General features: G+C 44.7%; 1 protein-coding gene across 3 annotated transcripts; it reads right to left on the reverse strand.

Moving 5' to 3' along the window:
* Positions 1–18,423: 18,423 nt before the first annotated feature.
* Positions 18,424–100,197, reverse strand: KLHL26 (kelch like family member 26). 3 transcript variants are annotated; one of them, XM_040417619.1, is made up of 3 exons: positions 100,022–100,197; positions 26,771–26,953; positions 18,424–20,230 (listed from the first exon to the last, which is right to left on the reverse strand). In XM_040417619.1, exons 1-3 carry the CDS (start codon positions 100,066–100,068, stop codon positions 18,649–18,651), a joined length of 1,812 nt encoding a protein of 603 aa, XP_040273553.1. In that variant the 5' UTR covers positions 100,069–100,197; the 3' UTR covers positions 18,424–18,648. The 3 variants fall into 3 exon arrangements, with proteins under 3 accessions (XP_040273553.1, XP_040273552.1, XP_040273554.1); XM_040417618.1 differs by having other exon boundaries at positions 26,771–27,050; positions 100,022–100,073; XM_040417620.1 differs by lacking the exon at positions 26,771–26,953.
* Positions 100,198–126,323: the final 26,126 nt, after the last annotated feature.

Raw genomic sequence — 126,323 nt, forward strand, 5'->3', positions numbered from 1 at the left:
TTTATTTTTTTCTCACAAAGTCTCCCGTTCCGCTAACTTGGGACAAAAATTTCAATCTTTCATGGACTCAATATGCCCCTCACGGAATACCTGGGGGTGTCTTCTTTCCGAAATGGGGTCACATGTGGGGTATTTATACTGCCCTGGCATTCTAGGGGCCCTAAAGCGTGAGAAGAAGTCTGGAATATAAATGTCTAAAAAATTTTACGCATTTGGATTCCGTGAGGGGTATGGTGAGTTCATGTGAGATTTTATTTTTTGTCACAAGTTAGTGGAATATGAGACTTTGTAAGAAAAAAAAATAATAATTCCGCTAACTTGGGCCAAAAAAATGTCTGAATGGAGCCTTACAGGGGGGTGATCAATGACAGGGGGGTTGATCAATGACAGGGGGGTTGATCAATGACAGGGGGGTTGATCAATGACAGGGGGGTTGATCAATGACAGGGGGGGTGATCAATGACAGGGGGGGTGATCAATGACAGGGGGGGTGATCAATGACAGGGGGGGTGATCAATGACAGGGGGGGTGATCAATGACAGGGGGGGTGATCAATGACAGGGGGGGGTGATCAATGACAGGGGGGGTGATCAATGACAGGGGGGGTGATCAGGGAGTCTATATGGGGTGATAACCACAGTCATTTATCACGCCCGTGTAAGGCTTCATTCAGACGTCCGGATGCGTTTTGCGGATCCGATCCATCTATCAGTGGATCCGTAAAAATCATGCGGACGTCTGAATGGAGCTTTACCAGGGGGGTGATCAATGACAGGGGGGTAATCAATGACAGGGGGGTGATCAGGGAGTCTATATGGGGTGATCACCACAGTCATTGATCATGCCCCTGTAAGGCTTCATTCAGACGTCCGGATGCGTTTTGCGGATCCGATCCATCTATCAGTGGATCCGTAAAAATCATGCGGACGTCTGAATGGAGCTTTACAGGGGGGTAATCAATGACAGGGGGGTGATCAGGGAGTCTATATGGGGTGATAACCACAGTCATTGATCATGCCCCTGTAAGGCTTCATTCAGACGTCCGGATGCGTTTTGCGGATCCGATCCATCTATCAGTGGATCCGTAAAAATCATGCGGACGTCTGAATGGAGCTTTACAGGGGGGTGATCAATGACAGGGGGGTAATCAATGACAGGGGGGTGATCAGGGAGTCTATATGGGGTGATCACCACAGTCATTGATCATGCCCCTGTAAGGCTTCATTCAGACGTCCGGATGCGTTTTGCGGATCCGATCCATCTATCAGTGGATCCGTAAAAATCATGCGGACGTCTGAATGGAGCTTTACAGGGGGGTGATCAATGACAGGGGGGTAATCAATGACAGGGGGGGTGATCAGGGAGTCTATATGGGGTGATAACCACAGTCATTGATCATGCCCCTGTAAGGCTTCATTCAGACATCCGGATGCGTTTTGCGGATCCGATCCATCTATCAGTGGATCCGTAAAAATCATGCGGACATCTGAATGGAGCTTTACAGGGGGGTGATCAGGGAGTCTATATGGGGTGATCACCACAGTCATTGATCATGCCCCTGGAAGGCTTCATTCAGACGTCCGGATGCGTTTTGCGGATCCGATCCATCTATCAGTGGATCCGTAAAAATCATGCGGACGTCTGAATGGAGCTTTACAGGGGGGTAATCAATGACAGGGGGGTGATCAATGACAGGGGGGTGATCAGGGAGTCTATATGGGGTGATAACCACAGTCATTGATCATGCCCCTGTAAGGCTTCATTCAGACGTCCGGATGCGTTTTGCGGATCCGATCCATCTATCAGTGGATCCGTAAAAATCATGCGGACATCTGAATGGAGCTTTACAGGGGGGTGATCAATGACAGGGGGGTAATCAATGACAGGGGGGTGATCAGGGAGTCTATATGGGGTGATCAGGGGTGATTAGGGGTGATCAGGGGCTAATAAGGGGTTAATAAGTGACGGGGGGGGGGTGTAGTGTAGTGTAGTGGTGCTTGGTGGGACTTTACTGAGCTACCTGTGTCCTCTGGTGGTCGATCCAAACAAATGGGACCACCAGAGGACCAGGTAGCAGGTATATTAGACGCTGTTATCAAAACAGCGTCTAATATACCTGTTAGGGGTTAAAAAAAACACATCTCCAGCCTGCCAGCGAACGATCGCCGCTGGCAGGCTGGAGATCAACTCTCTTACCTTCCGTTCCTGTGAGCGCGCGCGCCTGTGTGCGCGCGTTCACAGGAAATCTCGCGTCTCGCGAGAGGACGCGCCGGCGCGTCCAGGAGGAATGAATCAACCACCTCCAGGACGCGTCTGTGCGTACAGCGGTCCGGAGGTGGTTAATTACATAGTCTACAAACAGTGTATATGGATAAACATCTAGTGGTCATAGCGTAAAATAAACTTACGGACGCAGCTCCATGACCTCATGGAGGAACATCAGTTGGTTCCGGAACATATATGGCCTTTTCTTGGTGGCCCCGGACCCACTCCTCGCATGGTGATGCGTTTCCTTGTGGAACTGGTCCCTGCAGCTCCGCCAACGATTCTTGACATAGTCCACTTTAAAAATAAATAAAAAAAAGAACATTTATTAACCAAAATAAACAGTCCTACAAATTATAACATATGACACGTGCTATGCTAAGGAGCAGGGACGTGCACACATACTGCTCGATAAGGGGGCTTGAGCCCCTGCCCCCTTCTGTCCCTGCTTCTTTAATGCCTCCATCCATTCCTCCAGGGAAAGCACAATTTATTCACCAGTCCGCACGCTCACTAGTGCAGGATCAGGGTGACAGGGTCTTTTAAAGGCTAGCGCAGGGGCTGCCTGGGTCACAGACATGCATGATGCATGTCTGCAACGACACGTCACACCCCCCCAGCGGGATTAATGCAGGGGAGCAAGCGCCGGCCTGTATGACTCCGTCTGCTGCCTAAGTTCCTTTATTGCCTGTCTGCCCTCAGTGGCCGCCCTGGTAATATATTGTATATAATTTAAAGTCCTTTTAAACAAAACAAGTATGCAAAGGAACAATAGTTATAGTGCTTTGTCCCTTTGCATACTGTGGGTTGTAGTGCTTGGTCTCTTTGCATATTTGAGTCTGTAGAGTCTTGTAATGACATCATTTTACCATAATATGTACGGTTAAACCAAAAAAGTTATATTTGTGGTTTTTTAAAGAACTTAAAAGCCCCTGCCCTTCCAAATATCTGTGCACGTCCCTGCTAGGGAGGATTAAAGACGACATGTGCTATGCTAGGGAGGATTAAAGACGACATGTGCTATACTAGGGAGGATAACAGACGACATGTGCTATGCTAGGGAGGATAACAGACGACATGTGCTATGCTAGGGAGGATAACAGACGACATGTGCTATGCTAGGGAGGATAACAGACGACATGTGCTATGCTAGGGAGGATTAAAGACGACATGTACTACGCTAGGGAGGATTAAAGACAACATGTGCTATGCTAGGGAGGATCAAAGACAACATGTGCTATGCTAGGAAGGACAGCTCTCACAAGCGGCCCTGAACGCATCGGTCCAGCCCCAATGCATTCTGAGTGGATGCGGATCCGCTCAGAATGCCTCAGTCTGGCTCCGCTTGGCCTCCGTTCCGCTCAGCAGGCGGACACCCGAACGCAGCTTGCAGCGTTCGGGTGTCCGCCTGGCCGTGCGGAGGCAAACGGATCCATCCAGACTTACAATGTAAGTCAATGGGGACGGATCCGTTTGAAGTTGACACAATATGGTGCAATTTTCAAACGGATCCGTCTCCCATTGACTTTCAATGTAAAGTCTGGACAGATCCGTCTGACTAACTTTCACACTTAGATTTTCTTGTGAAATATAATTCAGACGGATCAGTTCTGAACGGATACCATTGTTTGCATTATAGGAGCGGATCCGTCTGTGCAGACACCAGACGGATCTGCTCCGAACGCAAGTGTGAAAGTAGCCTAAAAAAAATAAAAATAATAAAAAGACCTATACAAATTTGGTATGGCCATATTCATATTGAGCTGCATAATAATGATGTCATGGCCTTCATAGTGACCCCAGTATAAAGAATGGCCCTATAGTGCCCCCAACTATAAGTAATGGCCCCTTTTGTGCCCTCAGTATAAAAGAATGGACCATCAGTATGTATCGTTTACCCCCGTTGTACCCTCAGTAATTATAGTGCCAAATCCCCCCACTCCTCTGCAGTGCCAACAATTAAAAAAATATAATAATCCACTTGCACTGGAGAAACCAGGACCTGACATCATGACACTGGGGGTGTCAGGTCCTGCTGCCTCTAGTGGGAAGCAAGTGTTACCTCATATGCAGATGAGGTATTTATTTTTATTTTTTTACAGTGTTCCCATTTTATAAGGCCATTAGAGGCACTCCTCACTAAACAGCCATTAAAAACGGTTTTATTGATTTCAGTGGCGTCCATCTGGCTGTAAAAATGGCCAAAAATAAGACGCCATTGTTCGACGAGACCTATTCACTGGCCGTTAAAAGACGGCCATGTGAATAGCCCCATAGGCTTTTTATTAGTTCTGATAATGGCAGTGTGATGGCCATTTTTCACTGTAGTGTGAATAAGCCCTTCGAGATGGTTTTGTAACCTTTTCCACCCTGATTAAGATCAACAACTCTTCTTCTGGGGTCCTCAGAAATCTTGTTTGTTCCATGATACTCTTCCACATGTTGTGAAGATATGACTTTCTTTAAATAAAACAGGTTGCCCATTCATACCTGATGGTCATCTCATTGATTGAAAATAGCAGACTCTAATTTCACCTTCAAATTATCTGTTAATCCTAAATGTTGACATACTTTTGCCCCTCACAGACATGTGATATTGGATCATTTTCCTCAATAAATATGATCAGGAAATTACCTGACTCATTTGTTTGATTTCATTATCTCTGTGTCTGTGAAAATCTGATGTAGTTTTATGTAAAATTTTGCAGAAATATAGAAAATTGTGAAGGGTTCACAAACATTCAAGCACCACGGAATGCTGGAAAGAACACCTTACCTACAGGCTCGGACCTGCCTTGCTTCATCTGGCACTGGAAACCTGCAGAGCATGGAGGGCAAGATGGATTAAAATCAAGTATCAGAAAGTGCTAGAACATGACATGTCTTCTGTGAAGAAGCTGAGGCGTGGGTGCCATTGGACCTTCTAATAGGACAATGATCCCAAGCATACCTCAATTATACACCAAGGCTTGGTTTCAGAAGAACTCCTGGCTGATTCTGGAGTGGTTGCCACAGTTGGCTAACTTGAGCCCTATAGAAAATCTTTGGTGGGATTTAAAGAAGGTGGTTGCAGAATAGAAATCAGAGGAACATGGGCCAAGATTCCTCAGGAACTCTGCCAGAAGCTGGTGTCTGGCTTTGCATCACATTTGCAGCAGGTCTTAAGAGCAAAAGGTTGCCTGACTAAGTACTAAAGATGCTTGTCATGAATACGTTGTATAATTCTGAAACTTCAGTACTCATTAAAAGTAGAATTTTGAATTGAATTTCGAGAAACCACCTGTTATATTAGTTGTGTAGAGCTATTTATATTGTTCTTACTTGGTTTATTGCACAGGTGTAAGTTTGGCTGTAAATATTAGAGATGAGCGAAGTTTTGAAAAATTTGATTCGGCAGCTTTGCCGAAGTTTGACAGGAAATTTGATTCGTTACTCCTTGAGAACGGAACTCCTGGAAGATTACGCCAAGTACTCCCAAAACTTCCTGTCCTGGAGACTGTAGCTTGAATGTATACAGTCAAAATGCTTATACTACCAGAACTACTCTATAAACTTCGCTGTATTCCACGTCTTATCCCCTTCAGGATACTCCGCTCTCTAAAAATGGATATGCTCAAATTTATCTGGGGAGACAAATCCTCCAGGGTGGAACGTCATGCATTCTACCCTCATATCCATAAGGGAGGTTTAGATCAGTAGAGCATGTGTCTGTGCCATTTTTCCTTTTCCATGGATCACCCTGTTTCTGTTTTCGGTTAACAGGTATTGATTGTGATGTTTTGATTTCATTAACTTTAATGTATGTTTGTACACCTTTATACAGAAATAACTTAATAAAAATCTGAAAGTAAAAAATTGATTTAGCATATCAATCAATGGGACCGTTTTTACATCCGTTTAGACAGAAGTGCACCCGTCTAACGGATGTTAAAAACAGTAATACGCTAGTGCAATATGTCCTTTTGGGTGTAAAAAAAAACCTTCAAAAATCACTCACCTCATCCACTTGCTTGTGCATAGGCAGTCCACTCCTCTCTTCATTGACAAAAGACCAGCTCAGCGCAGGATCTTCTGCGGGTCTTTCAGTCAAGAGACGAGTGGACTGCCTCTACGAGCAAGTGGATGAAGTTTTTTTGTTTTTTGTTCTTTCTAAGACAAAATATTTTGTTACCCTGAAGCGCAAGGAAATTCGGCTTTGTGGCGAATCAAATTTTTCCTAAAATTTGGACCGAATTCCACTTCAGATGCTTTGCTTCGCTAGCATACAAAATGCTTATCTTCTTCATTTTTGGTTTTACAATTTGTCTGCGAAAGATGTCCATAAAAAAGAAGAAAAAAAAGAAGGTTAACAATAATTCTTTACACTTTATCTTCGCTTGAACTATTGATTTAATAAAAAGTGGTTTATAATCAGAGGTACACTTTAGTTATTCAGTCATGGAGCAGCAACGCAATACACACAATTATGCAGAAATGGACAAGAGGTGGTTCACACCCTAAAATAAAAAAATATCACTGTGGAATGATTACTGGTGCATGTTCAGGCACAAATATGTGAAAAACTAAAAAAATCCAGGAATGTTCAGTGGGGCTGTTAATGGGCGAGGCTGAAGGAAAAGGTTGGTCTGGTTCCAGCTACAGAAGATAAAAATCTCTCTTTCATGGCTTGCAAAAAAAAAAAAAGCTGTAGTAGATGTAGTGGATCTATTATATAACAAAAGTCAATTCTGGCCCTGTCAGCTAAGAACAGAAATGGAGATTTCCCACACGCACAAGTAAACAATTGACAATTGAAAATTGGAAAAATGTTGCCCGGTTCAAAGAATCTCAATGTCTGCTGCATCTTACTGACAATAGGTCAAAATCTGTCATTCCATGTGCCAAAACATTAGGAAGGTGATAATAGCCTTGAAATGTTTTTTGTTTGACATACAAACTGTTGATAAATGGGTTGTCCGGGCAGTAAAAAAAAATAAAAAAATGCCGCTCTTGACCATATGCTTCCCAGGACTCCCAGTGGTTTCTGTACTACCCTCTTGGCACCGAAATGTGACCCCCTCCACCAATCACTGGATGAGGAGGGTCACCACTGCAGCTTGTGGAAAGCTGAGCAGTCACATTTCCACATCGAGAGGGAACAGGAACTACAAAGACTGGCAGGGGACCCAAAATGCATTAGAACAGGAGCAATGGGGCACTGGAGAGGTGAATATTACTTTAAAGAGGACTTGTTACCTCTTCTGACATGTCTGTTTTAGTAACTCTATGCTGTGACATTTCTCTACTATTCCTACTAGGGGTCATTAGTTAAGGGTGTGTACCTGCATTTTAAAAGCAAAAATATCCCTGTCTAAATACTGGCAAGAAATGTTTCTGTCATCTTGTTAAATGTATCTATGAAACAAACAATTCTACTGAAGGTAAAGAAAAACTTCTAGAAAGATGCGCCTAACACTAATATCCTGTGAATCTACAACTGTTCAGAAGCAGAATTAACACTGATCAAGAGAATAATCAAATTTATATAAAATAAAAAAATGAGTACCTCTGTTTGGGCGAATATTAGATAGAAATGAACAGCAAATTTGTAATATATTTATCCTAAGACTATAAATATATGGAGCAGAACAGCTGGGGAATTTAATGCCATGATGTCCTCTTTTTCCCTTTTCAGGCGTTCCCTATTATTGCATGGTTATTACACCAAAATGTTCACATATTTTCAAAAAGGAATGTAAACTTATTACACTACTCCCTTAAATGGGCTGTTTGGGCTACAGATATTGATGACCTATCCTGCAGCCTTCGGGGCTGGAAACTAAACAGTGGACAGAGCCGGTGGTAGAAGGCTCCATCCACTGTGTAGGAGCGTACTGTAGCTCAGCTCCCATTCATTTGAATGAATGCAAGATTGTGGATCAGGCACATGGAGTCATGAATAAAACAGATGTATGCATGGTCCTATTGGATTTTATGTGTCAGAGTGCTATTCATTTAGTATAATGTAAAGCATAGTAAAACATAGCAAAGACAAACAAGGTGGTGATGGTAAAGAAGCTTGACAACATACCAATATGGAAGATATCACAAATTCTGCATTGAGCTGAAGTGTCACAGGGTTATGTAGTGATATATGGAGATCCAAATTACAATAACAAACCTCCATCTGAGTAGCTGAAAATAAAAAAAATAATGACATTTGGGATGAGCCTTTTCAAAGTCCTGATCTGAACACACCACAGATGTTGAAATAAACATTTATAAAACTTTACAAATGCCTTAATTAAAACCATATCTACAAAAAATGTGGAATTAGATCACTTGGCAATATAAGATACTGGTATAAAATTATTGAAAGAGTTTGGTAGCAATTATTACTGCTAAAGGTGTGACCATTTAAGATGATATACGTGTAGGATTATAATTTCTCAATTAAAAGCAGTAATAATTCGCTATATTTTGTGCTTTTTGTCTAAACATAAAAAAACATGCAGTAGGACAAACATGCAAAAAAGAAGACACATAATCAAGTCCTTCATATCAAATCAGAAAGGTGTAGGTTGTCATCATTTACAGCAAATCCAATGTAGGCTACATTATCGTCTAACAACTTGTAGCTTGCTGACTGACAGCAGAAAAGGCATGGAGAATCTAACATTTTTCCTACTACTAATAGGACCAACTCCATTAAAAGCGTTCTATAAAATGGTTTTTAAAACACCTTTCCGTATGAGAGATCCATCGATAGTAAGCCGAACAACTTTAAATGCCGGGAAAGAAATCGCAAATACGCTGTCTATCCAAATCTAAACATGGATTTGTCAAAAGCGACATCTATTGTTGCACTGTCACCTCAAATCCAAATGAAGGCTTGGAATATTAATTTGAAGAAGATTGCTTTATTCACAATTTCCAAATAAAAGATGTTCCTCCTTCATATCAGTGAGACTGAATTCATATTCTGAGGCTGAGAGTAATTTGTTCAGATTAATAGATATCACTTTTTAAATTCAGTAGGTTATGGTTTCCAGGTTTATGAGAACGTAAAAAAAATCAAATCTAATAAAGCCTCAAAATGATGCATCACAGCCTGCTACAACCAAAGCAATGAACCTTCAAACTCCCGGAGAAAAATAGGCATGAAGGTTGAAAAAAATGTATAAAAAATTTCAATTTTATTGACGAAGCTATTATGTGAAACGCGTGTCGAGGTGTATTCTGGACCCTCTGCTTCACGCTCCTTCAAACATGTCCACAGGTAGGTTATTCCCCTGATTTATATGTTCTGTGACAACAGCAGGTGTCCCCTCCTCCCTCTCTTTTGGTCCTATAGTGACTGGGGAGTGTAGGAATTCTTAGGTGGGAGTTTAACCCCACCCTCACTGCAGAGCTGGGTGTATTGCGCAGGACTTTACCCCAGGTGTTAGATTACTTTCGGTTTGTAACTAGTCCATTAACCTCTGTGACATGTATTTCCAACTTTTGTGGGAGCATGTGCATGTGGGGGGTTATGTACTCAGTGTAGCATGTGTGAAGACCATTTTATAATTTGATGTTCTTTGTCCTCATCTTGATTTATTTTCTCCACATTTATGTATAGGTGTTTCAATAAAATTTAAATGTTTCTATATTTTTTCAGCCTTCATGCCTCTTTTTCTCCCCGTCAGGAGTTTGTAGGTTCATTTATTTATTAGAACACCTGCCCCAGCAGTTACCCAACACCACATAGTAGGTTATATGCACATTCCTATACCTAACAATCAGTTTTCCTATAAATCCAAGCACTGAAATTGACACCGCAGCCATATTACATAAGGCACTGTCCTTTCTTTTGCCTGCTTATCACAGTACATAAATCTAAAACAAGCAGGGTTCTCCATCTTCAGAGGAAGATGCTCTTTCCAGCCCAAAGCTCTGGATAGTAGAGGGGGGCCCAAAGATAATACTATCTCCTCTATAGTATTAATGTGTCCCAATTTTAGGTCATATAGATATAGCTTGCCAAAAGTAGACAATGGTTTTAATAAAAGAAGAAGTTTCACACATTGCTTGCTGTTTATGCAGTTCATGTGCTGTTCCTTTCATATTGAATTTCTGCACTGTATTATTTCTTGTTTTACCTATGTTGTTTAAGTCTATTGTTCTCTGCTGCCATCTGCTGGCCGGAATTTGTATGCTGCACGCTTCGTTCGTTGTCTATAAAGTTTTATCTCTGGTTTTAGCAGCCTTGGGCCTGGTCACTTCCTGTAGCCTTTTTCAGTGCTGCATTCCTTTGTGACTGGAGACCCATACCTCGGCTTGTGAAGGCATCAGTTTTTGACCAGCAGTTGCCTCAGCAGTTAGCCTCAGAAAAGACATCCGCATGACAGCATCTACTGCATTCCTGTATTGTATCACCGTATGTCACTGCTCTGGATCAAATAAACCCACGTTTGATTGCATCCTCATGTCTACGTCTGGATCCATCTAACCTGAGCATCTGCCGGTCCGGTCTGCTCCACTGCTTGGATACGAAGGTAGGCCAGTCACAAAGTCATTATCATTTACACCTTCATTCGCCTTCATGTGGGGACAGAACAGTCAAAAACTGCCTTAAAGCCTTATACCCCAGTCAATATCCGTCTGAATGTCCAATGCCCGGCTACAGGTTCCCTCAGAGCCCAGTGCCACACTCAGGAACCTCCCCTGCAAGAGGCCCACTCCCAGCAAATCTGCCCAGCAACAGTGCACGTCCCACAAGCCTAAGGGGAAGCACGGCGTGTCCGCAGTAGATATACTCTCGCCTGGAAGTCCTCCACTACTCACCAAGCCACTTTCTACATCCTATGTTAACCCTTGCTCGCATGATATAAGAACTGTTAACGCACGCGGGGCCTCCCTCAAACCAAAACCCCGCAATTCACTCAAAACACTTTAGGAAACTCATCGGGGTGCCTCATCTGAGCCGCACTGCAATTTTCAGCCCCCAATTCAAAAGTTCATTTTCTTAAAGAGACAGCGCACCTTAAATCAAAATGGCCGAAAAGGACTTCGTACAGTTCCCCAGTGATGAAATAAAGCAAATGCAACCTGATACTGATCATTATGAAGAGCTGGAGGTAGAACCCACACTTCCAGCAGACCAAGTCACACGACCAAGGCGCTCTCTCAAACCAACTATAAAGATCACAGAAAATTATCACACCAGGAAAGATGAGCTATGTGACAACCTGGAAGAGCTATGGGAACGAGTTTCCTCCCTCATATCAGGATTTAAGTCCTCCTCAGGCGATGCCACCAGTTTACAAGTTGCCGTCGGGCGGCTGAACGCAGCCCATGAAAGATACAAGAGACTGTCCACAAGGTATATAACCTTTCTAAAAGACTCTAATATTGAAGAAGCCCCGTCAGAGTTGTGCAAGGCAGAATCAATAGACAGACAAAGAGACGCCATGGTGCTGGACGCTAAAGATAAAGTGGAACTCCGCATCTCTTATTTGCAAGAAACTAGATCACACAGATCACATTCATCCAAACATTCCTCGCGGTCCTACAGATCATCATGCTCTAGAAGCTCCGCCCTGAGCGACAGATTACTAGAGGCCCGCATAAATGCAGAGCAATCCAAAGTGAGACGTTCCTTCACCGAAAAAGAAGTCCTTGCGAGAACAGAAGCACAGACGGCGGCGGCCAAGAGGGCAGAAGCGGAGGCAGAAGCCAAGAGGGCAGAAGCAGAAGCAGAGGCTCGAATAAAGATCCTCGAATCAGAGAGGGAAGAGGAAATCGCATTAGCAAAAGTAAGACTACTTGAGCAAGCATTGAGCCAAGGCCTTGATTCAGTCTGCTTACCACCAGAGGAGATAGACGATCCAGCTGATCGCACCAGCGACTACGTACTGAAACAGTTATCTGCACCACCCCCAGTGTGCAGTACTGTCCAAGTCAACAACACTGAAACCTCCAAGTCAGCTCTACCTGCAGGGCCAGTGACACCCACAGCACCCGAGCAATCCAATAACAGTCGCCCAGACGCGCCCTCTCAAGGACAGTTATTACAGCAAGATGGCTACCAGGTGTTTCCTGGCCTACCTCCACAGCTCAAGCAGCAGTCATCAGAATCTACAGAGGCTAGACCACAGCTCAACCCTGCAGCAACATCATTCTACCCGGAAGCATCTCACCCTTTCTCGCCACGCAACCTATACGCCCCAGGGGCATCACAAGTTGTCATGGCAACAAGCAGTGAGAAATCAGATATGTCTGAGTTTGCCAGGTTTATGGTGAGCAGAGAGCTACTTAACACCAGTCTCTCAAAATTTGATGACCGTGCGGAGAGCTACAGAGCCTGGAAGGCAACCTTCAAAGCTGCCATCGCCAACCTCAACCTAACTGCAGAGCAGGAGCTCGACCTCTTGATCAACTGGCTGGGCCCAGGCTCCACAAATCGCATCAAGAGCCTTAGAACTGTCTATGTGGGACAAGCAGAAGCAGGTCTCGCTGCAGCCTGGCAGAGACTCGAACGCACCTTTGGCAGCGCAGAAGCAATAGAGAAGGCACTATTCAGGAGACTGCAGAACGTCCCCAAGATCAGTCTCAAGGATGTCCATAAGCTTCAGGATTTAAGTGATTTGCTCATGGAACTGGAGCTTGCCAAAAGAGACCCTCGTCTGTCCGGGCTGTGCTACCTGGATACAGCCCATGGGGTGAACCCAATTGTCGTGAAGCTACCATACAGCCTGCAAGAAAAGTGGGCGGCATCAGTCTCAAGGTACAAAAGAGTGCATGACGTCACTTTTCCCCCATTTATTCATTTCTGTAGGTTCATCGATGAACAGTCCCAGATGAGGAATGACCCCAGCCTCGACTTCCTGGAGTTCAATACTACAGCCTCAGTGACACCATCATCAAGGTATGAAAGTATTGTGCATAAACACAGAGACTTTAAGAGCAGCGTGAGTGTTAGAAAGACTAACCTACCATCATCTGCAGTACCTACTGGTAGACAGTACACTACCTCATCAGGAGACAAGGCCTTCAATCGTGAATGTCCCATTCATAAAAAACCACACTCACTGAACAAATGCAGAGGATTTAGATCCAAAACAATACAGGAGCGCAGGAAAGTCCTGACCGAGCTTGGGGTATGTTTCAAGTGCTGCGCTTCATTGGAGCACATGGCTAAGGACTGCAAATCCATTATCAAGTGTGAGGAGTGTCATAGTGATAGACATGCCTCAGCTATGCACCCAACTCCACTCACAAGGGATTCACCTGCTGCCGTCACCACCAGTCCTGCTCCAAGTCATGGCGGGGAGCCCCAGAACCACGCTAACACAGCCACTGCTGTTTCCTGCTCATGCTTGGACGTATGTGGGGAGGGCCAGAGTGAGAAATGTTGTGCCCGCATATGCCTAATCAAGGTCTACCCGGAGGGGCTACCAGAAAAGGCAGTAAAAATGTATGCCATCATTGACGACCAAAGCAACCGTTCCCTAGCAGGACCTAAATTCTTTGAAGCCTTTGGAATAAAGGGACCATCAGAACCCTACATCTTAAACACCTGCTCGGGTCGCATAGAGACTAGCGGCAGGAGGGCACAAGGATTCATCGCTTGTTCCGTCAGTGGAAATACGGAAATACCTCTACCGACGCTGATCGAATGTGATCAAATACCCAACCATAGGGATGAAATTCCTACCCCGGAAGCTGCATTTCACCATCCACACCTAAGGCACCTAGCCAACGTTATCCCACCTATGGACAACAACGCCGAGATTCTACTCCTGCTTGGCAGAGACAATCTAAGGGTACACAAGGTGCGTCAACAGTGTAATGGTCCCGACTATGCACCATATGCCCAGAGACTGGACTTGGGATGGGTAGTCATAGGAAATGTATGCTTGGATCAACCAAAAATCCGCTCATTCAAAACGTATGTGCGTGGAGATGGACGCACAACTTGCATTAAGCCTTGCCCTCATCACTATGAGGTGAAAGAGAAGCCTCCAGACCTCATACAACCACCTGACAACATTCCTCCCTTTGCTGACAACTTGGGAAGATTAGTCTTTCACACAAGCAAGGACGATGATAAAGTAGCTTTGTCAGTAGAGGACAGAGAATTTATCAAGATAATGGACAATGAGTTCCTTAAAGACGAAACCAATCACTGGGTTTCTCCATTACCCTTCCGAGCTACCAGGGTGAGACTCCCGAACAATAGGGAACAAGCTCTGTCTAGATTTAACTCTCTTCAGCGTACCATGAACAGTAAGCCTGAGATGAGAGAACACATCGTTGCCTTTATCGACAAAATATTCCGCAACAACCATGCAGAACCAGCTCCATCCTTAGGGAAGAATGACGAGTGCTGGTACTTGCCTTCATTTGGAGTGTATCACCCACGGAAACCTAATCAAATTAGGGTTGTTTTCGACTCAAGTGCCAAACATCAAGGTGTATCTCTTAATGATGTCCTCCTCACAGGTCCTAATCTGACGAATAACCTAGTTGGAGTGCTGATGAGGTTCAGAAAAGAGCTCGTTGCCATCACCGCCGACATTGAACAGATGTTCCACTGTTTCGTAGTCAGAGAGGACCACCGGAATTTCCTCAGGTTTCTGTGGTACAAGAATAACGACACCAACGCAGAGATGGCAGAATATCGAATGAGGGTACACGTATTTGGAAACAGCCCTTCACCTGCCGTGGCAACTTACGGCCTTCGGCGAACTGCATTAGAGGGAGAATCCGAGTACGGTAAAGACGCCAGAGACTTTGTAGAAAAGGACTTCTACGTAGACGATGGACTCAAATCACTACCCACTGAAGAAGCGGCTATCGATCTGCTCAAAAGGACTCAAAGTATGTTGTACCAAGCTAAACTTAGACTACACAAAATTGCTTCAAACAGCCTGGCCGTTATGAGGGCCTTCGAATCAGGCGATCATGCACCAGGATTCAAGGACATTAACTTGGGACTGGACAGTCCACCTGTGCAGAGGAGCTTGGGCCTCAGATGGGATCTCTCGGCTGACTCCTTCGGTTTTCAGATAAGTTGTGCAGACAAGCCATTCACAAAGCGAGGAGTCCTATCAGTAGTAAACAGCCTATTCGATCCGCTGGGATTTGTAGCGCCCATTACCATACAAGGTAAATCTCTACTGAGACAGTTTTCTGAAACAGTCAAGGATTGGGATACCCCACTTCCCTCCGAGAAAGAGCAAAAATGGGAAGCCTGGAAGCGATCTTTGTGTGCCTTGGATGAGATCCACATCCCGAGATGCTATATTAAAACTTCACTTTCCTCTAGCATAAAGAAAGAACTCCACGTGTTCTCGGATGCCTCCACGGAGGCCATCGCAGCGGTTGCCTATCTGAAAGTCACAGAACCCAACAACCAAAATCACGTTGGATTCGTCTTTCGTCCAGAGTTTCTGCTTGGAGAGGCGGACGAATGTGTACAGGAAGTTTTCAGCATCCAGGATCCGGATAATGATCCAGAAATCCGCGCTGAAGTTAGTGCATTAGTCACTGGAACAAAGCAAACCGCCAGTTTCAGTTGTCAGCGCTTTGAACGTTTCTCCAGTTGGATGAGACCCATCGAGAACGTCCCTGATGGGTGAACAGGACTGTATCAAGCTTCGCAGATCTTCACCATTCCAAGTTGGAAAATAGGACTAATCTATGTTTTGCATTCTAACATGTTTTTCTTTTACAGGTTGTTTATATTTTATGGACATTCGTCATAGTGAAATCCCCAAAGTGAATTTCAGACGGGGAGTGTGCTGTTCCTTTCATATTGAATTTCTGCACTGTATTATTTCTTGTTTTACCTATGTTGTTTAAGTCTATTGTTCTCTGCTGCCATCTGCTGGCCGGAATTTGTATGCTGCACGCTTCGTTCGTTGTCTATAAAGTTTTATCTCTGGGCGTGGTTTTAGCAGCCTTGGGCCTGGTCACTTCCTGTAGCCTTTTTCAGTGCTGCATTCCTTTGTGACTGGAGACCCATACCTCGGCTTGTGAAGGCATCAGTTTTTGACCAGCAGTTGCCTCAGCAGTTGCCTCAGCAGTTAGCCTCAGCAAAGACATCCACATCACAGCATCTACTGCATTCCTGTATTGTATCACCGTATGTCACTGCTCTGGATCAAATAAACCCACGTTTGATTGCATCCTCATGTCTACGTCTGGATCCATCTAACCTGAGCATCTGCCGGTCCGGTCTGCTCCACTGCTTGGATACGAAGGTAGGCCAGTCACAAAGTCATTATCATTTACACCTTCATTCGCCTTCATGTGGGGACAGAACAGTTCATATAAATACCACGCAAAAAAGAGTAAATTTACTTCCCATAGATTAAAAATATAATGTTTATTCAAAAGACACAAATCAAAACAACAAATCATAATCATATAAATTCCATAATAATGGTTAGCATATGGTGGAAATATCCAATAATAGAGTATCCCAGTTTCAGTGATTGTAGCAGAATTTGACCTATTGGTGATTAACTGTTTATGCAGTTCAGCAAAATGCTAAGTAAAAAATCTCCAAACAAAGTGATCTCTTGACAAGATGAAACAACATTTTTTCTGCAAGATCTACTGTAGCAGAATGGGAAAGCGTGACTATCTATAAAGAGATACATATCAAAGTGTCAAAAACAGACATAGCGTACAACAATCCATAACAAAATTGAAATACAAGGTGATTAGTAAAAGGGGTTTTCTAGTGTGGACAAAAAATGATGGCAGTGAGCTCAAAGTCGCCTAAAAAGGTAAAATAACCAATATCACTGCCCGAGTTTCTGCTATTCAAAACTTCCAGCTCCCACCTTGACACATATGAAATGGACAGTAGCCAATCACTAGCTGAGATGGGTCACGGCCAGTGATTTACTTCCAGCTCCCACCTTGACACACATGAAATGCACAGTAGCCAATCACTAGCTGAGATGGGTCACGGCCAGTGATTTGCTGAGTGAGCATTTCTTGCATGTCAAGACTTTAGAAGGAAGTGGAGAACAGCAGAGACCTGGGCTGCACTGAGAGATTAGTGAAGTGAGGATCAGTTTTGCTACATTTCTAAGCCACTCTGAGCCTGCTGACATCAATTTCTCACTGGAAGCCGCCTATAAAACACAGATAGGAAGACAAATAGCATATACTGTACAGTATATAGGGAGAGGAAGGGAATGGCAAAATTCACCTATAGAAAAAAAAAAGTAGACATTAACTGCTTTAGCAAGTATGCATTATTGCTTTTAGTCAATATGCGAGAGAGAATCTAAATCGCACATCCTCATTACTATGCTTTTGATATAACAACTGTTTTAAATTTCAGCATGATAAAACATGGCTATACAGCACTATTATCAATCTATTGCTATGCACTATTAGGAGGCATTTGTATACAGTTTGATCAAAGAGCATAGGCCCACTTACCACAACAAGGTTGCCTCTTCAAGTTGGGACCTACTCTAACTTTGGCGCGGCACTGTGCGGCGACTATCGTGCCCCCACACCGCTCCACCAGGCAATGGGACCCAGCAGCCACACAGCGCCCTCACTGTGCGGCAAAGCCACCTAGGCCCTGGGCCCCATCACTCCACCGACACAGCACAAAAGCAGCGACGGCCACCGTCCAGCACCGCATAATGTGAACAGGTGCAAAGAGCTCACCTGTTCACAGCCTCTCAGGAACACCAACTGAGAGGTGGTAGGAATTTATAAACCCTTTGCAGACTTCTGCTAATTAAGAGCACCTGAGCCGAAAGGGGAGGAGTGCTGATCCGGCGGGGGTGGACGGTGGCCGTCGCTGCTTTTGTGCTGTGCTGGTGGAGTGATGGGGCCCAGGGCCTAGGTGGCTTTGCCGCACAGTGAGGGCGCTGTGTGGCTGCTGGGTCCCATTGCCTGGTGGAGCGGTGTGGGGGCACGATAGTCGCCGCACTGCGCCGCACCAAAGTTAGAGTAGGTCCCCACTTGAAGAGGCAACCTTGTCGCGGTAAGTGGGCCTAAGCTCTTTGATCAAACTGTATACAAATGCCTCCTAATAGTGCATAGCAATAGATTGATAATAGTGCTGTATAGCCATGTTTTATCATGCTGTAATTTATATCAAAAGCATAGTAATGAGGATGTGCGATTTAGATTCTCTCTCACATATTGAATATTATTGCTTTTAGTTTCACAGTATCATTTAGAATAAAAGCACAATACTTAGTGATATATGAACATTGCAGGAAATACAGTGTGTAGACAAAGATGGTATGAGTATGCAGAACACAGAGGCTTTAATGCATCTTTAGGTACAGAACACCTTTTTAGTTTACTGTTCTTTGGGCAATACAAATTGAAATAATACAAAGAGGAGTTCAAGTCCATGTGAAATGTTATATTTGGTTAGCTCTGAGTTGTAACCTGTGGTAGTATAACTGATGCACAAGCTATTCCTGCAAAGGATTCTGGGAAATGCAAGTCCCTTTCCCATTCATCAGTTTCTGTATTGTATACTTGTACAATGCTAGTCACGTTGTTCAAGTGCCAGTTGTAGCCCCCTACAATAAAAATTTTGTGCTTTAAAAGACAGCAGCCTGCTTCAGATTGTCCAGCTCTCATTGGACTTACAGTTGTCCACGTGTCAGTCTCTGGAGTGTAATACTCAACGGCCAAAACATCAAAACATCGATCAACATGATCCATCCTACCACCAAAAGCAAAAATTCTGTTCTTGGTCCCTACCATGGCATGAAGAACTCTTGGCTCATTCATTGGAGTCTTAAATTCCCACTGATCTAAAGAAGGGTCATAACAATGCAAGGCTTTCTTGTCATCAACGGATACTCCATAGCCACCTGAAATATATAGTCTGCCTTGAAGTGTAGCACCTGCGTGACCCCAAGTTCTGCGTTTTAAAGAGCAGACATATGTCCATTCATTCTTCCTTGGACAATACCTTTCGACAGATGCCAAACTTCCTGATCTGTTTCTTCCCCCAGTTGCATATAACATGCCATACAAGACATGCAGTTGAAACTGAATTCTGCTCTCTTGCATGGGTTGAATTCGCAGCCACTGATTTAAATGAGGGTCATAGCGAAAACATACTTCAACAGCACCTTCACCACTTCGATATTGCAAATGCTGTCCTCCTACAACATATACAAAATTGTCCAGGACTGCAACACAAGCATGGCTACAACCAATCTCCATTTCATTGAGTTCTTTAAACTGACGAGCAGTCAGATCTGGCAAGTAATATACTTTAGTGCTTACTGTTCGATCATTATCGGTATAAGGCGTTCCACCAAACGTTATAAGTGAGCATACATCTGACCTAATAATGGTCCTACGAGACTGCATTTCATGCTGGCGGAATGGAAGAATTTGGTAGTTGAAGGCCTCAAGCAGAAACTGTCGGCATAACACGTCTTCTACCATGATGTCCACAATCTGAACACTGTCCACCAGCTCGGAAGACTTCATCAATGGAAAGCGAATGTGGCAAAGAACTTGACTAGCATTTGCTCGTCGGGAATAGTCAAACTGCAACCAACGGATTGCAGCATGAAATAAATCTATTTCACTGCAGTTTTTTAACTTATTACTTTGGAGGAAGAAAACTAGCCGTTCCAGAGGCAAATGAAGAAAATCTTCTTCCTCAGAAATTTTAAGAAAATGTTTAAAAGTGAATAAATCAACTGATTCTTTCAGAGATGCCAAACTGAAAGTTGTTGCCATCTGCCCAATATTTAGACAAGTCTCCACACTCATAGCAGATTTCAGGAACTCTTCACAAAGTTCCACAACAGGTACCATTTGGAGAAAAACAGCAGCTCCAAGGACATCATGAATGCAGTCTAGATCGAGAGTAACTTCCGCACTGTATGCAAAATCAATGATATGTCTCAGTCCTCTAGAAGATACTCCTTTAAGTTCAATAACATCTTGACTGGCTTCTCTCATTCCTCCTGTAAACATCGCCCTTAAAAAAAAAAAAAAAGAAGAATTAGGCACTTTTAAAGACAGACCGAAATTTAAAGGGGTATGAGAGATATTATAATCTCTGCATGTAGGACAATAAGGGAGAACCAACAAGTGGATTCAGTGGCGACATGGCAATAGAAACAAAATCCCAAGAGTGGAATCAGTATTCTCCGATAGGTATGTTGCACATTTATTTTCACCCTACATGCAGAGACTTTTGAATCTAGGAAAACCCCTAAGTTCTTAACAAATATTTATTTTAAAAAAATTATATATATATATACATTTACAGTAACTACTGTACAAACAATGGGGGGGGGGGGGGGGGTCATTTATCTTGGAGGATATTGCCTTGATTACCCCCAGCACTGCTGGAGGATGTGCATCATTTATGATAAGGTGCACACAAGCACATCTTCTGGCAGTCCATGCGCCCAGAGTGAGATATACACCAGCTTGCAGCTGGCATAAATTTTAGTCATCATTTATTTCAGATGACTGGCATACATAATGATAAACCTGCTGGGTCCGATGGTGCAGCCCATGCCACACCTCTTTTTTGGAAAGTGATGAGGACGGCATAAAAACTCCATGGTATTTAAATAATTGCAAACCTCCAGTTTTCTGGCGTGAGGGCTTGATAAATGACCCACAAGAAAGAAGTTCATTCGTTACCTCTGTTACCATTCCATCGAACTTTCCACAGCAGAAATTCTGCTCTGGATTTTTCATGGATTTCACCCTCTGCATTGTGAAATCTGCAGTGGAAATACACAGCTGGAATTTGCTATGGATTTAAAAGGGAATGTGTCACCAGAAAATGACATGTTATTTAAAAAAAATTTTTATTTTTTATTTCATGCCACTGTATAAAAAAGAAAAAAAAAACTTGAATTGTGCAGTTTTCACAAAGGCCACTAGGCCTAAAATATATCAAGACCTTTGAGAGCAGCTACATCGGCCATAGACACAATGACTTGTATGGGAGAGTTTTCTGGGCATGCTCTGTGACCTGTGAAGAGGTCAGAAAGTAGAAAATAGGCTATGATCTCACCAATTGTGAATAGTGGATCATGTGTTATCTACATAGAGGTATTACTTGTCACTGTAATTCTGATAACAAGATAGCTACTGAAAAGTTACCTGTACAGAACAGGAAATCACGACCTATTATTAGACCTAGTGGCCAGAGCAAACATTGCTATTAGGGATGAGCGAATTGACTTCGGATGAAAACATCCAAAATTGATTTGCATAAAACTTTGTTAGAATACTGTACGGCAGGCATCTCAAACTCGCGGCCCTCCAGCTGTTGTAAAACTACAACTCCCACAATGCCCTGCTGTAGGCTGATACCTGTAGGCTGTCCGGCATGCTGGGAGTTGTAGTTTTGCAACAGCTGGAGGGCCGCGAGTTTGAGATGCCTGCTGTACGGAGTGAGCGTTCCGTACAGCATTAGAATGTATTGGCTCCTATGAGCCGAAGTTATAACTTCTCGAAGTCTCGCGGGACTTCGGTTAATAACTTCAGAAATTAATTCCTACTGTAAAAGGTACCACTTTGTTTGTCTGGTTCGGTTCCAAGGTACCACTTTGAACCGAAACAGAGTTTGGTAAAAGGTTTTTATCAGTTTTTCCGTTTTCAAAAGAAAAAAAAAATGGAAGAATGCCCACCCAGCATTTCATAGCTACCATCAATGAAAAACAGAATGCACATGGATGCCGTTTGTGTGCTGTCCGTTTACTTTCATTTACTCACTGACTTCAATGCGTGAGTCTAGTTTGAAGAACGGTTAGAAAATGATGGATACAGTAATTTTATGACTTATGGCCCACTCACTATAATGCGTCAGTGTTCAGTCTGGGTGCTGTCCATTGTAGACGGCACCTACAGGTGAAAATCATTCATCTGAAGGGGCACATAAAATCTCATCTACATTGCAGGTACTGGAAAACACTGTGGCAAATCCACAATGTATACACAACTCATGTGGATGTACAGTCAGGTCCATGAATTTTGGGACATCGACACAATTCTAACATTTTTGGCTCTATACACCACCACAATGGATTTGAAATGAAACAAACAAGATGTGCTTTAACTGTAGACGGTTAGCTTTAATTTGAGGGTATTTACATCCAAATCAGGTGAACGGTGTAGTAATGACAACAGTTTGCATATGTGCCTCCCACTTGTTAAGGGACCAAAAGTAATGGGACAATTGGCTTCTCAGCTGTTCCATGGCCAGGTGTGTGTTATTCCCTGATTATCCCAATTACAATGAGCAGATAAAAAGGTCCAGAGTTCATTTCAAGTGTGCTATTTGCATTTGGAATCTGGTGCTGTCAACTCTCAAGATGAGATCCAAAGAGCTGTCACTATCAGTGAAGCAAGCCATCATTAGGCTAAAAAAACAAAACAAACCCATCAGAGAGATAGCAAAACCATTAGGAGTGGCCAAAACAACTGTTTGGGACATTCTTAAAAAGAAGGAACACACTGGTGAGCTCAGCAACACCAAAAGACCAGGAAAACAACTGTGGTGGATGACCGAAGAATTCTTTCCCTGGTGAAGAAAACACCCTTCACAACAGTTGGCCAGACCAAAAACACTCTCCAGGAGGTAGGTGTATGTGTGTCAAAGTCAACAATTAAGAGAAGACTTCACCAGAGTGAATACAGAGGGTTCACCACAAGATGTAAACCATTGGTGAGCCTCAAAAACAGGAAGGCCAGATTAGAGTTTGCCAAACGACATCTAAAAAAGCCTTCACAGTTCTGGAACAACATCCTATGGACAGATGAGACCAAGATCAACTTGTACCAGAGTGATGGGAAGAGAAGAGTATGGAGACGGAAAGGAACTGCTCATGATCCTAAGCATACCACCTCATCAGTGAAGCATGGTGGTGGTAGTGTCATGGCGTGGGCATGTATGGCTGCCAATGGAACTGGTTCTCTTGTATTTATTGATGATGTGACTGCTGACAAAAGCAGCAGGATGAATTCTGAAGTGTTGCGGGCAATATTATCTGCTCATATTCCGCCAAATGCTTCAGAACTCATTGGACGGCGCTTCACAGTGCAGATGGACAATGACCCAAAGCATACTGCAAAAGCAACGAAAGAGTTTTTTAAGGGAAAGAAGTGTAATGTTATGCAATGGCCAAGTCAATCACCTGACCTGAATCCGATTGAGCATGCATTTAACTTTCTGAATACAAAACTGAAGGGAAAATGCCCCAAGAACAAGCAGGAACTGAAGACAGTTGTAGTAGAGGCCTGGAAGAGCATCACCAGGGATGAAACCCACCTGCAAAGGATCTGCAACCAAGTATTAAAAAGTGAAAGTTTGATTTATGATTATTATTATGTCCCATTACTTTTGGTCCCTTAACAAATGGGAGGCACATATGCCAACTGTTGTAATTTCTACACTGTTCACCTGATTTGGATGTAAATACCCTCAAATTAAAGCTGACAGTCTGCAGTTAAAGCACATCTTGTTCGTTTCATTTCAAATCCATTGTGGTAGTGTATAGAGCCAAAAATGTTAGAATTGTGTCAGTGTCCCAATATTTATGGACCTGGCTGTATGCTAAGCTCTCTGAGTGCATTAAAACTGACAACAACACAGCACTTGGCTGTAGTGGCCTGGTATTGCCTACACAAGTGATGTTACTGTATGGACTAGACCAGGCATGGCCAACCTGCAGCTCTCTAGCTGTTGTAAAACTACAACTCCCACCATGCCCTGCTGTAGGCTGATAGCTGTAGACTGTCCGAGCATAATGGGAGTTGTAGTTTTGCAACAGCTGGAGAGCCTCAGGTTGGCCATCCCTGGACTAGACGGTAACATTGTGCATTGAAGTAAATGGATAGCCAGTCAAATATCAGCAATACAAGAACAGACAGGATCACTATGGTAAGTATATTTAGAACAATATAGCCAGCACTATGACTGCTAAATGGGAAGTGTACTTTATCAAGGACAGGTGTGGAAAAACTTTTTGGGTGTGGAGATTTGGACCCGACTTTTACTCTAAAGTCTAATTCTAATCATATATAATACCCTAAAGGAAACAAAACTTTGTGTCTCTATTTCCAAAAGCTAGGTGGTTATTATCAGTATTATTTAAAATGGATCACCATTACTAGCATAGGGGTGAGTATTAGGTCCTCTCCTATTTAAACCTTTCGGGACCAGCCACATCTCCAAATGCAAAAGAGGAAGGACAAAAGTTAGTCAGCATCTCTTCCTTCGGGACCAAGCCAATATTGGAAATATATTAGATTTTTCCTCCTTACCTTCCAAGGGCCATAACTTTTTTGTTTTTTCATTGACATAGTAGTATGAAGTATTGTTTCTTGACAGCACAAATTGCACTTTTTAACTCCTTCATGACTTGCGCCCTAGAAGGAGTAGAAGTACGGCGAAAGTTTTGAGTTTCAACACAGCAGACAACCGGAGGCAGAGACCTTGATTGTCCATTTAACTCCTCAAATGCTGTGGTCAATTGTGACCACAGCATCTAAGCAGTGAAATCCTAGGAGCACTGCGTTCCTAGGGCCCGAACAGCTCCCCCGTGCAGAGATCGAGGAAGCTGTTCAGTTGCAATGGCAGCCTCAGGCCTTCTGAAGACTTTAAGGCCTGTCATAGCGAAGTCTTGCCTGTGGCCGGGCTCCATAGGAACATAGTGAATCTCCCATAGGCTGCAATGTTAAATTATTGCAGATTATGGGAGAAGTGATAAGACAACTGTATGTTAGTTAGGTTAGATTGACCGCAAAGGGAACACATAAAACTATGGAAGAATTGTGTTTTTTCCCCACTCTATTTGGAATTTGTTTCCAACTTCTCACTATATTACATGCAATATTAAATGGAGCTATTAAAAAGTACAACTTAACTCACAAAAAACAAGACCTCATACGATTATGTGAATGGAATTTTTTTTTTTTAAGTAATTTCTCTGGGAAGGCAAGGGGTAAAAAACAAAAGCACAAAAATGGAAACTCACTTAATGGGTCTATTTAATACTCTATATAACATATTGCAAAACTAAAACTGTGGGGTGCAAACATACCCACAATTCCCCTTATTGTTGTTTGGTTTTGTTTCCATGGCATTCACTATGTGGTAATATTGACATGAATACTTTATCTACCGTTCGGTACCAATAAAGCAACAGCACATTTAAATATTTTTTATGTTTTACTGCTTTAAAAAGATGATAAACCTTTCCTAAAAAAATATGGGCTGTGTCACCCATAACTTTTTTTTATTTCTCCATTGAGGAGATATGTTTAGACTTGGAACGAGCTGAAGATTTTATTGCCATTATTTTAGGGTACATGCAACTTTTTGAGCATTTTAATTACATTTTTGGGGGAAGCAAATTTGGTGTTGAGTAGGGATGAGCAAACTTGTGTTTAAAGTTCGGTGTCCAAGGTTCTGGTTCGGGTTATCTATTCTATTATGGATTCATAACCTGTATGGCGGCTGTCGGGAAAGGGTTAAACCACATGAACACAAAAACATTAGTAGAATTACTTTTCTATCCCCAATAAAAAATAATAAAAGTTAATTAATAAATCATATGTACATCAAATTGGTTCGATTAAAAGATATGACTATCTGCAAAATATGAGCCCCCATATGGCAATAGTAATGAAAAAATAATAATGTTACAGGTCTTTGAATCTGACCACAGAAAAACAGTTTTTTCCATGAAACTTGCTTCTATTGTGCAACAAGTAAGGACTAGTAAAAATTACACATATTTGGTACCATAGAATAAAGGGAATAAGATTTATACACAGCAAAAAGCACAAACTGTAATTTAAAAGAAATTAAATATTTTGTTTCACATTTTCCTGAAAGAACGAATATAAGTTAACCAATAAACCAAATACTCACTGGTCTCAAAAAACACAAACCCTCATATGGCTATGTTGACAGAAAAAGAAAAAAGTTATAGCTTTTAAAATGCAGAAATGGGGCTAAATATACATTAAAAAAAGCAGCAATGTTTTGTACTTATTTAGAGCAAATAATACAGAGCCAAGAATACTATTTATTGAGAGAATGCTACAGAAAAGCATTCTGCGCCAGAAAAATGGCTTTAAAAAGTCGCAAGCTGTGTTTTTGTGACTTTTTAAATACAACTTTTTGAAAAAAAGTGCCTCTTTTTACGTCACCCTTGTCACTTTTCCTAAAGCAAGGCCAGGAATGGGGTGTGGCCAACAGCAGAGAGAAATATATCTTCACTTATAACAGTTTTCTGGTGCAAATGAAGCCGGAAATCTATGGCAACTCTAAGCACGGACTGCCAGAGGATGCGCCTCATTAGAAATTAGGTGCATCTTCTGGCAGCGCAGGAAGCACCGGTCTTGATAAATCTCCTCCATAGAGCTTTATATGCCACTATTACTTGTAGAGCCTGACAATGAACTACAAAAAGGTTGAGGGCGCTGTTTGAGTTTCTTAGTTGACTGTCTTTAAGAGAACAAATAATAATTTACGGTGAAAACCTACCTAAAGTAGTCACTGCAGGCAGCTAGGACCACTTTGTGCACTTGGAATACTTCATTGTTTATGGTAAGAATGACATCAAGCAGCTGGCCCTGTGCTCGTAGTGCAGTCAGTCCCTGCAGAACGGTTGTGCTATGGCCTGGAGCGGAAAAGGTGCATTTCATGCTGCTGTTCTTGTCAGCCATGCTAAAAGTAGAGAAAACAACAAGCCGCTGACTATCCTTGTTGGAAGATGACATTTAATACAATGTGTGACATTGTATGTCTTAGACCGCTTTCATTCCTGCAGATATACGAATAATAACTAGTGAATTGTAGTCATGGCACTAGTACTGATCATACACAGAATGTTCTCAGTGCTTACACTGGAAACTCTCTACTTGGCAGTCGCAAACCAATGACTAACTGCCAAGCATAGAATTTACAGCACTAGAACTGCAAATCATCTCTAACTATTATCCACTTTATTATAACATACAAATGTTAATTCCAGATAAAACATTAAAATTGCAGCCTGCATTGTTGTAGTGTAAAATCCCCCCTTCTTCATAGCAGTATAAATGAAAATTCCATATTGCCTCCCACTTCCCCATTAGTCACAACAGTTCCCACTCCTCCACCCCTCAACACAAAAAAGTGCGCTGTGCAAAATGTAAATAAATGTTAATAAAACAGAATGCACAGATTTGCAAATCTCAAACCCATATTTTATTCACAATGGATCATTGAAGACATATCAGATGTTGAAAGTGAGACATTTTACTAGTTCATGAAAAGAAATAACTTGCTTGGAACTTGATGGCAGCAATGCATCTCAAAATAAACTGGGACAATGCATTGTCTACCATTGGGTCGCATCCTCTCTTCTAAAAACAGTCTGTAAATGTCTGGGAAGTGAGGATACCAACTGCTGGAGTTTCGGGAGATTAATGCGGTCTCATTCTTGTCTGATGTAGGATTCTATTGCATTCTGTTTTTATTTAAAATTTTATACAGCATCCTAACTATTTTGGTTATATAGTGTTCATATCTATATAATACTCTCAACATTGAAATTGCAACACCAAGAAGGACAAGCCATAAGTTATGCAAATCGAGGAAGTAGCAGGTGTCGCTAAGATCTGCAGATGTTCACATTTTCAAGCATGTAGCTCCAACCTGTGGCATGTGAGAGGGGCATAAAAGCCAGATTGAAAGCAGAGATTTTTTTTTTAGCCAAACCAAACCTCAAAAATCTGAAGAATTTGTGTGGGATGATTGTTCATGTGCCAGTTATCAGCACTTGAACTTAGAGAGCTTGGGTTATCACGCCAGCAGATAATTATGCTCCTTGGCCAAGGTGGCAGCACAGTTCAACATTGCGTGTCCTAGTGGTTTGGAGAAGGACGACGAACTGGAATGACACTAAGAAGTGCACAGGGGCGAACCTTTGCACAGACACTGTCTGAGTAGATGAATAGTGCATAGTGATCCAGTCTGTACCGCAAATAAAACTGGACATCACATCCCAAGCCCAGGGTGGCAAACAGAATCTACAGAAAACATCAGAAGTCATTTGCACAACATTGGCCTAGTAGCCTGATGTCCAGCTAAAGGTATTCCATTGACCTCATGCCACTGCTTACAAAGACTATCTTGGTACTCAGCGACATGGCAATGGAGGCTGGAATAGAGGTCTATCCTCTTCAGCGATGAGTCCCGCTTTTGTCTCGGATGCAATGATAGCGGGAGATTGGTCTGGAGACCATGTGGGCAATGCTATGAAGAAGACTTCCGGAGTAGTCCAGGCCAGATGTTGCTTGTGCTGCTGTGAGCAACTTGCATGGCTTAAATGCGTTACCCATCAAGCACATCTGGGAAGTCATTGCTTGACAATCACAAAAGGGAGTTTCCAACAGCAGATCTTGATGATTTTCATGTCTAAGTGCATTTAACGAGGCAGAGCATTCCTCAGACAACCATTAATAACATTACTGAGAGAATGCCAAGTCATGTAAGTGTGTATTTCTGCAGATGGTGCTTATAATCTATACTGAATATTTTGTTTCCATTTTTCATCATTTGCATACCATCAATATGTCTTATCAATCCAGTGATTTTCATAATTCCAGGACTTATCCTTCTTAGTCTTTTAATTATGAGTGTATACATGTGTGAATGTTGGATACCAGATGAAATGTGGTTTGGCATGGGGGCATACACAAATCCTGCGGCACATTTGCATACAGATGTTGCAGATGGGCCTGTAGATGTTTTACATTCGTAGGTGGCCAAAACTGGCATCCCAGCTAGTCCCAAAAATGCTCGACTGGCAATAAATCTGGTGACCCGCTAGGCCAAGGAAGTGTTGCAATCTGGCACAGATATTCCTGGGAATCCCTTGCTGTGTGTGGGCAAGCATTATCCTGCTGAAAAATGCCAGTTGGAAGCTCTGCCATGAGGTGACCTACGTGGCCGCAGGATGTCCTGAATATCCCTAACACCACTGACTTGTTAGTATCCTATGTATTACTATTAGGGGGGACAGACTTTTATGTGATGGCTCCTCATTTCATTACACCAGCAGTTTTACACTGCCCTCACAACTTTTAAGAAAGGGGACATGGGAAGCGGGCAAATGAAGCCAGAAATCTGTTTAGGCGCACAGACTGCCAGACGATGCACCTAATTTATGACAAGGCCTGCGTCTTTTCATAAATGAAGTGCACCCTCTGGCAGCGCAGGGATATCAAGAAGAATGAGACAGTCTTGATAAATCTCCCCCACATTCTTCAATCATCACAGAGAGCTAATATGGGATTGCATCATATTTAGATTTTGTTATTAAAAGGGACACAGTTCTTTTTATTCTAATGATGAACATTATTTCAAGCGCAGAAGACATAGTTGCTGCAATTGTGCCTAATTTTAATGTATCATCGCTATGATAAAACGGTCAAACATAACGCTACATGTAATGTATATAGTGATCAGTCACCATTAGTCACTAGAGCACATTGCTTTTGCTTTCCTTTAGTTATTCAGCTTGGGAAATCCAGTAGAAAGGTTTATTTTTAACATTATATAAATTAGAATATTAGATGGGTTTGAATATTTCATGCAATTATATAATTAATAAGGTACTTCAAGTGGCAAAAAAGCATCACAAAATGCATCACAACATTTCTGGTTGGATTTTACTAATTACTAATAGATATACTGTAGTTGATTTTTTTAATTCCTGTTATTTTTGTATGATGGTTTCAAACACCTGCTACCATGAATCAGAAAGCAAAGGGTAAGGAGAGGTTTTGCTGGCAGGACTGCTCTTTACCTGAAAAATCGTTCAGCCATTTAAGGGTCATTACCACAAAGAATTTCTGTCCACGTGAATAGACCCTTGAGGGTGGTGTCACACAGAGCTTTTTGTGGCAGGTTTTTAATGCAGGTTTTTGAGCAAATGTCAGAAGATGATTGGAAGGGAAGGAGAAATATAAAGGAAGGATATAAAGGAAGAAATTAGTCTCCTTCCGATGGATCCACGTCTGGCTTCGGCTCAAAGTTCTGCATCAAAACTGCCACAAGCTGTGTGTGACACAAAGGGTTGTCCAAGAGTGGACAAAAAATTTCAAGGGCAGGATATGGTATATAAAGACAAAAAGCAGACAATAAACTTGCAAACGTCTCTCGATTCCAGCACTGTGGCTACTATTAATATCGCTTTTAGTACCCCCCAGATGCAAAGTGTGATGTGCCATCTACATGCAGAGACTACTACCAGCCAATTAAAGGTCTCTGTCCATTGTATAGTGGAAGGAGTTGTTTTTAGCTTTGTCCACTACACAATGGACAGAGCTGTGTACTTCTGGGGCCGGAGCTACTGTGAAACAGCTGATTGGGAGATGCAGGGTGTTGGACCCCTACCGAGCAGATATTGATGGTCTATTTTAAGAATTGACATTAAAGGAGTTATCCTAAAATACCTCCCCCATACGCCCAAGACCCTCACAGAGGTTGTACTTCCCTGGCTTCCCGACACCAGGATTGCTATATTTGTTGGGGAAGCATTTTAGGGGTTGGATAACTGATTTAATATTAAGATCCCGATTCATCCATTTAAAAGATGCTGAATGTTTGAAAATTTTTACTTTTAAATAGTGCCTGAAGTATATTTGTTATGGGGTTCTGTCTACAAGCTCCACAACATTCAAATATAAAGAAATGGAAATCTCAGAAAGTATGAGAAATCATTTAATTTCTATTCTCCAAAGACACATCATAATAAGGTAACAGTGACTGTAAGGCCTCTTTCACACTTGCGTTGTTGGGATCCGGCATGCACTTCCGTTGCCGGAGGTGCCTGCCGGATCCGGAAAAACGCAAGTGTACTGAAAGCATTTGAAGACGGAACCGTCTTCCAAATGCGTTCAGTGTTACTATGGCACCCAGGACGCTATTAAAGTCCTGGTTGCCATAGTAGGAGCGGGGAGCGGTATACTTACAGTCCGTGCGGCTCCCGGGGCGCTCCAGAATGACGTCAGAGCGCCCCATGCGCATGGATGACGTGATCACATGGATCACGTGATCCATGCGCTTGGGGCGCCCTGACGTCACTCTGGAGCGCCCAGGGAGCCGCACGGACGGTAAGTACACTGCTCCCCCGCTCCCCACTACACTTACCATGGCTGTCAGGACTTTAGCGTCCCGGCAGCCATGGTAACCACTCTGAAAAAGCTAAATGTCGGCTCCGGCAATGCGCCGAAACGACGTTTAGCTTAAGGCCGGATCCGGATCAATGCCTTCCAATGGGCATTAATTCCGGATCCGGCCTTGCGGCAAGTGTTCCGGATTTTTGGCCGGAGCAAAAAGCGCAGCATGCTGCGGTATTTTCTCCGGCCAACAAACGTTCCGTACCGGAACTGAAGACATCCTGATGCATCCTGAACGGATTTCTCTCCATTCAGAATGCTTTAGGAAAATCCTGATCAGGATTCTTCCGGCATAGAGCCCCGACGACGGAACTCTATGCCGGAAGACAATAACGCAAGTGTGAAAGAGCCCTAACTCAGAGAAGAAGTTTACAATAACCTGAACCACAAGTCAATCTGTCAAGATGAATAGTTAAATGCCTATAATTAAATACTGAGAAACAATAACCCTGTTGAATGCATTGTCTTCGGAATGGTTAATGCAGATGACAGAAACATAATAATGCTCCGCTACTACTGCACAATGTAGTTTCAAACTATACAGTGTTCCCCCAAGATACAATAGTATTTCCTGGACCATCATAAGGGTCCATTCACACGTCCGCAATTTCGTTCCGCATTTTGGGGAACGGAATTGCGGTCCCATTCATTTCTATGGGGCAGCACGATGTGCTGCCCGGATCCGCACTTCCGGGTCCGCAATTCCGTTCCCGAAAAAAATAGAACATGTCCTATTCTTGTCCGCAATTGCGGACAAGAATAGGCATTTTATATAGTGCCGGCGATGTGCGGTCCACAAAATGCGGAACGCACATCCCTGTTATCAGTGTTTTGCGGATCCGCAAAACACACACGGACGTGTGAATGGACCTTAAGTTGAAACTATACTCCACATACAATGCTTCAGATCCAACCAATCAAGACCACTTCTCTGGTAAAATAGCTGTATTAGTTGGTAGTTAGCCGCTATTCCTCACTTGTTTTATCTGTCCTAGTTATCTGCCTTTTTTTCTTTAAATCTTCATTTTCTCTTATCGTGGATGACATTTTGGGTCTTTGGAACCAATTCCTCAACTTACAATGGTTTCAACATACAATGGTCGTCCTGGAACCAATTAATATTGTAACTTGAGTCCGCTTGTACATGTCAAGGACTGATTAAGAGTAAGGCCCCTTTCACACGAGCGAGTATTCCAAGCGGGTGCAATGCGTGATGCGAACGCATTGCGACCGCACAGAATCTGGACCCATTCATTTCAATAGGTCTGTGTACATGAGCGTTGGTTTTCATGCATCACTTGTGCGTTGTGTGAAAATCGCAGCATGTTCTATATTATCTGCAATTTTCAAGCAACGCTGATACCATAGAAGTGAATGGGGCTGCGTGAAAATCGCATCTGCAAGCAAGTGCGGATGCGATGCGTTTTTCACTGATGGTTGCTAAGAGATGTTGTTTGTAAACATTCCGTTTTTTATCACGTGCGTGCAAAACGCATTAAATCGCACTGCACCCGCGCGATAAAAACTGAACAACTGAACGCGATCGCAGACAAAACTGAATGAACTTGCTTGTGAAATCACACATTTTTCACTAAACGCATACGCACCTAATCTGCTCACGCTCGTCTGCAAGGGGCCTAAGAGTAAGAAGTCCAAGGTCTTTTCATTTTTTCCATTATTGTTTGTATGCCTCTAGTTGCTATTATTGGATCTATCTCTTACACAAACATTCCCATGTGGCCTTCAAACATACAATAGTACATACAGTACCTAATGCTAGGCTACTGAGAACAGAGATAACATTGTACTGTACCTATCAGTCAGGCTCTGTTCACAGTTTTTCCAAGTCTTTTTCTGGTCTACTGTAAATTTTGATGGCAAAAATAACCCCATAAAAAAATTTGAATTCATTGCGGGCACAGCTGTCATGGTTCAAGCATGAACCAAGCCCAAACTTTACAAAATATTGATACAACGGTAGATAATAGTTTTATACAGCTACATTTTCCCAGTCAATATATTTGTTAACATTTGCTGGTATATACAGTATTTGAAGAACAAAAAGACACCAATTTGATAAACTTCTACTTGGTAGGTGTATTGTGTAACTGCTTTCTTCTTAATATATTATTCTGTGTTGGAGCTCTGACTTCCTGATACAAAGCTCCAAGTCTCCTCCATAGATATGAATATAAAACATAACACGTTAGCTGCCGTCACTATTAGGGAGCAGTCACATTACATTGCAGTCCGCAAAACACAGATCCGCAAAAAATATGGATGACATCTGTGTCACATCCGAAAGACAGATAATAGGACATGTTATATCTTTTTTGCGCCACTGCGGAACAGACATACGGATGCTAACAGCACACTGTGGGCTGTCTGCATTTTTTGTGGATCCATTGAAATGAACAGGTCCAAAAAAAATTTAAAAAACGGACGCAGACCAAAAATACGGTTGTGTGAATGGGGCGCTAGTGTGAGCAGTAGAGCTTGCTGCATACTGTCTTATCACTGCATTCAATTAATAAATGTATTTATGCAGTTATCTCCTGAACTCCCTCTAGTGGTAGCTGAAAGGTATTTATGTGTTATATTTATATTGATGCAGGGGTTTTGTAAATTTGTATCAGAAAAACGAGGCTCTTATCACTATAAAGATATATTAACTCCTTCAAGAAACTCTGATTCACCATTTTTGCGTTCAATTTTTTGGTATGTACGACTTTTCAATCACTGTTATTCAATTTTTTTTGCTGGGTAAGGTGACACAAAAATGGCAAAAAAATTTTTTGTTACCGCATTCATTGCACAGGAATTTATTTTCAATTTTTTTAATAGTTCAGACATTATCAGACATGTTGATACCTAATATGCTTATTTTGTATTGTTTATATATTTTTTATATAAGAACCAGCTGTTAGTAACAGCTCTTGTATTTAGAGAAGGCTCCTGCTCCCGGTGATGGACCATGTGGTGAGCGCAGTGACGTCATCAAAAGGTCCTTTAGCCAGGACCTGAAGAAAGTAGAAAGAAGAGGAGATCCGCTACGCGATCAAGTGGATGGGGCGAGTTAAATTTGTTTATTATTTTTAACCCCTCAATGGACATTTTACTAAGCATTCTGTATTAAGAATGCTATTATTTCCCCCATCCCGATCGTCTCCTAGCAACCATGCGTGAAAATCCCACTGCATCCGCACTTGCTTGCGGATGCTTGCGTTTTTCACGCAGCCCCCTTCACTTCTATGGGGCCTACGTTGCGTGAAAAAACACACAATATAGAACATGCTGCCATTTTCACGCAATGCACAAGTGATGCGTGAAAATCACTGCTCATGTACACAGCCCCATTTAAAGTGAATGGGTCCGGATTCAGTGCAGGTGCAATGCGTTAACCTCACGCATTGCACCCGCGCGGAATTCTCGCCTGTGTGAAAGGGGCCTTTAGGTGTTTTACAAGAATTAATGGAAAATGGCAGATTTTACATTTTAATAAATTTTTTCCAGTAGCAAAGCAAAGGTTAACAGCCAAATAATACTCAATATTTATTACCCTGATTCTGCGGTTTACAGAAACACCCCACATGTGGTGGTAAACTGCTGTATGGGCACACGGCAAGGCGCAGAGGAAAGGAACGCCATATGGTTTTTGGAAGGCAGATTTAGCTGAACTGGTTTTTAGATGCCATGTCAGAATAGAAGCCCCCCTGATGCACCCTACAGTAGAAACTCAAAAAATGACCCCATTTTTGAAACTACGGGATAAGATGCCAGTTTTATTGGTACTATTTTGGGGTACATATGATTTTTAATTGCTCTATATTACATTTTTTGTGAGGCAAGGTAACCAAAAAATTTATGTTTTGGCTCCGTTTTTATTTTTCATTTTTAACAACATTCATCTGACAGTTTAGATCATGCGCTATTTTTATAGAGCAGGTTGTTATGGATGCAATGATAGTAAATATGTCAACTAAATATGTCAACTTTCTATGATGTTTGTTTCAGTTTCATAATAAAGCATTTTTGAAAACAAAAATTTGGTTTTTGTATCTCCATTTTCTGAATGCCCTTTTTTTTTCTGGCGATCGTCTTGTGCAGGGGCTCATTTCTTGCAGGAAGATTTGAAGTTTTTATTGGTACCATTTTTGGGTACATATGATTTTTTGATCATTCATTATTACACTTTATGGGGCAAGGAGAACAACAAATTGGTTGTTTTGGTGCAGCTTTTATTTATTTGTTTTTACAGTGTTTACCTGAGGGATTAGGTCATGTGACTTTTTTTTATAGAGCAGATCGTTACGGATGAGGCAATACCCAATATGTCTACTTTTTCTTATTTATTTCAGTTTTACACAATAATAGCATTTTTGAAACTGAAATAATGATATTTTAGTGTATCCATAGTCTGAGAGCCATAGCTTTTTTATTTTTTGGACCGATTGTCTTAGCTAAGGTCTCATTTTTTGGGGGGGTATATGCCTTTTTGATTGCTTGGTGATGTAAGGTGACAAAAATCTTTTTTTTTTTTACACAGTTTTTCTTAAATTTTTTTTATAGTGTTCACCTGAGGGGTTAGGTCATGTGATATTTATATATCTGGTTGATATGGACGTGCCGATACCTAATATATATATTTTTTTTTTATGTATTTCACTTTAGCAAAATAATAGCAGTTTTGAAACAAAAAAATGTTTTAGTGTCTCCATGTTCTAAGAGCTATGTTTTTTTTTATTGTTTGGGCGATTGTCTTAGATAGGGGCTTATTTTTGGCGGGATGAGGTGACTGTTTTATTGATACCATTTTGTGGGACATACACCTTTTTGATCGCTTGGTGTTGCACTTTTTGTGATGTAAGGTGACAAAAATGTCTTTTTTACACCATTTTTTTTTTTATGGTGTTTATCGGACAGGGTGGATCATGTGATATATTTATAGAGCTGGTCATTACGGATGCGGCGATACTTAATATGTTTTTTTTTTTTTCCTTTCTGTTTTTTATTATAAAATAAGGGGAAAGGGGCTTTTTTTTTTTACTTAAAAACTGTATTAATTTTATTTAAAACACTTTTTTTTTTTTTTCTTTACTTTATTTCTGATGTTCACTTTTGGGGGTCTGATACCCTCTGCAATGCATTACAATACATCTGTATTGTAATGCATTGCCTGTTTGTGTACTACAGTGAGTAGTACACTAACAGGTTGCCTAGGAGACCCAGCCTGAGGCTGGATATCCTCGGCACCCGTAGAAGGCAGGTCCCGATGCCGTGCAAGGCATTGGGCAGCCTCTGCATGGCATTGGGCTGCCTTCTGACACATCGAGTCCCCACCACAGCAGCGCGGGGACTCGATGCGCTCCCTCACCCGACACAACCCCGTTCTATGTCGCGGTCAGCGCACGACGGCATAGAAGGGGTTAATCCACCGGCATAGGCTTTTACAGCGATGCCGGCGGATACAGCAGGGGCCCGGCTACCAGAGACTGCCGGGACCCTGCAGTGATAGCACGCGCACCACTCCGGTGCCCGCCCGATCACCATGATGTACTATTACGTCAAATTGCGGGAACGCAGTGGCTTCCATGACGTAATAGTATGTCATGTGTCGGGAAGGGGTTAAGTATTTTTATTTTAAGGAAAGGGGGGGTTATTTGAACTTTTTTTTTTATATTTGTAAAAAAAATTTTTACTTTTTTTAAGTCACCTTGGGTGACAATAACTGGCAATCATTCGATTGCCCATAGTATTCAGTGATGGCTAAATAGCCATCATTGAAGACTTCATTTGCACTATATCAATACAAGGCTGCCACCTAGTGGCCTGTATTGATATATATATCTAATTGACTCTGAAGCCTGCTTGAGGCTTCGGTCAATTAGCTCAAGGTAACAGGTCCCCCGACCACAGCCGGGAAACACTGTTACCGGACCGGAAGCGAGCGACTTCCGGTTATGGTCTGCGCAGATGCCGTGGTCCCATTTGACCACAGCATCTGAAATGTAAGATGTATGCAATCAGCCTTATGGCTGATCGCATACATATGCCGTGTGTCTCTGCTATTTAAAATAGCAGAAATCCCGCGGCTAAGGCAGGCACCCATGTTTAGGGATCGGACCCATGACGTACAGCTATGGGTCCTTAAAGGGTTAACTGCAGTGGTTTGTGACAGTGGCATGATCAAAGACGCCACCGCCCCATTCCCATGATTAGGCTTTCCTATTAACCTGATTAGATACTGGAATTGGAATTAGGCATAGTGTACCTTCACACTAGATTTAAAGTTTTTCGGTATTGAGTTACATGGGCTTAATACCGGAAAAAAAACGCTTCAGTTTTATCCTAATGCATTCTGAATGGAAAGCAATCCGTTCAGTATGCATCGGGATGTCTTCAGTTCAATCCCTCTTACGGTATTTGGAACGAAAATTCGGGAACACTTGCCGGAATGCCAGATCCGGCATTAATTTCCATTGAAATATATTAATGCTGAGTGTTCCGGAAAAAAAGAATCCTGTTTCCCAATCTGCGCATGCACAGACCTTTAAAAATGCGAAAAAATATAAATACCAGATCCATTTTACCAGATGACACCGCAGAGACAGATCCGGTATTTCAATGCATTTGTCAGACGGATCCGCATACGGATCCGGAAACAAATGCTAGCCATTTGCATACGGATTTCCGGATCTGGCAGGCAGTTCCGGCAACGGAACAGCCTGCCAGAATCCTCTAACGCAAGTGTGAAAGTACCCTTACCGGTAATTTGCTTTTCATGAGTCATTCATGATGGCAGCACCTGAAGGCTAAACCTTGACCTCTGTAGGGGTAGTAATAGAGGTTAAATTGCCCTCCTCCCCACAAACTCCCACCAGTGTTTACCAAATAAGTACAATAATAATCTGCCAAGATAAATTTATAGCGTATTTACAATTACACACCAAGCATAACAGGGAGGGGACAATATATGTGTACTGCCATGGAGGACTCACGGAAACCAAATTACCGATAAGATTATTTTCAATTTTCCATTTCTTCCCCATCACACCACCACCTGGAGATTCCTCAGATGATTAGTTAAAGGGGACAATGGCTTGTAAAACTTTTCTGCCAAAAAAAGATCTTTTAAATTTTAGCGCTGGCCAATCGCAGCGCAGAGCTCACAGCCTGGGAGAAAGACGCCCAGGAGAACAAGGGCAGTCTCTGCCCAGTATAACCATGTCCCCGAAGATACCGGAGGACATAGCAGGAGAACGGAGCAGCGCCGAGGGATAATAGTAAGTGCAGTGAGATCCCTGGGCGCCGCTGTACATATAATGATACTTAGTTCAGAATTTTTTGCCAGATGAAAGGTCCATTTACTTTCATTGGTGGCGCAGTGCGCCCGCCCCTCTCTCCTCATTGGTGGCAGCAGTGGCACAGGGGGGAGGGAGAGAGTGCTTCCTTCTCTCCTGTGCTGCTGAGGAGAACAATGAGTGCGCTGAGAGCAGCGTGCTCATTGTTCTGATACTAGACTGCGCAATAGTAAAGCCAAATTTGGAAAAAAGGGAAATCCTGGTATCGAGGTCGATACGAGGCAAACGTATCGATTGGGTATCGAAAATTCGATACCCGAAACAACCCTAGTCTTATATCTTAAGTATCCATCCACCCTACAGGGACCAACTTCACGGAACCAGGGGGGTGCAAGCTGTGAGATTCCCTTGTAATCTCATGATCATACTTACTATACAATAGCCCCTTCTCTAAAATTACAGTATTTTTCGGGCTATAAGATGCAAAAAAAAAATGGGGGGATAAGTGGTAATGCATCTTATAGTCTGAATGCTAATGACTGCTTCCATTATGGAAGTGATCATTAGTATATGGGAGGCACAGGGAATCACGAAGGTGTGCACTATGACTTGACGCTTTGCGCATCCGGTCACAGGACACAGAAGAAGCGATGAAATAGGTTTGTTTTGTATAATCTAGAAGGACTTCTAAAAACGGAGTCTGTTGAGCAGGACATAGATTTGATATTTCTGTATTTAATAACCAGCCTAAGTATCTTAACAATTGCAGACAAACGTCCACATTCCTTGAAAGGACCAGAACAGACTAGCAAAGAGTAGTGTAAATATTGGATTATTAGAATCCCTCGATTCCTTAATGCTGCCACAACCATTCCAATAATCTCAGTAAATATTCTTGAGACAGAAGATATACCAAAAGGTACGGCTGTGAACTGATAGGGTAAGATCTCTTCCTTGGCAGTCCTCACTGCAAACCTTAGGAACGTCTGTGATGCCTTGTGGATAGGGGCAGGATAGCATGCATCCCTTAAGATCCAGGGAATAGCTGATTGCTTCAGATGGTTGATTTGTAACAAGACGATGCATCATGGTGTCAACTTATCTTTCATGGAATAGAGACTGAATACTTTGGTCCCCTAATAAACCAGCCACCTTATGAGGAAACACATTGGGACTAACAGAACAAACTGATCATTTTTAGGGCTACATACGTATCATTAATATTTAGTTGAAAGCATCATTAATTCCAAAGAGCTGCACATATAAAAGGGGGTGTGGATACAAAATATAAAACAAGTACAATGAGCTTGAACTTATTAACAGACTGGCACAAAGAGGGAGAGGACCCTGCCCGTGAGGGCCTACAATCTACAAGGGAAGGAGACAGTAGATGAGGGTCAAAGCTGCTCTTATGGTTGTGTGGTAGAGGCATACTTATGGTGGGTGGTGTTATGCAAGGGGGTTTGGACCCACTGCGCCACTGACTCCTATACTATGCTATACTCTGGAGGGGCGTGACTAAGCAACTACCTGGTATTCACTAGAGCCTCTGATGGTGAGGATAGGCTTGGGCCATTAGGGTAGTTGTCAGATGCCACTCCAGAGCAGTCCCCAAGTCAGTGGCAGCTGACCATGGGGTCAAAGATACCGGTGCAAGCACCGAGGGGAAGTACATGCTCAGGAAGTCTGAAGTCAGGGCAGGCAGCGATCAAGCAAAGTCTGTAAACGAAGTTCAAGGTCAGATGCAGGCGGCAAACAAGCAAAATCCGTAAACGAAGTCCAAGGTCAGAGGCAGGCGTCAAACAAGCAAAATCTGATAAATCCAGAAGCAGATAACAAAAACACCTTCACACTAGGAACTAGACAAGCTAGTGACCATTAGAGACAGAGCACGTGTACAAGCTGCCTCACAAGGAAGGAGAGACACACCCATGCAATCCCTAACAACCAGTACAGGACTCAAGCAGGAAGTAAGCTCTGGCATGGAGCACAGATACAAGAGTTAAGCTACCTGCTCCCCACGCTTGTCAGCACGGCGGATGGCTGCAGGAGGGAAAGAGGGAGCCCGACGCTCGTGCCCGCAGGTAGGGGAAGCAGCACCGGCTTTGGACCGCTGGCTAACAGTACACCCCCCCTGGCCCTAGACAAAAACATTTTCAGAAGAGGGGCATTGACATCCTCTCTAGGTTCCTAAGATCTTTCCTCAAACCCCTTCCAATATTCAAGAAATATGGTTTTACCTCTACTCTTCTTCATCCCCAGAATAGCTTTTACCTCATAGATGTATTCATCACTGACCACAACAGGAGCTGAGACAGTTTTTTTTTACAAACAATTCAGGATGGACAGGTTTTGGCAGGGAAACGTGGAAGGAATTCGGTACCCCGAGAGAGGCCAGCAGCTTAAGCTTGTAAGAAACATCATTAGTTTGCTTGAGAATCTCAAATGGACCCAATTTGTAAGAAGGTATTTTGAGCCTGATGTATTTGGAGGCAAGCCACACTTTATCACCAGGACGGAACTTAGGAGAATATTTCTACGTCTTTTAATCAGCAGCCTCCTTCATGCGCACAGAAGCCTCTTTCAGAGCTCCCCTGGTCTCCTCCCACATTTTAGAGAACTCTCTTAAAGTTGCATCCACAGCAGGGATACCAGAAGTAGAAGACACAGAGAGTGGGATGTTAGGTGTTGACAATAAACAACAAAAAATGTTGATCTCTTGTAAAACTCGCTGACATGATTGTTGTATGAAAATTCAGCCCAGGTTAATAGTTCAACCCAGTTGTCGTGTTGAATATTAGTGAGGTGCCGCAAAAAGTTGGTAAGAATTTGGTTACCACGCTCCACTTGACCGTTGGACAGCGGATGATACACTGAAGAGAAGTCCAGGGATACATTCAGTAGCTTGCAGAGAGATCTCCAGAATTTTGACGTGAACTGTACGCCTCTATCAGACACAATACGGAGAGGGAATCCATGGAGACTGAAAATGTGCTTGATAAATTTCTTGGCCAGTTGGGGAGCAGAAGAGAGTCCAGGCAGAGGAACGAAATGCCCCATTTTAGAGAGAAGCGGTCTACCACTACCCAAAATCACAGAACAACCAGAGGAAGTGGGCAGATCTGTAATAAAGTCCATGGCTATTTGTTGCCAGGGAACCTCAGGAACAGGAAGAGGATGCATAAGGCCAGCTGGACATTGTTTGGAAGTCTTATTTTGCGCACAGGACTGACAAGCAACGACAAATTCTTGGATGTCTTGTAGCATGAACGGCCACCAGTACCACTCCGCGATGAATCTGAAGGTCTTTCGCTGACCAGCATGACCCGCCACTTTAGATAAATAGCCCCCATAGAAACACCTGCTTTCTGAGAGCAACAAAAGTCTTTCCAGATGGAATCTCTGATAGCTTAACAGGGCAGGCAGAGATTTTTGGCAGGATCGATATGTGGGGCTCCTCCTCCTGCTCAGTAGAATCAAAGGATCTTGAGAGAGCATCTATTTTGATGTTCTTGTCTGCAGCATGAAGGTAAACGAAATCAAAACAGGCAAAGAACAGGGACCATCTAGTTTGTCAAGGATTAAGTCTCTGCGCAGACTGCAGATAGGTGAGGTTTTTGTGGTCGGTATAGATCACCACAGGATGACCGGCTCCCTCCAGAAGGTATCACGATTCCTCTCTGTTCCCAATCGAGTAGTTGCGCTCAGGAGTGGAGAAGGCCCTGGTTGTCATCTTACCTGAGAAAGACTTTTGTGAAAGCACCGCCCAGATCCAATAGACCAATGCATCCTTCTCCAGAAAAAAATTGCTTACTGGGATCAGGACGATAGAGTACTGGAGCTGTAGAGAAGGCCTGCTTCAAGGCTTGGAAGCTGATTCAGCCTCAGCTGTCCAACTCTTGGGATTCGCACGTTTGTGGGTCAAGGCTGAGATGGGAGCTGTCAAAGAAGGGAAGTGTGGCACAAACTGGCGGTAGTAGTTGGCGAACCTCAGGAAACATTGAATTGCCTTTAAACCAGAAGGACGAGGCCACTTCAAAATCGCGGACAGCTTCTTAGGATCCATCTGCAGGCCAGTATCAGATATTGTGGGGATTCAGTCAGCACAACCCTATATGCAGGTGCACATCGCTATGGCGAAATACATATACAAAGAAAAGAACACAAATGCAATAGCACTCTGCAACCAGCACTCCACCCTGCCTCGATGCTGGATGTTGAATGAGGCATTGGTGTACATTTTGGCCAAAGCGTAATAAGCCACTCATCACGTCAAGGTCGCCTCTATGAGTGGTCCCTAACACTAGTTCCTACCTGTTTATGGGCCATGACAGCCACACAAAGTCCAGGGAGCGCAGGTACAGCATGAATGCCAGGCACACTCTGCTTTTAACCCCGTCCGGTGCCGTTACAGCTTTCATCGGATCCAGGGATGCAAGTACCAACATGCATGCTGAGCCCACTATATACTTCTCCTGGAGCCAAATGGCTACTGGTAGGCCCTGTAGAAGTAGACTCAGTTTTATACTGACTTAAAACCAGCCTCCAGGGCAGGACTAGCTGGTCAGGTGTGCATGACTGCATGGAGATCGCCACGCCTCCAATATATACTACAAAGAAAAAATGTGGGGGATTCAGTCAGCACAACCCTATATGCAGGTGCACATCGCTATGGCGAAATACATATACAAAGAAAAGAACACAAATGCAATAGCACTCTGCAACCAGCACTCCGCCCTGCCTCCATGCTGGATGTTGAATGAGGCATTGGTGTACATTTTGGCCAAAGCCTAATAAGCCACTCACCACGTCAAGGTCGCCTCTATGAGTGGTCCCTAACACTAGTTCCTACCTGTTTATGGGCCATGACAGCCACACAAAGTCCAGGGAGCGCAGGTACAGCATGAACGCCAGGCACACTCTGCTTTTAACCCCATCCGGTGCCGTTACAGCTTTCATCGGATCCAGGGATGCAAGTACCAACATGCATGCTGAGCCCACTATATACTTCTCCTGGAGCCAAATGGCTACTGGTAGGCCCTGTAGAAGTAGACCTCAGTTTTATACTGACTTTAAAACCAGCCTGCCTCATTCAACATCCAGCATGGAGGCAGGGCGGAGTGCTGGTTGCAGAGTGCTATTGCAGTATCAGATATTATGTACCCCAGAAATGGAAGCAAGGATTGTTCAAAGATACATTTTTCAATTTGGCATACAGAATTATTGTCTCTAAGCCTTTTTAGGACCAGACAGACCTGTTTCCGGTGGGAGACCAAATCTGAGAAGATTAGAATGTTATCAAGATTGACCACAACACAGGAATAAAGTAAGTCTCTGACTGAAGATATCATTTACAAATTCTTAATACGCCAGGGCATTGTTTACACCGAAGGGCATCACCAGATACTCATAGTGACCGTCACGGGTGTTAAAGGCGGTCTTCCACTCGTCCCCTTAACGAATTCGGATCAAGTTGTAGGCCCCATGCAGATCTAACTTGGAGAAGATCTTAGCTGCTCTGAGGCAGTCAAACAACTCTGGGAAAAAGGGGAAGAAGGTATTTGTTCTTGACTGTGATCTTATTTAGACCAGTGCAGTTTCTAGGTAAAATTTCTCTCAGGGCGAGTGTCAAAAAAACTCCCCCCCCCCCCCCCCCTCAAAACTGCTCGATGAAATAAGTGTCTCCCCACTTGTAAAAAATGTGGAACCACATTGCACGGACGGTCACAGTGACCACAGACTCAGGCTCTCACTCACAGCAGGCTTCTTTCTCAGCACTGCTCCGGGCGGGCGGTAACAGGCAGGCAGTGCGGGCGGCGGCGCTCACTCACTGTACGTCACGCGGCGCGTGACGTACAGTAGTGAGGTGAGCACCGCCGCCCGCACTGCCTGCCTGTTGGGGGGACATTATTTTTAATAAGGATCACTATGGACATTATTTAGAATGGAGGCTGCTGTGGGTGTCATTATAACTGTATAATGTCTGATAGGCCTAGTCCTGAGTTATATTACCCTGCCCTGTATAATAATGTACCCTGATACCCCTTAGTTATATTACCCCAGCCGGGTAATATAACTAAGGGGTATCAGGGATGGGTACATTATTATACAGGGCATGGGCAGGGTGATATAACTCAGCTCAGGACTAGGCCTATCAGACATTATACAGTTATAATGAGTAATGACACCCACAGCAGCCTCCATTCTAAATAATGTCCATACTGATCCTTATTAAACTTAATGTCCCCCACAGTGACAGTGGCCCCCATTTTCATGTCTCCCACAGTGCTCCCCCCCCCATTGTAATTAATGTCCCCCCCATTGTAATTAATGTCCCCCCCATTGTAATTAATGCCCCCCCATTGCAATTAATGCCCCCCCCATTGTAATTAATGCCCCCCCCTATTGTAATTAATGCCCCCCCCCATTGTAATTAATGCCCCCCCAGACCATCACTCGCCTCACAGCAGGCATCAGCACTGCTCAGGGGCTCAGGGCGGGCGAGCTAACAGGCAGGCAGTGCGGCGCTCACTCACTCACTGTATGTCACACGCTGCGCCGCCTAGTGGGAGGAGCAGGCGCGTGACGTCAGTAAGTGCCGCCCGCACTGTCTGAAGAGTGAGAGGACTCGGCACTCGGGCACAGGTCAGGCGAGATGTCAGAGGGAGGCAGGGCCGGTGCGAGGATTTTTTGCCGCCCTAGCAAGATAAAAATTGCCGCCCCCCTCCCTTATCAGACATCACATATGTTCCACCCCTTTCTCAGCTTTTAAATTAAAATAACTGCTATGCTTCCCTTACGGTTAATCCAGCTTCTTGTAGCTGTCCTTTTGCGGAATGGAATTGCGGACTCATACATTTCTATGGGGGCCGCAATTCCGATCCTGAAAAAAAATAGAACATGTCCTATTCTTGTCCACAATAGCAGACAAGAATAGGCATATTCTCTTAGTGCTGGCAATGTGCGGTCCGCAAAATGCGGAACGCACATTGCCGCTGTCCATGTTTTGTGGATCCGCAAAACACATACGGACGTGTGAATGGACCCTAAATGTGAGGTAAATTAGTTTCCAATGTAGTATTAATAACTAAACAATTACATAATAAACATATTGCATTGTCTACTTACCACCAGGACAATAAGATGATCTGGTCTCTGGCTGCAGTCTGGCTCTGGGGACTCCCTTGTCACTCTCTTCTACCCCCCCCCCCCCTTGTCACTCATTAACATTTTCCCCCCCTTGTCACTCATTTCCATCCCCCCCTTGTCACTCATTTCCATCCCCCCCCTTGTCACTCATTTCCATCCCCCCCCTTGTCACTCATTTCCATCCCCCCCCTTGTCACTCATTTCCATCCCCCCCCCTTGTCACTCATTTCCATCCCCCCCCTTGTCACTCATTTCCATCCCCCCCCTTGTCACTCATTTCCATTCCCCCCCCTTGTCACTCATTTCCATTCCCCCCCCGTCACTCATTTCCATTCCCCCCCCTTGTCACTCATTTCCATTCCCCCCCCTTGTCACTCATTTCCATCCCCCCCCTTGCCATTCATTTCCATCCCCCCCCTTGCCATTCATTTCCATCCCCCCCCTTGTCATTCATTTCCATCCCCCCCCCTTGTCACTCATTTCCATCCCCCCCTTGTCACTCTTTTCCATTCCCCCCCCCCTTGTCACTCATTTCCATCCCCCCCCCTTGTCACTCATTTCCATCCCCCCCCCCTTGTCACTCATTTCCATCCCCCCCCTTGTCACTCATTTCCATTCCCCCCCCTTGTCATTCATTTTCATCCCCCCCCCTTGTCACTAATTTCCATTCTCCCCCCCCCTGTCACTAATTTCCATTCCCCCCCCCCCTGTCACTAATTTCCATTCTCCCCCCCCCCCCCTTGTCACTCATTTCCATTCTATTGTCACCTCTAGATGTAGCGTGGCTGAGCTCTGTACGGTCCGCGGTACAGGAGCATTTGTTTCGCTGTACCCGGCCGGACTGAAAGGAAGTGCACACTAAGTGAGCACCTTCCTGTCAGTCCGGCCGGGTACAGGAAACAAATGCTCCTGTACCGCGGACCAAACAGAGCTCGGCCACCGCTACATTAACATGAGCACAGAGCAGAGACAGCAGGCAGGAGATTCTTTAGAGGGGCGGCAAGCGCTCAGGAGGCGCAGCATGACGGGCGCCGCCGGCCGGCAATTATATATAACCATTTTTTATTTTTTTACACCACACAGGGCGCCCCTGCCGGCGCCCCCCTTCTGACAGCGCCCCGGGCGGCCGCCCGTCCCGCCCGCCCCTAGAAACGGTCCTGATTTAGACCCCTATAAATCGATGCATGGCTGGAGAGAACCATCTTTTTTCTTCACAAAGAAGAAGCCAGCGCCAGCCGAAGATGATTTCTGGATAAATCCTCTATCAAGATTTTCTGTAATATATTGGGACATGGCTTGTGTTTCTCGCTGGCGACAGGGGATAAATACGACCACAGGGAGGTGAAGAAGCAGGAACCAGTCAAAAGGACAACTATAGAGCCTGTGTGGAGGTAACGTCTCAACCTCCTTCTTATCGAAGACGTCGGCATAGGCGTGATATGCTGCAGGCAGATCTTAAGATTTGGTGGTACCCGGGGTAACCGAGCAGGCAGAACAGGAGAAAGACATTTTCCAAGGCAGGACTGTCCCCAACTAAGCACCTCTCCGGACTTCCAATCAAGAACAGGTTCATGGATACGGAGCCATGGTAGTCCCAAAGGGAGAGGATGAGAAACTTGGAAGAATCAAGAACGAAAATCTTCAGTATGGAGAGCTCCCACCTGTAGTTTCACAGGTTCAGTAGTAAATTGTACGGACTCAGATAGAGCCTTTTCTGTCATCGACAGGATGACACCATCAATGGTCTCCGCAGGCGTCGGACTGGAATGCGATAGTGATCCACTATGGCTTGCTGCAGGAAGTTTTCTGCCATTCCGGAATCCAGAAGAGCCATCTCGTGAATCGATTATCTCCAAACGACAAAGGTTGCCGGCAGAGTCAGGGTATATGAGGAATTATGTTCACCTAGGGTTGCCTCTCCTACAGATCCTAGGCTCGGGAGTTTTCCAGCTTCAGGAAACAAGCACGGAGAAATTGATCAGAACCACCACATAGAAACAAACTCCTTTAGACACGGCGGTGATCACGGTTCCTGTTCAGTCAGCCTGACTCGGTGGACCTGCAGAACAACATGGAAGGCTTAGGGGTAGTAGCTCGCTGAAGGGAAGGATGCAAGTCGAAAAGGTCTCGTCTCACGTGACACGTCTCTGGCACGTTCCTGGAACCGCAAATCAATTTGGACTAGCCAGGGAGACAAGGTCATCCAAGGTAGAAGGAACATCCCATCCGGCCAGCTCGTCCTTAATTTTACCAAGAGACCTTCTCAAAAGGTAGTACAAGTGCCTCATTATTCCAGCCTAGTTCAGAGGCCAGTGTACGGACCTGGACTGCATACTGTCCCACAGATTGCCTCAATTGCCGCAACCACAGTATACAGGATGCGGCTGAGGTGGTGCGTCCTGGCTCGTTGAACACCCTGCGGAAGGCTTCTAGAAGGCCTGTAGATCGTTATATAACTTGGTTCATTCCTTTCCCAGAGAGGGTTGATCCAGGCCAGTGCCCTCCAGTAAGATGCGGCATAAGAGAAGCCACTTTGGCTCGGTCCGAGGCAAATTGGTGAGGCAAGAGTTAAAAATGAAGGGTGCATTGTTTTTAAGAACCCCCGTCACTGCTTAGGGTCAACATTGAAGTGTGGAGGAGCTGAGAGGCGAGGTCCCGATCCTGATACGTAGGAGATGGCGGAGCAGGAGCCGGGTTAACCGAGGTAGAGCGACCTGATGACGCTGGTTTAGCAGGTCAGGTCATTTAGACGCATGTTTACATTACGTAAATAGGACAGGATTTGATCCTGGCGTTCACGCTGTTGGGCCAACTCCTGGTGTAACTCGGCGAGACAGGGAGGTTCAGAACAGCGGGTCCATGGGCTTGAGCAAACTGTTATGCAAGCAGTGTGGACCCACTGCGCCACTGACTGCTATACTCTGGAGGAACATGACTAAGCAACTACCTGGTCTTCATTAGAGCCTCTGATGGCGAGATAGGCTTGGGCCGTTAGGGTAGTTGCCAGGTGCCACTCCAGTCCTCGGGGACAGTGGCAGCTGACCTGGGGGTCAAAGATACCAGTGTAAGCACAGAGGGGAAGTACGTGGTCAGGAAGTCTGAAGTCAGAGCAGGCAGTGTTCAAGCACAGTCCGCAAATGAAGTCCAAGGTCAGAGGCAGGCGGCAAACAAGCAAAATCCGAAAATCCAAAAACAGGATCTGGTACACAGAAAAGCAGAACTCCAAAAACCACTTCATACTAGGAACTAGACAAGCTAGTGACCATTGAGTTGCTCAGGCATCCTACTGGGACAGGAAGCACTTTAAATACTTTCCGCAATCCAGCCACAGGCTGGGGAGACAGAGGGTGTGTACGTGGTGCCTCACAAGGGAGGAAAGACACACCTATGCAAGCCCTAACAACCAGTACAGGACTCAAGCAGGAAGTAAGCTCTGGCATGACGCACAGATACAAGAGTTAAGCTACCTGCTGCCCACGCTGTCAGCACGGCGTATAGCAGCAGGAGGGAAAAAGGGAGCCCGGCGCCTGTGCCCGCGTGTAGGGGCAGCAGCACCAGCATGGACCACTGGGCTAACAGGTGGTAGGCTTTCCTGAAGAGGTGGGTTTTTAGGTGGCTTTTGAAGTTATGGATGTTGGAGGGAGAGTCTGATGTGTACAAATCAGAGTTTAGCCACCAATAAGTAAGGCGACCCAGGCATTCGAGGCGGTTACTTTGCTTTTAGGCAGGGGTAACATTTAGTGACATTGTAAGGGAAGAACTCCCTAGTCCCTGACCCACCATTCATACAGTATATCAGTTATTGCATGTCATCTAACCTTAAGATCAGGCATCAGTGTTTGGTGTTTCTAACACAACTGGCTATTTAATTTTCTATCTGTAGATTATCAAGAGCAAGAGTTGTGTCTATTATATTTGAATTGATAAATAAAGGTTACATTTTATTATCATGGTTTCTCTTTGAACGGGATACTTTTTGATACCCTATAATATGCTATTATCATAGATACCGTCATAGTGGTTGATTTGTTACTAGAAACCTCTGAGGAAGGAGGGAGATAAATTATTTCCTGTGTCCATTTTGATGACCTCAACTAGCCATGCGTTCTCGAATACTTTCCCAGTATGCAATGAAGTGCTTTAGTCTTTCTCTTACCAAGGCCTCATTGTCTATTGCTGGATTGCTTGTTATTGGGCTTAAGGATAAACTTACTGCCTTTCCCCCTTTCTGATAACTCTAACGTCCTGTTTTTCGTTTCCACTTATAATTACGGTTCTAGGATCTGTTTTTCCTCTGGAAACTCCTTTTTATCAACTTATTTTTCTAGAATTTTAAAAACACCAGTCCAAATACATACTCCTCGCTAAATGGGATGGAACATATTTTTGGAAGTTGTGTCACCTGACCACAATTCCATCCAAAGAGCACTCCTAACAGAATTTAATAGAGCTCTGTCTCGAGCAGCAAAGCAGACTAATTGCACTGGAGCTTTGGCTAGAAGTCCCGTAGCAGATTTCAGTAATGGAATGGACTCTAAAAATTCTTCCCTAGGAGACTTATATTTCAAATGGTTTTCCAATTTGGTAAGCATGGTACATAAATAGGGCAAACAAGGTAGCAGCCATGTTGGATTTCAAAGGGACTCCAGTTGTCTCCAGTGGGTTTCTTAGTAGTCCTCAAAAGGCAGGGAAATTTTCTTGACAAATTTGGCCACCACAATGTCAATCTTAGGAATTTCTTCAAAGAGCTTTACATCCAACTGGTGAAGTAACAGATACTCCAAGTCTCATTTCTAGGTCCTGCCACCGGTCCATAAAATAATTCTATATTTTTATTCAAGGGAAAGACTCTAGATCTTTTTTCTCTATGTCCTCAAAACATTTATCCTGGATGGTGCATGTTTGTTTTTACCTCCACAACATTCAAGGGGCTCTGACCTACTAAAGAATAGAGTCCATGTGATCAAAGGTAAAATATATATATTTTTTCCAATGTCCACTCTAAATGGCTCGGATAAAAAAAATAATCCTCCACCCTATTATATTCCTGTTCACATTTCCAATTATCATCAGAATCAGAAGATACAAAGTTCTGGACCCGAGCCCCTCGATTATAGACCCGACTCTGGGCTTGCTGAATTGCCTTCCTATGCTCCCTACCTATCCCATTCAGTGGGGTTGTCTCCCCCTCATCCACCGGAGTGGCTGTCACCCCTACCGTGGGCCCATCTGCTTTGGGTTCCCTGTGTTCTAGCACCTCGACTGAGCCAGGCCTCTCCACTGGAGCTTTCCCTATCTCTAGGGAATCAGTAGGTATAACGGCTGGCCACAGGGCTAGGAACAACGGAAAGTATCTTCCTAGTATTAACTCATAGTGCAGGCTCGGGGCCACTGCCACCTCATGGATCCACCTGCCGGCACACGTGTTTAGTAACACCAGAGCGGTGGGGTAGTCTTTTAAATCTCTGTGTATGCTGAATACGCTGACTTTCTGGCCAGTAAACTCTGTGGGTCGCACCAGAGTAACCCTCACGAGGGTCACCAGACCCCCCACCCCCCCGAGTCCAGCAGAGGCACCGCGGGAGTAGGGTTGTTTCGATACCAAAATTTTGATTCGGTTTCGATACCATAAAAAAGTATTGAGATACTCGATACCATTCGAAACCACGCGAAAAAAATTAAAATAAAACACAAAAAAGCCTTTTGATTATTTAAACGCAAAACATTGATTGAATTAAACAGAATAACCTCACTTACTATTAATGTGAGGCACATGGGGTCCAGTCCAAAAGCATGTGCCTAGCCTGACATTAAAAATAAGTGACCCCCATCATGTTTAAAACATGGTAGTGGCAAGATTGGGGTTAATGAGTTACATTAACCCCAAATCTTGCTGGCTGCCTGATACATGTTTTTGAGGCAGGCTAGGGCTACACTGCGACTTTTTGTAGCACGACTGAATGATTTTAGCTATTGAATGACAGCAGAAATCCAAATAAATGCGTTCAGCTGAATGCAGTCTTATGGATTGCAGCTGTCATTCAATAGTTAAAATCAATAAGTCCCGCTACAAAAAGTCGCAATGTAGCCCTAGCCTAATACTCTTGCACTGCTCACATATACACACTATGCAGTCACTGCCCCCACTGTCACATAAACACACTATACACTATGTAGTCACCCCCCATACACACAATGCAGTGTCCCCCCACCTTCCTCTTCCCGGGAAACCTAAGATCCCAGGCAGAAGCACGTGTCTTTACTCTCCAGTATAAACTGCAGACGGGGAGGGTCTATCATCTGATTGGCTGACCTGACTTGCCTTCTCTCTTTTATTGGCTGAGCTGCTCGTCCTTCATTCCTGCTGCCCTGAATCACAGAAATACAGCGAGTGGCAGCGCCTGGGTAACCTTTTCCTTTCCAGATCAAAGCTGTCCCTGTTAACTCTTTCAGTGCAACACAGGAACTTCTAGTAACCTGTTTTGCACAGTTAAGCTACTAGAACTATCTGCCCTGCAGTGCATACACTGTGTATGGTTATGACAGCCCTGCTGTGCTCTTGTTATGATAATGAGAGCACAGCAGGGTCAGCAGCCTGCGATATGTATTACAGACTGTAGCACACAGCGCCGGTCAGGGCTGTCCTTATCATACACAGTGTATGATAATGACAGCGCAGCACTGCTGTTGCTGGCTAGTCTCCACGAGGACTTTTACTACAGCCTCCATCTTGTCCGGTTACACTGGCTGCAATTTAGCAGGTTTAATCCAGGACATAAAACAGTGCCCGGAAAAAAGTGAAAAACCCAAAATTATTCCGGTTTTGCGTCACCGCCTTACTGCATATGCCCGCTCCAAGCCACCAATTGTGGGTATTCGCTCTGGTAGACAGGGTGAGCGGATGCAGAACAGAGGCACCAAAAAAAAAAATCTTGCTCAAACAGCAGTGTTTTATTCACACAAGGAGGTTTAACAGCTCAGCAAACAACTTCAACTTAGTTGAAAGTCCTGGTGTTCATTCACACCATGTTGCAGGCATGACCAGGCGTGTGTTCACACTTTGCCAACAGGTCCCAGCCAAAGTTCAAGTCCAGGATTTAGTCGTCCTGTCTTCCCCAAACAGGTCACAAACCTTCATCCAGGCGCAAGCCTCATACCTTAAGGCCTTATGCACACGGCCGTTGAATGGGTCCACAATCCGGAGCTGCGGTGCGGAACGGAGGCACGGAACCCCACGGAAGCACTACAGAGTGCTTTCGTGGTGTTTCTGTTCGTGCCTCCGCACCGCAAAAAAACATGTTCTATTTTTTTTGCGGTGCGGATGGATCACGAACCCATTCAAGTTGAATGGGTCTCGATCTGTCTCGGCCGCCGCAAGAACATTGCCTGTGCATTGGGGACCGCAAACTGCGGTCCCCAATGCACGGAACGGCCGCTAAACAGCTGTGTGCATGAGGCCTAACACAGACAGCTCTATCCCACTCTAGCTGCCTTTAATGAGAGTTGGGCATCCACAAAGCCCGGACCGGCAAGTGAAATCCGGCGTGGTGCTTGACCTCACCTTGCTGCAATCAGTGTCTGCAGCATATGCTGGGAGGAAAATACCTCCTATCTACTAACAGACCCTTCAATGTGTCACAACTGGCATTAGTGATTATTTGAGCTGTCTTATAAAACATGAGAAAGTTGTTCTCTTAACCATTATTCAATACCGAACATGCTCCATGTCACTAGGAAGATAATGATATGAGCAGTTATGAACCCCATAATCCGATGTTCTCCACAATATGGTAATAAAATCTCTCTCTTGGGCATACAATATGAACCAACTAAGTCATGCCAACATAAATTAGACACATGGAAAACTTTAAAAACAAAGGGGGTCATTTATGAAGCGAAGTATGCCACTTTTTGGCGTACTTTTGTCGCAGATTCAGTCATAAACAGGATATTTAACTTTTTCTTGCTCACGCCACTTTTCTGAGGTGGGAGGAAAAGGGGGCGTGGTGTGGGCGGTGAAGGGGCAGAGCCGGACAGTCTCATTTATCATTTTCTATGCCTAGCGGAAAACACTAGGGAGGCTCTTCCCCGTCGCGGCATGCTATTGGCTGTACACCCCCCTCCCACTGTCGCAAGATGTTTTGATGTGCACGATGGGGAGATGTTACGGCAGCCATGCAGGGATCAGAAGCGACCGGGTGCAGGGGAGCAGGGTAACTATAACCTATCTAAGAGTCCTGGGCATTTTGGGGGGCATTAAAGGGGTTGGATAACCCCTTTTAAATTTATGCCAGCAAAGGAGCTGGAGTAGATTTAAGCAAGTCACACGGCCAGCGCCAAAGTTATGTAGAGGCCTGCGCCTCTATATAACTTACGCGCATCAAGCACAAGCGCAGGCGTATTAAGAGCGCATCTAAAATGCCAGTCTTAAAAAAAATGACCCCACAACTGTTTGTTTGATATAACTAAATATCTTAAGTATACATTTTCAAATCTTGAAAACTGTTAAATTTGTGATTTTTTTTTTTTGACAGAAACACAAAACATAGCAACCCAAATTTTCCACTAACACAAAGTAAAATATGTCATGAAAAAAAGCGTCATCACTTAAAATGACTTGTCAGATTTAAAAAATGGAGCTGTCTTGAAGGCTCAGTGTAACAAACCAAGTTATTGAGCATCCCTTATAAAGGGATAACAGATGTATAATATAGTAGTTATACTTTATAAAGTGACTTGCCTTGGAATTTACATAGTTATATGTACACGGTATTAAAAAAGTAAATAAAACCACCCCATTGCTCAAATAACTAGCCATACCCGTGTACCAAGCTTCTGGCAGGTAGAACTGCTTTATCAGTAGCAGAAGAGTGGTAGAGGTCACAATGATGCATCATAGCAGCTGTACAAGCAATCTAAGGGTTCATCCACACAAATGTATTTTTTTTTCAGGTTCGGTTCCAAGGTACCACTTGGAACAGAACCAGAGTTCGGGAAAAGGTTTTTAACAGTAGAAATTAATCTTTGAAGTTATTACTAGAGTTGAGCGAACACCTGGATGTTCGGGTTCGACGAGTTCGGCCGAACTTTCGAAAAATGTTCGGGTTCGGGATCCGAACTCGACCCGAACTTCATCCCGAACCCGAACCCCATAGAAGTCAATGGGGACCCGAACTTTTGGGCACTAAAAAGGCTGTAAAACACACCCGGAAAGGGCTAGAGGGCTGCAAAAGGCAGCAAAATGTAGTTAAATCCCCTGCAAACAAATGTAGATAGGGAAATGATGAGTTAACATAAAATAAATAAAAATTAAACAATATTAATTGGAGTGAGGTCCCATAGCACAGAATCAGGCTTCAAGTCACCCACCAATGGAGAAGGTCACTTACTATTATTTTGACCACAGCACCCAGACAAAGGAGAGAGGTCCCACAGCAGAGAACCAGGCATCATATCACCCACCACAGGAGTAGGCCACCATTTAGTTACTTTGACCCCTACACCCAGACGGAGGAGAGAGGTTACACAGCAGAGAATCAGGCATTTAGATCACCCACCACAGGAGTAGGCCACCATTGAATCAGACCCCGGCAACCATGTCAGATGGCACAAGCATAAGCTTTATATCAATCAGCACAGGAGAAGGCGACTTTGACAGACTTTGACCCCTACACCCGGACGGAGGAGAGAGGTTTCAAAGCAGAGAATCAGGCATTTAGATCACCCACCACAGGAGTAGGCCCCAATTTAATGGGACCCCGGCAACCATGTCAGATGGCACAACCATCAGCTTCATATCAATCAGCACAGGAGAAGGCGACTTTGAAAGACTTTGACCCCTACACCCAGACGGAGGAGAGAGGTTTCACAGCAGAGAAATCAGGCATTTAGATCACCCACCACAGGAGTAGGCCCCCATTGAATCAGACCCTGGCAACCATGTCAGATGGCACAACATCAGCTTTATATCAATCAGCACAGGAGAAGGCGACTTTGAAAGACTTTGACCCCTACACCCAGATGGAGGAGAGAGGTTTCACAGCAGAGAATCAGGCATCATATCAACCACCACAGGAGAAGCCACCATTTAGTTACTTTGACCCCTGCACCCAGGAAGAGGAGAGAGGCACCACAGCACATATTCTGGCATCATATCAGCCACCACAGGAGAAGCACCATTGAGTTACTTGACCCCCGCACCCAGGAAGAGGAGAGAGGCACCACAGCACATATTCTGGCATCATATCAGCCACCACAGGAGAAGCCACCATTGAGTTACTTTGACCCCCGCACCCAGGAAGAGGAGAGAGGCCCCACAGCACATATTCTGGCATCATATCAGCCACCACAGGAGAAGCCACCATTTAGTTACTTTGACCCCTTCACCCAAACAGAGGAGAGAGGTTCCACATCAGAGAATCAGGCATCATATCAACCCACCACAGGAGTAGGCCACAATTTAATGGGACCCCGGCAACCATGTCAGATGGCACAACCCATCAGCTTCATATCAATCAGCACAGGAGGAAGGCGACTTTGAAAGACTTTGACCCCTACACCCAGACGGAGGAGAGAGGTTTCACAGCAGAGAATCAGGCCTTTAGATCACCCACCACAGGAGTAGGCCCCCCATTGAATCAGACCCTGGCAACCATGTCAGATGGCACAACCATCAGCTTTATATCAATCAGCACAGGAGAAGCCACCATTGAGTTACTTTGACCCCTGCACCCAGGAAGAGGAGAGAGGCCCCACAGCACATATTCTGGCATCATATCAGCCACCACAGGAGAAGCCACCATTGAGTTACTTTGACCCCTGCACCCAGGAAGAGGAGAGAGGCCCCACAGCACATATTCTGGCATCATATCAGCCACCACAGGAGAAGCCACCATTGAGTTACTTTGACCCCCGCACCCAGGAAGAGGAGAGAGGCACCACAGCACATATTCTGGCATCATATCAGCCACCACAGGAGAAGCCACCATTGAGTTACTTTGACCCCCGCACCCAGGAAGAGGAGAGAGGCACCACAGCACATATTCAGGCATCATATCACACACCACAGGAGAAGGCCTCTTTCAGTGATTTAGGCCTTTGGACCCAGACAGAGGAGAGAGGCACCACAGCACATATTCTGGCAATCATATCAGCCACCACAGGAGAAGCCACCATTGAGTTACTTTGACCCCTGCACCCAGGAAGAGGAGAGAGGCCCCACAGCACATATTCTGGCATCATATCAGCCACCACAGGAGAAGCCACCATTGAGTTACTTTGACCCCTGCACCCAGGAAGAGGAGAGAGGCCCCACAGCACATATTCTGGCATCATACTAACCACCACAGGAGAAGCCACCATTGAGTTACTTTGACCCCTGCACCCAGGGAGAAGGGAGAGGCCCCACAGCACATATTCTGGCATCATATCAGCCACCACAGGAGAAGCCACCATTGAGTTACTTTGACCCCCCGCACCCAGGAAGAGGAGAGAGGCACCACAGCACATATTCTGGCATCATATCAGCCACCACAGGAGAAGCCACCATTGAGTTACTTTGACCCCTGCACCCAGGAAGAGGAGAGAGGCCCCACAGCACATATTCTGGCATCATATCAGCCACCACAGGAGAAGCCACCATTGAGTTACTTTGACCCCCGCACCCAGGAAGAGGAGAGAGGCACCACAGCACATATTCTGGCATCATATCAGCCACCACAGGAGAAGCCACCATTGAGTTACTTTTGACCCCCGCACCCAGGAAGAGGAGAGAGGCACCACAGCACATATTCAGGCATCATATCACACACCACAGGAGAAGGCCTCTTTCAGTGATTTAGGCCTTTGGACCCAGACAGAGGAGAGAGGCACCACAGCACATATTCTGGCATCATATCAGCCACCACAGGAGGAGGCCACCATTGAGTTACTTTGACCCCTGCACCCAGGAAGAGGAGAGAGGCCCCACAGCACATATTCTGGCATCATATCAGCCACACAGGAGAAGCCACCATTGAGTTACTTTGACCCCTGCACCCAGGAAGAGGAGAGAGGCCCCACAGCACATATTCTGGCATCATACTAACCACTACAGGAGAAGCCACCATTGAGTTACTTTGACCCCTGCACCCAGGAAGAGGAGAGAGGCCCCACAGCACATATTCTGGCATCATATCAGCCACCACAGGAGAAGCCACCATTGAGTTACTTTGACCCCCGCACCCAGGAAGAGGAGAGAGGCACCACAGCACATATTCTGGCATCATATCAGCCACCACAGGAGAAGCCACCATTGAGTTACTTTGACCCCTGCACCCAGGAAGAGGAGAGAGGCCCCACAGCACATATTCTGGCATCATATCAGCCACCACAGGAGAAGCCACCATTGAGTTACTTTGACCCCCGCACCCAGGAAGAGGAGAGAGGCACCACAGCACATATTCAGGCATCATATCACACACCACAGGAGAAGGCCTCTTTCAGTGATTTAGGCCTTTGGACCCAGACAGAGGAGAGAGGCACCACAGCACATATTCTGGCATCATATCAGCCACCACAGGAGAAGCCACCATTGAGTTACTTTGACCCCTGCACCAGGAAGAGGAGAGAGGCCCCACAGCACATATTCTGGCATCATATCAGCCACCACAGGAGAAGCCACCATTTAGTTACTTTGGCCCCTGCACCCAGGAAGAGGAGAGAGGCACCACAGCACATATTCTGGCATCATATCAGCCACCACAGGAGAAGCCACCATTTAGTTACTTTGACCCCTTCACCCAAACAGAGGAGAGAGGTTCCACATCAGAGAATCAGGCATCATATCAACCACCACAGGAGTAGGCCACAATTTAGTTTATTTGACCCCTGCACCCAGGAAGAGGAGAGAGGCCCCACAGCACATATTCTGGCATCATATCACACACCACAGGAGAAGGCCTCTTTCAGTGATTTAGGTCTTTGGACCCAGACGGAGGAGAGAGGTCAGAGATTAGCTTCATATCCCCCAGCACAGCAGAAGACCGCTTTATTTGACTTAGGCCTCAGCACCCAGACAGAAGACAGAGGTAGCATGGCAGAGGTTATGGCTTCATGTCACCGTTAGTTTAACCGGCCACTTTCATCTGGTTAGGCCCCGGCGCCCAGACAGAGAAGAGTTTCATTCAACTGTGGGTTCATAAAATTTGTATCAAATAAAGAAGTGGCCCGTAGCACAACAAGACATGTTTTAGGCAGTTAATAAGGACTACTCTGCACAAGGGAGGGACAGGTCCTGTGGGATCCATGCCTGGTTCATCTTATGAAGGTCAGCTTGTCCACGTTGGCTGTGGACAGGCGGCTGCGCTTGTCAGTAATGACGCCCCCTGCCGTGCTGAATACGCGTTCAGATAAAACGCTGGCCGCCGGGCAGGAAAGCACCTCCAAGGCATAACATGCTAACGCTGGCCACGTGGACAATTTCGAAACCCAGTAGTTGAATGGGGCCGAACCATCCATCAGGATGTGGAGGGGTGTGCAGACATACTGTTCAACCATGTTAGTGAAATGCTGCCTCCTGCTAACACGTTCCGTATCAGGTGTCGGTGCAGATAGCTGTGGCGTGGAGACAAAACTTTTCCACATTTCTGCCATGCTAACCCTGCCCTCAGATGAGCTGGCCGTGGACACAGCTGCGTTGGCGACCTCTTGCCACTCCTCTGCCTTCACCTTCCACCTGTTCCCCTGTGACATGTGGGAATGCTCTCAAGAGCGCCTCTATCAGCGTGCGCTTGTACTCGCGCATCTTACGGTCGCGCTCCAGTTCAGGAATTAAAGTGGGCACATTGTCTTTATACCGGGGATCCAGCAGGGTGGCCACCCAGTAGTCTGCACACGTTAAAACGTGGGCAACTCTGCTGTCGTTGCGCAGGCATTGGAGCATATATTCGCTCATGTGGGCCAGGCTACCCATGGGTAAGGACAAGCTGTCCTCTGTGGGAGGCGTATCGTCATCGTCCACCGTATCCCCCCAGCCACGCACCAGTGATGGGCCTGGGATGCCACCCCGCTGTGAACTTGCGTCATCCTCGTCCCCCTCCACCTCCTCCTCCTCATCCTCCTCGTCCTCCAGTACAGTGCCTTGGCTGGCGACTTGTGAACCTGTCCTCTGCTGCTTAAACAAACCTCCCTCTGAGCCACTTCGAACAGACTGGCCCGAAAGTGTTAGAACGAGCCCTCATCCTCCTCCTCCTCCTCCACCTGGGCCACCTCCTCTAACATCATTGCCCTAAGTGTTTTCTCAAGGAGACATAGAAGTGGTATTGTAACGCTGATAACAGTGTCATCGCCACTGGCCATGTTGGTGGAGTACTCGAAACAGCGCAGCAGGGCACACAGGTCTCGCATGGAGGCCCAATCATTGGTGGTGAAGTGGTGCTGTTCGGCAGTACGACTGACGCGAGCGTGCTGCAGCTGAAACTCCACTATGGCCTGCTGCTGCTCGCACAGTCTCTCCAGCATGTGCAAGGTGGAGTTCCACCGGGTGGGCACGTCGCATATGAGGCGGTGAGCGGGAAGGCCGAAGTTCCGCTGTAGCGCAGACAGGCGAGCAGCGGCAGGATGTGAACGGCGGAAGCGCGCACAGACGGCCCGCACTTTATGCAGCAGCTCTGACATGTTGGGGGTAGTGGTGAATGAACCTCTGCACCACCAAGTTCAGCACATGCGCCAGGCAAGGGATGTGCGTCAAACCGGCTAGTCCCAGAGCTGCCACGAGATTTCGCCCATTATCGCATACCACCAGGCCTGGCTTGAGGCCCACCGGCAGAAACCACTCGTCGGTCTGTTGTTCAATACCCCGCCACAACTCCTTTGCGCTGTGGGGCCTGTCCCCCAAACATATGAGTTTCAGAATGGCCTGCTGACGTTACCCCGGGCTGTGCTGAAGTTGGTGGTGAAGGTGTGTGGCTGACCGGATGAGCTGGTGGAAGCAGTGGAGAAGGAAGCCGAGTAGGAGGAGGAGGCTACAGGAGGCAGAGAATGATGCCCTGCGATCCTAGGGGGCGGAAGGACGTGCGCCAAGGAACTGTCCGCCGGGGGCCCAGCCGCCACTACATTCATCCAGTGTGCAGTTAGTGAGATATAGCGTCCCTGGCCGTGCTTACTGGTCCACGTATCTGTGGTTAGGTGGACCTTGCCACAAATGGCGTTGCGCAGTGCACACTTGATTTTATCGGACACTTGCATGTGCAGGGAAGGCACGGCTGTCTTGGAGAAGTAGTGTCGGCTGGGAACCACATACTGCGGGACAGCCATGGCCATCAGCTGTTTGAAGCTGTCTGTGTCCACCAGCCGGAATGACAGCATTTCAAAGGCCAGCAGTTTAGAAATGCTGGCGTTCAGGCCAAGGGCTCGAGGGTGACTCGGGGGGAATTTGCGCTTCCTCTCTAAGGTTTGAGATATTGAGAGCTGAACGCTGCTGTGTGATATAGTGGAGACGCTAGTTGACGGTGGCGGTGGTGTCGGTGGCACATCCTCTGTTTGCTGCTCGGGAGGTGGCAACATTCCTCTCGAGGCGGAAGCCGAGGCAGCAGCGGTAGAGGGAGCAGGGGGAGCCTCAGCGAGTGCCTGGTTTTTAAGGTGTGTACCCCACTGCAGTTCATGCTTTGCATGTAGATGCCTGGTCATGCAGGTTGTGCTGAGGTTCAGAACGTTAATGCCTCGCCTCAGGCTCTGATGGCAGAGCGTGCAAGTCACTCGGGTCTTGTCGGTAGGACATTGTTTAAAGAAGTGCCATGCCAGGGAACTCTTTGAAGCTGCCTTTGTGGGGCTGGGTCCCTGTTGGCGATGTCCAGTAGCAGGCGAACTCTGGGGGCGGCGGCTCGTCTGCTTTGGCCCCCTGCTCCCTCTTTGGCTTCGCTGTTGTCTCGGTCTCACCACTACCTCTTCCTCTGAACTGTGAAAGTCATCGCCACGACCTTCAGTCCATGTGGGGTCTAAGACCTCATCGTCCTCTGCATCGTCTTCCACCCAGTCTCCCTCCCTGACCTCCTCCTGTTCAGTCTGCACACTGCAAAAAGACGCGGCAGTGGGCACCTGTGTTTCGTCATCATCAGAGAGTCGGTGACTCTGCTGTGGTGGTATTCCCATGTCCTCTTCATCTGGAGACATAAGTGGTTGTGCGTCAGTGCATGGTATGTCTTCCTCCACTGGGGAAGGGCTAGGTGGACGCCCCTGGGAAACCCTGGAAGCAGAGTCTTCAAACAGAAGAAGAGACTGCTGCATAACTTGTGGCTCAGACCGTTTCCCTGATATGCTTGGGGGTGATGTGACAGACTGATGGGCTTGGTTTTCAGGTGCCACCTGTGCGCTTTCCGCAGAAGACTGGGTGGAAGACCATGTGGTGAACGTGCTGGAAGCACTGTCGGCCACCCAATCGATTAATGCCTGTACCTGCTCAGGCCTTACCATCCTAAGAGCGGCATTGGGCCCCACGAGATATTGCGGTACATTCTGCCGGCTAGTTGAGGGAGTTCGTTCCCTACTGTGTGCGCCTGGGGCCGAACGGCCACGTCCTCTACCAGCAACAGAGGCTCCACGGACACCACCACGACCGCGTCCTCGTCCCTTAATAGTATTTTTCTTCATTGTTGCGATTCAACTCGCACCACAATGAAATATATTATTTTTTATAAGCAAAATCCCCTCACTGGAATACTTTCAGTCTTTTGACTGTATGGATTACAGATGGAATGACTGTTATATGTGAGTACCGCTTTCTTTGACAGATTCTAGTATGGGTACATATATGTTTTCCCAACCCCAGCACATTAGTTTGCTAATTCCAGATGTATGAAACGCAGGCCTAACTGTATCTAGTATATTGAACGCCAGATAAACTAACTTGGCCTTTTTTAAATAAAAAAAAAATTCCCTCACTGGAATACTTTCAGTCTTTTGAGTGTATGGATTACAGATGGAATGACTGTTATATGTGAGTACCGCTTTCTTTGACAGATTCTAGTATGGGTACATATATGTTTTCCCAACCCCAGCACATTAGTTTGCTAATTCCAGATGTATGAAACGCAGGCCTAACTGTATCTAGTATATTGAACGCCAGATAAACTAACTTGGCCTTTTTTAAATAAAAAAAAAATTCCCTCACTGGAATACTTTCAGTCTTTTGACTGTATGGATTACAGATGGAATGACTGTTATATGTGAGTACCGCTTTCTTTGACAGATTCTAGTATGGGTACATATATGTTTTCCCAAACCCCAGCACATTAGTTTGCTAATTCCAGATGTATGAAACGCAGGCCTAACTGTATCTAGTATATTGAACGCCAGATAAACTAACTTGGCCTTTTTTAAATAAAATAAAAATTCCCTCACTGGAATACTTTCAGTCTTTTGACTGTATGGATTACAGATGGAATGACTGTTATATGTGAGTACCGCTTTCTTTGACAGATTCTAGTATGGGTACATATATGTTTTCCCAACCCCAGCACATTAGTTTGCTAATTCCAGATGTATGAAACGCAGGCCTAACTGTATCTAGTATATTGAACGCCAGATAAACTAACTTGGCCTTTTTTAAATAAAAAAAATCCCCTCACTGGAATACTTTCAGTCTTTTGACTGTATGGATTACAGATGGAATGACTGTTATATGTGAGTACCGCTTTCTTTGACAGATTCTAGTATGGGTACATATATGTTTTCCCAACCCCAGCACATTAGTTTGCTAATTCCAGATGTATGAAACGCAGGCCTAACTGTATCTAGTATATTGAACGCCAGATAAACTAACTTGGCCTTTTTTAAATAAAAAAAATCCCCTCACTGGAATACTTTCAGTCTTTTGACTGTATGGATTACAGATGGAATGACTGTTATATGTGAATACCGCTTTCTTTGACAGATTCTAGTATGGGTACATATATGTTTTCCCAACCCCAGCACATTAGTTTGCTAATTCCAGATGTATGAAACGCAGGCCTAACTGTATCTAGTATATTGAACGCCAGATAAACTAACTTGGCCTTTTTTAAATAAAAAAAATCCCCTCACTGGAATACTTTCAGTCTTTTGACTGTATGGATTACAGATGGAATGACTGTTATATGTGAGTACCGCTTTCTTTGACAGATTCTAGTATGGGTACATATATGTTTTCCCAACCCCAGCACATTAGTTTGCTAATTCCAGATGTATGAAACGCAGGCCTAACTGTATCTAGTATATTGAACGCCAGATAAACTAACTTGGCCTTTTTTAAATAAAAAAAATCCCCTCACTGGAATACTTTCAGTCTTTTGACTGTATGGATTACAGATGGAATGACTGTTATATGTGAGTACCCGCTTTCTTTGACAGATTCTAGTATAGGTACATATATGTTTTCCCAACCCCAGCACATTAGTTTGCTAATTCCAGATGTATGAAACGCAGGCCTAACTGTATCTAGTATATTGAACGCCAGATAAACTAACTTGGCCTTTTTTAAATAAAAAAAAAATTCCCTCACTGGAATACTTTCAGTCTTTTGACTGTATGGATTACAGGTGGAATGACTGTTATATGTGAGTACCGCTTTCTTTGACAGATTCTAGTATGGGTACATATATGTTTTCCCAACCCCAGCACATTAGTTTGCTAATTCCAGATGTATGAAACGCAGGCCTAACTGTATCTAGTATATTGAACGCCAGATAAACTAACTTGGCCTTTTTTAAATAAAAAAAATTCCCTCACTGGAATACTTTCAGTCTTTTGACTGTATGGATTACAGATGGAATGACTGTTATATGTGAGTACCGCTTTCTTTGACAGATTCTAGTATGGGTACATATATGTTTTCCCAACCCCAGCACATTAGTTTACTAATTCCAGATGTATGAAACGCAGGCCTAACTGTATCTAGTATATTGAACGCCAGATAAACTAACTTGGCCTTTTTTAAATAAAAAAAATTCCCTCACTGGAATACTTTCAGTCTTTTGACTGTATGGATTACAGATGGAATGACTGTTATATGTGAGTACCGCTTTCTTTGACAGATTCTAGTATGGGTACATATATGTTTTCCCAACCCCAGCACATTGGTTTGCTAATTCCAGATGTATGAAACGCAGGCCTAACTGTATCTAGTATATTGAACGCCAGATAAACTAACTTGGCCTTTTTTAAATAAAAAAAAATCCCTCACTGGAATACTTTCAGTCTTTTGACTGTATGGATTACAGATGGAATGACTGTTATATGTGAGTACCGCTTTCTTTGACAGATTCTAGTATGGGTACATATATGTTTTCCCAACCCCAGCACATTAGTTTGCTAATTCCAGATGTATGAAACGCAGGCCTAACTGTATCTAGTATATTGAACGCCAGATAAACTAACTTGGCCTTTTTTAAATAAAAAAAATTCCCTCACTGGAATACTTTCAGTCTTTTGACTGTATGGATTACAGATGGAATGACTGTTATATGTGAGTACCGCTTTCTTTGACAGATTCTAGTATGGGTACATATATGTTTTCCCAACCCCAGCACATTAGTTTGCTAATTCCAGATGTATGAAACGCAGGCCTAACTGTATCTAGTATATTGAACGCCAGATAAACTAACTTGGCCTTTTTTAAATAAAAAAAAAATTCCCTCACTGGAATACTTTATGGCTTTTCACTGTATGGATTACAGGTGGACTGGTATTAGTAGGGGTGACACAAGCACACCCAAGTCCCTGATGTAGGATTTCTATGGCACAGACCACTATTACAAGTGATTAATGGACGTTGGGAGAGATTGTGCTGCAGCACTAGTCCCAAGATGGCCGCCGCCTATCAGCCCAGTAACATGTGCCACAAAATGGTCTGCACAACCTTTAAAAAAAATAGCCTTGGACTGTGCTGCTAAATCGCAATTGGTCTGAATCCCAGGTGTAGATGTCTGACTTGTTTGGAGCTTTGGAATGCACACTGTGGCAGCTTCTGCTGCAGCACTACAAGTCGCAAAATGGCGGCCGGCGGTCAGCCCGGGTACATGTGGATGGAAAAATCACTCTGGCCACTCTAAAAATAGCCAATCCCTATCAAAAAAGCAGCTCAGCTGCAGTTGTTCAGATGAATCACAGGTGGAGGAGAGAAATTTGCTTCCAGTTATTCAATTATCCCTGCCTATTCTCGCCCTAGCATCAGCTGCGTCTATCCCTGTTCTATTCACATCGGGAGTGAGCACGTCCCGACGTGCGCACAAGCTTATAAAGAGGCTGAGTCACATGCTGCACTTGGCCAATCACAGCCTTGCCAATAGTAGGCATGGCTGCGATGGCATCTTAGGGCAAGTAGTATGATGCATGTTGATTGGCTGCTTTGCAGCCTTTCAAAATGCGCCAAAATACATGCCGAACAACGAACCCGAACCCGAACTTTTACGAAAAAGTTCGGGTTCGGGTCCGTGTCACGAACACCCCAAAATTCGGTACGGACCCGAACTATGCTCGAACTGTTCGCTCAACACTAGTTATTACCCGAAGTCCCGCGAGACTTTGTGAAGTAATAACTTTGGCTCATCTGAGCCAATACATTCTAATACTGTACGGAGCTCTCACTCCATACAGTAATCAAAGTTTTATGCGAATTAACTTTGGATGTTTCATACAAAGTCGATTCGCTCATCCCTAGTCGTGTGCATTAGCCCAAAGGCCTCTTTCAGACGGGCGTCCTGGATTTGCTCCGGATGCATTGCGGGAAACCCGTGCGAGTGCGCACACAATTTCAGTCAGTTTTGACTGCGATTGCGTTGTTCAGTTTTTATCGCGCGGGTGACGTCAGCCGGTCCTGCTGATGAGGCGAGTTAATTTTTTATTTTTTAACCCCTTAAGCAACATTTTACTAGGCATTCTGTATTAAGAATGCTATTATTTTCCTTTATAACCATGTTATAAGGGAAAATAATACAGTAAATTGACTTTAATCAATTTACTAACATCACCTCCTAGCAACCATGCATGAAATCGCATTGCAAATCTGCAACATCAAGACTGGGACCATGTTATCCTGTGGCAAACTGATTCTGCAGTGGAAAATGCTGCAGAAAAATCTGCAATAAAATCTGCGCAGGTTTTGTCGCAATGATTCCTACTGCAGAATCAGTTTGCCATTGAATTGAATGGAGAGATTCTCATACAGGAAGACAAACAAAATCTGGACCATACTTCACACCAAAAAATCTGCCACAATCCTGAAGATTTTCTGCAATGTGTGAAGGCACCCTTATACTTTTTAGTGAGACCGCAGAGACCTGCACAGGCTGAGCCGATACAGCCCTTCAAATCAGCATGGAAGACCGGTGTTCTGCCAGATTCCTATACCTTGGCAGAATGCTATACCCGGAAGTGACGCGGCCGCACCAGAATCAGCTGGAGGAGGATGTGTGTGAATCTGCGCAAGTGCAGATCTAATGTATTCGTAAACATAATTGCACCGCCGAGGGAGAAGCACCTACTTCATTTGTATGCGCAAAACCATACACAGCGCGTGCGCACTCAGCTCTGCTATGTGGTGACCCCACCACCCCAATATCCTGCACTCATCTCTGCTATGTGGTGAGGATGAACTGCTCCAGATGAGGTGTCCGCGAGTGCGCACTCAGGGGTAGGGAGATCTGATGGAACATTTTGCACTGAAAAATCAACCTACCCCTGAGTGCGCACACGCGATGTAGGGTTTCGCGCATGCAAATTAAGTAGGTGCTTCTCCCGCGGTAGTGCAATTTTTTGCGCAGATCCACACACACCCTCCTCCAGCTGATTCCGGCATGGCCGCGTCACTTCCGGGTACAGCATTCTGCCAGGTATAGGAATTTGACAGAACACCGGCACTGACTGAAGCCTGTAATGGCCAGGGTCCGAGATAACTTTGTTATGGACCATTTCCGTTCAGCTCAAGCAAGCAGTTTCAAAGAAAGAAGAAGTAACGGCTTCACCTACCAGCAAGGGGGGAGCGGGGAACTTCCTTTTGTCATCGATGTGACAGAAAATACAGAGTTTATAGCCAATAGAAAAGATACACGCCACCTTACACCCCCCAATCCTTTCCGTCCTATATACTGCCTGCTGTTCCGCAATAAACCAGAGATCCTGTTATGACCCCCAGCTGTGTGTTGTCTCAGTATTGATCTCTCAGTATACGTACAGTCGTGGCCAAAAGTTTTGAGAATTACATAAATATTGGAAATTGGAAAAGTTGCTGCTTAGGTTTTTATAATAGCAATTTGCATATACTCCAGAATGTTATGAAGAGTGATCAGATGAATTTCATAGTCCTTCTTTGCCATGAAAATTAACTTAATCCCAAAAAAACCTTTCCACTGCATTTCATTGCTGTCATTAAAGGACCTGCTGAGATCATTTCAGTAATCGTCTTGTTAACTCAGGTGAGAATGTTGACGAGCACAAGGCTGGAGATAATTATGTCAGGCTGATTGGGTTAAAATGGCAGACTTGACCTGTTAAAAGGAGGGTGATGCTTGAAATCATTGTTCTTCCATTGTTAACCATGGTGACCTGCAAAGAAACGCGTGCAGCCATCATTGCGTTGCATAAAAATGGCTTCACAGGCAAGGATATTGTGGCTACTAAGATTGCACCCCAATCAACAATTTATAGGATCATCAAGAACTTCAAGGTAAGAGGTTCAATTCTTGTTAAGAAGGCTTCAGGGCGTCCAAGAAAGTCCAGCAAGCGCCAGGATCGTCTCCTAAAGAGGATTCAGCTGCGGGATCGGAGTGCCACCAGTGCAGAGCTTGCTCAGGAATGGCAGCAGGCAGGTGTGAGCGCATCTGCACACACAGTGAGGCAAAGACTTTTGGAAGATGGCCTGGTGTCAAGAAGGGCAGCAAAGAAGCCACTTCTCTCCAAAAAAAACATCAGGGAAAGATTGATCGTCTGCAGAAAGTATGGTGAATGGACTGCTGAGGACTGGGGCAAAGTCAAATTCTCTGATGAAGCCTCTTTCCGATTGTTTGGGGCATCTGGAAAAAGGCTTGTCCGGAGAAGAAAAGGTGAGCGCTGCCATCAGTCCTGTGTCATGCCAACAGTAAAGCATCCTGAGACCATTCATGTGTGGGGTTGCTTCTCATCCAAGGGAGTGGGCTCACTCACAATTTTGTCCAAAAACACAGCCATGAATAAAGAATGGTACCAAAACACCCTCCAACAGCAACTTCTTCCAACAATCCAACAACAGTTTGGTGAAGAACAATGCATTTTCCAGCACGATGGAGCACCGTGCCACAAGGCAAAAGTGATAACTAAGTGGCTCGGGGACCAAAACGTTGAGATTTTGGGTCCATGGCCTGGAAACTCCCCAGATCTTAATCCCATTGAGAACTTGTGGTCAATCCTCAAGAGGCAGGTGGACAAACAAAAACCCACTAATTCTGACAAACTCCAAGAAGTGATTATGAAAGAATGGGTTGCTATCAGTCAGGAATTGGCCCAGAAGTTGATTGAGAGCATGCCCAGTCGGATTGCAGAGGTCCTGAAAAAGAAGGGCCAACACTGCAAATACTGACTCTTTGTAATTGTCGATAAAAGCCTTTGAAACGTATAAAGCGCATGTAATTATATTTCACTACATCACAGAAACAACTGAAACAAAGATCTAAAAGCAGTTTAGCAGCAAACTTTGTGAAAACTAATATTTGTGTCATTATCAAAACTTTTGGCCACGACTGTATACTTTAACATTAATTAATTTGGAGCAGTACATCAACCGAACTGGCAGCTTGACCAGAACCAGAACAAATTTGGAGCCCAACGTTGGGCTCGAGGATTGGACCCTCTGTTCCCGTACCCCCGGAGACCAGTCGAGGAGAGGCGCAGTAAAGGACACCCGTAAATACGAGGTAGGAAAATTGAGTCATCTTGCCTATAAAGTGTCCCCTGGTGTAGCCTCATGGTGTTCGTCTGAGGGAGGGGTGCGGCAGCAGTCTGGGACGTCCTCGAGGGCATGAAAGTAAGAACCCCATATGTTTTTTAAAGTCTTGATGTACTGTGTTGTGCCTATAAGTTGTGAAGACCCTGTTGACAAGTATCACTGACTGAGACACGGAGTTCTCCTATTAGCCTGTATCGGAGTTCAGCCCGGCGTCTGACTCAAATCTCCAAAAAGGGGACGATCACAGAAGGGGAAGAGCGGTCTGCGGTAGCCCAGAGTGTGCTGACCCGGACTCAAAAGGTCTTCACGTCCAGTGATTACTTTATGCAGAGGTCTTTAGACGGCTCCAGTAGGTGCGAGAGACGATGGGACAGTACTCAAGGGTTCTTCCTTTATGTATTGCGGTTTATTGTTTTTAATGTGCGACCCTTTGTAACGGAAACACAGACTGATAGAAACCCAAAGGTCTTATAAAGTGCCTGTGTCAATCGGTCACCCCGGTGTTGTGACCGAGAGACAACAGAAGGGAGGAGACCGGCCAGTGTCTACCCAGAGTTTGTGGGACATTAGGCTCAACGTGTTATATCAGGTTTCTGTGTTGTCCAGAACAAGGTGAAGGATCCAGAAGATGGGAAATGAGGAAAGTGTCCCAACGTGGCGGACCGGAGATGCAAACGCCATGTTAAAATGTTTAAGCAAGTTAGAAAAAATGTATAACATACCAAAAGGTGGCACGCTGCCTTATTATGTGGCAGACGTTGTTGAATGAGAAAAGAGGGAAATTAGAGGATGATAAATTGACAGACATGGTCCGTGTGTGGTTGGACTGTAGTAAAGAATTTGAACAGACGGGTGGGGGAGAACAAAATTTTGATGAGAAAAGACAGAGATATTTCTGTAAACCTGGTGTTGCATTGATACATGACTTGCCACTGCCTTTAATGGCGCTGGGAAGAAAGCAGGTGGGTGGATCTGCAAAACATGTGGTCAACAGAATCCCTCCTCCCGTGATACGTGCCTTGCCTGTGGTGCTCCCCGCCCACAAAACCACACCTTGGTAACTACTCCCCATCACGTCCCATCACTTCCCGTGTTAGCTACAGCGCCATATTGTCCCCAGCCAACGCCCATGAACGGACCTTTAATATCATTCGGTCCGGACCACCCGTCACTCCTATGTCACCCTTACCCCTTCCTACTGCTACCTTGTACCCCATGGTCAACCCGGACGGTACATTCATGCTACCCCACTCACCAGCCACCCTTACTCCTATAATGGTGAGGGGGCAACCTGAGGAAACAGGGGGATGCAGGCGGTGCTGCAGAATTCACTACGGGCATACAAAACGCACCGGGTGATATGCAGACTCCTCCGCGGGGTACCCCGACAGACTACGGTGGTTCGACAACTTTATCCCTGGCACCACAGTAGACTTTACCCATGGTCGTGCGTCCATCACGACGTTCACAAGATCAAACGCAGTCTGACGAAGCGGTAGAATCTGTGTCGGGCACAAGGACTCCCACCCTTCCCCAATTGGCACCATGGAACGGGGGTAGTCCTGCTGCACAGAACCCAAACACCGCCCTCCAGTCTCAGATTACTGCATTGCAAAGAAACATGCAAGATCTAGAGAGGGGAAATTACGAAACCCTTAGGGAAGCCCTGGCATTAACACGTCCCCAGCGCCTGCCCAAATATGTGTCTTTTACTCCACAACAGTTGTTCACTATAGTGAATTTACTGCCTGATCCTGATACTCACCCAATGCCATTTTACAGGAAATTGTCTCAAGTGCACCAAGCATATGGATGTACGTGGTCTGATTTGCAAAGTATAGTGGAGAATAAGACCGGTGAATACTCCTCACTGATAATGGACCACATTCCCATCCCTGAGCTGAGGGGTCAGAACTTTGACCCCTGGGATTATGAGTCTGGGGAATACTTTATAGAGCAACTACAGAAATGGGCAAAAGCAAAATTAGCAGATCATTCCACCACATTGCAGGACAGCTACGGAGGATCAGTTGACCCCCACCTTTTTTCTTCTCAGAAATGATAGCTTCTGCTGTTCTAAGTTTAAGATCCTCTTTCTGATAAGAAACTGTCTCGCTTCTCGGTCTTTGTGGTTTTCGCTCAAATTATGTGACACCCACGGCTGCCGGATGTCTGACAATAAAATTCTGCACTGATTCATATGAGCAAGGGGATTCGCTGCAAACCATTTTGCACCTCATCCCCAATACTCTCTGGGCCAAAAGAACCCCAGGATATCGGACGCCTCAATGTCCCACCAGTCACTGTGACCCTGAAGGACCCCAAAGTCCTACCATACAAAGAGACTGGACCCAGTAGCCAGGACAGCCCCTTCCTGTGTCAGAACTGTACATGCAGCCAGTGCCCTGCTGGACACCACTTCTGATATGGTACTTGGCCACCCCCTCACTATCCTAGCACCACATGACATTTCTGCCATTCTCCAACAAACACAACCTAGGCATCTGACTAATCAACGTCACCTACGGTTGCAAGGTAGCCTGCTCCTACCTGATAATGTCACTATTCAAAGAGGTCACATCCTCAATCCTGCTGCTCTTCTCCCTCTTCCAAGGGGGGAGTGTACTGGAGAATCTGAAGATTTTATTGATCTACAGGCTGAAGAGGATCTTCAAGAATAAGAACTATGGGGCTCCTCTGACTCAATTTATGCTGAACCGGAACATGACTGCCTCACAATGATGGAGGCTGAAGTAGGAACGCCACCATCAATTCAGGACACTCCATTACTGAATCCACACTGGACTCTCTTTGTGGACGGCTCAAGGTACGCCGATGACAAGGAGAAGTTCCATACAGGCATGGCAGTTACTAGTGAGCATGAGGTGCTGTGTGCAAGACAATTGCGCCCAGACCAGTCAGCACAGGAGGCTGAACTCATTGCCCTCACTAAAGCCTGCCTTATGGCAAAAGACTCAACTGCCAACATTTACACTGACTCTAGATATGCCTATGGAGTAATATGGAAGGCCCGGGATTACATCACGGCCGCAGGAACCCCAATCAAGAATGCTTCAGCAGTAGCGGCTCTAATGGCAGCAGTACTGATTAAGGTAAAGGCTCACACTCGAGCTGACACCTCTGAAGCCAGAGGAAATGCCCTAGCTGATCAAGCAGCAAAGCAAGCAGCAGTGAAAGAGGAAGAATACCAGCCCTCACAAATCTTGATGGCAACAGAGTCCACAAAAGCCCCAACACAGAAACCAAAAGAGGTCTCCTGGGACCTGCAAGTCCAGTTACAGAAGCAGGCCACGCCACAAGAAAAATTGGATTGTCTGAAAGAGTCAGCCCAGAAAGAGAAAGAATCTGGACTGTGGACCCAAGAAAAGAGAGTATGTCTGCCCAAAGCTCTCTATCCTCTGATAGCTTCAATAGCTCATGGGCCCACCCACCAATATAAGACCATCATGAAAGAACTAATTAACAAAATATGGGTGGCCCCAGTGATAACCCCTGTCCTGGTGAGGCATACTCAGTCTTGCCTCATCTGTGCGCAGTGCAACCCGGGAAGAACTGAGCCTACACCAACCAAATGTCTCCCCAAAGCCCAGTACCCGTTCCAACGGATTAAAATTGACCACATCCAGATGCCAATGTGCCAAGGGTTTCAATATGTGCTAGTAGTGGTAGACTTGTTCTCTGAGTGGCCAGAAGCCTACCCCGTCCGAAATCAGACAGCAACTACTACTGCTAAGAAACTATTTGTAGGTTCGGAGTAACTGAGGTCATTGAGAGTGATCAGGGCCCAGCATTCACTGCTAGCTTAACCCATGATGTCTGGAAGATGGTAGGGTCACATTTAGCCTATCATACGTTGTACAGACCCCAAAGCAGCGACAAAGTCGAACGACTGAACGGGATACTGAAGTCCAAGATGCTGAAAAGGACTAGTGAGACAGGGCTCAGTTGGGTACAATGCCTGCCCATAGCACTATTTTCAGTTAGACACACCCCTAGGCCTCCACACAAACTGACTCCATATGAAATTTTGTTTGGGACAGGGCCTAGGATGGGGCAATACTTCACACAGCAATTCCAAATGCATTATGAATCTGTTGCAAAATATGTGATTGCCCTGAGTAAACAATTGTCTAACATACGTGCACATGTTTTCTCTTCCATTTCAGATACTGACTCCCTAGAGGGAAGCCACACTCTCAAACCTGGAGAGTGGGTGGTGGTCAAGAAACACGTCAGAAACACCCTCGAACCACGATACGAGGGGCCTTACCAGATGTTGCTGACTACCCCGACCTCTGTGAAACGCGAAGGGAGGCCTACCTGGATCCACGCTTCACATTATAAAAGAGTAAAGGCTGTCCCGACGACCCAAGAACAATAAGCCATGAGGGTCCACCTACTTATCATGACTTTGACTGTAGGCATATCTGCAGTGTTGATGAATGGGACAATTCACTGATACGGCACCATCAAATTTTAGTCCAGGGGTTGAAGGAGACTGAAACTCTGAGAGATTGTTGGATCTGTAACCCCAGTCCCATGAGTTCAACCAGTATGCCTTATTTTGCAATACCCCTGGAACTTTCTGAACTGATTCACCTGGCTAACTCTACCATCTTTCTCACTAGCATACACCAAGTTAAATCCAGTACACACAAGGACAAGGAAGTGTCCTTACCTGTCGCCGGGTGGGCAGATTCCCCATGGCTCATAATAAACAGATCAGGACCCTCAGTAGATTATAGCTCTACTCCCTGGCAAGAGGGATACTGGGCTAATGTCACATGTTTTCCTAGCTGGACACACTGTTATTGTCTCCAAGTACAAACCAAAGGTATTACATTTAGTCCACACATACACTCAGGTTGCAATGACTCAAAAACAGACAGTCACGTGCAGTGTATTGGTGTAGATGCCGTGAATGGAAAAGACCTACCCTGTAACAACCGTACTGTACAGGATCTCCTAACAGGCATATTAGCTAACAACACCGAAGGTCAGTCAAAAGGATATGAGCTGGCGAAAGGGATACAATTAGCCAAACTAATTACCCAATTATTCAATAATTCAATAGCACAGCAGTGGCAGTTCCAGAAGACATATACTTAGTTTGTGGACACAAAGCGTACAAATGGTTACCCGAGAATGTCACAGGACTGTGCACCATCGCCAGGCTTACACCTGCCATCTTTATAGTACCACACTCTGAAATTGACATAAATGCAGTACCTAAACACACCTTGTATCGTAGGGCCAAAGATAACACACCCAGACCAAATGGCAAGCCACATGTAGTAGAGATGAGCATTTCCAACAAAATTGTTAGTTCCATCTTCGTATATCCCATGATAATGCAGATGTGGGATCATCTGGTAGTAGCAACAGACTACCTAGATGACCAAATATGGGAAGTGATGAGACTTATGAATACCTCAAACATTGTGCAAAACCAGTTAATCATTGTCACCTACCAACACACATTAGTTCTAGATTATGTTACAGCTAAAGATGGAGGTATGTGCCAGGTTGTGGGGCCCGCTTGTTGCCATTACATAGACCCGCAGGGTAATTTGCAAGTTAAGGTGGGTCTAGAGAAAATGGCGGATCTAAGGGATAAATGGCTGGACGCACATAAAGCTGATAAAGATACATGGTGGTCTGATACCTTCTCTTTCCTTAACCCCGACAACTGGTTTAAAGGTATTGGAGGTTGGCTCATGGGAATTGTCCAAGTAATATTGCAGGTAGCAAAATTAAAGAGCAAGGTATGATAGGTACACGTCCCTAAGTATAGTAACAAAACAAATATTAATAAAAAGAGGACGTTAACCACTTGCCGCAACTGTAACGCCGAAAGGCGTCATCGCGGCGGCTCCCCCAGGCTACGCTAACGCCGATTGGCGTCATCTCGCGTGAGCCGAGATTTCCTGTAAACGCGCGCACACGGGCGCGCGCGCTCACAGGAACGGAAGGTAAGAGAGTGGATCTCCAGCCTGCCAGCGGCGAACGTTCGCTGGCAGGCTGGAGATGTGTTTTTTTTTAACCCCTGAAAGGTATATCAGACTCTGTTTTGATAACAGCGTCTAATATACCTGCTACCTGGTCCTCTGGTGGTCCCCTTTGTTTGGCTCGACCACCAGAGGACACAGGTAGCTCAGTAATATGTTGCACCAAGCACCACTACACTACACCCCCCCCCTGTCACTTATTAACCCCTTATTCACCCTTGATCACCCCTGATCACCCCATATAGACTCCCTGATCACCCCCCTGTCATTGATTACCCCCCTGTCATTGATTACCCCCCTGTAAAGCTCTATTCAGACGTCCGCATGATTTTTACGGATCCACAAAACGCATACGGACGTCTGAATGGAGCCTTACAGGGGCGTGATCAATGACTGTGGTGATCACCCCATATAGACTCCCTGATCACCCCCCTGTCATTGATTACCCCCCTGTAAAGCTCCATTCAGATGTCAGCATGATTTTTACGGATCCACTGATAGATGGATCGGATCCGCAAAACGCATACGGACGTCTGAATGGAGCCTTACAGGGGCGTGATCAATGACTGTGGTGATCACCCCATATAGACTCCCTGATCACCCCCCTGTCATTGATTACCCCCCTGTAAAGCTCCATTCAGACGTCCGCATGATTTTTACGGATCCACTGATAGATGGATCGGATCCGCAAAACGCATACGGACGTCTGAATGGAGCCTTACAGGGGCGTGATCAATGACTGTGGTGATCACCCCATATAGACTCCCTGATCACCCCCCTGTCATTGATTACCCCCCTGTCATTGATCACCCCCCTGTAAAGCTCCATTCAGACGTCGGCATGATTTTTACGGATCCACTGATAGATGGATCGGATCCGCAAAACGCATATGGACGTCTGAATGGAGCCTTACAGGGGCGTGATCAATGACTGTGGTGATCACCCCATATAGACTCCCTGATCACCCCCCTGTCATTGATTACCCCCCTGTCATTGATCACCCCCCTGTAAAGCTCCATTCAGACGTCCGCATGATCTTTACGGATCCACTGATAGATGGATCGGATCCGCAAAACGCATATGGACGTCTGAATGGAGCCTTACAGGGGCGTGATCAATGACTGTGGTGATCACCCCATATAGACTCCCTGATCACCCCCCTGTCATTGATTACCCCCCTGTAAAGCTCCATTCAGATGTCCGCATGATTTTTACGGATCTACTGATAGATGGATCGGATCCGCAAAACGCATACGGACGTCTGAATGGAGCCTTACAGGGGCGTGAACAATGACTGTGGTGATCACCCCATATAGACTCCCTGATCACCCCCCTGTCATTGATTACCCCCCTGTCATTGATCACCCCCCTGTAAAGCTCCATTCAGACGTCCGCATGATTTTTACGGATCCACTGATAGATGGATCGGATCCGCAAAACACATACAGGCGTCTCCCTGGAGCCTTCCAGGGGGGGTGATCACCCCATATAGACTCCCTGATCACCCCCCTGTCATTGATCACCCCCCCTGTCATTGATCACCCCCCCTGTCATTGATCACCCCCCCTGTCAGGCTGCATTCAGATGTCCGTATGATTTTTACGGATCCACGGATACATGGATCGGATCCGCAAAACACATACGGACATCTGAATGGAGCCTTATAGGGGGGTGATCCATTGATCACAGGGGGGTGATCACCCCATATAGACTCCCTGATCACCCCCCTGTCATTGATCACCCCCCTGTCATTGATCACCCCCCTGTCATTGATCACCCCCCTGTAAGGCTCCATTAAGACATTTTTTTGGCCCAAGTTAGCGGAAATTATTATTTTTTTCTTACAAAGTCTCATATTCCACTAACTTGTGTCAAAAAATAAAATCTCACATGAACTCACCATACCCCTCACGGAATCCAAATGCGTAAAATTTTTTAGAGATTTATATTCCAGACTTCTTCTCACGCTTTAGGGCCCCTAGAATGCCAGGGCAGTATAAATACCCCACATGTGACCCCATTTCGGAAAGAAGACACCCCAAGGTATTCCGTGAGGGGCATATTGAGTCCATGAACGATTGAAATTTTTGTCCCAAGTTAGCGGAAAAGGAGACTTTGTGAGAAAAAAATAAATAAAATCAATTTCCGCTAACTTGTGCCAAAAAAAATAAAAATTCTATGAACTCGCCATGCCCCTCATTGAATACCTTGGAGTGTCTTCTTTCCAAAATGGGGTCACTTGTGGGGTATTTATACTGCCCTGGCATTCTAGGGGCCCTAAAGCGTGAGAAGAAGTCTGGGATCCAAATGTCTAAAAATGCCCTCATAAAAGGAATGTGGGCCCCTTTGCGCATCTAGGCTGCAAAAAAGTGTCACACATCTGGTATCGCCGTACTCAGGAGAAGTTGGGCAATGTGTTTTGGGGTGTCATTTTACATATACCCATGCTGGGTGAGATAAAAATCTTGGTCAAATGCCAACTTTGTATAAAAAAATGGGAAAAGTTGTCTTTTGCTGAGATATTTCTCTCACCCAGCATGAGTATATGTAAAAAGACACCCCAAAACACATTGCCCAACTTCTCCTGAATACGGCGATACCACATGTGTGACACTTTTTTGCAGCCTAGGTGGGAAAAGGGGCCCACATTCCAAAGAGCACCTTTAGGATTTCACAGGTCATTTACCTACTTACCACACATTAGGGCACCTGGAAAATGCCAGGGCAGTATAACTACCCCACAAGTGACCCCATTTTGGAAAGAAGACACCCCAAGGTATTCCGTGAGGGGCATGGCGAGTTCCTAGAATTTTATATTTTTTGTCACAAGTTAGCGGAAAATGATGATTTTTTTTTTTTTTTCCTTACAAAGTCTCATATTCCACTAACTTGTGACAAAAAATAAAAACTTCCATGAACTCACTATGCCCATCACGAAATACCTGGGGGTGTCTTCTTTCCAAAATGGGGTCACTTGTGGGGTAGTTATACTGCCCTGGCATTCTAGGGGCCCAAATGTGTGGTAAGAAGTTTGAAATCAAAATGTGTAAAAAATGACCAGTGAAATCCGAAAGGTGCTCTTTGGAATATGGGCCCCTTTGCCCACCTAGGCTGCAAAAAAGTGTCACACATCTGGTATCTCCGTACTCAGGAGAAGTTGGGGAATGTGTTTTGGGGTGTCATTTTACATATACCCATGCTGGGTGAGAGAAATATCTTGGCAAAAGACAACTTTTCCCATTTTTTTATACAAAGTTGGCATTTGACCAAGATATTTATCTCACCCAGCATGGGTATATGTAAAATGACACCCCAAAACACATTCCCCAACTTCTCCTGAGTATGGCGATACCACATGTGTGACACTTTTTTGCAGCCTAGGTGGGCAAAGGGGCCCATATTCCAAAGAGCACCTTTTGGATTTCACTGGTCATTTTTTACAGAATTTGATTTCAAACTCCTTACCACACATTAGGGCCCCTAGAATGCCAGGGCAGTATAACTACCCCACAAGTGACCCCATTTTGGAAAGAAGACACCCCAAGGTATTCGCTGATGGGCATAGTGAGTTCATGGAAGTTTTTATTTTTTGTCACAAGTTAGTGGAATATGAGACTTTGTAAGAAAAAAAAAAAATCATCATTTTCCACTAACTTGTGACAAAAAATAAAAAATTCTAGGAACTCGCCATGCCCCTCACGGAATACCTTGGGGTGTCTTCTTTCTAAAATGGGGTCACTTGTGGGGTAGTTATACTGCTCTGGCATTCTAGGGGCCCAAATGTGTGGTAAGGAGTTTGAAATCAAATTCTGTAAAAAATGACCAGTGAAATCCGAAAGGTGCTCTTTGGAATATGGGCCCCTTTGCCCACCTAGGCTGCAAAAAAGTGTCACACATCTGGTATCTCCGTATTCAGAAGAAGTTGGGGAATGTGTTTTGGGGTGTCATTTTACATATACCCATGCTGGGTGAGAGAAATATCTTGGCAAAAGACAACTTTTCCCATTTTTTTATACAAAGTTGGCATTTGACCAAGATATTTATCTCACCCAGCATGGGTATATGTAAAATGACACCCCAAAACACATTCCCCAACTTCTCCTGAATACGGAGATACCAGATGTGTGACACTTTTTTGCAGCCTAGGTGGGCAAAGGGGCCCATATTCCAAAGAGCACCTTTCGGATTTCACTGGTCATTTTTTACAGAATTTGATTTCAAACTCCTTACCACACATTTGGGCCCCTAGAATGCCAGGGCAGTATAACTACCCCACAAGTGACCCCATTTTGGAAAGAAGACACCCCAAGGTATTCGCTGATGGGCATAGTGAGTTCATGGAAGTTTTTATTTTTTGTCACAAGTTAGTGGAATATGAGACTTTGTAAGAAAAAAAAAAAAAAAAAAAAAAATCATCATTTTCCGCTAACTTGTAACAAAAAATAAAAAGTTCTATGAACTCACTATGCCCATCAGCGAATACCTTAGGGTGTCTACTTTCCGAAATGGGGTCATTTGTGGGGTGTTTGTACTGTCTGGCCATTGTAGAACCTCAGGAAACATGACAGGTGCTCAGAAAGTCAGAGCTGCTTCAAAAAGCGGAAATTCACATTTTTGTACCATAGTTTGTAAACGCTATAACTTTTACCCAAACCATTTTTTTTTTACCCAAAGTTTTTTTTTAATCAAAGACATGTAGAACAATAAATTTAGAGAAAAATTTATATATGGATGTCGTTTTTTTTGCAAAATTTTGCAACTGAAAGTGAAAAATGTCATTTTTTTTGCAAAAAAATCGTTAAATTTCGATTAATAACAAAAAAAGTAAAAATGTCAGCAGCAATGAAATACCACCAAATGAAAGCTCTATTAGTGAGAAGAAAAGGAGGTAAAATTCATTTGGGTGGTAAGTTGCATGACCAAGCAATAAACCGCTAAAGTTGTGGAGTGCCGATTTGTAAAAAAGGGCCTGGTCTTTAGGGGGGTATAAACCTGTGGTCCTTAAGTGGTTAAAATGGAGCAAAAATAACAATTATTTTATTAGTGCTAATAATGGAAAGGGGTGAAAACCTATATTAATAATAAGACTAATTTGTCTATCCAGATTGATATAACCTCATCATGTATTGACAGTGACACTACCTACTATGGTATATAGCAGGACCACTGTAAGTATCATATGCAGATAAACGAACTGATATGTGTAACTAAAACCACCGCACTAGTGATCGGATGTGGTACTCCGAACGGCAGAGTGCTGCCTATAGGATTAATATGTGCTTGTGGAATGGATACTACTAGTGTGGTATATCCTCTGGGAGATGTAACTGTATCTAATGCCCCAGAACAATTGGAGGAGATATCACACGCAGCAAACAAAATAAACTGACCAGTGACAGGCGTCTCACTGGGCAGTGGCGGTTAGTGAGAGGAGCGGCAGTGCACTATGCCGACTCTCAAACACTAGCCCCCATGTAAGGAGTAGACAACGCAGAAAATTGCTGGTGTCGGTAAAGATACACTCCAACAACCAGCAGATCTGCACACACTGAGCTACGGCTCTACGCGTTTCTGTGCAACTAGTTGGTGCACTTCATCAGGAGCCAACGTAGCTACTACACCTTAGCTGCCTAAGACCGATACCATAGACTTGAAATCGGCGTACTACATAAGGATGTTATTAAGTGGCACTGAATCTTGGTGTGGGAGACAGTGTGCTGCTTTTTACAAACATAGCCTCGGCTCTGTAATGGCCGCGAGCGGCCAGGCAGACGCCGTGATTTAAAGGGCAAACACCACGCCCCCATGAACACACCTCCTGTCAGCAGCCAATCCACCAGATGAATCATTCATACTGGGCTGGTCTACTGACGACAGTGGAGGAATAGGGATGTGTCCCGGAGGTCAGCGCACATGCGCTGCGTCGTAACAATGTATCAGGGAATCTCAGCGGCCTTATATATGAATAGGCAGCAGTCCTAAGAGAGCAAAATAGGAGATCCTAAAACCAAGCATTACAGTAACAAAAAGTAATAGCGAAAAAACTGTGACAAAGACAGTGTAGAAGTGGCAACTAGTAAAATATATGAAGTACAGACTAATGACCAGATGTGAATAGACATAGAGTAATATAGTCTTATCACTCATCGGTCAAAAGGAGGAAAGTCTACAATTGCCCATATAGAGCAAATAATGTAGCATCTCCAAGGCATATATAACTCTAGGTAACAAACATACCCAGTGGCCTATGAAACTACACATATGAATAAATGCCACTACCCACAAAAATATCTCGTCTGACAAGACAAATATAAAGAGATATGATACTAATAACCAGAGGCAGGGAGTAACCATAATGTTCTTAAATGGATATTATCCGCATCAAATAAATGGAACATAGGAAATGGCATCATTGAGACCATTGGGTTTAATGGTCCCCAGCCTAAAAATCCATTGTGCCTCCTTTTGTAGGAGAATGCGGTCAAGATCTCCTCCTCGCGGTGTTCTCTTCACAATGTCAATGCCTTGAAATCTAATAAAGGAAGCATTGCCACTGTGGCATTCAACCACATGGCGGGCAATCGGTGTATCTTGGGCTTTGTAGATATCAGACACATGTTCCCCTATACGCCGTCTTAGCTCCCGTTTCGTTTTACCGACATATTTCAGGCAACATTTACATGTCATTAAATAGACCACGCCAGTCGTTTTACAATTCACAAATGGTCTAATAAAAAACGTTCTGTCAGATACATTACCGATAAATGATTTGTTCTTATTGATGTAGCCACAGAATTTGCAAGTACCACATGGAAAAGTTCCTGAGACGGGATTGTGTAACCAGGTATGTTGTTTGGGACTCTGATACATACTGTGAACTAAGATGTCACGTAGGTTCTGGCTACGACGGAAAGTGATAGCTGGTTTATCAGGGATAAGGTGACCAATATCCGTATCGGATCGGAGGATATCCCAATGTTCTGATAGTGCCCATGACCAAGTACGTCACGTACTATAGAATGTTCCAATGATCCGCACATTATCCATCCCTTGTGGTTTTAATTTGGGAGATAGTAGCGAATCTCTATTCAAACTCAAAGAATGTTGGTAAGCTTGTTTGAGTAGTTGGGATGGATAGCCTCGAGATAGAAATCTATCTTGAAGGTCACCAGCAGCTTTTTTGAAATCAGACAGTTGGGAGCAATTCCTACGGGCTCATAAATATTGCCCCTTAGGGATGCCTCTTTTGAGAGCTTTGGGATGACCACTCTCCCATCTTAGTAAACTGTTTGTAGCAGTAGATTTTCTATACATACTGGTCACAATGTCACCAGAAGTATTGAGTGCAATGGTCAAATCCAAGAATGAAATCTGACTCTCATTAATTTCAGAGGTAAAAAATAAACCCAACTCGTTATTCAAAGCTGTCACAAATTCTTGGAACAAAATAGTGCTAGCCCCCAGAGGATCAGCACATCATCAATGTATCTGATCCACAGGGGGATAGCTCCAGTAAAGTGTTCCATATCATCTGAAAAAACCAGTTCCCTTTCACACCAGCCCAGGAAGAGGTTCGCAAAAGTAGGGGCACAGGGACTACCCATCGCGACTCCCCTGAGCTGGTGGAAAATCTGCCTGTCAAATAAGAACACATTATGTGTCAAAATGAACTCAAGAAGCTCCATAATGAATGCATTATGACCCAATAGATGTTCACCCCTCTGTTGTAGGAATGAGAGGACCGCTCTACAGCCCAAATGATAGGGAATAGAGCTGTAGAGGGCCTCAACATCTAAACGGGCCAACTTAGTACCTTTATCACATTGGATACCATTGAGCCTTGCTAGCACGTCCATGGTGTCTCTAACATAGGACGGCAGACTGGTAACAAAAGGTCTCAAAATGGTATCCACATATGTACTGATATTTGCAGTAAGACTGCCGGTACCAGAAACAATTGGCCTGCCTTTCAGTGGGTCATAGCCTTTATGTATTTTAGGTAGGCTATACAGGATGGCCAGAACAGGATGGTCAGGGAGCATGAAGGCAAATTCAGCTTTGTCAATAAATTTATTGACCAAAGCCTTCATTAGGATATCTCGTAATTCAAGTCTGAACCCCACTGTGGGATCTGATGGGAGTTTTCTATATGTGGATTGGTCACTAAGGATGTTAAGACACATCTGATGGTATTTCTCATGTCCCAACACCACAATATTCCCCCCTTTATCAGATGGTTTGATAACCAGTTCCTTATCCATCTGTAGTTTTCTCAGAGCTTCCCTTTTGGGCCAACCTAAAATTGTCTGCACTACCCTGATGTATATCCAAATGGCGGAGCTTGTTGGTCACCACCGAAACAAAAATGTCAATAGGTGTATTATCATTTAAAGGGGGCATCTTTTTGGAGGGAGGTCGCAAGTCCGTAAATGGGCCCTCACCAGGATTCCTTAAGGCTTCAGAATATAGATCTGTTAAAGTTTGCACATCTGGGAGATCCTGCAGATCTATCCCTAATTCTTCACATTTGTGTAAATCATGAGTAGCAAAGAATTTCCGCCACTTCAACTTGCGAGCGAAAAGGTGCAAATCTTTTACCCAGCCAAACAGATCAAATCTGCGGATGGGCACAAAAGACAGTCCCTTACGAAGCACGTGGGTTTCCAAAGTGGTAAGAGGGCGAGGTGAAAGGTTAATAACTTGTAGTTCTTCCATATTACTGGAAGAGGAGGTATGAGGTAAGGCTAAGGTCTGGTATTTGCAGAGTTTTTGTTTCGAAGTAGGTACTGAGACACCGGAGGAGTATTGTCTAAAAAAACACCCCTTCCACTGGTGTTACCTCCCCTACCTTTATTTCGTCCTTTGCCTCTACCTCTACCAACCCCTTGCCTCCTATAGGATTGAGTGGAGATAACCCTGTCTGATGGCTCCTGTTCAGTAGTGCTTGACACTATAATCAAAAACTTTTCCCTCTCTGAAGTCTTTTGTATCTCTATTAAAGAGAGAATGTTTCTTCTCCTTCAGTTGAGCAGTGTATTTTTCAATATATGACTGAAGGAGGGCTTCCTTTTTTACAAAATCAGAATGGCTGTTGAATTTTTTAACTGCTTCGATGTTCTCCTTTAGCTCACTTTCTGCTAAAGACAGAACCTTCTTCTCTTCTTCTAGCAGTAATGTCATCAGTCTCAGAGACGACTCCACCGATTCCTTTTCCCACTTCTTAATAAAATCGGGGGACCTCAACCGAAATGCTGGTATGATCGGATTACGTAGGCCCCTAGGAATGATTTTATTTCTAAGATAGACCTCCAAAGACTGTACCTCCCACCAGGATCTGACAAAGTTTTTATAATTGCGAGTCACTTGTTTAAAAGCTGCAGAGATACTGATTGCTTGAGAAGAGAAGGAGATCTCCTTCTCAGAGAAAACCTCTCCAGGATCACCCATCCATTGCTCTGTATTAATGCTGCCTGACAAAAACCCTGCCATTCCCTCAGTAGGATATAGCGAATTGATAACAAAATTAAAGGGCAAGGTATGATAGGTACACATCCCTAAGTATAGTAACAAAACAAATATTAACCACTTACCGTCACGCTAACGCCGAAAGGCGTCATTTCTGCGGCGCTCCCAGGTCACACTAACGCCAATAGGCGTCATCTCGCGTGAGCCGAGATTTCCTGTGAACGCGCGCACACAGGCGCGCGCGCTCACAGGAACGGAAGGTAAGAGAGTTGATCTCCAGCCTGCCAGCGGCGATCGTTCGCTGGCAGGCTGGAGATGTGTTTTTTTTTAACCCCTAACAGGTATATTAGACGCTGTTTTGATAACAGCGTCTAATATACCTGCTACCTGATCCTCTGGTGGTCCCCTTTGTTTGGATCGACCACCAGAGGACACAGGTAGCTCAGTAAAGTAGCACCAAGCACCACTACACTACACCCCCCCCCCCCCCGTCACTTATTAACCCCTTATTAGCCCCTGATCACCCCATATAGACTCCCTGATCACCCCCCTGTCATTGATTACCCCCCTGTCATTGATTACCCCCCCTGTAAAGCTCCATTCAGACGTCCGCATGATTTTTACGGATCCACTGATAGATGGATCGGATCCGCAAAACGCATCCGGACGTCTGAATGAAGCCTTACAGGGGCGTGATCAATGACTGTGGTGATCACCCCATATAGACTCCCTGATCACCCCCCTGTCATTGATTACCCCCCTGTCATTGATCAACCCCCTGTAAAGCTCCATTCAGATGTCCGCATGATTTTTACGGATCCACTGATAGATGGATCGGATCCGCAAAACGCATCCGGACGTCTGAATGAAGCCTTACAGGGGCGTGATCAATGACTGTGGTGATCACCCCATATAGACTCCCTGATCACCCCCCTGTCATTGATTACCCCCCTGTCATTGATCAACCCCCTGTAAAGCTCCATTCAGATGTCCGCATGATTTTTACGGATCCACTGATAGATGGATCGGATCCGCAAAACGCATCCGGACGTCTGAATGAAGCCTTACAGGGGCATGATCAATGACTGTGGTGATCACCCCATATAGACTCCCTGATCACCCCCCTGTAAAGCTCCATTCAGATGTCCGCATGATTTTTACGGATGCACTGATAGATGGATCGGATCCGCAAAACGCATCCGGACGTCTGAATGAAGCCTTACAGGGGCATGATCAATGACTGTGGGGATCACCCCATATAGACTCCCTGATCACCCCCCTGTAAAGCTCCATTCAGATGTCCGCATGATTTTTACGGATGCACTGATAGATGGATCGGATCCGCAAAACGCATTCGGACGTCTGAATGAAGCCTTACAGGGGCGTGATCAATGACTGTGGTGATCACCCCATATAGACTCCCTGATCACCCCCCTGTCATTGATCACCCCCCTGTAAGGCTGCATTCAGATGTCCATATGATTTTTACGGATGCACTGATAGATGGATCGGATCCGCAAAACGCATCCGGACGTCTGAATGAAGCCTTACAGGGGTGTGATCAATGACTGTGGTGATCACCCCATATAGACTCCCTGATCACCCCCCTGTCATTGATTACCCCCCTGTCAAGCTCCATTCAGACGTCCGCATGATTTTTACGGATCCACTGATAGATGGATCGGATCCGCAAAACGCATCTGGACGTCTGAATGAAGCCTTACAGGGGCGTGATCAATGACTGTGGTGATCACCCCATATAGACTCCCTGATCACCCCCCTGTCATTGATTACCCCCCTGTAAAGCTCCATTCAGACGTCCGCATGATTTTTACGGATCCACTGATAGATGGATCGGATCCGCAAAACGCATCCGGACGTCTGAATGAAGCCTTACAGGGGCATGATCAATGACTGTGGTGATCACCCCATATAGACTCCCTGATCACCCCCCTGTCATTGATTACCCCCCTGTAAAGCTCCATTCAGATGTCCGCATGATTTTTACGGATGCACTGATAGATGGATCGGATCCGCAAAACGCATACGGACGTCTGAATGAAGCCTTACACGGGCGTGATCAATGACTGTGGTTATCACCCCATATAGACTCCCTGATCACCCCCCTGTCATTGATCACCCCCCTGTCATTGATCACCCCCCCTGTCATTGATCACCCCCCCTGTCATTGATCACCCCCCCTGTCATTGATCACCCCCCCCTGTCATTGATCACCCCCCCTGTCATTGATCACCCCCCTGTCATTGATCACCCCCCTGTAAGGCTCCATTCAGACATTTTTTTGGCCCAAGTTAGCGGAATTATTATTTTTTTTTTCTTACAAAGTCTCATATTCCACTAACTTGTGTCAAAAAATAAAATCTCACATGAACTCACCATACCCCTCACGGAAACCAAATGCGTAAAATTTTTTAGACATTTATATTCCAGACTTCTTCTCACGCTTTAGGGCCCCTAGAATGCCAGGGCAGTATAAATACCCCACATGTGACCCCATTTCGGAAAGAAGACACCCCCAGGTATTCCGTGAGGGGCATATTGAGTCCATGAAAGATTGAAATTTTTGTCCCAAGTTAGCGGAACGGGAGACTTTGTGAGAAAAAAATTAAAAATATCAACTTCCGCTAACTTGTGCCAAAAAAAAAAAGTTTCTATGAACTCGCCATGCCCCTCATTGAATACCTTGGGGTGTCTTCTTTCCAAAATGGGGTCACATGTGGGGTATTTATACTGCCCTGGCATTCTAGGGGCCCCAAAGCGTGAGAAGAAGTCTGGTATCCATATGTCTAAAAATGCCCTCCTAAAAGGAATTTGGGCACTTTTGCGCATCTAGGCTTCAAAAAAGTGTCACACATCTGGTATCGCCGTACTCAGGAGAAGTTGGGGAATGTGTTTTGGGGTGTCATTTTACATATACCCATGCTGGGTGAGAGAAATATCTTGGTCAAATGCCAACTTTGTATAAAAAAATGGGAAAAGTTGTCTTTTGCCAAGATATTTCTCTCACCCAGCAAGGGTATATGTAAAATGACACCCCAAAACACATTCCCCAACTTCTCCTGAATACGGCGATACCACATGTGTGACACTTTTTTGCAGCCTAGGTGGGCAAAGGGGCCCATATTCCAAAGAGCACCTTTAGGATTTCACAGGTCATTTACCTACTTACCACACATTAGGGCCCCTGGAAAATGCCAGGGCAGTATAACTACCCCACAAGTGACCCCATTTTGGAAAGAAGACACCCCAAGGTATTCCTTGAGGGGCATGGCGAGTTCCTAGAATTTTTTATTTTTTGTCATAAGTTAGTGGAAAATGCTGATTTTTTTTCATTTTTTTTTTTTCATACAAAGTCTCATATTCCACTAACTTGTGACAAACAATAAAAACTTCCATGAACTCACTATGCCCATCAACGAATACCTTGGGGTGTCTTCTTTCCAAAATGGGGTCACTTGTGGGGTAGTTATACTGCCCTGGCATTCTAGGGGCCCGAATGTGTGGTAAGGAGTTTGAAATCAAATTCTGTAAAAAATGACCTGTGAAATCCTAAAGATGCTCTTTGGAATATGGGCCCCTTTGCCCACCTAGGCTGCAAAAAAGTGTCACACATCTGGTATCGCCGTACTCAGGAGAAGGTGGGGAATGTGTTTTGGGGTGTCATTTTACATATACCCATGCTGGGTGAGAGAAATATCTTGGCAAAAGACAACTTTTCCCATTTTTTTTATACAAAGTTGGCATTTGACCAAGATATTTATCTCACCCAGCATGGGTATATGTAAAAAGACACCCCAAAACACATTCCTCAACTTCTCCTGAATACAGAGATACCAGATGTGTGACACTTTTTGCAGCCTAGGTGGGCAAAGGGGCCCATATTCCAAAGAGCACCTTTCGGATTTCACAGGTCATTTTTTACAGAATTTGATTTCAAACTCCTTACCACACATTTGGGCCCCTAGAATGCCAGGGCAGTATAACTACCCCACAAGTGACCCCATTTTGGAAAGAAGAGACCCCAAGGTATTTCGTGATGGGCATAGTGAGTTCATAGAAGTTTTTATTTTTTGTCACAAGTTAGTGGAATATGAGACTTTGTAAGAAAAAAAAAAAAAAAAAAAAATCATCATTTTCCGCTAACTTGTGACAAAAAATAAAAAGTTCTATGAACTCACTATGCCCATCAGCGAATACCTTAGGGTGTGTACTTTCCGAAATGGGGTCATTTGTGGGGTGTTTGTACTGTCTGGGCATTGTAGAACCTCAGGAAACATGACAGGTGCTCAGAAAGTCAGAGCTGCTTCAAAAAGCGGAAATTCACATTTTTGTACCATAGTTTGTAAACGCTATAACTTTTACCCAAACCATTTTTTTTTTACCCAAACATTTTTTTTTTATCAAAGACATGTAGAACTATAAATTTAGAGCAAAATTTCTATATGGATCTCGTTTTTTTTTGCAAAATTTTACAACTGAAAGTGAAAAATGTCATTTTTTTGCAAAAAAAACGTTAAATTTCGATTAATAACAAAAAAAGTAAAAATGTCAGCAGCAATGAAATACCACCAAATGAAAGCTCTATTAGTGAGAAGAAAAGGAGGTAAAATTCATTTGGGTGGTAAGTTGCATGACCGAGCAATAAACGGTGAAAGTAGTGTAGTGCAGAATTGTAAAAAAGGGCCTGGTCTTTAGGGGGGTATAAACCTGTGGTCCTTAAGTGGTTAATAAAGAGGACGTTAAAATGGAGCAAAAATAACAATTATTTTATTAGTGCTAATAATGGAAAGGGGTTTTCACCCCTTTCCATTATTAGCACTAATAAAATAATTGTTATTTTTGCTCCATTTTAATATTGCAGGTAGCCATAATAATATTGGGGATATATGTAGTGATTAAGCTCGTTCTTATTTGTGTGACCCGCCTTTCAAAAAGAATGAAGAAAACTGATGAACGACCTATCATGCTTCTCTACGAGGAGGAAGAACAAAAGGAAACGTCATTCAACTCAGTTCCCCCTCCTCGCTATAATGCCTTGCTGGGATAGGGTGAGATAAATCCCAGGGTACTACTAGAAGTCCGATTAACTGGGAACTTATACATTAGGGATAGGTTGTCGCCACTGTGGGTGAAGAGGATTGCGAAAAGTATGCCAGGGGATTCATTAGGTAAGGGAAAGTCTACAATCAAGTTTCCAAGGGGGGGCTGTTATGGACCATTAAGACAAAATGGATACTTTCTTGTTGAGAACTATGCTTAGCTAAGATGGCGGCCAGGCATTCAGCCAACGCCTAAAAACTAGAATCTTACTTTGTGTTTTATTATGTGCTTCTTTGTGGTTTCCGTTCAGCTCAAGCAAGCAGTTTCAAAGAAAGAAGAAGTAACGGCTTCACCTACCAGCAAGGGGGGAGGGGGGAACTTCCTCTTGTCATCGATGTGACAGAAAATATAGAGTTTATAGCCAATAGAAAAGATACACGCCACCTTACACCCCCCACTCCTTTCCGTCCTATATACTGTCTGCTGTTCCGCAAAAAAACAGAGATCCTGTTATGACCCCCAGCTGTGTGCTGTCTCAGTACTGATCTCTCAGTATACGTATACTTTAACATTAATTAATTTGGAGCAGTACATAAACCGAACTGGCAGCTTGACCAGAACCAGAACAACTTCAGTACTGGCCATTTGACCCAGCGACTGTGACATCTAGTTAGATGAGGGGGCTCCCTCTGTCACCACTGCCCCGACCGCACAAAAAGAATTGCAGGGTGCCCATGTGTTATTATGGCAGTCAGGGGGCTAACAAAGGTCCCCAGGCCTACTATGATTGGATGCTATATTTGTTCCATAAAAGTAATTTTATTTGATAAAAGTAGTAAAACACGCATGATATAGTCGTGTTTGCCACAACCAACATAATAAAGATAAACTGTTATTTAACCCCTTATGAGCTGAACTTACTCCATGTACAGCAGGAGCCAGCTGTATAATACAGCAGACACCAGCTGGCAGTGACCGTGATCAGAGATCGCTCCAATCCCAGTCATTTATCCCCTCTGATGTCGAAGTCAGTGACAAACACAGCATCAGAGGCGTTACACAGAAGGAGGGGGCTCCAAATGGAGGCACCACAGCTAAATTTCAGGCCTCTGATTGGTTGTTATAGCACCCTGTTAAGCCCTGCCACAGCCGGTAAAAGCCAATAGACTGCAATAGTATTCTATTGCAGTCTATGGTACAAATGATCAACAGATCACATTTTGAAGACTCCTAAGAGGACTAAAAGTCACAGTAAAAAAAAAGTTTTTAAACATACAAAACAAACAAAAATATAAAAAATATTTCTTTCCTAATTTTACATATAAAAATAAACAACAAAAATTAAACCTAATAAGTGTCAGAAAATGTCTGAACTATTAAATAATAAAAATTATTTATTATGCATGGCAAACACCTTAACAGAAAAAAAAATCTAAATTTCCCCTTTACTGTTGTTTGGTCACGTGTCCCCTCCTCCCAATTTTTTTTTTAATAAAAGATGATCAAAAGTTGTAAGTAGCTAATAAAAACTACAGCTTGCTCCTATATAATAGAAACTATATTAATTTGGTACTGCCATAACTGTACAAACCCAAAAAATAAGGTTACCAAGTAATTTTTAGTGCACAGTGAATGCCATAAAGACAACCCCAAAAGCCCTTAAATGGCTTTGTGATTGGAAGACTGCAATAGTTATGGCTCTTGGAAGGCAGAAAGGAAAAAAATTTAAGTTCAAAAACCTGTCTTTATGTGGTTAAACTGCCTGTGAACAACTTAAAGGTGTTGTCTGGCCCCTGTGATATTAGCATTTCATGCTCCGATGCTCTCTCTTGCCCTGTGCTGGATCGCGCAGGGCAAGGGCTGTTTGCTTACCCTGGCACACTGCTAGTCGGAGGCTTCCGCCCAGTAGTGTTGCCGGTGACGTCACCAGAACTGATTGGTGGGCTTTAGCACTGCCCTAGCCGTTTTACAGGCTAGGGAAGTGCTAAACCTGGCCCATTAGTGCCGGTGACATCACCTGGCTCTGTGCTGGGCGGAAGCCTCCGCTTAGCAGTTCCTATGGAGAGCCCGGTACATCACAGGATCTCCATAAAATGCCCTTTCCCTGAGCAATTCAGCGCAGGGCAAAGGAGAGCATCGTTATCTCATATCAGGGGGGCTGTGTGGGTGAAATAGTGGGTATGTCCGGGTTCAGCTCTGAATCGGACTACCCCTTTAAAAACAAATTAAAAAAAGAACGGAAAATGGTAGGACTAAAAAGTACCTCTTGACCAGCAAAAAAAACCATGTCCTCATATGGCTACTAGTGTTGATTGAGCACCGTAGTGCTCGGGGGCTCGGGCTGAACACATCGGGATGTTCGGGTGCTCGACCGAGCACCTGAGTATAATGGAAGTCAATGGGAGAACCTGAGCATTAAACCAGGTACCCCCTGCTCTGAAGAGGGGAGAGTGCCTGGTTCATAGGAAAAGGTCAGAAATTGATGGAAACACCACTGAAATGGTTTAGGAACAGCATGGGGAGGATATCTGGATGCATCTTGGACTCCCAGGTCGCTGCTGGGAACGATGTTGTCCGAGTAGTTCGCCACTTTTACAGACTGACAATAATACGCACAAAACCGAAGATGAAATCGATTTTAGAGGAAAAATTGTTAGGAAACATTCTTTCCTATATATTTACTTGTATATAAAGTGCAAGTTCAGCCAAAAATGTTATTGATTTTCGGAACTGGGGCCATGATGAAGAGAGACGGCCGGTGGCATCCGTATTGCGCCGCTAGAGGTGAAATTCGTGGACCGGCGCAAGACGAACCACAGTGAAAGCATTTGCCAAGAATGTTTTCATTAATCAACAAAGAAAGTCAGAGGTTCTAAGACGATCTGACAGGCGATCCGGTGGCGTTATTCCCATGACCCGCCGAGCAGCTTCCGGGAAACCAAACTCTTTGGGTTCCAGGGGGAGTATGGTTGCAAAGCTGAAACTTAAACTAATTGACGGAAGGGCACCACAAGGAGTGGAGCCTGCGGCTTAATTTGACTCAACGCGGCAAACATCACCCGGCCCGGACACGGAAAGGATTGACAGGTTGATAGCTCTTTCTCAATTCTGTGGGTGGTGGTGCATAGCCGTTCTGAGTTAGTGGAGCCATTTGTCTGGTTAATTCCGATAACCAACGAGACTCCTCTGTGCTAATAAGTTACGTGACCCCCGGCGGTGAAGATTGTGTTGACCAGACTCTTATGGGAGAGTGCCTGCTGCTTAGCTGACCATCGAAAAAATTATGGTTGAGGGCCTGCAGGTGAGATGACCATCCCAAACATTATGGGCGAAGCCCTGCTGCCACTGTGTTGGCTCTAGATAACTTCTGCCTGATCGCACGTCACCGTGACGTCGATGATCCATTTGGATGTCTACCCTATTAACTTTCGATGTTCTTTTATGCGCCTAACATGGTGACCACGGGTAACGGGGAATCAGTGTTCAATTCCGGAGAGGGAGCCTGAGAAACGGCTACCACATCCAAGAAAGGCAAGTGGGAGGCGTGCAAATTACCCACTCCCGACTGTCAGAAGAGGACATAGTCTATTTAAAAATTTTATTTTATGTCACAGAAATTTTTTAGAAGCGCTCACGTTACACAGCAGATGTGGCCCTGGTAAGCTCACTGTCAGAAGCGGACACAGTCTATGGAAAAAGTGCACTGGGTGTCACTGATATTTTAGGGATGCGCACACTTTAAACAGGAGATGTGGCGCGGATAATTTAACTGTCTGGAGCCGACACCATCTACAGAGAAAGTACACTGGATTACACTGATATTTTAAGGATGCGCACAATTTACAGAGTAGATGTTGCGTGAATAATTTAACTGTCCGCAGCGGCCTATTACATGGTATTTTGCGCCGGATGGGCTAAAAATATATATTGCTGCTGTCACACACAATAGTCCCTCAAAGGACTTTTGGGTCTCTGAAAAGTTTTTTGTATAAAAATCTTCCTATTACACTCCCTACACTGTCTGTCCCTTCCTATGCTCAGCTCTCCCTGACTTCGAATGAGCTGAACACGCGTCATTGGGTGCTATGTAGCACCCGATGACGCGTTCCGGCCAGCCAATCACTGTAATGCCGGTACCCAACATGGCTTCTGGCATTACAGTGAGGGCAGTACTTACCTTACCTTTATTGGCTGCTTAGGAGCCGCGAAATGTGCGGGAAGGAGACTCGAGCATTGCGCTCGAGCACATGCGGTACTCGGCCGAGTACCTCCATGTGCCCAGCATAGCGATGCTCGAGCTGAACTGGTATTCGGCCGAGCATGCTCGCTCAACACTAATGGATAAACTTAGGGAAAGTGAATAAGTTGTGGCTATTAATGTGCAAATAGTAAAGGTAGTAAAAACTGCATAAAACTACACAGTACATACTTGGTATCACTGTTATCATACAGACCCATAGAATAAAAGTAACATGTTAGTTATGCCACACAGTGAACATTGTAAATAGTGTTGAGCGAAGCGAGCTTTGGATGCTACATCCGAAGTTGCTTCGGTCAAAACTTCAGAATAATCCTGTACAGAGACTCGTCTCCGTACAGTATTAAAGGCCTCTTTCACACTGGCGTGTGCGACCCGTTGCGGTATTGCGGACCGCATTTGCGGATCCGCAATACACAGGTGGCGTTCCGTGGGCATTCCGCATCATGGATGAGGACCCATTCACTTGAATGGGTCCGCAAATCCGGAGATGCGGAATGGTGCGGAACGGAACCACGGAACGGAACCCTACGGAAGCACTACGGAGTGCTTCCGTGGGGTTTCGTCCCGTATTTCCGTTCCGCAAAAAGATAGGACATGTCCTATCTTTTTGCGGAACGGCAACGGGCCGCACACGCCAGTGTGAAAGAGGCCTTAGAATGTATGGGCTCCGATGAGCTGAAGTAAGTTATTCACGAAGTCGTGCGAGACTTCGTTGAATAACTTCAGTAGTTGATTTTTAAAGTGGAAAAACACTTTTTTCAGTTTTGCGGGCCGTTTGTTGCGTTCCGTATACGGAACCATTCATTTCAATGGGTCCGCAAAAAAAACGGAATGTACTCCGTATGCATTCCGTTTCAGTATCTCCGTTCCGTGCAAAGATAGAACATGTCCTATATTTGGCCGCAAATCACGTTCCGTGGCTCTATTAAAGTCAATGGGTCCGCCAAAAAAACGGAATGCATACGGAAACGCATCCGTATGTCTTCCGTATCCATTCAGTTTTTTGAAGAACCATCTATTGAAAATGTTATGCCCAGCCCAATTTGTAATTACTGTATACTGTATATGCCATACGGAAAAACGGAACCGAAACAGAAACAAAAAATGGAACAACGGATCCGTGAAAAACGGACCACAAAGCACTGAAATAGCCATACAGTAGTGTGAAAGAGGCCTAAAGGGAATCTTTCACATGGTTTGAGCATAATAAAGTGTTACTACTGCCATGTACAATAAAATACCTTATTTCTTGCTGTAGTCTTCATTTTTGTTTCATGATTTCATTAGCGATAAAATCCACTTTTTCTGTTATGCAAATGAGTGTCCAAGGTGCCCAGAGGGGCGTTATTATCCTTCTCTGGAGCCCAGTAACTCCCCCGTACAGTGCCCAGCCCGCCTTCCTTTAGAGCCCAAGAACGCCTCTTCCAGCATAAGTAACTGCTCACACCCGAACTCTTTGCCCATTTGTCTCTCTTACATTCCCCATATGTCTACTTCATGTTTGGATCATTTTGTGAATTACATTAAATTTTTTGGGGACATTACAAGGCTTAGAAGTTTAGAAGCAAATCCACTTTTTCAGAACCAGTTCAGGGCTGAAGTCACTTTGTGGGGCTTACATAATAGAAACCACCCAAAAATGACCCCATTCTAGAAACTACACCCCTCAAGGTATTCAAAACTGATTTTACAAACGTTGTTAACCCTTTAGGTGTTCCACAAGAATTAAAGGAAAATAGAGATGAAATTTCAGAATTTCACTTTTTTGGCAGATTTTCCATTTTAATAGATTTTTTCCAGTTACAAAGCAAGGGTTAACAGCCAAACAAAACTCAATATTTACGGACCTGTAGTTTAAAGAAACACCCCATATGTGGTCGTAAACTGCTGTACGGGCACACGGCAGGGCGCAGAAGGAAAGGAATGCCATACGGATTTTGGAAGGCAGATTTTGCTGGACTGGTTTTTTGACACCAGTCCCATTTGAAGCCCCCCTGATGCACCCCTAGAGTAGAAACTCCAAAAAAGTGACCTCATTTTGGAAACTATGGTTTTGTTAGTACTATTTTAGGGTACATATGATTTTTGGTTGCTCTATATTACACTTTTGAGGCAAGGTAACAAGAAATAGCTGTTTTGGCACCATTTTTATTTTTTGTTATTTACAACATTCCTCTGACAGGTTAGATCATGTGGTATTTTTATAGAGCAGGTTGTCACAGACACGACAATACCAAATATGACTTTTTTTGGTTGTTTGTTTCAGTTTTACATAACAAAGCATTTAAAAAAATAAAATTATGATTCTTTAGTGTCTCCACATTCTGAAAGCCATAGTTTTATTTTATTTTTTTGGGCGACTGTCTTGTGTAGGGGCTAATTGTTTTTTGCGGGATGAGATGACTGTTTGGCACTATTTTGGGGTGCGTATGACTTTTTGATTGCTTGCTATTACACTTTTGTGATGTAAGGTGACAATAAAGGGCTTTTTTTACACCGTTTAATTTTTTTTTTTTACGGTGTTCATCTGAGGGGTTAGGTCATGTGATATTTTTATAGAGCAGGTTCTTACGGACGCGTCGATACCTAATATGTATACTTTTTTAAATTTACTTAAGTTTTACACAATAACAGCTTTTTTAAAACAAAAAAAATGATGTTTTAGTGTCTCCATATTCTGAGCAATAGTTTTTTTATTTTTTGGGCGATTATCTTAGGTAGGAGCTAATTTTTTGCGGGATGAGGTGACGGTTAGATTGGTACTATTTTGGGGGGCATACGCCTTTTTGATCGCTGGCTGTTGTACTTTTAGTGATGTAAGGTGACAAAAAATTGTTTATTTAGCACAGTTTTTATTTTTTTAAGGTGTTCATCTAAGGGGTTAGGTCATGTGATATGTTTATAGAGCCGGTCGATACGGACGCGGCGATACCTAATATGTCTACTTTTCTTTTTTTCCCTATTTTTGACAAAAAAAAATTAAACTTTATTTGGGGAAAAATATATATTTTTTTTTACTTAATTTTTTGGGGGAAAACTTAATTTTTTCAGCTTTTTTTTCACTTTATTTTTTGTCCCACTTTGGGACTTCAACTTTGGGGGTCTGATCCCCTTTACAATGCATTCCAATACTTCTGTATTGGAATGCATTGGCTGTATGAGTAATACTGTGTGTATACAGGGGGCTGGATCTCACAGGCTCGTCACCGGAAGGCAGCCCCGATGCCTAGGGAAGGCATTGCGCTGCCTTCCATGCCATCGGGTCCTCATTACAGCAGCACGGGGACCCGATGGCAGCGCTGATCCCCGCCAGAATGACCCGTAAACGCTGCAAACCGCAGGTCTGAATTGACCTGCAGTTTGCAGCGATCGACGATACGGGAGGAGGGGGGTCACAGGACCCCCGCGCATTGTCCCAGAGTGTCTGCTGAATGATTTCAGCAGGCACTCTGTTCCGATCACCGCCCGCCGTGCAGCAGTGATCGGAAATACACAGGGCGTACCTGTACACCCTGTGTCCCCAAGAGGTTAATATGCTCAAACCAGGGGACAGATTCCCTTTAAAACTTGAAAGTGAACTCGGCTTCTGGTTCAGAGGTACTAGTTGTAACCGAAACAGAGTTCGGTTTCAAGACTGCTTTGCCCTAGTCTCCACCTAGCACAGAGATGTGAAGCCTGGTATGTCACCAGCATTAAAGGGACTCTGTCACCACTTTCTAACCCCCCCTTTTAAAAGTATTGTTCTCTCCATGGCGCCCTTGTGATTACAAAGGTGTTGTTATAACATAAATTCGCCGTCTCGTTTTGATAAAAATACCTTTTATCTAACCTGTCAATCTTGTGGATAAGGTGCCCAGGGCGTTTCTGAAGGTCTGAAGCTGCCACCCGCAGCCGTTGGTGCCCAGCTCCTCCCCTGATCCTTTCAGCGCCGCCTGAATTATAAAGAAATCCGCCTCCGGCTCTCGCTCAGTGCCCCCTCCTCCTTTTCAAGATTGACAGGTTAGATAAAAGGTATTTTTATCAAAACGAGACGGCGAATTTATGTTATAACAACACCTTTGTAATCACAAGGGCGCCATGGAGAGAACAATACTTTTAAAAGGGGGGGTTAGAAAGTGGTGACAGAGTCCCATTAAGGCTGGGTTCACACCATGCTTTTCCCATGCGTTTAACGTATACAAAAAACTTATACGTTAGGGCTCGTGTGAAGCCCGTGCTGTGGACTGCAAATTGCAGTCCGCATCGCATGGGCACTGACCGTGGCCCAGCCGCATGGGGATTGTGGACCCCGTTCTATCTTTTTGCAGTGCGGAGGCACGGAATGGAACCCCAGAAAGCACTCCGTAGTGCTTCCCTAGTGTTCTGTTCCGTATCTCCGGATTTGCGGACCCATTCAAGTGAATGGGTCCGCATCTGTGATATGAAATGCACACGGAACGGTGCCTGTGTATTGCAGATACGCAAATGCGGTCCGCATTACGGCAACGGGCAGCACACGTTCATGTGAACGAGCCCTTACACGGATGCCTCAGACTGACGCCATACAGTGGCATCCGTTCACCATACAGTTCCATTGTAAAAATGTACTGGACTGTGCAGGATACAAGAACGTGGTGTGTTCCGTTTTTGTATCCTTTTTTTTTCTCTCTCTAACGTGTGCGTCAAACGGAGGCATAAAACATGATGTGAACCTACCCTAAACAGACCATGCGCTTTGTAATGCTGCGCAAGAGGGGGGCATCAGAGCAAGTAAATGCTCCACTCATATATAGTAAAAGAATACCTTATATCCGGGTTCAACCCTAAACCCGGAGAACTCCTTTAACTATAATAGAGCCCATTGCTTTTTTGTTTGGGAATTTTTTTTATTTTTTTTAACACCAGTCAAAAAAAAGTTCTGCATGTGGAACTTTGTGACAGAATGTGTGACGGGGTCCTGAACGGGTCCTTAGCAGCTGGTATGGCCAGGGAAGCCTCCGCCTGCCATCCCCTCCGGGTAATGCACAGAGATGGCCATACAGGAGGGTCCCGGAACTCACTTTTCAGGCTCCATGTGCCCTATAAGGAAGGATGATGAGGGTTATCCTCCTGAGTTACACACGAGCACGCAGTTTATGGAGCAGCAGACTTTATTACTATCTAGGATATGAACGTATATTCCCAGCTCCCATTACTCAGGATGACTGGGCGGGTGTGAGGAGAGACAGGGCTGGCCGCAGTGACCCCCCCGTGCGGCCTACTCTCATATAGATCCCCGGACTTTCTTTCAGCATCCGCCCGTCTGCGTCCGCACTGTCTCCCGGTACACTGACCGGAGAGAAAGGGGCTGTCGCCGGCATATGTGACCGCCATGTCCCCGGAGCCTGCTCACCTGCTCTGCCCCAGCGAGACGAACTCTTCCCCGCCGGACTCCGCCATGTTCGTAGGGCAGGCTCAGGTGGAGGCGCGTTAAAGGGACAGCTTCAAGCGGTAACCCGGGTGGAGGGAAACCGCGGCGTATCCCATAGTAGTACCGGGTACTGACGGACAGCTAGCTGTGCCCCGCCATGTCTGCTGCCTGTGCGGTATGAGGGCGACGTATATATAGGGACTATACAGTATCTAACACTATATAATAGCTGTTGTATCTATGATCTATTTGTATGCTGTATGAGGGCGACGTATATATAGGGACTATACAGTATCTAGCACTATCTATATAATAGCTGTTGTATCTATGATCTATCTGTATGCTGTATGAGGGCGACGTGTATATATAGGGAATATACAGTATCTAACACTATATAATAGCTGTTGTATCTATGATCTATTTGTATGCTGTATGAGGGCGACGTATATATATAGGGAATATACAGTATCTAGCACTATCTATATAATAGCTGTTGTATCTATGATCTATCTGTATGCTGTATGAGGGCGACGTGTATATATAGGGGATATACAGTATCTAGCACTATCTATATAATAGCTGTTGTATCTATGATCTATCTGTATGCTGTATGAGGGCGACGTGTATAGGGAATATACAGTATCTAGCACTATCTATATAATAGCTGTTGTATCTATGATCTATCTGTATGCTGTATGAGGGCGACGTGTATATATAGGGAATATACAGTATCTAACACTATCTATATAATACAGTCCTGATCAAAAGTTTAAGACCACTTGAAAAATCATATTTTACATTGTTGGATCTTAACAAGGTTCCAAGTAGAGCTTCAACATGCAACAAGAAGAAATGAGAGTGAGACAAAACATTTTTTGAGCATTCAATTAATTGAAAATAACGATTAAACTGAAACAGGCTGTTTTTCAGCTGATCCAAATTTTAGGACCACATGCCTTTAAAACTCAAAATCTGTGCAAAGATGTGGATTCATTGTAATTTTCTGTCAGGTAGTCACACGTTGTGATGGCAAAGGCAAAAAAACTCTCCCTTTTTGAACGTGGTCGGGTTGTTGAACTGCATAAGCAGGGTCTCTCACAGCGCGCCATCGCTGCTGAGGTGGGACGCAGTAAGACAGTCATTTGGAATTTCTTAAATGATCCTGAGGGTTATGGAACAAAAAAGTCAAGTGGAAGACCCAAAAAAATTTCATCAGCACTAAGCCGAAGGATCCAATTGGCTGTCCGTCAAGACACTGGACTATCCCCGACCCAAATTAAGGCCCTTACTGGTGCTGACTGCAGCCTCATAACCATCAGACGGCATCTGAGAACGAAGGGCTTCAAAAACAAAAAAGGTCTTCAAAGACCTGGTCTCCTTGAACGCCACAGAACTGCTCGTTTGGACTTTGCAAGAGAGCACCAAACATGGGACATTCAAAGGTGGAAGAAAGTTTTATTCTCTGATGAGAAAAAATTTAACCTTGATGGTCCTGATGGTTTCCAACGTTACTGGCATGACAAGCAGATCCCACCTGAGATGTTTTCTACGCGCCACAGTGGAGGGGGCGCCATAATGGTCTGGGGTGCTTTTTCCTTCAGTGGAACAATGGAGCTGCAGGAAGTGCAGGGGCGTCAAACAGCCGCTGGCTATGTCCAGATGTTGCGGAGAGCATTCCTCATGACTGAGGGCCCTCGTCTGTGTGGTAACGACTGGGTTTTTCAACAGGACAACGCTACAGTACACAATGCCCGCAGGACAAGGGACTTCTTCCAGGAGAATAACATCACTCTTTTGGCCCATCCTGCTTGTTCCCCTGATCTAAATCCAATTGAGAACCTTTGGGGATGGATGGCAAGAGAAGTTTACAAAAATGGACAACAGTTCCAGACAGTAGATGGCCTTCGTGCGGCCGTCTTCACCACTTGGAGAAATGTTCTCACTCACCTCATGGAAACGCTTGCATCAAGCATGCTGAAATGAAATTTTGAAGTGATAAACAATAACGGCGGAGCTACTCATTACTGAGTTCATGTTTGGAAGTTGGATTTCTGTTTTGGGGGGGGTTTAGTTTATTTTTGGAGGTGTGGTCCCAAACTTTTGATCAGCTGAAAAACAGCCTGTTTCAGTTTATTCGTTGTTTTCATTAAATTGCTAAAAAAATTTTTTTATCTCACTCCCATTTCTTCTTGTTGCATGATGAAGCTCTACTTGGAACCTTGTTAAGATCCAGCCATGCTAAATATGATTTTTTGCCATTTTTCAATTGGTCTTATACTTTTGATCAGGACTGTAGCTGTTGTATCTATGATCTATCTGTATGCTGTATGAGGGCGACATATATATAGGGAATATACAGTATCTAGCACTATATAATAGCTGTTGTATCTATCTTCTATCTGTATGCTGTATAAGGGGGACGTATATATAGGGAATATACAGTATCTAGCACTATCTATATAATAGTTGTATCTATCTTCTATCTGTATGCTGTATGAGGGCGATATATATTTTAGAGAGAGAATATACAGTATCTAGCACTATCTACAGTCAGGTCCATAAATATTGGGACATCGACACAATTCTAACATTTTTGGCTCTATACACCACCACAATGGATAAGAAATGAAACGAACAAGATGTGCTGTAACTGCAGACTGTCAGCTTTAATTTGAGGGCATTTACATCCAAATCAGGTGAACGGTGTAGGAATTACAACAGTTTGTATTAGGGTTGTCCCTTGCTGCAGCGCTGGCCAATCGTAGCGCACAGTTCATAGCCTGGGAGTCCCAGGCTATGAGCTGTGCGCTGCGATTGGCCAGCGCTGCAGCAAGGGACACGCCTCATACAAAAAATCAGTCCAGTACAACAGAGGGAGCGCAGACACCGGAGCCTATACCGGGCGAACGGAGCGGCGCCCAGACATACTAGTAAGTGCAGGGGGACCCCTGGGCGCCGCTCTGCCCACTGATATACACTGCTCAAAAAAATAAAGGGAACACTTAAACAACACAATGTAACTCCAAGTCAATCACACTTCTGTGAAATCAAACTGTCCACATAGGAAGCAACACTGAGTGACAATCAATTTCACATGCTGTTGTGAAAATGGGATAGACAACAGGTGGAAATTATAGGCAATTAGCAAGACACCCCCAATAAAGAAGTGGTTCTGCAGGTGGTGATCACAGACCACTTCTCAGTTCCTATGCTTCCTGGCTGATGTTTTGGTCACTTTTGAATGCTCGCGGTGCTTTCACTCTAGTGGTAGCATGAGACGGAGTCTACAACCCACACAAGTGGCTCAGGTAGTGCAGCTTATCCAGGATGGCACATCAATGCGAGCTGTGGCAAGAAGGTTTGCTGTGACTGTCAGCGTAGTGTCCAGAGCATGAAGGCGCTACCAGGAGACAGGCCAGTACATCAGGAGACGTGGAGGAGGCTGTAGGAGGGCAACAACCCAGCAGCAGGACCGCTACCTCCGCCTTTGTGCAAGGAGGAACAGGAGGAGCACTGCCAGAGCCCTGCAAAATGACCTCCAGCAGGCCACAAATGTGCATGTGTCTGCTCAAACGGTCAGAAACAGACTCCATGAGGGTGATATGAGGGCCTGACGTCTACAGGTGGGGGTTGTGCTTACAGCCCAACACCGTGCAGGATGTTTGGCCTTTGCCAGAACACCAAGATTGGCAAATTCGCTACTGGCGCCCTGTGCTCTTCACAGATGAAAGCAGGTTCACACTGAGCACATGTGACAGACGTGACAGAGTCTGGAGAAGCCGCGGAGAACGTTCTGCTGCCTGCAACATCCTCCAGCATGACCGGTTTGGCATTGGGTCAGTAATGGTGTGGGGTGGCATTTCTTTGGAGGGCCGCACAGCCTTCCATGTGCTCGCCAGAGGTAGCCTGACTGCCATTAGGTACCGAGATGAGATCCTCAGACCCCTTGTGAGACCATATGCTGGTGCGGTTGGCCCTGGGTTCCTCCTAATGCAAGACAATGCTAGACCTCATGTGGCTGAAGTGTGTCAGCAGTTCCTGCAAGACGAAGGCATTGATGCTATGGACTGGCCCGCCCGTTCCCCAGACCTGAATCCAATTGAGCACATCTGGGACATCATGTCTCGCTCTATCCACCAACGTCACGTTGCACCACAGACTGTCCAGGAGTTGGCAGATGCTTTAGTCCAGGTCTGGGAGGAGATCCCTCAGGAGACCGTCCGCCACCTCATCAGGAGTATGCACAGGCGTTGTAGGGAGATCATACAGGCACGTGGAGGCTACACACACTACTGAGCCTCATTTTGACTTGTTTTAAGGACATTACATCAAAGTTGGATCAGCCTGTAGTGTGTTTTTCCACTTTAATTTTGAGTGTGACTCCAAATCCAGACCTCCATGGGTTGAAAAATTTGATTTCCATTTTTTATTTTTGTGTGATTTTGTTGTCAGCACATTCAACTATGTAAAGAACAAAGTATTCCAGAAGAATATTTAATTAATTCAGATCTAGGATGTGTTATTTTTGTGTTCCCTTTATTTTTTTGAGCAGTGTAGTTAGTTTTTAGTTTCTACACTAGTGAAAGGTCCTCTTTAATTTCTGACAGGTACCTCGGATCCGAATTTTAAAGTGGTTTTCAAATATCGAAGTTAGTCAACGAAGTCTAACGCGACTTTTAATGCTGCATGGAGACAGATCTCCGTACAGTATTAATCCGAAGTTTTGAGCGAAGCCACTTCGGATCTAGGATACGAAGCTCATGTCGCTCATCACTAGTCATCATGTAGCCCTATCCTCACTTTATGTAAAGCAGAATATTTAAACGTATAATGGAAAGAAAATGTAATTTATAGAGGTGTTCTGTTTTCAGCCAATTTATTAAAGTTTTCAAGATCTGTGCTTTCATTTAGCAGGAACCTGGACTGTTTACACATGTGGTATGGGTTTCAGAACTCTGTCCAGTTTAGCATACGTCCACATGGGATGTATTCTGCTGCAGAAAACTCGCCATGGATCCACAGCACAATCCACATTGAAAGCCACATGAATTACAGTAAAATTTTCTGCAGATTTGCCTTGAATTTCAAAGCGTTGCAGCAGAAGACATCAACGTAAATTGAATAACTTCAGATTTGAAATCTGCACCTCATGTTACTTTCCCTATTGATTTCAAACAGATGTGGATGTGATTTGTTTAATTCTCATCCACTTTGTTAGGGTACATTCACACGACCGAATGTAATCCTTTCCGATTTGCGGTCCGCAAATAACGGAACCGTGTGTCCGCATTTTGCGGACAAATAACTTCCGTATGTCTTCCGTTTTTTACGGTCCGCAAAAAACTGAAGGAAAAAGAAAATAATTATTAAGGCCTTCAAAAATACGGACACAGATCCGCAAAAAACTGATGACATACGGAAACCATTCTGTATGTCATCCGCAATTTGCGAATCCATTGACTTGAATGGTGCTGCGGACCGATCTGTACGGACAATAGTAGGACATGCTTCATATTTTTGCTGAATAGAAATGCGGACACACTGATGCGGACAACATATTGAATGTTGTCCGCACATTTTATTCACCCATAGGAATGAATGGGTCCGCTTCTATTCCGCAAGATGCGGATCGGACGCTGAAAAAAATAATACGGTCGTGTGAATGTACCCTTACTAGTATAGAACGCTGCAAATGTCACACCTGCATTATGTGGTGGAAAGTCCATTAGTTTATACACCCCATGTGGATGTATACTTTAAGGGATTGTGTTTGATATTGATGGCCTATCCTCAGGATAGGTTATTAATATGAAATTGCCATTGGGCATTTTGGGGGCGGTGCTTATGCATTTCTCTTTTAAGAAATTTCTTAAAGGGGTTTTCTCAGAGTTTGATATTGATGAACTATCCCCAGGACACCAAGCACACTCGCCATTCAGCTATATGAAGAGGCTGCAATGCTTTGGTCTCTTCCTAGGCCAGTGACGTCACGTTTATCGGTCACATGTCCTAGGAGCAGCTCAGTCTCATTCAAATGAAAGTGCCTGAGTTGCAATACCAAGCACAGCTGCTATCCAATAGACAAGTGCCGTTGCCTCCTCAAACAGCTGAGGTTAGAGATAGAAGGGTCAATACCACAATCTCAGGTAACTTAAGGTCCTCATACACATTAGTGTATTATCTAATGTGTGTGGGGAACTCCTTGCCCAACAGATTATGTTGGGGGAGAAAAGGACTCTCAGTGAAGTAAATATTTTTGCCCAATCCTTTTGTTTTTCCTGGAGAAAAGTGCTTTCTCTGCTCTCCCCATTGAATACACATACATGTTCGACCAAGATGGAGTCGGGAGAGAGAGCTGTCGGATGAATGGGTATTGAATGTGTATGTCTGCTTTTAGAGCTCCAGCTTCAGTGCTGCTGGTGATATACATTCACACTTTATACTAGTCTTTCTATATCAAGCTACCTCTCTAATCACCTTAGCTAGTGATTGGCTGAGCGGTGTGACAATGTGACTAGTGATGGGTGCAGTAAAGTCCCGGGGAAGCATGAAAAATAGGTGTTTGCACCAGGAGCGTGTCACCAAGGGGCCCGGCCTTGGTGGAGTAAAGGCCCTAGATATACAGTACAGACCAAAAGTTTGGACACACCTTCTCATTCAAAGAGTTTTCTTTATTTTCATGACTATGAAGGCCTCAAAACTATGAATTAACACATGTGGAATTATATACATAACAAACAAGTGTGAAACAACTGAAAATATGTCATATTCTAGGTTCTTCAAAGTAGCCACCTTTTCCTTTGATTACTGCTTTGCACGCTCTTGGCATTCTCTTGATGAGCTTCAAGAGGTAGTTGTAACGGTCGCGTACACACACACACAAGGGAGAAGGGAAGTGACCACTGCGCTCCACCCTTACCCCTGGCCCTGCCTACTTGCCTCGCGAGTCCTAATGACAGGGGACAACTGGACGGCAATCCCTAACTTGGAATAAGTGCAGGGATGACAGACAGACAAACAACAGGACGTGAACGGACCGAGTCAATACCAGGAAAGCTACAAAGTACAAAGGATTAAGCAAAGAATGGTCAGGAGAAGCCGGGGTCAAATACCAGGAGAGCAGAGAAGTACAAGAGGAGTCCTAAGAGAGTAGTCAGGTGGGAGCCGAGGTCACAATACCAGGACGGATGCGCAGTACAGGAGGATCAGGCAAAAGGATGGTCAAGGAACAGGATCAGGTAAGTATTCAGCAGTCCAACAAATAGCCAGGAACCTAGAAATTAACAGGCAACCTGTAGCCAGCAGGCTGCCTGTATTTATAGTGGGGAGTGAGGGTCATGTGACGTGGCCAGCGTCACATGACCGACAGACCAACCAGTCGAGCACCGAGTGATCAGCTCGGCGCTCAAGGCAGACTTAGGAGCAGGGAGCCACCCAGCTAGTAAAGCCGCCCTGGGAATGAGGTCAAACACAGATCCTCATTCCCAAAGCTAAGCAACAGGTCTGCGGGCGATGGGGGACCGAGTGCACCTTCGGAACCCGTGACAGTAGTCCCCTGAAATGGTCTTCCAACAGTCTTGAAGGAGTTCCCAGAGATGCTTAGCACTTGTTGGCCCTTTTGCCTTCACTCTGCGGTCCAGCTCACCCCAAACCATCTCGATTGGGTTCAGGTCCGGTGACTGTGGAGGCCAGGTCATCTGGCGCAGCACCCCATCACTCTCCTTCATGGTCAAATAGCCCTTACTTTCAAAGTTTTCCCAATTTTTCGGCTGACTGACTGACCTTCATTTCTTAAAGTAATGATGGCCACTCGTTTTTCTTTACTTAGCTGCTTTTTTCTTGCCATAATACAAATTCTAACAGTCTATTCAGTAGGACTATCAGCTGTGTATCCACCTGACTTCTCCTCAACGCAACTGATGGTCCCAACCCCATTTATAAGGCAAGAAATCCCACTTATTAAAATTGACAGGGCACACCTGTGAAGTGAAAACCACTCTTGAAGCTCATCAAGAGAATGCCAAGAGTGTGCAAAGCAGTAATCAAAGCAAAAGGTGGCTACTTTGAAGAACCTGGCATATGACATATTTTCAGTTGTTTGACACTTGTTTGTTATGTATATAATTCCACATGTGTTAATTCATAGTTTTGATGCCTTCAGTGTGAATCTACAATTTTCATAGTCATGAAAATAAAGAAAACTCTTTGAATGAGAAGGTGTGTCCAAACTTTTGGTCTGTACTGTAGGTGGCCACCAAGTTAGTTGGTGGACACCAAGACAGTTAGCTTAGCTGGCTCCAGCTAGTCAGGGGCGGGCTTTTACTGGGAACAGGCAATGTGTTGGGTGGGTGCCTGTTCCCCATGCTCCAGTCCGGGATTTTGGAATATGCCCATGTCCAGGGATGGTATTTAATCCTGTTGCTGGACTTGGGTGTGACTCACAGTCTGGGGAAGGAGACAGAGTTTTTGTGAAACACAGTCCTGCTGGAGGCTCTGGAAGAGTGGTCTCAGCTGGGCTGGCTGAGGGGCCACAGGGCTAGGTGCTAGCCGGATTGTTGGGGGAGGCCGTGATGCTTGGGTGCAAGTGGTCACAAGGCCGGAGTCGGGAGGACTACTGGGCCAAATTCCCCCATAAAGGCACTGGACTTTAGACCGTGTGTGAACGGTGCTCTGTACAGCCAGGAGGCTGATGGACATTGGGCTGGGAAAGCCGCATGTTATAACCGTGTGTGAACGGTGCTTTAGGTGAGTCAGGTTACGTTATGTTTAGTTAGAGCCCAGCCGGGCAGGTGTTTATTTTGTATCAATCAGGACAAGTTGTACTTTCTAATGGCATCATTTTATAACTTAGCTATGACAGGCCTCTAAGCCTTCAGAAGGCCCAAAGCTGTCATAGCAACTGAACGACTACCTCAATCTCAGTGCGGAGGAGCCTTTCTGAACTCCTGGGATTTGACTGCTCAGATGCCATGGTTACAATCGACTACAGCATCTGAGGGCTTAAAAGTCTGTGATCTGTGTTATCACCAATCACAGTCTCAGGAGACTGCTTTGTAAAACAGCAGGCATCCGGTGTCAACTCCTGGGCGGGTGCCATCTTTGACCTCTTAAGTACTGGGTCCATTTTTGGTTTTAAATTATCGTTTTCTTCTCACGTTCCCTTAGCCATAACTTTTAAAATTTTCCATTCATGTGGCCATATGAGGGCTTATTTTTTGTGGGATAAGTTGTATTATCACCATTTAATTGTCTGTTACTGGAAAACGGGGAAAAAATTATTTGTGGTGTTAAATAGAAAAAAAAACACAATTCCGCCAAGGTTCCTGGAGTTTTGACATTACGGCGTTCAATGTGTGCTAAAAATGACATGATGTCCTTATTCTGCGGCTCAATATGAATACGGCGATACCAAACTTATATATATATATATTTTTTTTTGTTTTACCACTTTAAAAAAAATAATAATAATTTCAAAAAATTCAAAATTTTATTTCCATAGCCATTTTCAGGCAGCCATAGCTTTTTTCTTTTTTGATCCTGGCATCTGATAGGTTAAATGACGGGGTTTGGCATGATTGCCGTTTCATGTCATTGCAGCTGGGTGCCTGTTGTATTATACAGACTGCAACCGGCACTTATGGAGCAGGCTCACCACAGCAGCCAGCACCGTACAAGCCCTCGACCACTGTGACGTACTGGTACGTCATGGTGGTTGAAGGGGTTAAAGTCCTGACTTGCGCCGTACATGACCTGCATCCACCTGGACCTTCATTTCAAACTGCTAGTTATTCATTTATAACTTCTGAAAATAATAGTAAAATAATTCTACAACATAGTCAAAATAATAGATGCTGCAGAATTATTATTAACCCCTTCCCGCAAAAGGACATAACTGTAGATACGATTCAGATTGCAAGTAATTTACCGCAATCAGGCGTACAGTTACACCTGATCTTTTAACTGGGGGTGTGACAACATACAGCTGACACTCTGCTGTAACGGCCGAGATTGGTGCTGGCACTGATCCTGGCCGTTTAATGCCTTACATGTCAATGATGTAAGGGGTTAGCGAAGGGAGTGAGCTCCCTTTCTCATCCATCGGTCCCAATCCAGGCATGCCAGGCACCTAAGGCATCCAGGCTTGCCAGGCACCTAAGCTTGCCAGGCCCTGCCAGAGGCAGGATGTGATGAAGCTTAGTGTGAGTGTCAAACAGTATTGTACACTGCAATAGGTCACTATTGCAGTGCACAGTACAGCCATGAGCACCACTGGATCTTGAAGAAACAAGTGGGACTTGATAAAAAAGTGTAAAAAAAAGTTAAAAAAAATAAATAAATTGCATTTTACCATATCTACTGAATTATAATCGATAAAAAAATGAAAAAAATAAAATAAACTACACATAATTGGTATTGCCACATCTGTAACAATCTATAAAAGAATCATGTTACTAATCCTGCTTGATGAACACCGTAAAAAGATTTAAAAAATAATGACAGAATTGCAGTTTTTGTTACCTCGCCTCCCCAAAAAAATTAAGTAAAAAATTATAAAAAATTTGTACACAATTACATTGATGAAAAAATGTAAATGTTATAGATGTTCGTATATGACGATGCAAAATATTTTAACTTTTAACTTATTTTTAATAAAAAAGTGATGCTGCAAAAGTAGTAAAACATGAAAAAACAATATAAATTTGGTATTACCATAACTGTATCGATCCACAGAACAAAGTTATCATATCATATATACCGCATGAAGAGCCTCATAAAAATAAAAAACACTGTCAGAATTTTTCCCACCTCACCTCCTAAAAAATTGTATAAAAAGCAATCAAAAAAGCTATTTCTGTCCCAAACTGGTCCAAAAAAAATAAAAATACAACTTGTACTGCAACAAACAAGCCCTCACTCAGCTCAGTAAAAAAATAAAAACAAAAAAGTTACGGCCTTTGAAAACAATTTCAGCAAATTCCATGTTGGAAAATTTTAATGCCGCTACTTCCCTTCTGAACGCTGCTTATGCCCCCAAACAGCAGTTTACAATGACATATGGGGTGGTTACATATTGAGGAAAAAATACATAACAAATCGTGGGGTGCTATTTCTCCTGTTATTCCTTGCGAAAATGAAAAATTTGAAGAAACATTTTATTGGAAAAATTATTTTCACAACAGCTGCTTATGCCCCCAAACAGCAGTTTACAATGACATATGGGGTGGTTACATATTGAGGAAAAAATACATAACAAATCGTGGGGTGCTATTTCTCCTGTTATTCCTTGCGAAAATGAAAAATTTGAAGAAACATTTTATTGGAAAAATTATTTTCACATCCAGCTACTGCAGCATCCTGTAGCATGAGATGCTACAGTAGCTGGAGTTTGTAAGGGTGCCATTTGTGAGTAGCGAAGGGATGTTCGACTAATGCCACTCTCCAGTGACATGCGGCGAGTGCTACGCTGTGGGCTCTTGCTGAATGAAGCTAGGACAGCCCTGATGTTTCTTCATTAGAGACAGATTTCATGCATCCACATTTTGGCAAATCCAACACTGAACCAGTTTCACAAAACTTAGCAAGCAGTTTGCTAACTGTAGCATGGGAGATGGGTGGTCTCGTAGGGTGTCTTGCATTGAAATCTGCTGCAATGACCCGGTTACTGCGTTCACCAGACATCAACACAATTTCTATCCGCTCCTCACGTGTTAACCTCGGCGACATGTCAATGGCTGTAAACAAAGAGAAACTTGTAAATAACTCATGAAAGAATAAAGTTACGTTAAAACCAAGCACACCATTGTTTTTCGTGTGAAATTCCCAATAAGTTTGATGTGTCACATGACCCTCTTCCTATTGAAAAAACTGGCCGCCATGGTCACCACCCATCTTAAAAAGTTTCCCCCCTCACATATACTAATGTGCCACAAACAGGAAGTTAATATCACCAACCATTCCCATTTTATTAAGGTGTATCCATATAAATGGCCCACCCTGTAGAGTACCAAAATGTGTAGACAAGTTAACTAAAGTTAAGGTGCATCCACAAAATAAGCAGGAAATTGGAACACCCTGAAAGGTGACATATGTCCTCTGAAGGTCAGTGGTTGAGGAATGGGGTAAAGAGAGTAGCATTAGTCCCCTTGCCCTGGGAGGTTCCAGTACCTCTTAGAGAGCAAAAGTACCCTGCCTGACTAAGGAGAAGCATATGTACCTGAGAAAACAAAAAAATAGGGGGGACTATGAGAGTACCAGCTTTTTTCTATTTCTTCATGAGAAATGTTTCATTTGCTTAGACTCTGGCCACTGTTGTGACTTTGTGGCTTGGGAAGACTTTGGTTAATAGTGGAAAGTTCATTGTGCACCTTTTGCCTGCCGGTCGAATTCACGAGGGTCTGCAACATGAGTTGTGTATCTAATAACTATATTCATATTTAATATGCATGCTAAGTACTGAAACAAGACGCATGATAGGCTTAATTGTTGTTATATGCAAATATGATTAACAAATGGTTGGTTCTGTATGACGTAGTGTAACGGTATATATAAAGACTTCTAGAACCAGAGCACTCAGAGAACATTCTGGAAGCACGAAACTTCATATTCGTCTCTCTCCAGTATAACAACATACAAGGGGGGAGACAGACTATGAGAGAAGAAGGAGATGGGTGTGAGAGGTTGGAGTCTAACACGAGCTGGTTAGTAGCAGGAGGCCAATGAAAATCTGTAAATGGTAGGCTGTTCAACTAAGAGAAACTTGTAGGAGGAGTAATGTCCCTGATAATAAATCAAAGCCTTTGATAAGTCCCAAAGTCTGATCTAGGGGCCTTAAATTTTAAGAAATTTAGAGTGAGTTCTGGTGTCGCAGTGGGCTAATTCCTCTAATCTGTATAGATGGGCACACTTGTTCAACCAGCAAGAGATGGGAAGTAGGAATACCTGTTTCCAATATATGGGGACCAAGGAACATGCTGTTGCCAATAAAAAGGTCACAATTTTATTTTGTATAGAAGAGCCATGTAAGTCCAATAACAGCATTTAGAGGCAGACCTTTGGAGTAAGTGGCATGGTCAATGAGCCACTTGGAGAGATAGCATATCTGTTGCCAGAATAGTAGATAGGTATAAAAAAGTCCTCTCTGTTATTTCCCATTGTGTCTTTTATCTAGGCCTCTAGGGAGACGCTTGCTTCCTCCGGGTTTGAAGAAGCAGGTTGCCTCTTCTATTTTCCCTACAGCTTAGGGTTTGCCCAGGGTTTATACGATTAGGCACGAGGGCATGTGCATATCCACCATTAGGGTATGCACATGGGCACAGCAGTTTAGGGAAATTTTTTAGGGATCGCTAGGAGGTGACCCTTTTCTCCCTAGCTTTTGGGCCTAGTCATTTTTTCTGTTTGTTTTCCTGTGTTTGGTTATTTCCCCGCTTACCTACCTATCGTGACATAAACTTTGATTTAATTACAACTCCTTGTGTGTGTGTTCTTTTTTTTTTATAGTATGTTTGCGTCATGTATTTAATTTTATTGTCTTATTTTTTACATTTATTTTACTTTCAATTGACTTATTACTTTTTTTTAGGCTGGGGGCATACTGTATATATCAGGTGTGTCCGACCTTTTGTTTTATGCCAGTGCTAGACACAAACTGATGTATGTGTATATTCACTTTAGTACACGGTCATGCCTCCATAGTCTGAAAACGCTGCATGGTACATATTTCTGTCCCTAGCTAGAATACATCTGTTTTGAAAACTGATGCACAGTATGCCATGAACAATTCCTTAGAAAACTATGGGATCAGTTTGGGGATCAGTTTTTCTGCAGTCAGTGGGACCAACTTTGTCCACCACACAATGGATGGAGTTGTATATTACTGGCTCTGACTTCTGATGCCAGAGGTACAAACCGGATTCCAAAAAAGTTGGGACACTATACAAATCGTGAATAAAAACTGATTGCAATGATGTGGAAGTGCCAACTTCTAATATTTTATTCAGAATAGAACATAAATCACGGAACAAAAGTTTAAACTGAGAAAATGTACCATTTTAAGGGAAAAATATGTTGAATCAGAATTTCATGGTGTCAACAAATCCCCAAAAAGTTGGGACAAGGCCATTGTCACCACTGTGTGGCATCTCCCCTTCTTACAACACTCAACAGACATCTGGGGACCGAGGAGACCAGTTTCTCAAGTTTAGAAATAGGAATGCTCTCCCATTTTTGTCTAATACAGGCCTCTAACTGTTCAATCGTCTTGGGCCTTCTTTGTTGCACCTTCCTCTTTATGATGCGCCAAATGTTCTCTATAGGTGAAAGATCTGGACTGCAGACTGGCCATTTCAGTACCCGGATCCTTCTCCTACGCAGCCATGGTGTTGTGATTGATGCAGAATGTGGTCTGGCATTATCTTGTTGAAAAATGCAGGGTCTTCCCTGAAAGAGATGACGTCTGGATGGGAGCATATGTTGTTCTAGAACCTGAATATATTTTTCTGCATTGATGGTGCCTTTCCAGACATGCAAGCTGCCCATGCCACTCGCACTCATGCAACCCCATACCATCAGAGATGCAGGCTTCTGAACTGAGCGTTGATAACAACTTGGGTTGTCCTTGTCCTCTTTGGTCCGGATGACATGGCGTCCCAGATTTCCAAAAAGAACTTCGAATCGTGACTCGTCTGACCACAGAACAGTCTTCCATTTTGCCACACTCCATTTTAAATGATCCCTGGCCCAGTGAAAACGCCTGAGCTTGTGTATCTTGCTAAGAAATGGCTTCTTCTTTGCACTGTAGAGTTTCAGCTGGCAACGGCGCATGGCACAGTGGATTGTGTTCACTGACAATGGTTTCTGGAAGTATTCCTGAGCCCATTCTGTGATTTCCTTTACAGTAGCATTTCTGTTTGTGGTGCAGTGTCGTTTAAGGGCCCGGAGATCACGGGCATCCAGTATGGTTTTACGGCCTTGACCCTTACGCACAGAGATTGTTGCAGATTCTCTGAATCTTCGGATGATGTTATGCACAGTTGATGATGATAGATGCAAAGTCTTTGCAATTTTTCACTGGGTAACACCTTTCTGATATTGCTCCACTATCTTTCTGCGCAACATTGTGGGAATTGGTGAGCCTCTACCCATCTTGGCTTCTGAGAGACACTGCCACTCTGAGAAGCTCTTTTTATACCCAATCATGTTGCCAATTGACCTAATTAGTGTTAATTGGTCTTCCAGCTCTTCGTTATGCTCAAATTTACTTTTTCCAGCCTCTTATTGCTACTTGTCCCAACTTTTTTGGGATTTGTTGACACCGTGAAAATTGGAATCAACGTATTTTTCCTTTAAAATGATACATTTACTCGGATTAAACGTTTGATCTGTCATCTACGTTCTATTACAAATAAAATATTGACATTCAGTTTTTATTCACAATTTGTTTAGTGTCCCAACTTTTTTGGAATCCGGTTTGTACAATGAAACAGCTGATCAGTGGGGGTGCAGGGTATTGGACTCCCTTTGCCTCTAATCAGATATCGATGGCCTATCCTGAGTATAGGCCATCAATAACAAAATCCTGGAATACCCCTTTAATGCCTCTTTAGGCCTAGTCATTAAGCTTTCTGTTATTACATAAATTCAGCTCCCTTCCTTTGCTGACATTGTAACCAGTATTGATCAATATTGATTTCAGTGGCTTACAGGTGAAATAACTGCAATAAGAAGTTTTAGAGAACAATTATAAAATTGTGTTATACTGCCACCTATACTACAAATGTGGAAAATACAACGTTTTATTAGTGCAAGGCAGCATACTGATTTTTCTTGTTACATGTGCTCATGGATCTTATTTTTGGTTTCAAAAAGTAGAAAGAAACGAAGAGAGACAAAAGAAAGCATTTTTACTGCTCATAATTAGTGTTGAGTGAATATCACCACTTCGAGAATTCGCGAATATTTAGAATATAGTGCTATATATTCGTTATATCGAATAATTGGCTTTTTTTTTTTCATCTGAACACATGATTCCTCTCTGCTTCTTGCTTGTGTGCCAATGAGAAGGAAGCAATGTCAAGTTCACAACAATACTTAGTGCACCAATCAGTAATCTGTAGTCAGACCTGCTAAATGTGAAGTTGCACGTAGTGCGAAAAAATATTCCAATCACTGCTGATTAGTGCATATGCGAATATATTGGAGCACTTGACTCTATCTGCATATAAACCTATTGGAATGTTTTGCCGTGCCAACCATTTTCTCCAGTCTCAGGAGAAACTCATGAAACTTCTAGTAGCTTGAAAAATGTAGCCAAAGTGACCCACGCCTGTATTTCGCGTTACGAATTAGCATTACGCGTTTTTTACATTGCTGATTTTTCGCATTCAGTAAAATAATCTCGAATTCTCGAATATATCATATATGACGAATATTCTGCAAAATATTTGTGAAATATCGCGAATTCGAATATAGCCCCTGCCGCTCATCACTAGTCATAATTTAAGTTGAGTGAAATGAGTTCATAGTCCACATAAGTTCAGATGTTTAAGCCTCTTCTTATATATTTTTATTAATTCCTGCAATTACGTACTTCTTTGTACCACCTTAAATTACTAACATTGCATGCTAGCATCATGGCTTTCTTCCATAATGAAGCAATAACAACTACGTTATCTAGAAGGTTTAATGGGGTCCATTGGGGATACTGGGGGGAATCTATCATGAGGGGAATATTTCAAGTCCATTTTGCATGAGTCTGTGCTCATGTATTTTTTTGCCACATTTATCAAATGTCGCATGTTTGATTAATTTGTCTCATCCTTAAACCTTTCGTCTAGAAAAGCTATTGCAGTTTTCCTACTCCACCCTCTGGAGTGATATTGGGATATTGAAAAATCATTAACACAGCTAACCACATCCACTTTCCCACCCATATTTCAAGAATGGAGTGAGTGGTTTAAAAATGCAAAAAGTTGCAAAATTTTTGTCTATACTACACTCATAACATGTTTTTAGCCATATGGCGAACATATAAATCACAGAAAAAATGCACCAAACGGATATATACTGGCTAGTCATAAATGCAGATATTAAAAGCTGAGACTTTCGCCAATATATTCCTGTCAGGAAAATATCGGAGCCCATCATGCACCACGTCACGGTCACTCAGCATGGCAAAGGGTCCTACCACTACGCTAACTATGGTGTGAACAAGGTCTGAAGGTGATGTAATCCAGCTCACAGCCAGGCTTCCACACAACCGCCTAGCAGGACAACTAGTGCAATGTGAACAAAGCCAGACTGTAAGCCACACCCATATCAGACCATGTGATGGAGGTTACCAGGTGCAAAAGAGTGTTTGAATGCCAGGTAAAGGCACATACACTACATATAAAACAAGACAAAAACACAGAAATATAGTGGCAATTCTGGAAGAGCTGCTCAACCCCTAACATGGCGAACATAGCAGAAAAGATGACATAAAACAATGTGTAATTAAGTGTAAAATGTACAGTGCGGGAAAACCATACAGTACATATTTTGGGTCAATACATTGGTTCCATTACAAATCAGAATGTTCATATTTAATAGATGTGAAGTTCATAATTGTTAGTTATTACTTATTTGCATATTTTGAATCTGTTGTTAATAGTCATTATTTGTTATCTCCTAAACATACAAAAAAATTTTTACATTCAATTTTAAAACGTAAAAATATTAAAGGGGTTGTCCGAGTTATATAAATATATGCCTGTGGGGAATATGGATTACCATTTACTGGCATTCCTGATTTTCATTTTGATTCACCTTTTGCATGTACACAGTCAGTGTACATGCAAAATATGTTCTCACCCCCCCAGCAAGGGAGAACCCCCCCCCCCCCACAGGGGTCCAGGCTTCAAGGAGGCCCCAGGTGGATAAAGTCACACCTCTTCCAGCTGACGGGCTCCAGAAGGATGTAGCAGGAAAACTCCCGGCAGGAGGTCTCAGCCCTGGACCAGATCTATCACTTTCCCACAGACATTTTGGCACCGACATTTCATAAGGAATTACGAATCGTCCGTCCATCCCATACATAATTTGGTTATCTTTTTGCTATCCTGGGGCAAAACCAAACATCCAGGTGGTCCTGGCTTGATGCTAGGATGCCCGAAGGGGAGATATACATAAATCCCCACAGAAACCCAATAACGGTACCATGCTTGGACTCTACTGGTAGCCGGAACCCAGTCGGATCCATTGGTCCCAGAACCATCTCCCTGTGACCTTCTGGCCTGGAGCTATGAACCGTAAAGGGTTTTGTGGGTCATTTGCTGATAGCCCAGCAAAGTGGGGTGGACCCCTCCCAAAGGCCGGGAGGGACCGGCTACAGGTTAAAAGGCTTATATCAGCAAGCGGGCGTGTCTTTTTCTGAAAGGGGGTCACATCGTGCAAATGTGTTTGGAAAGACCTGGAAACCGCTGACATCACTGCCCCTGCGTCACTGCAGCCAAGGACTATTCCACCATCATAACCCTAAGGAACTTTAATCTACCCGGTAACTGACTTTTGCTCTGCTTAATCCTGTTGTACCTATATCACCTGTATCTGTAACCTCAGACCTCTGTATATATTCCCTGTGTATATTGTGTCATCTAGTGTGCCCTTAAGGCGATTAAATATATAATTTAATCTTGTGCTATCTTGTATCTCGATCACGAATCCCCAAGTCCGTGTTACGGACCAGGCTTATATCAAACGAGAAGCTGGTGGCAGATTACCCGGGTTGAGGAGGCGCTGTTTCATGGCGGCAGTGAAAAGGCTCTCTCAGCTTGTTGCCTCTCTGTACCCGCGTGGACAAGAGGTGTCTGCGTAAACTGTACCAAGCTGACCTTACTTGCTCCTCTGGAGAGCGTAACGTTACGCTTTGGTAACAAGTGACCATACTGCGTCTCGTGAGCTCAACTTAGCTGACGTCAAGCGGGCACGAGGCGTGGTATCCCTCACATATTGGTGGCAGCAAAGTGGGATCGAGATACTAGTGTGTGTGAGTGTAAGACCCATACTCCCAGACACTAAAGACTACCAGCAGTAGTTTTTGCCACTGGAGTCTTAATATCAGCTCAACACTAGACAGTCTGAGTGCAAATACAATAAGGTGTGTGTGCATCAGGTTGCAGTCTGTGTCAGTGACCATCCGTGGATATGATGGCCAGTTACACAAGAAGCCTGACTAAGGAGATGCCGGGGCTATGAATGATGGCGGGGAGGAAGCAGTCCAGATAGGGGGCCGAGAGGAGGTAGGAGGCAACTTAATTCAAGGCGAGGGGGAGCACAGCCAAAGCTCCCCAAGGAGCCAGTTGCCGCGGTGGGCCTCAGTCCACCTCCCCATCCCCCCAGCCTGGCAGGCTTGGCTGCTCTCCTACAAGCTGCCCTGGACCATCTCCAGGCCGGAGACCAGGCAGCCTCTGAGCTCCTCCTGGTGGCTGCAGAGCATCGCGAGCAAGCAGATGCTGCAGAGTGTTGCGAGCAAGCAGAGGCTGTAGAGCGTCGCGAGTGAGCAGAAGCTGCAGAGCGACGCAAGCAGGCCGAGCGTGAGCATCAGCTGCGAGTGCTCCAGCAGCCCTCTCCAGTCTGATGTGAGTCTCCAGAGGTCCGGACTCCCAAACTGCAGGCAGAGGACTTTCCCCTACTGGACAAGGATGGGGACCTGGACACCTTTTTGTTGGCATTTTAGACGGCTTGCCATCAGTACCAGCTGCCAGAGGACTAGTTGGTCAGATTCCTCATGCCATGTCTCAGGAAAAAGCCCTTGAAATCTTCGGGTACCTGCCCAGCGAGACCATCCTGAGCTATGAGGTCATCAAACAGGCTCTGGTAAGGCTGTACAACCTGACCCCTGAGACATACTGGAAAAAACTCAGTAGTTTGCAGAGGGGTTCTACCCAGAGCTGGGCCGATCACATGCGGGCCTTGCTGAGAGCGATCGACTAATGGACCACAGGATTTGAGCTCGCTACTGTTCAGCAGCTGAAGGAGCTCATCGGAACACAGCAGTTCTTGTGGAATTGCCCGGAGGACTTACAGCAGTACCTCCGCGACTGGAAGCCCAAGGGGGCCTCCGCAACAGCAGCCCTTGCCGATGAATACACCAAAAACAGTACTTCAGAGGCCCGGAAACCTGTCGGCTGGAGAGGGGGTAAGACGCACGCTGCACCTGCTACCCCTGCCCCTAGGCCCAAGTGGGCACCAGCCTCTGCTACACTTTCCACGTCAGTGGGGGAACCCTGACTGTGCCACCTGTGTAAGCCAGCCAGTGATTAACTCAGAAATCGTCGTTGGGTGGGGGTGGTGGGAGGTCCCTTGACAATTTTCAACCGGTCACCGTGGACCATGCCGTGGCCATGGGACTTAAAGACACCAGCGCTGAGATGACTCTGGTATGGCCTGAACTGGTGGCACCCCATGATTTACTGCCCGGGAGATCCCTTACTGTCTCCGGGATTGGAGGAGTAGAACCGGCGCTGCCTGTTGCCAACTGGGGCACCGGTCGAGGAGTGAGGGAGGTGGGGGTATCCGTAAATATCCCCGCCAGTGTCTTGCTGGGGATGGACCTGGGGCGGCTTGTGTATAAGTACGTGGCTGCTGACACCCCGAGGTCCGATCCCCCAGAATGTTAGGTCATGTCCACCCCTGTTGATACGTTATTGATCATAACATGCCTGTTGATGGGGGTGTGGGGGATGTAATGTGTGCCTCTCCCCTCAAGGGGGAGGGGATCATTCACACCAGCTGTGCTGAGGCCCCAGGATGTGGCAAGCAAGCATGCTGGGACCTGTTGTCCTCAAGTGTGGCTACTGCGGCGACAAGCAGGGGGCAGACAGCTGTGGGGAGGAGGATGCAAATGAGGTCAGGGCTGTCCCAGGAGAAGTAGGGCTGCCAGGGGAAGCCTCAGTGCAGGGTTCCTCCACAACTGGGATGTCAGAGGGCCAGGGTAGTTCGTCTGGACTGGTGACTCGGTCGGAAGCCAATGGGAAACAGGCACTACCCACGGTGGCAGTGGCCATAGCTGCTGTCACGGGCAGTGGGAGTGCTGGGGCCCCTCAGGGGTCTGATGGCTTTCCCCCTTCCGATCAAGTGGCTGCCGAGTAAGATGGAGGCCAGGGGACAGGTCCCGGGGACCTGACAGGAGATGTGGCAGTCTCGTCTATTCTGGCCACGTCCAGTCAGGAGTTTCAGGCAGCGTTAGTGGCTGACGCCAGCCTCACCGCTCTCAAGGAGGAAGTGGCACCGCCTCCCTCGGATTAAGACCTTGAGCGGGTGGTCTGGGACCAAGGGAGGCTGTGCCGGGTCACAGTCCAGCAGGGCTCACTGGTGGAGTGGCCTATGGACCGGCAGTTAGTAGATCTGACAGGAGACATGGCAATCTCATCTATTCTGACCACGTCCCACCAGGGGTTTCAGGTGGCGTTAGGGGCTAGCGCCAACTTGAAAGCTCTCACGGAGCAGGTGGCTTGGACTCAGACCACCAGAGGGCAGTTGTGTCGGGAAACGGTCTAGCAGGGCTCACCGGAGGCGTGGCCTAGGGACCGACAATTCGTGGTAATTTATCCGTTCATGGCGGAGTTTTTGTGGATTGCGCACGAGATTCCAATGGCCAGACAGGCTAAGTCAGAGGCCTGGACAGGAGACGAAGCCACCCCTGGGGTGTCGGTCATCGAATGAAAAAGGAAAAAGCACAGGCCTTGTTGTGGTTGGTGCACGACAGTATGGGGCAGGCCCAGACCATCCAGAAGCGGGTGTACGACCAGATGGCTTGTAAGAGGACCCACCCGGTAGGTCAGCAAGCGTGGATTCTGGTTCCCGTACCTCAGGACAAGCTTCAGGCGGCCTGGGAGGGCCCGTACCTTGCGCACCAGCGGCTCAATGCCAGGATGTACCTGGTCACCCTGGACCACACCCTGAGAAGGCAGAAGGCCTTCCCCGTGAACCTGAGGCAGGTGCATAATGAGCGGGAGGCAGGTGGCGACCCAGAATGCCACCCCTTCCACGAACTGCTCACCAAAACGCCCCGGAAGGACGGCGTCCACCAAGATGCCCTTGGGCATGGAGTATGCCCCTGACACTTTTAAGCGGATGGTCAAGCTGTTTAAGGGAATTGAAGGGTACGCGGCCGTGTACCTGGAGGTCATTGCCGTCTTCGGTCCTACATGGGAGGATCCCTGAGAGCATCTAGCGCAGATGCTCAGGCAGATCTGCCAGGCAGGCATGACCCTTACACCAGGAAAGTGCCAGCTGGGCATAAGCGAGGGGCCCCATGCAGGCGGGGAAGCTTCGGAACCGGAGCCAGGGAAAGTGGATGCCAGCGCACCCTCCAGGACAAGAACCAGGTGATATACTTCCTGGGCACCGCCAGGTGCTCTAGGGGGTTCGCGCCCCACTATAGTAGCCTGTTGAGGCCCCTGACAGACCGCACAAGGAAGAAGCTGCCCTCCGAAGTCGCTTTGACAACCGACTGCGAGACTTCCCGGTACCACAGGCAGCCGACTTCATGCGTCCGTTTATAGTACCGACTGATGCCAGTAATTGTGGCCTCAGTGTCATGCTCAGTCTGGAGGACTCTATTTCTCATGAACGAATGGAAGGTGGGTACGCAGGAGACTGGCGTTCCAGCCGTACCACTTTGCTTTTCGCCACCAGAGAGGGTGCGGAGGGGCACACGGGGAAACACAGGAATGTGCTTCCCCTAGCGCTCTCTAAAGGGGGGAGGTGTGAGGAATATGGATTATCATTTACTGGCAGCCCTGATTTTCCTTTGATTCACCTTTTGCATGTACACGGTCAGTGTACATGCAAAATATGTTCTCACCCCCCAGCCATGTGCTGTCAGATAGCAAGGGAGAACCCCCCCCCCCCCAGGGGTCCAGGCTTCAAGGGGGCCCCAGGTGGATAAAGTCACACCTCTTCCAGCTGACAGGCACCAGGAGGATGTAGCAGGAAAACTCCCGGCAGGAGGTCTCAGCCCTGGACCAGATCTATCACTTTCCCACAGACATGTTGGCACCAACATTTCATAATCGTCTGTCCATCCCAGGCATAATTTGGTTATATTTTTGCGATCCTGGGGCAAAGCCAAACATCCAGGTGGTCCTGGCTTAGTGCTATGATGCCCGGGAGGGGAGATATACAAAACTCCCCAGAGAAACCCAATAACGGTACCATTCTTGGACTCTACTGGCAGCTGGAACCCAGGCGGATCCGTTGGTCCCAAAACCATCTCCCTGTGACCTTCTGGCCTGGAGCTATGAACCCTAAAGGGTTTTGTGGGTCATTTGCTGCCAGCCCAGCAGAGGGGGTGGACCCCTCCCAAAGGCCGGGAGGGGAGGCATCGGCTACAGGTTAAAAGGCTTGTGCCAGCAAACGGGCGTGTCTTTTTCTAAAAAAAGGGGTCACATCGTGCAAATGTGTTTGGAAAGACCTGGAAACCGCTGACATCACCGCCCCCACGTGACTGCAGCCAAGAACTATTCCACCATCAAAACCCTAAGGAACTTTAATCTACCCAGTAACTGACTTTTGCTCTGCTTAAGCCTGTTGTACCTATATCACCTGTATCTGTAACCTCAGACCGCTGTATATATTCCCTGTGTATATTGTGTCATCTAGTGTGCCCTTAAGGCAATTAAATATATAATTTAATCTTGTGCTATTTTGTATCTCGATCACGAATCCCCAAGTCTGTGTTTCGGCCTAGTTATAAGCTACTGGGGTTGGTTTCTCACCCTTTATAATCCCGTTAGCAGACTGGGCTTATATAAAACGAGAAGCTGGTGGCAGATTACCTGGGCTGTGGAGGCGCTGTTTCACGGCGGCAGTGAAAAGGCTCTCTCAGCTTGTTGCCTCTCTGTACCCACGTGGACAAGATGTGTCTGTGTAAACTGTACCAAGCTGACCTTACCTGCTCCTCTGGAGGGCGTAACGTCACGCTTTGGTAACAAGTGACCATACTGCTTCTCATGAGCTCAACGTAGGTGACGTCAAACGGGCACGAGGCGTGGTATCCCTCACAATGCCCATGTGCCTTATAACCTATCTAATAACACTTTTGTAATTAAAATTTTTTTTCTATAGTACCGGGATTCTGCAGGGCCGATGCGATGTGACCTGCGACGTCATCCACCAGGCTCCCTGTGCTGACGTTTCGTGTACAGGCTTATTTATGCCTGACGGAGGGACCCGGCTCTTTACACGAAACTTCAGAGCCTGGGTGCCCGCCCCCCTTTCTCCCTGTATCTGGCTGCCGGACAGCTCCTGTGAAGGATCGTGCATGCATGATCCTTACCAGTGCCGGCAGCCTTGTGAAAACACCAGTCCAGTCCAATATGGCGGCTCTTCCCTGTACTTTATCACTTGGCTATAATAGCCTGTCTGCATTCACTACATACTGCACTGGTGCAGCTTGTGATGTGTATGGTGCAGCGTGTGATGTGTGTAGTGCAGCATGTGATGTTTATGGTGCAGCGTTAACTAATGTATATATATGCCCTGAGGATTTTATTTTATTTTTTTTCGTTACTCGGATAACCCCTTTAAAGGGGTTGTGCCACTAATATAAATGTATTCTGCCCAACAGATATCACTGTTATAGCACCTTCCCCAGATACCACCATTTATCAAAACGGACCTATTATAAAGGTTGTAGCCTACCATTGCACCCCGTGGCAAATCAGTTTTGTTTTCAGTTGCTGTAGGTTACGTCCTGTAGTGGAGACTTGTAATGTAGGACATAGGAAGCGTCATTGGTAAGAAGAGTGTAGTTAGTGTCACATGATCTGTTGATGTGAGGACACATCCCACTGCCTTAAGGCATGATGGGACAGCAGTCACATTGACAAACCAAAAAGTAGGATTCAAGCATGGGAGATAAGAAAAAACGGCAAATTAGGTACATTTGAAAAATATATATAAATCAAGGAGGCATGGGAGGTAGAGTAATTGATGAAAATACCCTTTAAATTTTTTTTAATCCTGCTGCTTGTATTACTGTTTGGAGTAAACAACACAGTGGGGTATACTAACCAGGTTGATACATTGTACAATAAATTTGGTCAACATTACATCTTCTTAAAAAAATTAATTAAATATGCAAGGATTTGCTTTATAATATGGTCAAAAATTATATGAAAGGATCTCTATCTCTAAAAGTAGTAACCTAGCAACCAGTATCATTTAAAAACGTTTATTGTTTTCTTGACAACATTTGCATGACGTATTCACATAAAAATCGGCAATGCATCCTTTATATAGTCTTTTAGAACTTACAAGATTATGGCTCTCTAAAGCTTTGGCCCAAAGTTTAAAGAAACTCCTTATATATGATATAGCACATAAATGTCTACAGCTGCATAAGTAAAATGTGTGTATCATTATTAAGCAGTTGCACAATATATGCATATAATGTTAACACCACAGAATACATCAACAATATCTAGTTCACTACGGCAAGAGTTACAAAAGAAACTACGAAATAAACATACACAAATAAGATGCCCTCAGATCCTTGATAAATTAGAGTGAAAGAAAAGCTTACAGTGTTGAGTAGGATAACCATGAGACTGTATAGTATAATCTATAAATATACATACAAAACAAAAGCGTTAAAGTTCAGCCAGCTTAAAAACTAGAAATGCAATAGGAAGACAGTTTAGCACAAACCAGTCACTAATCTGCATAGTGCTGTAATTGAATAGAAAGTAGAAATAGCAGAGCAAAGAGTGGTAGTAAAAGAAAAGCTTAGAACCGGACTACCGTAAAAATAATTACACCAACCACACCAATCATTTCTGAAGTTGTATAAAAGAGGCCTTGCTTTTACTAAAATGCAAATACATAATGTGTGGTCAACGGACATGTAAAATCAACATTTACACGTTCCCTATTTGCAGTATAGCTTTTGATAAATGTACTTAGAGGTTTTCCAGAAATGACATTTTTGTTGGTCATGAAGAGGTATGACTTGGCTAGTGTTCAGTGACTAGTGGCTCCAGAAAGTGGCCCAAAGGTCATTTAATGAGTCTGACATTATGCAACTTTAGGTCTTTAGGCACAAAGTTGCCTGCCACATCACAAGAGGATCTGAAATATAGTACTCCTCAAACTATGCTCTGCCCCAGTAAAGATGGTCATCAAAAATTAGGTTAAAAAAAAGATATTAAACAATATATTGTTTGAGTCTACTTTGCACAAAAAAAAAACACCCAAGGAAATCCTACAAGAGGGTACTAAGCTTTTATGTGTAGCATAAGGTCTT

Source organism: Bufo bufo, chromosome 2 (genome assembly GCF_905171765.1).
Source record: "Bufo bufo chromosome 2, aBufBuf1.1, whole genome shotgun sequence".
NCBI classification, from domain to species: domain Eukaryota; kingdom Metazoa; phylum Chordata; class Amphibia; order Anura; family Bufonidae; genus Bufo; species Bufo bufo.

Bases quoted from the DNA above. Each gene is read 5' to 3' on its own strand.
- KLHL26 (XM_040417618.1), bottom strand. From the start codon at position 27,006: ATGTCATCTTCCAACAAGGATAGTCAGCGGCTTGTTGTTTTCTCTACT. The intron at 20,231-26,770 runs GTAGGTTTTCAC...TTTTTTTTTAAG, and splicing joins GCCTGCAGTGACTACTTTAG to GGCGATGTTTACAGGAGGAA.